Source organism: Leucoraja erinacea, chromosome 30 (genome assembly GCF_028641065.1).
Source record: "Leucoraja erinacea ecotype New England chromosome 30, Leri_hhj_1, whole genome shotgun sequence".
NCBI classification, from domain to species: Eukaryota; Metazoa; Chordata; class Chondrichthyes; order Rajiformes; family Rajidae; genus Leucoraja; species Leucoraja erinaceus.
Genome location: NC_073406.1, coordinates 15557304 through 15688724, shown reverse-complemented (window position 1 = coordinate 15688724; position 131421 = coordinate 15557304). Strand labels below are relative to the sequence as shown.

Below are 131421 nucleotides of genomic sequence, written 5' to 3'. Positions count from 1 at the left end.
TTAGCTAACCTAGCACTGATAGGAGAAACCTCTATCAGCAACAAACTAGAGTCCAATCAGTGGGGTTTCTCCTACATTCCCATTTGGGAGCCTCATTTCAGTCCTCACAAAATCAATGCCCAGTTAGACATTCAATTGAATTGATGGGAAATGTTTATACTTTTTTTAATTAATTTTATTGGACCTGGATAAAAGGTTTTGTTCAGAAATATTTATAACTTATGGTTCACCTCAACTGATGCATTAAATGGAAGATAGAATGATTTTCATGTATCAATTGATCAATTATCAATGGTCTAAAAAAACTTGCAACTACAATGTTACTGGAAGGAATAGTTCCACAGCACTTCATTGGTTACCTAATGAAATATAATAGGGGCCTGCTAATGTAATACTTCTCCCAATTTTGCTTTTGTGTGAAGTTGTTAGTGAGCAAGTGATTGCAGCCTCAGCATTTTTATTTTTATATAGGTGGTCTGAAATCACAAAAGTATGACAGGCAGGAAACCCTATTAAACTGAGATTCTACTTGTCAGTTTTGGAGCTTTGAATTGACGAGGAGCCTCTGCATAAGAAGCCATTTGAAACATGAAATTTCCATATCCGTACCCTTGTTTGTTTCAAATAAGGATGGTGTTTGTTCAGTTTCCAAAGATTTCAAAATCATTGGGTTGTGTCAGTATTTAATTCGCAACCAAATTGTTACTAGTTTTAGCTATGTTTTTGAGTCGGTTGTTGCAATGAGTATACTTCATAATTTAGCAATGGGTGGGGGGGGGGGGGGGGGGGGGGGGGGGGGGGGGGGGGGGGGGGGGGGGGGGGGGTCAAGATTGAGCTTGCTGAGCTTGCTCGTGGTGTGAACCATTAGTCTTCACCAAACACAATACTTCAGTCCTTGTAATTTTCTCCCCTTTAAAATACTTCTATGTTCCAACTGTTGTGGCAGCAAGTTTCCTATCTTAGTAATTCTGGGTAACCAAGTTTCTATATTGCTATTGAATTCATTTTGGGGCTAATTGGAGCCTCTTGCATTCATGATCCTTGTTTTCAGATTTTCTTCCACCCAGCCCCATCTTTACTCTCCACATGTGTGAAAACTACTGCCATTGGCCTTTGGGGAGTTAACGGGTGTGCAGGAAGGGTTGGGAGGGGGTAAAAAGAAGCTGGTGAAATAGAGATCAGGCCAAACGTGTGAGAGTGCCAGAGGAGAAAGATGGCTCATTCCAACTTTTGGGGGGGCAGTGGGCTTTGAGTGGAATCAATCACCGGTCCACATGGCACTTGGCCAGGTAAGGAGACAGGACAGTTTGGGAGGAATGTGAGCTGAACATGAGAAAATAGGACCAGCTTAGGTGTGGCACCTTAGTCGGTAATGATGAGTTAGACTGGTGTATTTAAATGTTGTATGACTCCAACCCTTGAAATAGTGACAAGTGTTACATATCTGATGGATGATGTGAAACTGAACAGGGTAGAAACTAGTGGCCATGATGAAAATGTTCCACTTCAAATTTTTGTTTGTGCAATTACAATATCCCTTTGGAAAAAATGCTGAAAATTACCACTGAGCCAACCAAATTCCAACATGGTAAAACTTCACAAATTGATCACCACAAACATTTGTGAAGTTTCCAGCCAATTTGAGACCTATTTGAAGACTTTGAAGAGTGAAATAAAAACAAGCCTGGAGCTCATTAAGTGCCACGCTAAGGACATTTAGCCGGGCGTGTTGAACTGTAGTGGGACTGCAGGAGCCCTGGAGAATGTCTCAGCTCTGCTGTTGTTATCTGTTTATCAAAACAAGGGAGTGTCATTCGCTCTCCACTCAGCGCTGCCTTCAGCAGAGATATTTGTTACCTACTGACAGGAAAGAATATTTGATCAAGATGTTTAGAGATACAGTGCGGAATCAAGCGCTTCGGCCCATCGAGTCCGCACCGACCAGTGATCCCTACACCGTAACAATATCCTAAAGATAATTTGCAATTTTACCAAATCTAATTGGCCTACAAACCTGTACGTCTTTGGAGTGTGGAAGGAAACCGGAGCACCCGGGTAGAGGAAAACTCGATTGCTGTTTGTGCTCTGTTCAAAGGTCAATTTTTTTTTAAATTCCCAAAGGAACATAATTGCCCAGATGTTAGTCTCCCGCAGTGGCTTGTCAATGAATATAAAACACCTGTGTACCAGGATCTCCAGCTATGGCTTTGGCTCTTGCCCTATTTTTTTTCAAAGAAGCTATGGGTCTTAGAAAGTCACATGTTTTGGATTTAATGTCTGGCGACAGGCAGCTCTGGCAGTTCAACACTCCCTCCATCTTCACTTGGAGACTTTCTGTGCTGCACTCCCTGCACACTGGAGACTCGCCATGCGGCACTCCCTCCCTATTCATCAGAGAGTTTTTTCCAATGGATCTCTGGAAGATTTGAACCAAAACCTTCTACCTCAGAACTAATAGACTAACCAGGGGCTGACACTGATCAAGGCAGAGTGCAGCCTCTACTAAATATTTTGTATTTTTTAAGGAAATGTGCTATTAGAAGGAAATAATACTCTCCAATAGACAAAGAGAAACTTCTGGGTCTGTTCAACAACTGTGGCGAGAGGGACAGTGCTAACATTTTAGGTGAACAGCCTTCCACCAGAACTGTGCTTTAACATGTGTGTTTGCAGAGGAGGGTGGGGTGGAAACTTGCCATCACGTTAATTCTTTATCTCTCTGCACCTTCGGCCTCTGTCCTACACTGGCTCAATGAAACCCAACATTAGCTTGAAGAACAACACCTTATCTCTACCTGAGCATGCTTTGAGACAGAATTAAAAGCCTTGTGTCATCTGAGCAATCTCCAGCCATTGCACATTCTCTTTATTCTTTTACCCCCTTTAGGGGAATCGAGAACTATGGAGTATAGGTTTAAGGTGAGAGTGGAAAGATTTGATGGGAACCAGAGGCAACATTTCACATAGAGGTTAGTGGGTATATGGAACGAGCTGTCAGAGGAAGTAGTTGAGGCAGGTACAACATTTAAAAGATTACAGACTAAGTGGGACCCGTTGGGTCCCAGTCACAGACCCAGTCCCCCAATTCCCCAGTCCCCAACCCATTCCCCAATGCAATATTCCACCTGTTACCCCAACGCATGTTGAGTAACTGGAACATGCACTGCTTATATTTCTTTTTTTTTTAGCATCTGCAGTGTTTTTCTTTCATTATATCTACAGATGTAATTTTGCGAAACACTTTCCCCATTTTAATATGAAGATAGCAACATGGGTATCAGGGAACACAGATATTAATAAAGAAACAAAGAACTGCAAATGCTGGTTTGCAAAAAAAGACACAAAAGCGCTGGAGTGTCAGCGGATGAGGAGGGCTCGCATAGGCGACGGTTCGGGTGAGGGCCCTTCTTCAGAGTGATTGTAGTAGAGAGGAGAGCTGGGGACGTGGAAAAGTCTGACGAGTGATAGGTGGATGCAGATGAGGGGGGTTGGGGGGGGATGGGTGGACAAATCTTTAACCTTGTTTCATCTCTACCCACAATCAGTTGGAAGAAGGATGCCAACACGAAATGTCATCTATCTGTGACTTCCTGAGATGTTGCCTGGCCCACTGAGTTACTCCAGCACTTGTGTGTTTTTGGATACAACACGAACGATAGCATTGGGTAATGAGACTGCCACATACCATTGGGAGGGTGAATTTAATTGGGACTGTGCAAGATAGCTCGACTTGAAGTGCTGAAATTGACAGCGTCGGGATTAGTCTCACTGCCGTGGTGTCACGTTGCACACACAGCTGTGATGTGAATTCTGCATCGATCCTGTCACATACCACACACTGCGAGCAGCTGCCACAGGATTACAATTACAGTGTTGTGTTTCACTCCCAGCATTTCAGCAGAAAGATTCAGTCGATATTCTCCAGGCTTTGCAGAGATGGTGGTGAAGAACCATGTGGCGCAGCATTACAGTTGCTGCCCCACAGCGCCAAAGACCAGAGTTTGATCCCGACTACAGGTGCTGTCTTTGTACGTTCTCCCCGTGACCACATGGGGTTTCTCTGGGTGCTCCAGTTTCTTCCCGCACTTCAAAGACGTAAATGTTTGTAGGTTAATTGGCTTCAATAAAAATGTTCCCTGGTGTGTAGGATGGTGCTAGTGTACGGTGGACTCGAAGGGCCTGTTTCTGCGCTGTATCTCTAAACTAAACTAAACCAGGGTTTTGCCTGCCAGTATTTATTTAGCGAATGCAAAGTCCTTTAGCCAAGCAGTTGCCTCTTGATTTGCTGTATGAAGGGTGACAAGTCCTCCTTTGAGTCTTTGTTGAGGGCATGCTTCAATGATGTGTTGCATTGTTTGCTGCTCTCCACAAGCACACCGTGGGGTTGAACTGCTGCCCCATTTGTGAAGGCTGGCCAAGCAGGGGCCATGTCCAGTCCTGAATCTATTCAGCGTCGTCCACTGCTTCCTTGGGAGATTGGTGCCAGGGACCGGTAGGGTGGGGTCTGACACCAGATGTTTATTTGGGACGTCCTTGGACTCCCATTCCTTTTTCCAAGCTGATTGGATGGTGAAATCAGCTGGTGGTGGGTTCTTCCAAATTGGTGTCTAGATGGAAGTCGAGCAGTGGGTGGGTTGAAGATGTCCATATGAATTGGCAGGTGAGGGGAGTTTTTTGGTCTTTTGGAGCATCCTTTGAGTGAGGACTACTCGCCGGATGTGTGGAGGGGCTATGTTGGATAGGACAGGGAGCCAGGGGAGTGGTGTTGAGCGGACTGTTCCTGTGATGATCCTCATTGTTGAGTTAAATTGGGTGTCCACATGGTGTGTGTGGGATGACCTGGACCAAACAGGGGCACAATATTCGGCTGAAGAAAATGCCAGGGCTAGTGCTGAAATGCGCAGTGTGGGGGCTACTGCCCCCTACTTTGAGCCAGTGGCATCCTTACATCCAGCGAGGCCTGATTGGGGAGATCAAAGCTTAGACCAGGCGTCAATCTGGGCTTGCATGAAGAGGTTATAAAACACGTTATGCAAAAAGTTGTCTGATGTCCTGGTTCACATTTATCATGGAACAGCACAGGAACAGGCCCTTCGGCCCACAATGTCTGCCGACCATGATGCCAAATTAGACTAACCTCATCCGCATAGTGCGATGGTCCATATCGCTTTATTCCCTGCATGTTCATGCATCTTTACGCTATTATCATGGCTGCGTCTGTCAGCGCCCCTGGCTGCATGTTCCAGGCACCCACCACTATTTCTGTAAAAATCTTGTCCTGCATATCACTTAAACCTTGCTCCTCCCACTTTAAAGCAATGTACTTCAACCAACTTTAATAAACTAGTGAACTGGTAATTTACTTCCCACTTCACTATATTGAGGAAATGAGTGAGCTGCACGACCAGACTCCCTGATGGCGAATCGTGGACTGATGGAAGCCATCGAGTCGGTGCCCACATTCGTGTTTAGTATTGAAATATCCTTGGTGAATGTTACAATGAACTACAGTACCCCGGTAACATTAATGGCTCAGTCTGAAGAAGAGTCCAGGCCTGAAATGTCACCTCTCCATGATCTCCAGAGATGCTGTCACCTCTCCATGATCTCCAGAGATGCTGTCACCTCTCCATCATCTCCAGAGATGCTGTCTGAGCTGCTGAGTTATTCCAGCACTTTGTGTGGTTTCACCATAAAACTAGGCGCCGATGACCATGGTCTGGACCAGCGAACACTTCTTCACCAGCTTCCGTACAGTCCAGTTGACACAGCTGTTGTTGTGGCTCACGTTGTAGTCCCCTGCCCGACAGCACATGTTTCAGGCCGCCACCACCAACAGGACTCACTCACCCAGTCACGGTGGAGCTCCCTCACCCCTCACCGTCCACCTCACACTTCTTCCTATCGGCAGTCGCTTAGTCCACTCCGTCACCTCCCCCTCTCCCACTGCTGCCCAAAGATATTAGAGCGCTCCTCTAGTATCTTTGCTCCTGCCTCCTCCTCGTTCCCCCTCAGAAACCCCAGAGAAGGAGGAAGGGGGTGTGGAGGGTGGAGTGGATAGAAAGAAGCAGCCGCTGGTGAGCCGTGGAGACCGAGAGCGGCCCGAAGAAACACTGCGGGCCAGAGGCCACGACATGAGCCACAACAACAGCCGCATCAACCAGACGGCAGCTGGTGAAGGGGGGGGGGGGGGGGGCTCGCTGGTGCACTGACCCTGTGGAAAAAGTCGGCAACTCTAACTCATAGAAACATAGAAACATAGAAATTAGGTACAGGAGTAGGCCATTCGGCCCTTCGAGCCTGCACCGCCATTCAATATGATCATGGCTGATCATCCAACTCAGTATCCCGTACCTGCCTTCTCTCCATACCCCCTGATCCCCTTGGCCACAAGGGCCACATCTAACTCCCTCTTAAATATAGCCAATGAACTGGCCTCAACTACCCTCTGTGGCAGAGAGTTCCAGAGATTCACCACTCTCTGTGTGAAAAAAGTTCTTCTCAACTCGGTTTTAAAGGATTTCCCCCTTATCCTTAAGCTGTGACCCCTTGTCCTGGACTTCCCTAACATCGAGAACAATCTTCCTGCATCTAGCCTGTCCAACCCCTTAAGAACTCGGCCGGGAATTGCTCTCCATGTTCTCACTCGCCTTCTGTTGTGTCACACCGACTGTGGCAGAAACTGGAAGATCAGTAAGCCCGCTGGGGTGGGGCTTGTGAACGGGAAGCCCTCTCCATCCTCCCCCTTGCACTCAGACCACCCACTCTGAATAAGGGTCTCGACCCGAAACGTCACCCATTCCTTCTCTCCAGACATGCTGCCTGTCCCGCTGAGTTACTCCAGCATTTTGTGTCCACCTACTATGAATTCTTTACGTAAGTGGAAGTTTACGTTAGTCCCCTGTTACGTAAATCAGGGAGTGCCTGTAATCCAAAAGAGTCCAGAGTGTGGTACTGCCCAACAATTCACCTCTCCTTGACTTTATTTTCTCGGTCATAAATAAGGGGATTGATAATGGGCTGAGATTGCACGGAGGGCTTATGTGTTGCTGCAACAAATTACATTTAACCACAGAAAAATATGTCTGGTTTTCCTGTGACGAATATTGTTGGCCACAGCTTTAAGCTGCTGTGGTTTTGGGAACGTAAATCTGAATTGTGGTTTGATTGGAGGTACAATTATTATTCAGTATTTTTTTTTTGCACTGGGAATATTTTGGAGGCAGGTCGTGCAAAACAATATATATTTATATATCACATGTGTGTGATGTTATTAAATGTTCCAAAGCATCGCGCAAATGGATCGGATGAAAACAACTGAGGGCAACCAGGGAAGATGCGAGCACAAAAACACCAGCAGGCGAGCAAAGGCAGCTCAAATACTCAAACCTCTCCCATGTCCTGAGACCTGTTATATTTTGGAGGACTATCGATGAGAAACATCTTCACAAACGGAGATAACAATAAACAGACCCTACCATTTCCATGGCAACCAAGTTGGCATACTGGGTTGTCCCACTTGCCTATATTTGGCCCATATCCTGATAAATTCTTCTTACTCATATATCTGCCCAATGTCTTTGAAACGAGGTGATTGCAACTGATTATCTAGCTGGCTCTGGAGTGTTCCTTCTATATAATCCTCAGTTTACATTGATAAGTCTTGAAACTATTCCAATTTATTATGCAATTTTTTGCAATAATTATTCATTTCAAATACTCTTTCTCAACAGACTGGTATTTGTGTTTGAAGATACATCACTTTGCAGAACAGCTTGGCATAAGAAAATTGCTGGAGTATCTCAGCATCTCTGGAGAAAAAGGATGGATGACGCTTCGGGTCGGAACCCTGCTACAGACTTCAGAACATGCACGATGTTGGGATTGGGTTGCTGTTGTGTTTTGGGGAGTAAATGATCCCGTCTCCTGGATGTGAAGCTTGTCCCAGGATATGCGGCGTTGTCGATGACTCCTCGGTGCCCCCTGCTGGACAAGCACTGAGACAAAAGCAAGATGTAGGCACAAGAAACTGCAGAGCCTGGTTTACAAAATAAGGCACAAAGTGCTGGAGTAACTCAGCGGGTCAGACAGCATCTTTAGAGAACATGGATAGGTGACATTTCGGCTCCTTTTGTTTCGGGTCTCTCTTTCATCTTTCTCTCCCCCCCTCCCCCCCCCTCTATAAGCAGTGCAATGAAGGGTCCTGACCCGAAACATCATCTATACATGTTCTCCAGAGACCTGCTGAGTTACTGCAGCACTTTGTCTTATCTTGAGACAAAAGTACACTCCGCAGCCCAGTCAAAGAGCTGTGCAGCCTGCAAACGTGCCATTCGGCCCATCGTATCCATGCCAATCAAGATGGCATAACTGTGCTGGTCCCATTTGCCTGCATTTGGCCTGTATAACGTTACAACTCTTCCCCCTTCAGTCATGGGGTAGACTGACTCCCCACGTCTACAGCCCCCTCAGCTCCCTGCAAGCAGCTGCCAGAGGAAGCTATACTGACTCCCCACCCCCCCCCCCCCCCCCCTCCCCAATCTGTGCACATCCCCAATCCTTTCCACTCGTCATTTGAATTTCATGAAACTTGTGTTGTCAGATCAATTTCCCTCCTGGGATAAATAAAGTATTATCGTATCGCACCCTTCAAAAATCTTCCTATCTGTATATCTGTCCAAATGCCTGTTAAACGTGGTGATTGTACTGACCTCCATAGCTTCCTCTGGCAGCTGCTTGCAGGGAGATGAGGGGGCTGTAGACGTGTCCACAAACTGTGCTCTGGCTATGCTCTGTGTTAGCACTTGGGTGCTGGCCTGCGATGGAGGCTCTGTAGTGGGGCCTCTGGGCCCCCACTGCAGCACTCCCACCGCTGCATTTCCTGCAACCTTGCAGAGGGCAGGGCCTTGTGCTGACGGGCCCAGTCCTCACTCTGCCATGTCACTATGTGCCGCCACAGAGCCACCATCGCAGTGACACATGAAGCAGTGTTGCAGCTCTGAGGCTGGACAGAGTTCTGCATGCCAACCATTTATAGATGCAGGGTGTTCTGCAGCAGGGGATGAGGCCATTCGACCTATTGTGTCTGTGCTTGCCCTCTGTTGGAGCTGCCTCCTGCAGTTCACCCTCTTGCTCTCTCTCTCTGCACCCTCCCTCGACACGTTCACCGACTACAAACCCCACTCTCGAACCGTAGTGAGGATTCCACAGAAATACAAGAGAGGGCCCTTAAAGATAGCGGAGTCAGGGGATATGGGGAGAAGGCAGGAACGGGGCACTGATTGTGGATGATCAGCCATGATCACATTGAATGGCGGTGCTGGCTTGAAGGGCCGAATGGCCCCCTCCTGCACCTATTGTCTATTGTCTATTGTCTATAATTGGAATAGACCACTCAGCCCCTCAAGTCTGTCCTGCCTTTCAATATGATCACATCTGATCCTTCCTGACCTCATCTCCTCTTCTGTGCCAATTCCCCGTGATCCTCCTTTCCTCAAATATTTATCTTCCTCAACCTTGAATATATCATAAGATCATACATAGGAGCAGAATTAGGCCATTCGGTCCATCGAATCTGCTCCGCCATTTGATCATGGCTGATCTATTTTTTCCTATCGACACCATTCTCCTGCCTTCTCCCCGTTCCCTTTAACACCTGCACTAAGTAAGAATTTATCAATCACCAATTTAAAAATGTCCAATGACTTGGCCTCCACAGACATCCAGAGCAATGAATGCCACAGATTCACCATCATCTGGCTGAAGAAATTCATCCTCATCTCTATTCTAAAGGTGTGTCCTTTTATTCTGAGGCTCTGCCCTCTGATCCGACACTCTCCAACTGCTGGATACATCAGCAACCACTCTATCTAGGCCTTTCACTATTCGGCAGGTTTTAATGTGATCCCACCCCCACCCCTCATCCAGTTATTCTTTGCACCTCAGTGTTAAAAGGCATGACAGTAATAATGTCTCCTTGCTCAGGTCTCTCCCACTAGTGCAAGCATTTCAACATCTACCCTGTCAAGTCCCTAAGCTAAGAATATTTACGTTCGAATAAGGTCAGCTCTCATTCCTCTTAACTCCAAGGAATCCAGACCCAAACCACCCACCCATGCTAGATAGGACAAACCTCTCATCCAGGAATCCAGGAACCTCCTCCCTCCAATGTCACTATTTCATTTTCTAGGTAGAGGGACCAAATCTGTGCAGGGTATTCCAGGTGAGGTCTCACGAACAAGCTGGACAACTGGAGACAAAGCTCCCTGTTCTTAAACTCTGACCCTGCATAATAAAGGACATCACACTGTGTTTCTTCTTAACTATTTGTTGGAGCTGCTTGCTAACGTTATAATTCTCTGGAGCACCTCAATCTCTCTGATCTTCACTCTCTCTGCAGTCGCTCTCCATGCAGGGAATGTACTTTGTTACACAAGGAAATGATTTGAACAAAAACGTCGCTGAGCTGATTAACAAATTGCAGATGACACAAGAATTGGTGGAGTTATGGGTGGTCAAGAAGGTTGTCAAAGGATTTAGCAGGATATAGACCAGTTGGAAATTTGGGCAGTTGGAGTTTAATTCGGCCGAGTGTTACATTGGGAGGTCAAAGACAAAAGGGGAGAGGTTTACGTGAGAGGGAGGAAGTTTCAAGTGGATCTGAGAGGGTGAATGTTTCACACAAACAATAGTTGGTATTTGGAATGAACCGCCAGAGGAGGTGGCCGAGGTAGGAATGATAAAAACATTTAAGACATCTGGGCAGGAGCTTGAATGAGCAGGAAACAAAATTATACGGAATAAACAGATATAACGATGGAACAGTACAGCACAAGAACAGGCCCGTTAGCGTGTGGGATTAGTACAGATAGGCGTGATGCTTGGCATTGACATGGTGGGCCTGTTTCTATGTTGTATATGATTCTGCAAGTCTACAATCAAACAATGGTTTCATGAAAGGCAAATCATATTTCACACATTTGGTTGATTTCATTGAGGATGTAACTGGGAGAGTTTTACGAGGGAACCTGTAGATGTAGTAGATTTAGATTTCAAAAGGCACATGACAAGGTGCTACACGTGAGGTTGGTGCATAAATTAAGTGCCCAAAGAATTGGAGGGGTGTATCAATATGGATTGAAAACAGGTTGTCAACTCGAAAACATAGAGGATAGGGGGCAAATGTGTGGGAGAGGGTGGGATGGGTCTGTCGACTCTCCGCTGGGCAGAGGCATCTCCTGCCGGGTGAGGGCCTCTGTTTACGGCTGAATGTCCATGAGTTACCTCCTCCGTGTCATTAATGTACAGGCCTTCCCGTCCAGGTCATGACACTGCTCCGTTCCTGAGAAATGTATTTACATTAGTGTAGTTTAGAGATACAGCATGGAAACAGGCCCTTTGGCCCACCAAGCCTGTACCGACCAGCGATCATCCTATCCTACACACGCTAGAGACAATGTACAATCTTTACCGAAGCCAATCAACCTACACACCTGTATATCTTTGGAGTGTGGGAGGGAACCGTAGCACCCAGAGAAAGTCCACATGGTCAAAGGGAGAACGTACAAACTCCGTACAGGCAGCACCCATAGTCAGGGTCGAACCCGGGTCTCTGGTGCTGTAAGGCAGCAATTCTACCGCTGTTCCACCGTGCCGCTCTAAAGTGTTTGGGTTATAGACAGGAAGGGTCGTACATTAATGACCTGGAGGAGGGACTGCAATGGCAACTTTCCAAATCAGCCAATATTTATTTTAGAAATACAGCATAGAAACACGGCCCAGTCTGAAGAAGGGTCTCGACCTAAAACATCACCCATTCCTTCACTCTAGAGGTGCTGCTTGTCCCGCCCGCTGTTACTACAGCATATTGTGTCTATTTTTGGTGTAAACCAGTTTTTTCCAATACATAGAAACAGACGCTTTGGCCACACCTAGTCCATATCAACCATTGATCACCCGTACACTAGTTCTATGTTATCGCACTTTCACCTTAACACCAGGGGAATTTACAAAAGTCAATTGACCTACAAATCCATACGTCTTTGGAATGTGGGAGGAATCGAGCACCCGGAGTAAACACACGCGGTCACGGGGAGAACGAGCATACTCCACACAGAGAGCAACTCAACAACCAAAATCAGGACCGAACCTGGGATTATGGCACTGTGGGGCAGCAGCTCTACCCGCTGTGCCACTGTGCCGCCCTAATATGAAAATAGATGTGAGGGCAAGTTGTGATGAGGATATTGTGGTTTTGCAACAGGATGTGGATAGATCAAGTGATTGGGCAACAACTGGCAAGGAGAGGCTACTGTGAGGAAGTGTGAAATCATCGCTTTGTAGGGAGGATCAGAAAGTGCATTAAACAACCCACATAGAACAGTGCAGCACGGGGACTGGCTCTCTCTACCATGCAGTGCTGAGCAGGATCCCAGTGCAACTGTGCTATGTCCGAACAAATCATTTAAGAAGGATGAATATAACCAGTAATACACAAGGCACAAAGTGCTGGAGTAACAGCAGACCAGGCAGAACATGGACAGGAAACGTTTTGGGATGGGACCCTTCTACACACATTCTCGGAGTAGGGGGGGGAGGGAAGCTGAAAGAGACGTGGGTTTGATTCCCTGGGATAAGGGTGTATCCAGCAGCCTCCCCTTGCCCAGAGTGGCCCAACAGCTCACCACCTGCCACCCTGGGCAGACTGGCCCTGCAACCGTAGACTGCCCGCCATCTAAAGGAAGACCTGCATTTCCGTAGCTTCCTTCATTTTCCTATCTGGAACCGTGGCTGTTGTTGCGATGTGGGAAAGGTAGCAGCCATTTTATACACAGCAAGATCACACAAAGAAAATGGTGGGATTTAGGGCGACAGAGTGGGGCAAGGGTAGAGTCGCTGCCTTGGATGCCCGAGACACGGGTACAATCCTAACCTCGGATGTTGTCTGTACAGAGTTTGTACGATGCCCCCATGACCGCGTGGGTTTTCTCCAGGTGTTCTGGTTTCCTCCCACTCTCCAAAGACATACATGTTTGTAGGTTAATTGGCTTCTGTAAAAATTGTAAGTTGTCCCTATTGTGTAGGATAGTGCTAGTATACGGGATGACCACTGGTGGGCGTGGACTCGTTGGGCCGAAGGGCCTGTTTCCGTGCTGTATCTCTCTAAAGTCTAGACTCTAAAAATATGATAATGGCTTGATAAGGTGTGGTAGTGAGGGGCAACATGGTTTCAAGACTTGAGGAAACCCCTTCTCTTTTGCTGACACTCTCTCCATCAGCATTCTTCGTTTCTCCACCTTCTGCAGCCGCGACCCACCCTTGATTCACTAACTACCTGGCGTATTACCATAAGACCATAAGACATAGGAGCAGAATTAGTCCATTCGGCCCATCAGTCTACTCTGCCATTCAATCACGGCTGATCTATTTTTCCTCTCAAACCCAGTCTCCTGCCTTCTCCCCATAACTATTGATACTCTTACTAGACAAGAAACTATCAACCTCTACTTTAAAAATACCCAATGAATTGACCTCCACAGCCGTCTGTGGCAATGAGTTCTGGCCTGTTTCCCTCGAAGCCTGGGGCTCTGTCACACCATGGTCCACTCACTCCCAAGGCCACCAGGAATCTGAGCCTCGCTAAGCCTGGTGTTGGTCTTCCCAGGACATTCAAGATGGTCGCTTCCCCAGGCCACTCTGCCTTGTCCTGCTCTCATTGTTACTGCAGAGTTGGTTGCTCCATGAGATCCAGGAATGTGCTCTACTGACTTCATCCGCAGTAGATTCAGGACCCTGGACAAACTCAGCAGCACAGAGCCAGACTGGAACCTTGCTCAGGGGCGCCGCCTGGTGGTGGCACCAACACTGTCAGCTGGTTCAAATCTGCAGCTGGATTCAAAGGTTTGAATCTTTGAATTTTTTTTTTTACATTTTGAATCTATGTAACGCGTTCCCGGACCCTGAGATAGAGAGAAAATGTATCTGATTATCCAAAATCCTCGCTCTGTCAATCAATTAATAACTGTGGTATTACGTAGGGAGGGTGGACAGGCGCATTATTTTCTCCAATGCTCTGGAGGGTGAGGGGAGACTTGACAAAATGATGAGAGGCATAGATAGTATCTGCAGTCAGAATCTTTTTCCCAGCGTGGAAACGTCATAGGCTAGAGGGTCCAGCTTTAAGGTGAGGGGGCAAAAGTTTCAACGAGATATGCAGAGGGATAGTGAATGCCTGGAACACGCTGCCAGGGGTGGTGGTGGTGGTAGGTAAGAGAGCAGTGTTTAAGAGGCTTTTAGACAAACACATGAACAGGCAAGGAAGGGCTGGATGTACACCAGGTGCTGACAGATGGGGTTAGTTTAATATTGCATCACAGTCAGCACAGACATTGTGGGCTGAAGGGCCTGTTCGTGTGCATTACTATATTCTCTATGTACTGCAACCTTGCACTGTCTAATCTTTAGTCAACAACCGCTTAAACGTAGCCAACCTCTCCACCAAAAGAAGGAATAATTGTGCAATGATTAATTTGCAACATACTGAGGGATTGTTTGGAAAGCCAAGGAATGATCTGGATTGGAGAATCCAGCTGACTGCAGAGATGGAAAGGCAGAGAGACAGGGGCCAGTTTTAGCTGCAGGTAACTTCTTGGATACTGAGAAGGAAATTTGATCGTGGTAAGGGTCAGGAAGTCATGTTGCAGTATTATAGGACTTTGGTTAGGACACATTTGGAGTATTGTCTGCAGTTCTGGCTCTCCTCATTATAAGAAGCACATGGAGGCTTTGGAGAGGATGCAGAAGAGGTTTACCAGAATGCCACCTAGATACCAGGGCATCGACTACAAGGAGAGTGTGGATAAACTTGGATAGTTTTCTCTGACATGCTGGAGGATGAGAGAAGACCTGGTAGAAGTATATAAAACTACGAGAGGCATGGATAGAGTAGACAGTCAGAACCAATTCCAAGTGGAAATGTTAAAGACTGGGGAGCAGAGCGTTCAGGTTAGAGGGGCAAAGTTTAAAGGAGATGTGTGGGACAAAATGCTTATACAGAGAGTGGTGGGTGCCCAAATGTGCTGCCAGGAGTGGTGGTGGAGGCCGATACTATAGTAGCGTTTAAGAAGCTTTTAAATAGTTCTGTGGCTATGCAGGGAATGGGTTGTATGGATCAAACCGAGGAGACAGAGGAGATTAGTTTATCTTGGAATCACGTTAGGCACAGACATTGTGGGCTGCAGTTCCTGTGCTGTACTGTTCTATGTTCTGTGCAAAGTCCTTCAGGATAATAATTCACAGAGTGTAATACTGACGCATGGTGGGTTTAAGAGAAGCGTTGGGACAGTGTCTACGAGCTGGGCAGTGACTGCCCCACTCCCAGGAATGAATGTATATGTAGGGGGAGGGGGAGGGAAGACATAGATGCAAGTACAGATGGGTCTGGGGGGAGGGGGAGAATGTGAAGTGTGGCGGTATTTTTAAATTATTTTATTATTATCATGTGTGCAGAGAAACAGAAAAGATTTTGTTTGCATCCAGTCCAGCCCAGGAAAGGACTATACATGATTACAATCAACTAAGCTGTGTACAGTGTACAGATAAAGTGGGCAACATTTAGTGGAAGATAATGCCCGATAAAGTCCGATTAAAGATGGTTCAAGGGTCTCCAAATTTACTAACCGATCCATCAATGTTAGTGTCCAAGTCAGTTATAGAAATAACAAACAAGATGTCTCCAGGCAGATCCTTCTGAAACTCCACTGGTCACAGACCTCTGGCCACTATATTGTCCTTCTAACATAACCCTCTTTCTTCTTGAGTAAGCCAGTTGTAAATCCATACAAACCAAGTCACTGTTAGTCCTGTATATCTTAATCTTTTGGGTCAGCCTACCATGGAGAACCTCATCAAATTATGGATGAAATGGAATGGAATATTTTATTGTCATAGGTGACAAGGCACAGTGAAATTATTTCCTCGCTCCTCGCGTACCCTAGGTATGCAAATAGCAGCCACCTACTGCGCTGACAAAGTTACGAGCTCCCCCTTTTTACTCCCCCCCCCCCCCTACTCACCCCAGTGGTTCCCTAACTCCCCCTCACCCCCCTCCAATTTCCCTTTGTCCCCCCCCACAGGTCTTCCCCCCCCCCCCCCCCCTATTGTCCCCCCCCCCCCCCCCCACTCACCCAGTGCCCCCCCACCCATTGTCCATTGTTCTTCCCCTCCACGGCAGTGCCCCCACGCTCTCATCGACCGCCAGCCACGGGTCGACCAGCAAGGCTCCACTGCTGCCACCGAGGCTCCATCGCTGCTGTCGAGTCTTCATCGCCGCCTTCAATTAAGAATTCAATTAAGCATTGAATTCACCAATTTTAGGTAACTTACAACCCCCCTCCTTCCCCTACCCTTTCTCTGCCACAATCCCCTTTCCTCCCCCCCCCCCCCCCCTCCTGTTCCTGCCTGTACTTGCATCTATTTCTTCAATCCCCTTCCCCTTCTACCTACATTCCTTCCTTTAGATTCACAATTTGCAACTCCTCAATCCTTTCGTCTCACATCTTCAGTTTTCGCATCTCAGATCTTTGTCCAATCATCTACCTAACAAAACCTCTCTTGCCTGTGTTCACCTATTACCTGCCTGGCTTTGTCTCGTCAACCTTTTTCTCCCCCCCCCTCTCCCCCCCCCCCCCCCCCCCCCCCCCCCTCCCCACTACAATCTATATGAAGAAGGGTCACGACCCAAAACGGCACCCATCCATGTTCTCCAGAGATGCTGCCTGACCCGTTGAGTTACTTCAACAAATTGTGTCCTTTTTTGTGGACTTTACTAAAATCCATGTCGACAACATTCGCCGCCCTACCCTCATCGATCAAATTTGTCACTACCTCATAAAAACGTAATCGTTAAGAAGATACAACCTGCCTTGTACAAAGCCATGCCTACTGTCCACAATTAACCCTTTCTCTTCCAAATGTAAGTAAATCCTATCTTGAAGAATCCTCCCCAATAGTTTCCCTACCACTGACGTGAGGCTCAGCGGCCCATAATACCCTGGATTCTCTCACCTTCCGAAACAAAGGAACAGCATTAACTACTCTCCAGTCCTCTGGGACCTTGTCTGTGGCTAGAGAAGACACAAAGGTCTTCATCAAGGCTCCAGCAACCTCCTCTCCTGCCTCTCTCTCAATAACCTGGAATAGATCCCATCAGGTCCTGGGGATTTATCCACCTTAATGCTCTTCATGAGCCCCAAGGCCTCCTCCTTCTTAATCTCAAACTGCCCTTGCTTATTGATATTCTCCTCACTAATCCCCCTGTCCTCCATGTCCTTCTCCTTGGTGAAAACAGATGCAAAGTACTCGTTTGGTCTGTCCAGACTCCAAGCACAAATTCCCTCCTTTAACATTGAGTAGCCCTTCATTCTCCCTTGTTTCCATCTTGTTTTTAATGGGATTTTCTTTAATCCATCCCTCCAAAGCCATTTTGTTACCTCCTTTGATGCCAATAATCACCACTTTTCTCCCTTCCCTCTATTCCTCAACTTTTCTTTTCTCCCTTCCCTCTATTCCTCAAAGGCCCTAACAGCCTTGAACAATTGTGTTTCAAGGCCAATAGAGAGGCAATCGGCACAGGGGTCTAGAGCCACAAACAGGCCAGACCAGGTGAAAACTGTACAACCTCCTAATGAATGGTGATCCAGGCGGACGTTCCCGATTGCCCATTAATCCCACACTCACTGTTACTGCCTAAGTGCTTTTAATTAAAGATTCAATTATCTGGAAGTGAATTTCCCAGGACACCTGGTGGGTTTGGATTCTTATACTCTGGATGAGTTTTCCAGTGTTACTTTGGCTGTAAGTGTGTGAGTTCCTACATTATTGGTCAACAATACCTAATTTCACCCTCATTTAACCTTTGCTACTGCTGCCGATTTTACCTTGTCTCTGGTCATCTTAATTTAGTTTAGTTTAGAGATACAACGTGGAAACAAGCCCTTTGGTCTCCTGAGCCCACGCCGACCAGCGATCACCCCACACACTATTTCTATCCTACAATCTAGGGACAATTACAAACTACAAACTAGCAAGACTTTAGAGTGGGTGAGGAAACAGGTGACAACCCACACGGTCACAGGGAGAATGTACAAATTCTTTACACACAGCAACCGTAGTTAGGATTGAACCCGGGTCTCTGGCACTGTAATGAATTAAGTCTACCGCTGCATCACTATGCTGGTGGTAATGTCTGGGTAGTTCCATGCTTACTGCCCTGAGAAGCTGCAGTGAGCTACCTACTTGAACCGCTGCAGTCCTTCTGGTGAAGGTATTCCCACAGGGAATTCCAGGATTAGACTTGGCGAGATGAGGAAATGGCCATATACAGTAATTCCAAGTCAGGATGGTGTGTAATCTGGAGGGGCATCTGTGGGTGGTAGGTTGGCTTTGGGAGGTGCTGTTAGAGGGGCTACAGTGCCTTCTGTGGATGGTACACTATAGATGGTGCACTCTGTGGATGGTACATATCTCATCTAGCACATAGTGAGGAATTGCATTGCAACCACTAGCACAGAAAGAAAAACTAACAGCTTTTGGCATGTCTTTGCAACCGATGTTGAAGTGCAGTGACTACAGGTTGAAACTCTCCAGCCCAGCACCCTTGGGCTCAGACTAGAGCCAGACCATGGAAAACATAGGTGTGAGAAATTGCCCTCCCCTGGTCATCTTCCGCTGAGCAGAACTATCTTCAAGAATAGACGCACTCTGGGACACGTAAAGGTTCCAAGAACTGCCCGTGACCCGGTTTCCTTAAGTTAATAACACTGTCCGTTGAAATAGCAGGAGTTTCACCGGTTAGTTAATTAGCCGCAGGTTAATACAGATCATGGTTAGAATGTTAATTAGTATTGATCTGAACCACATGTTCAAAACATGGTGGATCGGGAGAGTTGTTGGACCACAGAATGTCAGACTAGAGAGCTTCAACCTGTGTGGCAATGTAAAAACGGTAGCAGTGAATTAGTGCACAGAAAGCTTCCACAGCCTACTGATGACATATCTTCTGCTGAAGAAGGGTCTTGAACCGAAACGTCACCTATTCCTTTGCTCCATAGATGCTGCCTCACTCGCTGAGTTTCTCCAGCATTTTTTGTTTACCTTCGATTTTTCCAGCATCGGCAGTTCTTTCTTAAACATATCTTCTGCTGATGGGTGGACGACTAAATATTCATCAGCATGCATTACCCATGGGGGAGTCAAGAGTGTTTAATTGTGATATGTACTGAAAATGGAACAATGAAATTCTTACTTGCAGCAACATCAGAAGTGACAGGAGCAGAATTAGGCCATTCGTCCCATCAAGTCTACTAACAACTACATCTTCTTGCGTATGGCGTGCTCAGCCTAAAGTTGTAGGAGAACTTGTTCTATTTGATCTTATTTGATTGTGCACACCAGGTTGATTGCATTTGGGCGGACCACATGAATGTTGCAATCTCCAACCCCAACACTGCATTACAGGCCTGTCAACACAATACTTATAGATAACAAATAATAAAATTTAAAAACCAATAAATTGAAAACCCTAATATTACCGTCCAAAGCCCCAAATCCCCAGTGCAATCAAGGCAGTTCATAGTTTAGTGATAGTTGAAATATTGTCAAGTGGTTGTTTACATGCACTGTGGGCAGTTTAATATCCCCATCATAGACACAACACCTCTGCCCATGACTGCAATTCCTTGGTCAATCACCAATCTCAGATCGCCTGGCACTGGCTGGGTGGGGAATACCCAAACTGTGATGCCCAAGAACATCATAAGAACACAGTGGCACAGCGGTAGGGATGCTGCCTCACAGCACCGAATACCTTACAGCACTAGTACTGTGTGTATGAAGTTTGTACGTTCTCCCCATGACCACGTATGTTTCTCCGGGTACTCTGGTTTGCTCCCACACTACAAAGACTCCAGGTTTATGGGTTTAATGCAGGTAAAGGGGACCAGACAACATATTCACTTGGTCAGCATGGATAAGGTGGGCCGAAGGGCCTGTTTCCATTACGGCACCATGGCTAGGCGGCCGCTTTTGCGGATCTCAGCGCGATGGACAATTTCCTGGCAGTAACTCTCCTGATCTGAGGCCCTCAGCTTCACTTGCAGCCTGGCCTGGCCAGGGAGGCGAGGCGAGGTGAGCGGGCGGGCCGGCCGGCTGGTGTCGGGGTATTACGGTAGAGCGGGGAGGAGGCGCTGATACATTGTAGCAGGCGGAGCGGCGCCTGTAGCGAGTCGCCCTGCGTTGCCAATCGGAGCCGAGCCGAGCCGGGCTGGGCCTGGACTACAGCGAGGGCTGTCACCGCCGACCCGGCTCCCTGACACGGCGGGGATGGAGGAGGCAAGCCCGGGTGTCCCGGCCGGGCCTCAGCCGCAGCCCCGGGAGCTGGAGAGAGGGCTGTGCTCCCGGCTCCGCGGCAGGGCCAAGTGCAGGAGCCTGTCCGCCTCTCCCGCACTCATCGCCAGCAAAGTGTCCAGGTGAGTGAGGGACGGGGGCCTGGGGATAGAGTTGGGGGTGGAGCCGGGCTGGAGGTGAGAGAGGGACGGGGTGATACAGTTGCCTTGTGGTCGTCTCCGGACCACCCCGGGTACGGGTGCAGTGCGGAGCGGAGCCGCCTGGGCTGCGGCTCAGTGGGACACCCCCCGCCGGAGGGTCGTGCCCCCTGGTGCCGGTGTCTCTACACCTCTTGTGTTTACGTGTCCAGCTTCTCCTCTGGAATGAACTGCAATGCATGAGGGCGAGGGGCCAGGGTTGACATCTGCCCTGAAGATAAGACACAAGATGCTTGAGTAACTGCGGGCCAGGCAGCATCTCACAGCCGCCTGACCCGCTGAGTTACTCCAGCGTTTTGTGTCTATCATCAGGGTAGAATGTCAGAGATGTTGCCTGACCCGCCGAGTTACCCCAGCATTTTATGTGTGTATATCTTCGGTGTAAACCAGCATCTACAGTTCCTTCCTGCACACTTGATATCTACCCTGTAACTCCCAGTGATGTCATCGCTCATTCTCCTAAACTTGAGACAGTTCAGGCTGGAGTTCGGTCTGTCGCTGCAGGAATCAGTGTGAAAAACCATCCCTGCATTTCCTCATTCACAACCACACGAGTTCTTAGACCCATTCCTGTTGTGGTCTACATAATTTGAACAAGATGTCTGTATTCCTGTACTCAAGTCATCTTGCAATGAACCCAAAGTAACAATAGGTAGACAAGGGACTGCGGATGCTGGACTCTTGAGTTTAAAAAAAAAAAAAAGTATGCTGAAAGGACACAAGCAGGTCAGGCAGCATCTGAGGAGGGAAATGGACAGATCACATTTTGGGTCAGTACCTTCATCTAGATGCCACGTAGCTTCCTTCACTTGGCCCTTTCAATCTCCCACTATTTACTTTTCCACATGTTTCTGTTAAAGTGGTAACCTCACATTTTCCACACTGCTGTCGAGTCTTGGCAACATGTGACTAATGTTTTTTTTTTATTTATTGTACTTTCTTTGGTTTATTATCCATTGAGTACTGTATTTACAAACTTGTTATGAAGACAATTATTCTGTTTTGGTACATATGACAATTAAACACTCTTCACTCTTGAGTACTTTAGGCAGTTCTGGTTTCCCTGCTGTGGGATGGATGTCATAAGGTCATAAGTGATAGGGGTAGAATTAGACCATTTGGCCCATCAAGTCTACTCCACCATTCAATCATGGCTGACCTATCCTCATCTCCTTCCTAAAAGCACATCCTTTAATTCTGAGGCTATGATCTCTAGTTCTAGACTCTCCCACAGGTGGAAACATCCTCTCCACATCCACTCTATCCAAGCCTTTCATCATTCTGTATGTTTCAATGATGTCCCTCCTCATTCTTCTAAACTCCAGCGAGTACAGGCCCAGTTCTGACAAACGCTCATCATAGGTTAACCTACTCATTCCTGGGATCATTCTTGTAAAATGTTATTATTAAAATGTCATTAAGTTCAAATGGATACAATGAGGATTAACCAAGATGTTACCTGGGCTTGCGGACTTGAGTAACAGGGGGAAGGTGGATAAACTGAGACTTGTTTTTCTGTGGAGCATAGGAGGCTGAGGGCTGGCTTTATTGAACTCATACTGAGTACGGGTGGTTTGTTTGTTTGGAGTTTGTCTGTTCTCCCCATGACCTGCATGGGTTTCCTCCAGTTTCTTCCCACACTCCAGGGAGTGTACAGGTATCGCTGGTCGGCGTGGACTCGGTGGGCTGAATGGCCTGTTTCTGCGCTGTAACTAAACTAAACCAAACATAAACCACCCAGCTTTGTATCATCACCCAGCTTGGGTATATCTCAAAGTATGGTTACTTGAAAGAAACACTCCTCTCACTGCTCCTCCTCTGTCAGTCCGGCTGGGAGCCCAGCACCAATCCTGTGGCTCTCCACTGCGTGCTGTATAATAATTGCCCAAAAAATGACTCCTTTATTCAGTGCTCAAACAATGCTCAACCCAAATGAATACACCACCAGATCACTTTTGATTTCTTATTTCGTTCAATAACCTTTTGTGTGGAGCCTTCACAAAGGCCGGTTGTCATCTCACTACACTCGTCGGATTTTATCCTTGTCATTTCTGTTACAAGGAGATGTGTGCGGCAAGTTTCTTTTCCCACAGAGACAGAGACAGAGAGAGAGAGGTGAGTGCCCAGAACACGCTGCGGGGGATGGTGGTGGTGGATTCAGATACAATTGAAGAGACATTTGGATAGGTACATAGGTATGGATTATGTTCAGGCAGATAAGGGTTGATCTTGCCACCAGGTTTGACACAGACATTGTGGTCCACAGGCCCGTTCCTGTGCTGTTCTGTGTTCTATCCTCGTTTAAAATAAATAAAGTGGGTTTGTCAAACAGGATTTCCCTTTCAGAAGTCCATGTTGAGCCTGCCGCATTTATAATTTCCTAAATGCCCCTTTGATATTTCCTTAATGAAAGATCCCAGAATTATCTGTCCTACTAATTTAAAGCAAATTGCCTTCTCTCATCCCTCTTCATTCCTGAAACTTCCTCCTTGTAGAAATCATTCTACTCAGGGAAATATTGCGATGATTTGTGCATCCACATGGCCGTTGCACTTCCCTCAAACTCTGCCATGCGGATATCAATTTCTGTCCCGTTATTTTCTCTAACACTATATTTATTTATGTTAATCTCATTGTGCTGCACATTTGCTCTCGACATTCTGTGTCAACGTGAAAGCAGACACAAGATATTTATTTAATTTCTCCCCCAATTCCTTATTCTCCAATATAACGTCTCCTGCCTCAGCCTGCGAGGGACCTTTGTTAACTTTTGCAGGCCTTCTCGTGCCACAGTCCGTTTCTGCCATTTGAGAGATCAATCCTGTACTCTGCAGCCTTGACAACCAACTTTGCTGAATGTCGAAATGGTCTCAATCCTGAAGTTGCTGCTTTTTTTTTGGGAACATTAAAAAAAAAAAATCCTTTGATCTAATAATACTCTTCTGTAATATATGTGGCTGGACAGTTCTCCCTGTCTGGGTTTGTTTTTACCTTAGAGCGTTAAACTTGTGAACTATGTATTTATTCTTTCAGTGTTGGCTGTAAGGTGTTGTCACCATAGGCAGGCAGCTCATCAACCTACATTACTTTTTCTCAATACAGCTGAAGTCTGACTAAATGATTTAGTGAACTTGCATAAGAAAATAGAACAGGGCAGCACAGTAGCAGGCCCATCACCTGTTCTGTTATATTTTGTACAATATATTCTGTTGTGCTGCTGCAAGGAAATAAAAACGTTGTTCTATCTGGGACATATAGCATATGACAATGAAACACTCCTGACCCTTCGTCCTCCATTGACCGTGCCTAACTTGATGCCTTGATGAACTAATCTTCGCCTGAACATGATGCCAATCCCTCTATTCACTGCATATCCATCTAAAAGCCTCTTAAACATAACTATCATATCTGCCTCCACCACCACTGCTGTCTGAGGGATATTGAATTCCAGGTTGGTGCAGAGAGGGGCTATAATTTATGTGTTACTCAATCATGGCCCGGTTCCTTATAGACTGAGGCGGGAGAAGTTATAATGGAGAATAAGGAAAAGGCAGGGGCCTCACAAGCTGTGACGGTACTTTGAACAACGTTTGTTGAATGTATCAAGGAGTGACTTCCCACGTGACAGGAAGAGCTGAACCTCCTGTCTTACACCACTCCAGATCTGTCTGTTCCGGCTCCAAAGATCCAATCCTTGGAGCCTCGCCACCAATCACGGTGCGAAAGTGTTGGATTGGTGAACTTTACTTGAGTGCCATTCCAGTGCAAGTTGTGTGGGTTAATTTATTCAATATATCCGTGGAACTCCATGGTCTAAGATGCACGGTTTTAAAATTTCAGGTTCAACTGAAATTCCGAAATAGCTTTTACTTGAGTGTCTTAGTCACTTTGCAACTAGACTAAACTTAGCAAGCTGAAATGGTGATTTAATTCCTCTACATATCTTTCAAATATCTTCCAAATGCTTCACACATTTCATAATTTTTTGTAGCACGGTGACTCATAAATCACAAATCCAGTTCGTTCTTCCCACATCCCACTTGAACATGAGATGAGTGGCCAAAGGTTTTGTTTTTATTAATAATTTTGTTTAGAGAGCAATCACTGGTGCTTAGTGAAGGTGAAATGTTGTTCATAATGATGTATGTGACTCCAATTATACTTTATCTTGGATTATTGCAGGAAGATTGTTCCCGATGTTGGGGAAGTCCAGAACAAAGGGTCATAGTTTAAGGATCAGGGGGAAATCTTTTAGGACCGAGATGAGGAAAACTTTTTTCACACAGCGAGTGGTGAATCTCTGGAATTCTCTGCTGCAGAAGGTAGTTGAGGCCAGTTCATTGGCTATATTTAAGAGGGAGTTAGATGTGGCCCTTGTGGCTAAAGGGATCAGGGGGTATGGAGAGAAGGCAGGAACAGGATACTGAGTTGGATGATCAGCCATGATCATATTGAATGGCGGTGCAGGCTCGAAGGGCCGAATGGCCTACTTCTGCACCTATTTTCTATGTTTCTATTATACATTATTCAATTTCTTTCCCTTAACATGCATCTGTAAAATGTTGATGGCTTGATTGTAATCTTGTACGGTCCTTCCGCTCAAAGATCCTATAGCGAGCAAGATAGATCACTCGACGAAAAAGACATAGTACGGTCATAGGCAGATTCATGGGTAATTTTCGGCCCCATTTCCGTAACCGGCTTCCGTCTCCGCACCAAAGATCCCATAGTGGAGCAAAGATAACTAGTGCGGAGACGGAAGCCGGTTACGGATATGGGGCCGAAAATCACCCATGAATCTGCCCATGACCGTACTACGTCTTTTTCGTTGGTTACGGAAACATCCTCGCAAAAATAAAAGTTCTTTGGTAAAAATCTTCTCATTTTCAGAATTATAATTTATTAACATAAACTGTTCCCCCGCAACGTTGATTGCACGCCGGGTCAGGTTACTGAAATGGATGGAAAAAAAAGACCCACGTTCCGCTCCGTTGCGTACTACACGTCAGCCCATTGCATTTAGAAGGAGTGGTCTATCTTGCTCCGCTATAGGATCTTTGCTTCCGCTGACTGGTTAGCACGCAATGTAACCTTTTCACTGTACCTCCGTACACGTGTAAATAAACTAAATTCAACTTAACTGAGTCCCACAAACATGTAGTGGTCTCAACTACTGTCGTGAATGGGCCAGTTACACACAAGGTCCAGAGTTGGTTAAAGAGAACACAAGTGCTATTTTTTTTACAGTGTTGCCCACCCTTTGTGTGATTGAGGAAGAGAAAGGGTCAGGAGACCTCTGGTATCAGTAAAAGCATCGGAATGCATAGTTGGAGCAAAGGGCTGGGGCTATGGAGTTTGATGTGGAGGGAGGAGTAGATGAGAAGCTGTCCTGGGGAATATGCCCACGGATGTACACAGTCATGTGAGGTAATTCCAGGATTGAGCGTTTGACAACACTGGGCCTCCACTTGCTGGAGTTTAGAAGGTTGGGGGGTGACCTCATTGCAACTTACAGAATAATGAAAGGCATTAGACAGAGTGGATGTGGAAAGGATGTTTCCACTGGTGGGAAAGTCTAGGACTAGAGGTCATTGGCTCAGAATTAAAGGGCGCTCTTTTAGAAAAGAGGTGAGTAGGAACTTCTTTAGTCAGAGTGTAGTTAATCTGTGGAACTCATTGCCACAGAGAGCTGTGGAGGCCAAGTCAGTGGATATTTTTAAGGCAAAGATAGACAAGTTCTTGATTAGAACGGGTGTCAAGGGTTATGAGGAGAAGGCCAGAAAATGGGATTCGGAGGCAGAAACCAACCATGGCAGTGGAGACTCGATGGCCCTAATTCTACTCTTATAACTTGTGATGGTTGCGTCCATCAATGAAGGTGGGAAAGGGTTGCAGAGGAGGCAGGTGAGTTTGCAGTGATGTGAGGGCAGATTAGGCAGCACGTGATGAAGGGGACAGGGCTCAGAGGATTAAATGTTTCAACTGGAATGTTGGTCTGGCCAATTTTTGTGCCTTCCACCACAGTGATGAATGCTGTGGTGGATGTTTGTGTTACATTTTTCTTGTGTTTTTGTGTGTTCTTATTTCATCGTACCGCTGCTGGCAAATTCATTTCACTTGCACTTTATGTGCAATGTGACGAATAAAACTGATATAGATTGATTGATATTGCTATTGGCCACGAGGTACAGATCAATAAAGCCTGTTGCATTACTCTGGGTCAGAGAGCATCAGATACCATTAGAAACCCTGGCAATTTAGTTTGCTCAAAGACACAACCTTGCGGTTATCCACCTCTGCAGATCTGCCCAACGTTCAAACTGAAATAATATAATTTTTATTTAAACTATATTTGTATTCTTAGCTTATCAGTTAACATATCAAATCCCACTGGGATATCAAATCCCACTGGCAGCATGCACAAAATGTAATACTTAACACTCTCTGGGGACAACGTTATTTAAATATATCTTGACGAGTAGAGGAATGGCCTTCCCCATTTCAGCGTCTGTGCTCTGTTCAGACTGAAGTGTGTTCTCACCTGAATCTCTGCAGCCATCGGCGAGGCAGGTTAGATGATTCTCTTGCCTTTCTGAACTGTTACAGGCTGGGGTTATCAAAGGAAATCAATTTCCAATCCTTGGGGAACTAAATTGTGAAGTAAAAGGGATGAGCTGCTGAATGTGGAGGAGTTGCATTGGTTGGCAACTGGTTCAGTGTAACCACTGTACTAATGCTGGCCATCAGACAGGCACGGTTGCCCACTTGTGTGAGTGAGGACTGTTGTATAGAGAAGGCTGGGTAAGCCAACAACTTGACATGACGCTGGGCCTTCAATCATCCTTCATCTTGTTCCCTTCAATTGCTAAAGGGATATTGTTTGCTGGTGAATAAAATCTGGTTTGTGGAGCACTTTGGTGGCGATTTTGACCTCGGCTCTTGGTTCGAGCGCTTCAGTGACAGAAATTGGATCTGAAAGGGTTGCCTTTCACAAGTGCCACTCGCAGGGGCTGTTCTGAATCTTGTGTCGATATGAGTTCAGCAGAAAGCATCTGCGTCCCGCACATCCGTTTCAATAAGCGGGAACAGTTTCGACTTGCCTCTTGCAGCTGTTGTGAAAGTGGCTCCTGAGCTTGTGCAATCCAACAACTGCTGGCAGCGTTCTCTGCCCTCATCCCTCACAGCGACCGGGAGCGTCAGGTGGGGAGGTGAATGTCAGGTTGCTCCAGAGTCGAATCGTATGCTGTCGTTGCGCCTCTTTGTGCATGCACTCTGTTCCGACGCAATCTCTGGATTTATCTTGCTCATTTTGTGGTCAGGTCAGTGAGACCCATTGCAGAGTTAGTTCATGCGCCACCTTTAAAAAAAGTCGTTAGAATTGTAGAAACGTGCAGCTCAGAAAGGTGGCATCAGTGGCCATCTCTTGTGCAGGAAAGAACTGAAAATGCTGGTTTATACCAAAGATAGATGCAAAATGCTGGAGTAATTCAGCGGGTCAGGCAGCATCTCTGGAGAAAATGAATAGGTGACGTTCCAGATCAGTACCCTTCTTCAGACGGAAAGATAGAGGTGGGGAAGGAGAATGGGAGGCGAGAAAATGACTCATTTTCACGAGAAAAGTCCTCCATTTCACAAGAAAATACTTCCTTTTTACAAGAATATTTCTTGTTTCCCAGCTTGCAATCCATAGGCCGCAGAAGTGTTGACAAAGCCCGTGTTATCAAAAGAATCGGAGATCTCATCGACGTTTGCAGCACTTGACGTGGTGGTTGCATGGAGGATATTATCTTTGGCGGAAGGGTGTAAAACCGGCAGTCACGGTCTCACATTAAGAAGGAGGGATTGGTATCTGAGTCCTCTACCTCGGGAGGGCTTGACGTAGCCAGTCACTAGGTTAATTCAGAGCAGGCTTCAGTAGATGTTTGGACATTAAGGGAATGCATTGATATGGGGACAGGGCAGGAGTATGGGACTAAGGGAGAAGATCAGCCATGAATCTCTGGGCAGCCTTGAAGAGCTACTCCAGCTCTTGTAAATCTATGGTGCAGATTTTGACCAAAGCAGTTGGTATAGTGGTAAAAAAGCAGACACTAGATTTGAAAAGGTAACTAGGTTGGTTTGGTTTAGAGATACAGCGTGGAAACAGGCCCCTCAGCCCACCGAGACAGCACCGACCAGCGATCACCCGTACACCGGTTCTATCTTACACACTAGGGCCAACTTACCGAAGCCAATTAACCTACAAATCTGCATGTCTTTGGAATGTGGGGGCACCCGGAGAAAACCCACGCGGTCACGGGGAGAACGTACAATACGGACAGCACCCGTCTGTAGACATAGTCTAATCTGGTCAGGATCGAACCTGGGTCTCTGGCACTCTAACAGAGCACCTCTTCCACAGTGTTACTGTGCTCTCCACTTCAAAGATAACTAGAAGGGTTATCTTTTACAAGAGCCACTTTCTGGAGCTGTTTTGAGTTGAGCAGACCATATTGTACCTCCATGTGCATCAGTTTCAGTAATTAAGTAAAGTTTCAAATTGCCTCTTCCCATGGTTGTGCAAGTGGCGATCATCACAGTGTTAATAAAGACTCGCTAGTCCCAATGTTCTGACTGGTCTCTCACACAAGCATCTCCTTGGTGAGTTTCGGGATGGTTCATGATTCAATGAAATTTTATTGTCACATGTACCTAGGTACGGTGAAATACTTTGCTTTGCATACAACTGGGTAAAATCATTTAGCAGAACTCGCCTAGTCAGTACGCAAGAGTCACCACATTGTGGTGCCGACAAAGTTCAACATCAACTTGTTCCAGAGCCACGTCTGATCTTGTTGTTGCTCCATCTTCATCAGTTTGTTCTCCGAGCCCACTCTGTGAGTATTATCCACTTTATAGTTTCAAGCCGCTGAGATCTAGATAAAACCAACCCTTCATTTTCTGTCTGAAGAAGGGACCGATCTAAAACGTCGCCTGTCCATTCCCTCTGCACATGCTGCACGACCCGCTGAGTTCCTCCAGCACTTTGTGCTTTGCTCAAGATTCTAGCATCTGCAGTTCCTCTTGTCCCCTACAATTTCTGTAACTGATATCCAAGTTAAGTTTACAGTCATCTACTGCTTTTGCCATGGAGATGGTTGATGACTCTTTGAACGTAAGGAATCATGACATTGTGGGGGAACATTTTGGAAATCTGATGTCTTCGTCGCCCCCTTCCAAATATAATCCAAGTCTTAGAAATGTAACAGCGCAGGAAGAGACTGTTCAGCCCATCATTGTCATGCTAGTCATTGAGCGACCTCGCTCTTGATCCATGAACACTGTAGGTTATGGGAGGGTTAACTTCTCACCTGATACTGTTCCAGTGGTATCTCAAACAACCTGGCTGCACCCGTTCTCGTACTGTTTGTCCAAGGGCAGATATGCTGAGGGTTGGGTCGAGTTCTCCACTTGTGATGAAGTTCAACCGTGCAGAGCCAAACACAACTGATATTGATTTGTAGATTTCTGAATTGTGAAACCGTAAAGTTAGCCAGAGACCTGAGTGAAATCGAAACGCAGGCGAAGCTGATACAGCCATTCATTTTCTTCACAGACTATTCTTATTGTACGCAAATGTGTTTCGGTAACTGGTGTCTATAAATTAACATTGTACAGCAAGATCACATTTTCGTTGTTTGAGATTAATTTGAACGTAACTCACAAAACACTGAAGGCATTGGAATTTTGTGCTCCAAGCAATGCTGGGGATGCTCAGTTTCTTCAAGGTTAAGTTTGGACTAAAGGGTGGAGGGATGTGGGTGGGGATGTGAAGGTGTGGGATCGGCCCTGATTTTATTGAATGGGGAACAGGAGCATATTGCTGGTGACCATATTGGCCAAGATTTGGCAGCAACCTTTGGAGAATCCAGTTTGTTTCCATTTATATCAAATTTGGATTAGATCTGTCAAATCATTTCTTCTAGCTGAGGTTGTATTGATGGCTGTTCTGCTTTTCTGACTGTCAGTGTCCTTATGGTTGATCTGCAGTGCAGTGGTGCAGTGGTAGAGCTGCTGCCTCACAGCGCCAGAGACCATGGCTCGATCATGACTTTGTGTGCTGTCTCTATGGCGTTTTTATGTTCTCTCTATGACCGCTGTGGTTTTCTCTGGTTTCCTCCCACATTCCAAAGACGTGCAGGTTTGTACGTTAATTGCCTTCTATAAATTGCCCCTGGTATATGGGATGCGAAAGTGGGATAACAGAACTCGTGTATGGATGATCGAAAGTGCTATTTCCGTGCTGTATCTCTAAACTAAACTGAACTTCACTCGTTTGTGGGGCTTGGCTACTGTGTATTTGGACAGAATAACAGATCCAGCCACCCAACCTATGATTGCCAACTAACGAGGCAGATGTAGGATCAAACCAATGCTAGAAATACTCAGCGGGGAAAGCAATAGACTTGCTGTTTCAGGCCGATCTTCCACCCGCGCTGAACAGGTGAACGGGTTGAGTGCGGAGACTGGGAAAAGGCGAGCCTTCAAATGGTTGAAGTAGGAGGATTCCATTCTGATTTAATCTCACAATTTCACAACTCTTGACCCTTGTCCAATGTTTATCAATCAGCCACTGAAACGCCCATTCTCATGATAGTGTGGCTTTGTAAATAAGCTCGCCGTCGGCTAATTGGCCGCAGTTCGTTCCATTCTACAAAATGAGCTGCACTTCATCAGTTGTGAACATTTTTTATGAGGACGTCCAGGGTTGTGAAACATGTCGGAGACACGTGGACCTTCCATCTGACAGCAGTCCCTCTCAGCAGTGCAGAGCTATGCAACACTTGTTCATCATCTGCTCTGCATCCACCTTCGCTCATCCATTAAACCAAATCCTTAGAAGCCCTCGTTCCCACCATCCTTGTTTTAATTATCAAAGCATTGGGCTGTAAAGGTGCCGGGAAGGTAAATGTTTCAATGTTTATGGCCATCTAAGTGGGACCTTAGTTACCCGTGCTGTTTACAGTTGTAATGTAGGGCAGTTTGCGGTGACGTCTGTCTGGAGTGTACATGGGACATTCCTTTTTAGTGAAAGTGATGTGAAATTGGCCAAAAATAGCTACTGGCAGAAGGGGTTGAGGCTGGTGGAGGCAATGATTCAGCTTTGGGTCGTTGACCTCTGGAGAAATGTTAATCTGAAAACAAAACTAGTTCTCCAAATTTCCAAATATGAAGTATAATTATCATCAGTGATACTTTGTTGTAGGAAGTAGCGGTGTAAACAGCATCTGTCACCCAACGTATTTCATGAGGTGCTCGATTTCATGCCGGTCCCAGAAGACAAGGTTAGGACAGGAGACCAACAGCTCCATTAAAGGACCATCTGAGAGGAAAGGTTTGGCGAGGATTGTCTGTGTTGCAGTTCGAGGCATAATCGAGGTGGTGGGGAATTGTGTTCAGGTGGTAAATAATTTACCAGGAATGTACAGTCCTACCAGCCTGGGGAAAGTTCCGTCTGCCCATTGGAGTTGTTTCCCTGATGAGAGAAAACTAAATGTCTTTGGAAAAGAATTGTGTGTCATATGTTTAAAACAAAATAACAGGGTTTGAATATCAGGAATTAAGAGTGTTTCATTGTCATGTGAACCAGCAACAGAACACTGCCATTTTTAATTGCTGTAGGCCCATTAATATAATAACACACGGATAAATATATAGTAATCAATGATGCCATGAAATGATAAGTAACACTAAGTAACCACAACAGTGCAATATTGAAGTCTGTACTCTGGGCTGGGCAGAGGATCTTCTTGTGACTGCTTACTGTGTCAGTTCGAACCAGGAAGTGCTAAGGAAATTGTGGGCCTGGGGAAAAGGAACTAACTAGGTGATTCAGAGGGTGTGATGTTTCACTCCTGTAACGTTGGGTTTTCCACTATTGCAAATGCTTTGATTGTTGTGACCTTTACTTTGAACCACTCCTCTAATGGGTGGAATTGCTATTGAGTGTGCGGGATTATGTAGATTGCAAGTCGTGCCTTAGTCTAGTTTAGACACTAAATGCGGGAGTAACTCAGCGGGACAGGCAGCATCTCTAGGCTGACCATGGGTGTCCCCGGGGTTGGAGGACGCCAGTGTGTGACTTTGTTTAACGTGGGGAGACTGGTGCACAGACAGCCACCACACGGTCCTCGACGGATCTGGGTCGGGATCCAGTGTCATGGAGTCCAAGACGACCGGAGACCCTTTTCTGCTGCAGCCTTCATCCGCCTTCCCAGTCGTTGTGATGCTCCATTAAGGTTAGCCATCATCCTCCGCTTGTTCCACTGTTGAGGTCTTGGTCGGATTGCTCTTTGTTAAGATTCAAGATTCAAGATTCAATTTAATTGTCATTTGGACCCCTTGAGGTCCAAACGAAATGCCGTTTCTGCAGCCATACATTACAAACAAATAGACCCAAGACACAACATAATTTACATAAACATCCATCACATCGCTGTGATGGAAGGTCAAAAAAAACTTATCTCTCCACTGCACTCTCCCCCCCTCCCGATGTCAGAGTCAAAGTCAAAGCCCCCGGCTGGCGATGGCGATTGTCCTGCGGCCATTAAAGCCACGCCGGGTGGTGCGAGGTCGCACACCGGGTCTTGGTGTTAGAGCCCCCGGCGTGCGCTCGCAGAGTCCCGCGGCCATTCCAAGCCGCGCGGGGCGGTGATGTCAGGCCCCGCTCCAGGAGCTCTTCGACCCCGCAACTCGGGCGGGAGAAGTCGCCGTTGCGAGAGCCCTGAAAAGCGGTCTCCCTCCAGGGACCCGCGGGCTCCCGGTGCCGCCGTCCGCCAGACCCGCAGTTGCAGCCTCCGAATCTCCGGAGGTCGGGCCGCAGCAGCAGCAGCGCTCCACCACCGCTCCACCCGCTCCGGACTCGGCCAGCTCCGCGACGGTGACGGTGAGTCGTCGGCACCAGAGTCCCCGGTCTTCTCCTGTTGGAGGCCGCTCCTCGTTGCAGCCCCAACGACAACGGAGACCCGACAAGAAAAGGTCGGGTCTCCCGTGCAGGGAGAGATTTAAAAGTTACCCCCTCCCTCCCTCCCCACCCCCACCCGCACCCCCCCACACACATACCCCAACAAAAAATAACAAAAACTACATAGAAACATAGACAAAAAATAATAAAAACGCGGACGGGCTGCAGAGGCCGCTGCTGACGAGAGTCGCGCCGCCTACCGGATGTTAGAGTCCTCCCCCTCGACCGTACCTCCATGGGTGGCCCTACCAGGAGCATAGCTCCGGACGGCATCGCTCTCAGGTTCTCAGGACCACACAAGCTCCTCCACCACGACAAGGTGACAATCCACATGGTGATGATGTTGATCCCCATTCTAAACCTTTGGATCTGTCTGTTGCTGTGAGCTGACAATCTGCTGGCTTCTTCCTCACAACCACTGATGGCCCAAGTTCCATATGTGACCTGCAGCAGTGACTTGGAGCCTCTAGTTATTTTTGTATCCCCTAGTTAATTATCAGGTGTAATCCAGGCTCCACAACTCTCCAGGATGGAGAATTGCAGAGATTCACTGCCGTCTGCGAACCAAAGTTCCTGCGCGCCTTGGTCTTTAATAATTATCCTTTATTCAAAATAAAGAGTGTTTAATTGTTATACCTGTCAACAGTGGAACTGTGAAATTCTTACTTGCAGCGCCATAACTGGCCTGTGAACACAATAATGGTAGATATACAATAAACAGAAAAATTCAATAAATTAGTCTCCAATATTAGTGCACAAAAGTCCTTCGCGTAACCAAAGACAGTCCACAATTAGTTTAGTCAGTTTTTGTAGCTGTGAAGAAGCTAGTCTTGAACTTGGTGGTCATGGTTGTCAGACTCCTTTTCTATACCTTCTTCCCGAGGGTAGGAGCAAAATGAGAGCTTGACCAATGTAATTTTGTAATCTTATAATTGTATCCTCTGGCTCGGACTCTCCCATGAATGGAAACATCTCTGTTTATGCTATTAAGTCTCCTTAGGATTTGGCATTTCAATAAGATCGACCCTTATTCTTCTAAACTTCAGTGAATACCCAATCTAACTTCCTTAAACATGTGTAGGAAAGAACTGCAGATGCTGGTTTAAATCGAAGGTAGACACAAATTGCTGGAGTAACTCAGTGGGATGGCATCTCTGGAGAGAAGGAATGGGTGACGTTTCGGATCGAGACCCTTCTTCAGACTTAAGTCGTCAGACTGAAGCCTTCTTCAGTCCGAAAAAGGATCTTGACACGAAACGTCACCCATTCCCTCTCTCCAGCGATGCTGCCTGTCCCCGCTGAGTTACTCCAGCATTTTGTGTTTTCCTTAAACATGTAATAGACAAAAAAAGCTGTCTGAAGAAGGGTCTCGACCCGAAACATCAGCTATTCCTTTTCTCCAGAAATGCTGTCTGACCTGCTGAGTTACTCCAGGTTTTTGTGTCTATTTTGGATTAAACCAGCATCAGCAGTTCCTTCCTACACATTCCTTAAACATATGATGAGATGTTCCACTCATTCAATTCAATTCAATTTATTTGTCATTTGGACCCCTTGAGGTCCAAACGAAATGACGTTTCTGCAGCCATACATTACAAACAAATAGACCCAAGACACAACATAATTTACATAAACATCCATCACATTGCTGTGATGGAAGGCCAAAAAAACTTATCTCTCCCCTGCACCCCCCCCCCCCCCCCGATGTCAAAGTCAAAGCCCCCGGCTGGCGATGGCGATTGTCCCGTGGCCATTAAAGCCACGCCGGGTGATGCAAGGTCGCACACCGGGTTCTTGATGTCAGAGCCCCCGGCGTGCGCTCGCAGAGTCCCGCGGCCATTCCAAGCCCCTTGATGTCAAGCCCCGCTCCAAGAGCTCTTCAACCCCGCAACTCGGGCGGGAGAAGTCGCTGTTGTGGGAGCCCTGAAAAGCGGTCTCCCTCCAGGGACCCGCGGGCTCCCGGTGCCGCCGTCCGCCAGACCCGCAGTTGCAGCCTCCGAATCTCTGGAGGTCGGGCCGCAGCAGCAGCAGCGCTCCACCACCGCTCCACCCGCTCTGGACTCGGCCAGCTCCGCGACGGTGAGGTGAGTCGTCGGCACCAGAGCCGCCGGTATTCCTGTTGGAGGCCGCTCCTCGTTGCAGCCCCAACGACAACGGAGACCCGACAAAGAAAAAGTCGGGTCTCCTGTGCAGGGAGAGATTTAAAAGTTAACCCCTCCCTCCCACCCCCCCCACACACACACCCCAACATAAAATAACAAAAACTACATAAAAACATAGACAAAAAATAATAAAAACGCAGACGGGCTGCAGAGGCCGCTGCTGACGAGAGTCGCGCCGCCTAACGTACCGTGCCGTTCAAGAATGAATGCAGTAAATCTCAGGAATGCTTCTAATGCTCGAGCTTCTTTCTTATATAAGTGAACCAAAACAATGTTCAGCTCTCGAGGTGTGGCCTCGCCTACACCCTTTATGCAATTCTATTAATAAACGGGCTGATTTGTGCTTTTTGTGTTTTAATAATTTAAGATTAGTAATAATTGATCGTTTTACACAAACAGTCTGTTAGAGGAACTCAAATCAACATCTGGTGGGGGGGGGGGGGGGGGGGGCACAGGAAGGAATTGTCCCGATTTTGGGTCGAAGCCCTGCATTAGGGTCAGCATCTGCAGTTCCTTGTCTCTTCTTTAAAACAGTGTTTATCTCCATACACGGGTGCCTCACCTCGCCTGAGAATGTGGCAGGAATTATTTAACTGCTGACAGTAAAAGAATGCTCTTTGCATTTCTGGGAAATGGATGAAGTTGGGATCTAAGTTTGAACATACTGAATTGACAGATGTGACAGCTCTTTTGTGCTTGCATCAGTTCTTGAAAGCCTAAAACATCTCCATCTCCTGTGCTGTCGGACACAGACTGGTCTTGCAAGTAGCTCTGCCAAACATTACAATGCCATTCCATTGTGCTGTTCGAGGGGGGGGAAAGATCTATTCATTATCTGTGTCGCAATGGCCCAGATCTTGTCATTCTCATTGGCTGTCTTGAATGGCTGAGCTAGGAGATGAGAAGTGAGTGATTATGCCCTGAAGAAATGTTCCATTTTGGCAGTAAGATCAGCAGTACTGGCACCCGTGGCATCACAGCCCCAGGCAAAGTTAATGCCAGACTTGCTGCCATTTCTCTCTGGCTCGCTACAGTTTAATGCAGATCTGCCTGCTGGCTTGAGAACTCTCCACGTACCGTCCGCCTGAGCAGATTCCGCGAAACTCCTTCAAAATATCTGCTGGAAATTACAACTGAAATTCCGTGTTTCTAAAGAGGTTTGTGAACACTGTCATTAGCATCACGGGACGTAGGGTGGCACAGTGGCGTAGCGGTGGCCGCTGGTTGGCACGGACATGGTGGGCCAAAGGGCCTGTTTCCACTCTGTATCTCCAGAGTAAAGTCTAAGCTGATTGTAGTCAGTAGTTTACGTCAGCTTAGGAAGGTAGGTATGTTCAAGTTGCCGTGTCCTCAGGAGTTGGGTGTCCATTGATTTGAGATGTTGACCTTTCCACCACAATAACACAGTGACAGATACAACCCCATCTCTCTTTGCCTGCCATCGTTCTCCATCTCTGTTCATGTCCAATAGATTCTTTGGTTGCAATGAATCAGTAACTTCCTGGAAAGCAACTTGACATATTGACAAAAGGTGTGTTTATTCATACACGATATTGTTGTTATGTTTAAGAAAGAACTGCAGATGCTGGTAAAAAAAAATCAGAGGTAGACACAAAATGCTGGAGTAACTCAGCAGGTGAGGCAACATCTATGGAGAGAAGGAATTGGTGACATTTAGGGTCGAGACCCTTCTTCAGTTGTTGTTGTTATTGTTGCTTTAAGATTAGTACTAACTGATTGTTTTACACTTCATTTACATTGTCATTTTCTTTTAAAATCTGGTCCATCAGTAATGTTATTGCGTGTGACTTGCCTTGGCTTGTTTGCATCTTGTGTGCTGGTTGACATGCACTCGATGGGCCGAAGGGTCTGTTTCCTAGCTTTATCTCTAAACTAAACTAAAACTTGGCAGGACCACTCCTCTGCAGGCTTGAAGTGGTTTACATTTCCAAGTCCAATTGGTGGAAATTGCTGGGAGATGCACCTTGCCCACCACAGAACCTTGGCTGGCTGTTTTAATGACCATTTCTTCTGGTGGAGGTGCTTCCCTCATCGATGATGCGACAGGTGCTCTGGGTCTTGATGATGGAGGACCACTGCAATATTTTCAAGTCTGGGTGCAACTTGGTGGAGAGCCTATTGGTTCCAAAGCACCTACTCCACTTGGAGGCACAAGACAGCAGATGCTGGAATCTTAAACAAAAAATAAACAGCCCCTCTGAGTTCATCCGGCACTTTGTTTTTTTGCCTACCGGCTGGTGTTTGAGCTGGTGGAGTTGGGTTTTTGTGTGTGAAACAGCACGGAAACAGGTCCTGAAGCTGCTCCGATCACTGTTGCACTGGCAACATCCTACACTCTAGGGACGACTTTTAACGGGGCCAATTAACCTACAAACCTGCACGTCTTTGGAATGTAGGAGGAAACTGGAGCGCCCGGGGAAAACCCAGGTGGTCACGGGGAGAACGTGCAAACTCCGTACAGACAGCACCTGTAGTCGGGATGAGGACCCGGGTCTCTGGCGCTGCAAGGCTGCTACTCTACTGCTGCGCCTCTGTGCTGCCTCCAGTTGCTCTGGCAGTTGCCGAGGATGAGTACCTCAAGTGTTGTAGGGTCGTGGGATTGAATGCTTTTGAGAAGGGCTGGCAGTCCGTTGAGTCAGTGAGAGCACGTGGTCGCTGGCCGTTGCTGCCTGCGATGTATGTAGACTCGCTGCCTGGGAACGGGAGGTGTGGAAACACCTCTGGTGGTGTTGGCTCTGTCACCCTGTTATCCATCGTGTGAACTCGCTCACAGTCAAAAGTAGATAAAACCGTTGGACATTTAATGCTGGATTTAAGCAAATCTATTGTTGCACGCAGATTCTGATGCCTTGGGCAAGTCATTTTGGGTGTTGTGCAAAAGGAGTTGCCTGTTTACTCTTTTGTCATTTGTGATTTCCACACACAAAATCACTTTATTTCTAGTTATAGGAGGGGTAGCATGAGCAGATGGATTCAGCAAGAGGTGGGAGGTGGGTTGCTGATGTTCCAAATGGAAATATGGTTTGGGGGTGGGGGGGGGGGGGGGGGGGCAAAGTGCTTTTACTTCTAAAGGTTGTTACTTTGCTCTGTTCAATAACTCTGCTTTACCTTTTCACCAGGAGGACCCAGTCACTACACGGGCCAAGCCCAGCCACAAAGTTTGGACCAAAAGCTTGCATGGTGCAGAACCCAACGGCTGTGATGTAAGTAGCTTGTTTATAACCATCTCATCTGAAGGATATCTGCACAGCTCGCTTTATCTTCCTTAAAGCAGGTTCCTAAACTACACCCACAACTACAATAGGTTTTCCAGATTCAACTTCATCAGTTGGCAGGTTTCCAATGTATCTATTTTCTGCTGAATCCTTCGACAGCCTTCCTCGCTACCTGCATTAATATTAATCCTGTTTAGTAAGTGTGTCAGGGGTAATGGGGAGAAGGCAGGAGAGATAGATCAGCCATGATTGAATGGGGGGGAGTAGACTTGATGGGCCGAATGGCCTAATTTCGCTCCTAGAACGTATAAATTTATCTCTGCCTGTTGTATTGCCTGCAAACCTACTTTGGAAATGGACCATTTCCATCGCCAACAAATGCATTTCGTTGTCTCTGTACTGTACACTGACAATGACAATTAAAATCTGAATCTGATGTGCCGGCACTGCTCCTTGCGGAAATCCAATGGTCATAGCTCGTTGCTGAGAAAAAGACTCCGCTACCATTACCCTCTGACTTCTATGACCAACTCATTGTATCCAATTTACGAACTCGCCATTGATCCCATGGGCCTTCCATGAGGGACCTTGCACAATAGAAAGTGACCATTTGGCTCACCGTGCCTATGTAGACTCACATTGCAGACTCATGCCTTCACTCATTTTCCCTGTCGTTTTTTTCTTCCCCACGGCCAGCATGTATATAACTAGGGGCAATTTAGAGTGTCCATTAAGTGTCCATTAACTAGCAACCCAGACATCTCGGGATGTGGGGATAAAATTGGGAGAAACAGCAGTCACAGGGAGAAAGTAAAAAATCCACGTAGACGGCATCCGAGGTCAGGTCAGGACTGGCCGCAGATTGCTGGAGCTGTGAGGTGACAGTTTGACCAGTTGACCCACGTGCTGCTCTGTGCAAGAGCCGGAATGAACAGGAGTTCAGTTCTGTGCGGTTAACTCCCATCGTTCTTCAGCTTCCAGATTGTGGGAATGAATAATCCACAGGTCACAGAATCCTGTTGATATAAACAGGATTGTGGGTCCTCGTCCTTCCTCTTCCAAAGTCCACAATCAGTTCATTGGTTTTACTGATCTTGTCGTGCCGGCACCATTTGGTCAATCGGTCAATCTCACTTCTATACTCTGACTCATCTGTAATCCGTCCACGAGATGGAGTTCACACTATGTCCGTCTACACAGTCATGAGTATAGAGTGAGTGGAGCAGGGGGCTGAGCAAGCAGCCTTGAGGTGCTCCAGTACTGATTGTTAATGAGCAAGAAGTATTTCTGCCAATTCGAACAAACTGTGGTCTGTGGATGAGAAAGTCGAGGATCCAATTGTGGAGGGATGCGCAGAGACCCAGTTCCGTGAGCTTGGTGAATAGCTTTTTTTTAAACAAAAATATTTATTCAAATATTAAAATAATATATACAATACAATAAAACCAAAACACAACCCACCACTATAATACAAGACAAACAATAAACTGTTATACAACTATCTTACACTGCTTGTCAAGGATGCATTCACCCCCCCACGGTGCCCAGCAGTCCCGGAAATCTTCCAGGATGCCCACGGACAGCGCGTAGTCCCTCTTTATCACCATCCTGGCATGGACGTAACCCCGGAAAAGGGGCAGGGTGGTAACCAGCTTGGAGGGGATGATGGTATTGAACGCCGAGCTGTAGTCTATAAACGTCAGCCTGACCTAAGTGTTTTTATTGTCCAAGTGGTCCAGTGCGGAGTGGAGAGCCAGTGAAATTGCATCCTCCGTTGACCTGTTGTGACAGTAGGCAAACTGTAGTGTTTGTCATGTATTATGGTGGTGGGGTCTGTTTTTTGAATTGATTCAAGTCTACTGTCATTGTGCAGAGTACAAGTACAGAGACAACAAAATGCTTTTTTCACCATACAGCCATACGAATAAAAATAAATAAATAAATAAATAGAAATAAGAGCACAGAACACGATAGTCTATAACACAAACATCCCCACACAGCGATATCAAAGTTTCCCACTGTGAGGGAAGGCACCAAAGTTCAGTCAACCTGCTTTTTGATGTTCTTTGATGTTCACCCGTGGTCGGGGCCTCCCGAGCCCCCTGCAGTCGCCGCTATGGGTGGCCCGATGTCCAGGCCCTCTCGCCGAGATGATGAAACTCCAATGTTGGTACGAAATACCATCCTCAGCGACTTGGACCTCCGAATTGGCCACTTCCTATCGGAGTCCGCGGCTCCCGAGGTCCACAGGCCGAGCTGGGAGGAAATTCACGCTGGCGGCCCTCGGCAAAGGGTCCCAGGACTCCGCGACATGTTGGTGGTAGTTTGGGAGTGATTTTCTTCAGGTTGGCTTTGTTGAAGTCCCCAGCTATGGTGGTAAACATTTTAGGGTATGCTGTCTGGTGCTGTTGACCACGGAGTGCAGCTCCACCAATGCTAGACAGATGTCTGCCTGGGGTGGGATGTAGACGGCGGTCTGGATGATGGAGGTGAATTCCCTCGGGAATTAGAAGTCCGTCTTCTTCACCGTCAGATGTTCCAGGCGCAGTGAGCATTGCCACGTCTGAGTACCACGAAGAGTTGACCATGAGGCAGATCAGAAGGACGCCTCTTTTTCCCAGATGCCTGGGTACGGTCCATACGATGGATGGACAAACCTTCAGGCTGGACGGTGGATAGGGAGAAGGGAGAAGGGGTCGTAGTCCCCTGCGCTTCAGTCTGACTTGTAGTCCTGCCCGCTGGCCACATTTCCGGACACAATGGAGGCATCCCCTGTGTATCCAGGTACAGTACATACTGTTCCTGCGATACGCCGCCAGGTCGGGGATTCCCCTGCGATCACAAATTCCCTAATGGGCCTGTCCCACTTGCACAACTTTTTCGGCGACTGCCGGCACCCGTCATAGGTCGTTGCAGGTTGGCGAAAATTTTCAATATGTTGAAAATTCAGCGACGACCAGAAAGATGCTATGACTGAGGAGACGACTCACGACGACACCCTGGTGACATGTCGCGGGGTGAAGCCTGTGTGGTCGTGAGTAGTCGCCCAAAGAGTCGTACCTTGTTCTGATCGCCGCTGGATTTTCAACATGTTGAAAATTTTCGGCGATATGTAACGACCCATTAATGGGTGTCGGCAGTCGCCGAAAAAGTCGTGCAAGTGGGACTGGCCCATTACAGTCGGCAGCTCCGTTGCTGCCGGTAGATCACAATAGCGCTATTGCGTTTAAATGCATCAGCATCTTGTTAGTTGCATCGCTGGTTTCTGCTGTTTCTTTAATACAGGTAAGCGGAGAACTACTATATTTGATGATTTTCTGCTGCGCTGCTGGCAACATGTCGCCACAGACAGGCGCCAGGGTAATCGCTGGTTGGCATAGACACTGTGGGCCGAAGGGCCAGTTTCTGGTTGTGACTAAAATCTAATGTAAACCCTTCGAAACAGTGGGAGATATGAAGAATTTAACATTAAAATTGAGGTTCAATTAGAGGCCAATAAATTGTTATAAATAATTTAAGTACAACAATAAATTGTTATAAATAATTTAAGTACAACATTAATTCTGATCTAACTGGAATATTTGTTAATTGTAAGCTGCTTTTGTGGCTGTGTCTGGATTGACAACCTGTTCCATTTATCCACCATCTGTTGTGTCGCACTAAGCAATTTGATAATTTGATTGGCGTTTTACTAAGTCATTGTTTGAATGTTAAGTCGAAGCATATTTAGTGCTGAAAGCTATTGTAAAGTAAAGCAGCCAATTTGCACTTGGGAAGGTCGCACAAACAACAAGATATCGGGTTCACTGTCGTTAGTTTGGAGAAGTGACAATAAGGTAGGGAGATAGAAAGTCAAGACCCTACTTCAGACTCTTCTTCAGGGTTTCGACCCGAAACGTCAACCATTCCTTCTCTCCAGAGATGCTGCCTGTTCCGCTGAGTTACTCCAGCGTTTTGTGTCTAACTTCGGTTTAAACTAGCATCTGCAGTTCCTTCCTACACATGAGTTAGGGAAAACTTCCTTTTGCTCTTGAGATAATACTGCAGGATCTGTTGCATTCATTAGACCTAGACCTAGGGGTGGCACGGTGGTGCAGCAGTGGAGTTGCTGCCTTGTAGCGCCTGAGACCCGAGTTCGATCTCGGGTGCTGTCTGTACTGAATTTATACGTTCTCCCCGTGACCTGCATGATTTTACTCCTGGAGCTCCAGTTTCCTCCCACACTCCAAAGACGTACAGATTTGTAGGTTAATTGGCTTGGTAAAATTGTAAATTGTCTCTAATGTGTGTGTGGGATAGTGTTAATGTGCGGGGATCGCTGGTCGGCGCGGACTCAGTGGGCCAAAGGGCCTGTTTCCGCGCTGTATCTCTAAAGTAAACTTCATAAAATCTGATCTTCTGAGCTTGTGCCTTAGAATTGCTCTTCCCAAAAAATAGATGCAAAATGCTGGAGTAACTCAGCAGGTCAGGTAGCATCTCTGGATAGCATGGATAGATGACCTTTCTCGTCGGGACCATTCTTCAGGCAGACATGGATAGGTGACAGGAAATGTCACCTGTCCATGTTCTCCAGAGATGCTGTCTGATCCACTGAGTTACTCCAGCACTTTTAATTTTTTGTAAACCAACACCTGCTGCTCCTTGTTTCCATATTGCTCTTTGTGAGTCAGGCTGAAACAAATGAATCACAAGCTGCCTGCTATGGGGGTGTGCATTTGTAGAAATAATGTCTGTCAGTTGGACAGATCAACATGAATGTGACGGGGGCAACTGGAGAGTAGAAATCAATGTTAATATAAAACATGAAATGGGACACTACATTTAAAGTCTGCGAAAATACCACTGGGCATTTTGCAACACAAAAAGAATAACAAACTGGGCAGTTTATACATATATATTATATAAGTTTCCTTTGGGAGAGAGTGTGGGAGGGGTTTGGCTTTTTTCTCTTCAATATCGCAAAAAAGTTAAAGAAATCAAAGCTTTCAAGTCTTCATGTGCATGAACGCAGCTTGCCGATTCACTGAGCATAATTAAGGATTTGCTCTCCTGTACTTTAGGTACATTTTCAGGATCTTTTATTGTCATGTGTACTGACTGCAGTAAACTAAAAGCCCTGGACAGGAATCGCCCTGTTCCAGTGCAGTTTATAAACCTGCAAAGACTTGTACATTATGTCAGTTATACTTGTCTGATACACTGTTGTGTTATTGGAAAAAATATCCAATTTAATTCATTGCACATTTTTTGCATGCTAATTTATTTTGCATACCATGTATATATACAACTCAAGTACAATAGATAGAGCAAAGAAGAAGATACACAGTGCAGAATATAGTTCTTGGCATTGTAGAGCATCAGTTCCAGCGACAATGTTCAATGTCCACAATGGGGTAGAGGGCAGTACCCCAGCTTATGGGAGGACTGTTCGGAAGCCTGATAAACAGAGGGGAAGAAGCTGTTCCTGGGCCTGGTGGTGTGTTTTTTCAAGCTTCTGTGCCTTCAGGCCGGGGTCAAGGAGAAGGAGGAATGACTGGGGTGGGTCAAGTCTTTAATTTAGATTGGCTGCTATTTACAAGGCAGTATGAAATGCAGGTGATGTCGATGGTGGGAAGTCTAGTCTGTGTGATGGTCTAGGCTGCAGCTACAACTCTCTGCAATTTCCTGTGGTCTTGAGCCGAGCTGCCTCAGCCGCTGAGTTTCTCCAGCATTTTGTGTTCCCAAACCAAGCTGAGGTACAACCTGACAGTATGCTTTCTATGGTGTAGAGGTTCGTAAGAGTCACTGGAGACAGGCCAAATTTCCTTGGGGCATTAGTGTGCCACCTTGGCTGTTGCTTGAATATGGCTGCTTCTTGACAGATCATTGGGAATATTAACACAAAGCAACTTAAAGCTCTCAACCTTTTCAATTTCTGGTCGATTCTGATTGGGGCATGAACTCCACCACACTTCCTGATATCGATGACTAGCACCTTTGTCTTGCTGACTCTGAGGGGAAGGTTATTGTGCTGACACCATGTCACTAAGTTCTCTATTTCCTCCCTGTGTCTCATCATTAATTGCGATCCGGCCCATTTTGTGGTATCATCTGCAAACGTGTACATGGAGTTAGAGCTGAGCTTGGCCGCACAGTCGTGAGTAAATAGGGAGTTTAATAAGGGGCCGAGAAGGTACCAGTGTTGATAATTATTGCGGAGAAGGTGTCACGTCCTCACTGACTGGTGTCTGTGGGTCCGAAAGTTGAGGATCCAGTGGCAGAGGGGGTAGCTGATTCCTAGGTCCTGAGGTTTGGAAGTGAGTTTGGATGAGATGATGTAGGTGAATACTGAGCAACAGTCAATAAGCAGAAGTCTGATGTTGAGCACTTGTTGTCCAAGTGTTCCAGAGATGAGGCTAGGGGCAGGGAGATGTTGTCCGCTCTGGACCTGTTGCGACAGTAAGTAAACTGCTGTAAATCCAGGCTGGCTGTGAGGCTGGAGATAATGTGCACCTTCATCAGTCTCGAAGCACCTCATGGAGGTGGATGTCAGAGCCACTGGACTGTCGTCTTGTGGCACCTGGATGATAATGGTCTTTTTTGAAGGAGGTGGGGGCCACAGAATGGAGACGTGATGGGTTTAAGATGCCTGTGAATATCCCTGCCAGCTGATCTGCGCAGGTCTTGAGGACATAGCCAGAGACTCCATTCGGACCAGCTGCTTTGTGTAGATTTGATCTGAGTGAAAGGTCTGTGTCACCACGATGTTGTCATTACCGTACCATTAATCTCTCAGGCATTTCTTCCTCACTGATACAAATTTCCACTGGTTCCCCAGCATTCCTGGAAAGTTTCTTACCTGCTCTTTTGTGGCGACGGAAATGAAGGATTAATTTAATTTGTTCTATCACTTCCTTCTATTGTTATTTCTCATGGGTAATTACAAGAGCACAAAGGCAGAGGTGAACTGGCAACCTGCGTTAAAACTTCAATCTGCTGACGTCTTTTAAGAAGACTTTTGACACTACAATAAAGAGGCATGCTAATGAGAAAGAAAGGTTCCAAGAGCGGGAAGTTTGGGTGGGGAAGTGGGAAAGTTCCATGGGTGGGGTGGTTAAATAAGGAAGTGCGGACTTACTGTATACTCTTGTGCAAAGGCAGGTGGCGGGTCAGAAGTTGGGCAGAATATTAAAAAATGCTAAGAATTATTAAAAGATTGAAATGAAATGTGGCAAGAGACAAAGCCAGCCAGAATTCAACAAACAAATAGAAATTTATGTTGTTATTTTAAGGAAGAAAGAATCTCAAAAGAACTTGGGGTCCTTATAACAAATGTAAATCACTTTGGCCAACGAGAGTTGGGTTTTTTAAAATGTGCTATATAATTAAATGTGTGACTTGACTTGTTACAGAGGACATTTCTTTCCTCTTTTGGTGGAGTCTAGAGCAAGGAATTGCTGATTAAAAAATAAAGGGTTCTCTATTTATGACACATGAGTAGGCATTTTGTTTCTTCGTCAGTGTGATCAGTCTTTGAAACTCTCAACTCCACCATCCTTGATTTTTAAAGCAGAGATGGATAGATTCTTGATGAGCAAGTGGTGAAGGATTACCAGGGCGGATTAGGGTGGGGAGATGAGGTCACAGGCGGGTCAGCCATTATGTTAAGTGGTGGAGCTGGCTGCAGAGACTGCTTCCTACTCCAACTTTTCTCTCCTATGTATGACTGTCTGTCTGATTAGCGTGACTCTGGGCAAAGAATAGATTGCAAAATTACCCCCTTTAAATTTGTCTACTGGATAATCATGTGTGTTTGGGTCTCATTGCTTTGCACGCATCTGCTTCATGACCCATTTATTCACATTTAAGATGATCTGCTGTTTTTCCCGTGTTTCCAACCTGTCTCCAATTAGTTTAGTTTAGAGATACAGCGCGAAAACAGGCCCTTCGGCCCACCGAGTTCGAATCGACCAGCGATTCCCGCACATTAACATTACCCTACACACACACTGGGGACAATTTTCACTTCCACCACGCCAATTAACCTACAAATCTGTACGTCTTTGGAGTGTGGGTGGAATGCGAAGATCTCAGAGAAAACCCACGCGGTCACGGGGAGAACGTATAAACTCCATACAGACGGCACCCATAGTCGGGATCGAACCTGGGTGTCTGGCACTGTGAGGCAGCAACACTACCGCTGCGCCATCGTGCCGCCCTAATGTGCCCGATTAGCCTGGGGTAGCCACGAGTCCGTGTGCCTGGTACACCTACTCAAGAACATCCCCTTATCCAACTGGGAATCTCCTGCTGTGACAGAGTATGGAGGGTATGGTCTGGTGTCTGGTTTTGGATGACAGTGGCATAGACAAAATGTTTTTTGGGTTTTTTTTGAAGCTGTTGAATCTGAAAGACTGCGATTTGTGTAGATGGAAGTATCTTTTCTAACTTCAGATAGAGATCAACTGTAGAAGGGGCTCGACTACAAACATCACCCATTCCTTCTTTCCAGAGATACAGTGTGTCTATCATCTGTACTAAAATTGGGTGATAATTTGTGTCTTTTGCAATGGAACACTACACATAGCCACAAAAACCTAGAACAGGAGCTTAAACTGATGACAGGGGAGCAATTGGGTATCTAGCTTGAGTCCTGGCACTCTCCTGAATCCATCTTCTGGGGGTGGTCTATGGTGAAGATAACTCCGCAGTCCCAGTGGCTCTGTATCCTTGTTGATGAGTGACAGTGCTCTCTGCCATCATCAAATTGGTATTATAGGCCGTCAGGGAACTATTGAGTCAAGAGGATTGCAACACCCAGGGTCGATATCCATGGAACTGGTTTTGCTGCTTCTAAACAGACCTAATTGTGTTACCTGTTCAAGAAGGAACTGCAGATGCTGGAAAATCGAAGGTACACAAAAATGCTGGAGAAACTCAGCAGGTGCAGCAGCATCTATGGAGCGAAGGAAATAGGTAACGTTTCGGGCCGAAAACCTTCTTCAGACTGATAGGGGGTGGCAGGGAGAAGGAAGGGAAAAAAAGGGAGGAAGAGCCCGAGGGCTGGGGAAAGGGAGGAGACAGCTCGAGGGCTAAGGAAGGGGAGGAGACAGCAAGGGCTAACAAAATTGGGAGAATTCAATGTTCATGCCCGCCGGATGCAGGCTCCCCAAGCGGAATATGAGGTGCTGTTCCTCCAATTTCCGGTGTTGCTCACTCTGGCAATGGAGGAGACCCAGGGCATAGAGGTCGGATTGGGAATGGGAGGGGGAGTTGAAGTGCTCAGCCACCGGGAGGTCAGGTAGGTTCTTGCGGACCGAGCGGAGGTGTTCGGCGAAACGATCGCCCAACCTCCGCTTAGTCTCACCGATGTAAATCAGCTGACATCTAGAGCAGCGGATGCAGTAGATGAGGTTGGAGGAGATGCAGGTGAACCTCTGTCACACCTGGAACGACTGCTTGGGTCCTTGAACGGAGTCGAGGGGGGAGGTAAAGAGACAGGTGTTGCATTTCTTGCGGTTGCAACGGAAAGTGCCCAGGGAGGGGGTGGTACGGGAGGGAAGGGAAGAATTGACAAGGGAGTTGCGGAGGGAGCGGTCTTTGTGGAAGGCAGACATGGGGGGAGATGGGAAGATGTGGCGAGTGGTGGGGTCACGTTGGAGGTGGCGGAAATGACGGAGGATTATTTGTTGTATGTGACGGCTGGTGGGGTGAAAGGTGAGGTCTAGGGGGACTCTGCCCTTGTTGCGAGTGCGGGGATGGGGAGAGAGAGCAGTGTTGCGGGGTATGGAAGAGACCCTGGTGCGAGCCTCATCTATGGTGGAGGAGGGGAATCCCCGTTCCCTGAAGAATGAGGACATTTCAGATGCCCTGGTGTGGAACGCCTCATCCTGGGAGCAGATGCGGCGTAGGCGGAGGAATTGGGAGTGGGGGATGGAGTCCTTACAGGAGGCAGGGTGGGAAGAAGTGTAGTCTAGATAGCCATGGGAGTCAGTGGGTTTGTAGTGGATGTCGGTCAGACGTCCGGTGGGCGGCGCGACTCTCGTCAGCAGCGGCCTCTGCAGCCCGTCCGCGTTTTATTATTTTCTGTCTATGTTTTTATGTCGTTTTTGTTATTTTTTGTTGGGGTGTGGGGGGGTGGGGGTGGGGTGGGAGTCAGTGGGTTTGTAGTGGATGTTGGTCAGACGTCTATCACCTGCGATGGAGATAGTGAGGTCAAGGATTGGTAGGGAAGTGTCGGAAATAGTCCAGATGTATTTGAGTGCCGGATGGAAGTTGGTGGTGAAGTGGATGAAGTCAGTCAGTTGTGTGTGGGTGCAGGATGTGGCCCCAAAGCAGTTGTCGATGTAACGGAGGTAGAGGTCGGGGATGGGGCCCTTGGTACGTATTGAACAAGGATTGTTCGACGTACCCGACAAAGAGGCAGGCATAGCTGGGGCCCATGCGTGTGCCCATAGCTACGCCTTGTGTTTGGAGGAAATGGGAGGAGTCAAATGTGAAGTTATTGAGGGTAAGGACCAGCTCCGCTAGGCAGAGGAGGGTGTCAGTGGCTGGGTATAGGTTGCTCCTCTGGTCGAGGAAGAACCGGAAGGCTTTGAGGCCATCCTGGTGGGGGATGGAGGTGTAGAGTGACTGGACGTCCATGGTGAAGATGAGGGGGTGAGGGCCTAGAGAATGGAATGCGCGGAGGTGGCGGAGAGTGTCTGAGGTGTCTTGAACATAGGTAGGAAGGGATTTGACCAAGGGGGGTAGTATGGAGTCAAGGTATGTGGAGATGAGTTCGGTGGAGCACGAACAGGCAGAGACAATGGGTCTACCGGGACAGTCAGGTTTGTGGATTTTGGGGAGAAGGTAAAAACGGGTCGTGCGGGGCTGGGGAACGATGAGGTTGGAGGCTCGGTCGGGCAGGGCGTGGGAGTTGATGAAGTCGGTGATGGTGCTAGAGATGGTGGCCTGGTGCTCGTCAGTGGGGTCATGGTCCATGGGTAAGTAGGAGGAGGTGTCCGAGAGTTGGCGCGTGGCCTCAGCTTTGTAGAGATCGATGCTTTGTGTTACCTGCTTCCTGTGGTTAGATGATTCTAATAAGAAGGAAATGTTGGAGCAGATTCAGCAGTCTCAGTGTTTGGAGCCCAGGGTGTGACACGTTTCTCCTTCATTGTCACTGCACTGAGCAGCAATGGAAAGCCAAGTATTTTGTTCTTCAGACAATGCTATCCAGCTGCAAAAGGCACTCGCCGACCTAGGCAATGAGTGACTTGGTAAACGTACACTTGCGTAAACAATTCTGTACTCGGTCCCCGAGTGCAATCGAGGCAGTTTGTAACTTTCACAACATTGTACAATCACTCAAGTTGGACACAAGCCGGCAATGGCGGCATTGTTTACCCATGGCATGGTGGCGCAGCGGTAGAGTTGCTGCCTTCCAGGGCTTTCAGCGCCAGAGGCCCGGGTTTGATCGTGACCACGGGTGCTGTCTGTACGGAGTTTATACGTTCTCTCTGTGACCGCGTGGGTTTTCCCTGAGATCTTTGATTCAGATTCAGATTCAATTTTAATTAATTGTCATTGTCAGTGTACAGTACAGAGACAACGAAATGCATTTAGCATCTCCCTGGAAGAGCGACATAGCAAACGATTTGAATAAATAATAATAAGTGGGGGGGGGGGGGGGGGGGGGTGGTGATTGGCAGTCACCGAGGTACGTTGTTGAGTAGAGTGACAGCCGCCGGAAAGAAGCTGTTCCTCGACCTGCTGGTTCGGCAACGGAGAGACCTGTAGCGCCTCCCGGATGGTAGGAGGGTAAACAGTCCATGGTTGGGGTGAGAGCAGTCCTTGGCGATGCTGAGCGCCCTCCACAGACAGCGCTTGCTTTGGACAGACTCAATGGAGGGGAGCGAGGAACCGGTGATGCGTTGGGCAATCTTCACCACCCTCTGCAATGCCTTCCGGTCGGAGACAGAGCAGTCTTTTGCTTTCCTCTAAAGACGTACAGGTTTGTAGGTTAGTTGGCTTTCTATAAATTTAAGTTGTCCATAGTGTGTGTAGGATAGTGTAAGTGTGCGGGGATCGCTGGTTGGCACAGACTCGGTAGGCCATAGGGCCTGTTTCCGCGCTGTATCACTAAACTAAGCTAAAAGGGCGTGCTGGATGCTGCTGAGACAGTTAACCCTCAGTAAAATGGAGTAAAGTTGGGGTGCATTGCAAGTGTGGGTGAGTGAGGCCTAGAGCTACGGGAGAATCAGAGTGAGGGCCTGCTGGTGACATGCGCTGTTACTCTCAGTAAGTTATTTCATGCAGGGGATCGCGGTGGTGATTCCGTCGTGTAAAATCTGACTTGCATAATGGTTTAAAGGAACGTAACTCTTGGGTGATGTGTGTATGAGTGTGGGGGTGGGGGTGGGGGGTGGTGGTGCCTTTTCATCAAATAGCCTCTAAACACAGACAAAATTTGGAAAGGTTGACTCATTGGCATTTGTACTTTGGTTACTCCCTGCACTGGGATGGTTTTGGTGATGAAAGGGGCTGGCAGATGCCCTGCCTGCACAGTATCAGAGCAAGTAAACCAGTAATTTGCAGAGGGGCAATGTGACAGGGAAAAGTCCACACTAACAAAATGAGCAACCAATTTATGTTCAACCATTCCTTCTCCCCAGAGATGATGCCTGTCCCACTGAGTTACTCCAACATTTTGTATCTATCAACCATTTTGCTCCTTCTAATTCGGAAATCCTTTTAAAATGTAAACAACATATACATTTTGTAATTGGAGCTGCCACAAATTCAAGATGTTTGTGAGAAAACGAAACTACTAGTTGCTGAAGAGTAATAGAGTTGAGAATACAACTTGGAAACTGCGCCTTCAGCCCAACTAATCCACGCCGACCACCATCTCTATCTGAGCTAGTCCCATCTGCCTGCATTTGGCCCATATCCCTCCAAACCTTTCTCTATCCGTGAAGGAAATGGTATATTAACACTCCATGTGTGGACGTGACTGGGGATTAATGTTTGGATGGTGTTTTGTGAACCACTGATGGATGCTGTCAGACCGGTTCTGCATATCACCCAATCTCTTGCTCTCCATTATATAACGAAACAATACACTTGGATATACTCAGCGATGTCAAGTGATCTCACGACTACAAAGTATGTTCTAATGTTGCATGATAGCCCTGGGCACTTCACACCTTAGCTCAAACAAAACAAGGTCTGAGGGTGAAAGGATATTGAGCCAAGTCATCATTAGCTTGGAATAAAGGAGTGCCAGACAGGAGGTGAGAGGGACAGAAGCGTTTAGTTTAGAGATGGGCTACGGAAACGGCCCGTTCAGTCCACACCGACCATCGATCACCCATTCACACTAGTTATGTTCTATGTTATCCCACTTACTCATCCACTCTCTACACACTAGCGTCAATTAACCTACCACCCTGCATATCTTTGGGATGTGGGACCCACGCGGTCGCAGGGAGAACATGCAAACTCCACGTGGACAGCCCCCGAGGTGAGGATCAAACCCGGGTCTCTGGTGCTGTGAGGCAGCATCTCTATCTGCTGTGCCATCTTAGGAAAGGAATTTGAGACAACAAACCTGAACATCATTGGAGTGTGGGAGGAAACCAGAAATCCCAGAAAAAAACCCATGCAGGTCATGGGGAGAACGTACAAACTCTGTGCAGATAGGCACCGATAGACAGGGTCTCTGGCGCTGTAAGGAAGCAACTACTGCTGTGCCACCTTGCCGCCTATTATCAGTTTCAATTTTTAGATCTGCAGCGGTAGAAACAGAGTCTTCGGCGCACAGAGTCCATGCCGACCATCAATCAACAGTTGACACGGGGTCTGAAGATGGTTCTCGATCTGATACATCACCCATTCCTTCTCTGCAGAGATGCTGCCTGTCCCGCTGAGTTACTCTAGCATTTTGTGTCTATCTTCGGTGTAAACCAGCATCTGCAGTTCCTTCCTACACACCAGCCAACACTAGTTCTGTTAACCCATTTTCTCATCCGTTCTCTATGCAGGAGGGGCATTTTCCACACTGTATCTTTCAATCAAACAATCAGTCGGTCACAAAAAGTGTAACCTTATATCAGCAAGTTAATCACAGACGTACACAACACTCGGGATCGTATCCAACTCAAGTGTGCAGTCTGACAAGGAAGACAAATCGAAGTGGAAGAGAAGGAACTTGACAAAAGGTGGACTTCAGCATAATCTTATTTGCCATGCAGCACAGCATCTAGAACTCAGTGCCTGGAGCCAGTGGTGAAAGTGGAAATCCTCCAATGTATACAAAAATATTGGGCGAGTTCTTTTCAAGGTTGAATCCACCAGGGAAATGGGCCATGAGCCGGGCGTGGGATTAACGAAAGTCAGGAGGCTACTGTTAGACAACATCTCAGCCTTCAACACCACAATACCGAATAAACCCATCGCTAAACCCCTGGACCTTGCCTTGGGGTCTCCATCTGCAACGGGCTTCTAGACTTCGTGGCCGGCAGAACCCAGTCTGTTAATATATAGAAACCAGGAACTGCAAACACTGGTTTACATAAAGACAGAGAGAGAAAGTGCCAGAGTAACTCAGTGGGTCACGCAGCATCCCTGGAAAACATTGGTAGGCAAAGTTTCAGGTTGGGAGCATGCAGGTACAGCAGGTAGTGAAGAAAGCGAATGGCAGCTTAGCCTTTAGAGGAGTTGCATATAGGAGCAAAGAGGTCCTTCTGCAGTTGTATAGGGCCCTAGTGAGACCACATCTGGAGCATTGTATGCAGTTTTGGTCCCCTAATTTGAGGAAGGACATTTTTGCTATTGAGGGAGTGCAGCGTAGGTTTACAAGGTTAATTCCCGGGATGGCGGGACTGTCATATGCTGAGAGAATGGAGTGGCTGGGCTTGTATACTCTGGAGTTTAGAAGGATGAGAGGTGATCTTATTGAAACATCTAAGATTATTAAGGGTTTGGACACGCTAGAGGCAGGAAACATGTTCCCGATGTTGGGGGAGCCTAGAACCAGGGGCCACAGTTTAAGAAGAAGAGGTAAGCCATTTAGAACAGAGTTGTGTGTCTGGGGAATTCTCTGTCTCAGCGGGCAGTGGAGGCTGGTTCTCTGGATACTTTCAAGAGAGATCTAGATAGGACTCTCAAAAATAATGGAGTCGGGGGACGTGGGGAGAAGGCAGGAATGGGGTACTGATTGGGGATGATCAGCAATGAGCACATTGAATGGCGGTGCTGGCTCGAAGTCCGAATGGCCTTCTCCTGCACCTATTGTCTGTTGGGAGTCTTCTTCTGTCTGAAGAAGAGTCGCAGCCCAAAACGTCATGTATCAATGCTCTCCCGATTGCTGCCTGACCCGCTGAGTTGCTCCAGCACTTTCTATCTCTGATAGTATTGGTCAGAACATTTCCTCGACCCTGACCTTTGATGCTGGTGTCGTCAAGAGCGGTGAACTCAGTCCCTTGCTCCACTCCCTGGACATCCATGACTCTGTGGCCAAGTGTCGCGCCAAATTGACCTACAAGTTCACCAATGATACCACCAATGTCAGCCCAAATCAACAACAATGAGCATAGGAAAGAGACTGGGAACCTTATGCAGTGGTGTCAGGACAACAACCTAGCCCTTAATGTCAGGTCGATGAAGGAGTTGGTTGTTGAACAGAACTTGCCAAATATCTTTTTATAAATTGGAGGATTTCCACCTTCACCACTGGCTCCAGGCAAGTTCTTATCAAGGTTGAATCCTCCAGGGAATTGGGCCAAGAGATAATGATGCACCCTAGCCTGGAATGGCAATTGGAACGCACTTGACCGCCAGAACCTGTTTTGCATTCTTTTAATTTATTGTCACGCATACTGTGTACTCCGAGGTCAACAAGAAATATATTGCACCCTGGTGCATGTGCTGCTAAACTAATTGGAATCTGAAGTCCTTTTTTAGCCATCTTGAATATAATGGGCTGAATGGCCTCACCCTGAGCGGAAAATCTCCAGACTTTCACTACCTCGTGCTTTTGTACGTACAGTACCCTCGGGACTCTCTCAACACTATCTCACGCAAGGTAAAACGCCTCCGAAATGGATTTAACATCGTCTACAAAACCCAAATTCAGACTTGGATGGATGACACCAGAGTGACAATGGATGACTGGGCGTGCGGGGACTGCCTTGAGGAAGGGGGGGGAATTGGCCCCCTCTCTCTCTGAAAGCCCCGGTAGTTGGTCATCAAACATGTTGAGACTGAGATCCAGTGATTGTGTTACAATTGGCATGATATTGGTGTGACCACACTTGGGGTATTGTGTTCGGTTTTAGCCCCTCCACTATAAGAAAGATGCCTTAAGGTAGTTCAGGCCAGTTCATTGGCTATATTTAAGAGGGAGTTAGATGTGGCCCTTGTGGCTAAAGGGATCAGGGGGTATGGAGAGAAGGCAGATACAGGATACTGAGTTGGATGATCAGCCATGATCATATCGAATGGCGGTGCAGGCTCGAAGGGCCGAATGGCCTACTCCTGCACCTATTTTCTATGCAAGCTGGAAAGAGTGCAGAGAAGATTTACGGGCATGTTGCCTGGATTTGAGAGCCTGAAGAATAGGGAGAGGTTGGGCAAGCTAGTACTTGAATTCTTAGAGCATAGGAGGCTGAGAAATGCATACATTTATGAGGGGAATAGATGAGGCGAATGCACATTTTTTCCAGGGTAGGTGAATCAAGAACTAGAGAGCATAGATTTAAGGTGAGAGTGGAAAGCTTATAGGAACCCGAGGGGCAACATTTTCACACAGTGGGTGCTGATAATATAGAATAGTTGCCCGAGGAAGCAATGGAGGCAGGTACAATTAAAAGACATTTGGACTGGTACCTGGATAGGAAAGGTTTAGTGGGATATGGGCCAAACACAGTCAATGAGAATGGCTTAGATAGGGCTCCTTGGCCGGCAAAGACTAGTGGGGCTGGAAGGACTGTTTCCATGCTATATGGCTCAATGACTATGATTGTTGGATTCTTGGGGAATGAGGATATGGGGATGGGTCAGGGGGCAGCACCAGCTGTGATACTGAATGATACAGCAGGCTTGGGGGAAGAATTGTCTCTTCCTGCTTCCTCCAGTTTCCTCTCCTCTTGGGTAGTGCGTTAGTCAGAACATACTCAGTGTGCCAAAGGTCCTGTTTCCGTGCTATATGAGCCCATGACCCTGTGATCAGCAGAAAGTGGCCCCAATATTTAATGTGGGAAAAAAATCTGAACTATTTGAGTACTCTGGTTTGTAAATAGCTCGTTCTAAACTTCCCCCAGTCTAGTTTCAGTCAATAAAATACGGAGTCAAACACTTGGGCATCTAAATTTTAATTTGGAAAAAACACAATAACAGTTCCCCACTACTACACCTAACCACCGCGGGTTTGTTCCTTGTATCTGCCTGGCCAAGCCCTAGAGCCTCGTGCAAGCAGAAACAATCCAGAAGGTCACGCAGTCCTAGGCGTTCTCCCAGAAGATCAACACAAGACCTCATGGGAGCGGCCTTTTATAGGTCCCCGAACCGTGAGGGGCCGAACCACATGGGGGTGGTCTCTATACAGTTCAATAACAGATATCGATTAACACAGTACATGACAGACATTTCCCTAACCCAATAATACAGTGACTAATACAATGTATCTGACAAAGTTTCTAGATGCAAGTTAACAGAGATGAATTGTGCAACATGTGCCTGGATATTCAAGAAACTCAGACAAGGCTCAACACTTAACCCAATCAACATCTAGCAAAGTAAAGCTTTGCAACAACATTTACAATGTTGTATGTCTGGTTTGCATTCACCCAATCCGTTTCATGCAATTTACACCTAATTGTCAGAATCTGCAGATGTTCCATTCTTTCCCTGCAACTCTTACCTAGGCTCTAGACAAGCTGGCACCATTCTGCAGCTTGTCCCATTTCTGCAGAAGGCACATTTAAATTGACCAAATGGCCTAGCAGCCCAGAAGCCTTTACTCAATTTTAGATTTGCATCTGCAATTTGGCGATTTGCATCTGCAATTTGGCGATTTGCATCTGCAATTTGGCAAGAATTAACAGATTGAAGACACAAATTATGAAATATTCACATCTGTTTAGTTTATCCGCGCACTTTGCAATCTTATTTTGCCTCGCCAAGTTTAAACTTGTGAAGTTTATTCCTTCAGGTTATCACCATTCGGAGTTTTCAGCCAAAATATTGTAGTACATTTTGCACAATTGTTTTTAAACCTACAGTTTGCAAGTAGCAACTGGCTTCATGTTGGAAGTTGTGGACCCAGTGTCCAGGCCCTTGGAATGAACTATGGAGCCATGTGGCACAGAGAGGGGTCAGTCGCCACACTGACTGTGCCAAAGATTAGGCAAACAGTTAGACCGTTTCGTGTTCACCCAGATTCCACAAGCAAGAGGCAATTTGCTGCGGTTACTTAACCTACCCATCTGCTCATCTCTGGGTTGTGGGAGTAATCTGGAGCACCTGGAGGAAACCTACAGTGGGACATGGTGCAAACCCCACGGACAGCAGTGAGATCAGGATTGAAGATGGGCGACGGGCTGTGAGGCAGCAGCTCTCTCGCCATGACCCTCGAACCACCAAATTATTTGCACTTGCCGAATCTGATTAATTTCCTTCATTATGCTTTAACGCATGATATTAAGCCAATTTTATTTGGTGTCCCCGTGTGCTTGCTGTGAGATGTAATTGTAAAAATGCATCCTGCTCGGTTTTCAATGCAGTGCCCCAGGCACTGAACATTGCTCCTGCCATTTGCACAGAAGTCACTGCATGTTCGTTTGCGGAGTTCCACGTGAACACTGACGCACCACATACTCAGCTACACGTTCTTCCCTGTGGGGGGTTCTTGCATTTAAAGCATCTTGTTGTTATGATTCTTCACGAATAGCCACAAGGCTATTTGCAAACTAAATTCTTATATCTATTATTTCATTTCCCTGTTCGTAGCTGCAAGGTGCAAGTGAAAAGAATTTGCCAGCAGCGGTACAATGATAAAGAACACACAAAAACACTATAAAAAAATTTAACACAAACATCCACCACAGCATTCATCACTGTGGTGGAAGGCACAAAAATTGGCCAGTCCTCCTCCATTTCCCCCCATTTCCCCTCAACCCTCCGCAGCTTCCACTGCGGGCGTCCAGATGTGTAGACAAGGTAAAGTCCAGGTAAGTCCTGAATCGGTGCCTCAGATTAATGTTCCACAGCATGGACAACACAACTGGCAGCTGCAGTGAATTGCATTGAATTGAATACTTCATAGTCTCATTTGACAAGTCACAGTGAAATTCTTCGCTTGCGAAGGTATGGAAATAGTCACCCATAAAGGGCGCTTACCAAGTTACAAATTCTCCTCCATCCGGCGCCAGTTCCCCTCCCCCCCCCCCCCCCCCCCCCCCCCCCCCCTCACGGCGACCCCCCCCCCACCGGGTCCTCCATTGTCCATTGTTCTTCCCCCTCCCTCAAGGCGCTCCCCCCATTGGCATTCTGGTGTAATCCATCCAAGTCTTGAATTTGGGTTTTGTTGACGTTGTTGATCCATTTCGGAGGGGTTTTACCTTGTGTGAGATAGTGTTGAGAGAGTCCCGAGGGTACGGTATGTACAAAAGCAAGAGGTAGTGAAAATCTGGAGATTTATAGTTCAGGGTGAGGCCATTCAGCCCATTATATTCAGGATGGCTAAAAAAGGACTTCAGATTCCAATTAGTTTAGCAGCACATGCACCAGGGTGTAATATATTTCTTGCTGACCTCGGAGTACACAGTATGCGTGACAATAAATTAAGTGCGTTCCAATTGCCATTCCAGGCTAAGGTGCATCCCGACCATCTCTTGGCCCAATTCCATGGAGGATTCAACCTTGATAAGAACTCGCCGAATATTTTTTTAATAAATTGGAGGATTTCCACCTTCACCACTGGCTACAGGCACTGAGTTCTAGATGCTATGCTGCATGGCAAATAAGGTTATGGTGAAATCCACCTTTTGTCAAATGACAAATAAATTGAATTGAATTGAATTGAATTGTCAAGTTCCTTCCCTTCCGCTTTGGTTTGTCTTCCTTGTCAGACAACACACTTGAGTTGGATACGATCCCGACTGCTGTGTACGTTTGTGATTAACTTGCTGATGCAAGATTACATCTCTGACTGACTGACTGACTGATTGAAACAGACTCTTCAGCCCACACAGTCCACGCCAACCATCAATTACCAGTTGACACAGGGTCTGAAGAGGGTTCTCGACCCGAAACATCACCCATTCCTTCTCTCCTGAGATGCTGCCTGTCCCGATGAGTTACTCCAACATTTTGTGTCTGTTTTCGGTGTAAATCAACATCCGCAGTTCCTTCCTACGCACATGGTGGCACAGCGGTAGAGTTGCTGCCCTACAGCGAATGCAGCGCCGGAGACCCGGGTTCGTTCCCGAATACGGGTGCTGTCTATACGGAGTTTGTACGTTCTCCCCGTGATCTGCATGGGTTTTCTCCGAGATCTTCGGTTTCCTCCCACACTCCAAAGACGTGCAGGTTTGTAGATTAATTGACTTGGCAAATGTAAAAATTGTTCCTAGTGGGTGTAAGATAGTGTTAAAGTGCCGGGATCGCTGGTCGGCGTGGACCCGTGGGCCGAATGGGCCTGTTTCTGCGCTGTATCTCTAAACTAAACGACACCAGTTGACATTAGTTTTGTTATCCCATTTTCTCATCCACTCTCTACACAGTAGGGGCATTTTGCAGAGGCTAATTAACCTATGAATGTGTAAACTCCACACGGACAACACCCGAGATCAGGATTGAGCCCGGGTTTCTGACCCTGTGGCACAACAGCTGTGCCAGCTGTGCCACTGTGCCATCCTTATGACACATTCAACAAATAATGCATTTATTGATGTTCATGTGAACTCTAATTATTCTTGCAAATGGAAATCGCCAGTAACCCAGCACGATCAAACAATGCTTCTGGGAGATAAAGCAACTTATGGGAACACTCGTGGGTCAGGCAGAATCTGTGGAGAGGGAATAGTTTTTGGCTGCTGAGCTGTTGTTGAGCGGCATTCTGCTACGGAGTGGCTTTCAGAACCACCAGGTGCTGAGTTTGTGTGTTTCCCCTCCGCTCCTTCAGCTGCAACAGGCTGTGAGATGAGGCCAGTCGGCTCGATAAAGAATAATCTCGCACGGCAGGAGGGCTGGTGCCCTGGGCAACGCAGTGATGGGCTCAGCAGTGGGAACAGTGGGGAGATGAGAGTGTCAAAACTCTTTGCCACTGTTTTGGGCTAGTGACCTTTTGATTTGATTTCAAGTTGCAAGATGCCCAGACAAGCTGAGCAGAATGTAAAGTCGTCAGTTCACAACAGGTGAAGATAACTTCACCTCCACTGCCGCTTCCAGGCACTTTCTGCAACCTTCGCAACCATTGCACGTGCCTTTTGATTGTTCGCTGTCCCCATTAATCTCCCAACTAGATTCCAACATGATGACAATCTGCTTCCTCCACGCTTTCTAGGCATTAATTCTAAACCATAATCTTGGTTCACCCCATCGGATTTAATTTTGTGCACCACTCCCCAGCTTTCTCTGTGAGTTTAAACCAACCTGCTTTCCTAGTTTGGATAATTAGGTCAACAATCCCACAAATTGCAATCCTCCTCCCACAGCTGCTGCTTGATTTTCTGAGTGTTTCCAGCATTTTCTGCATTTATTTAACAAGCTGGAAAACCCCATTTCCAGTAGAAAAAAGATCAATAACTCGGGGCATGAATGTTTGAGTTTTTATTGTCACTGAGGTGTACTGAGGTACGGCGAAAAGCTTTTGTTGCGTGATAACCAGTCAGCGGAAAGACAGAAAGGTGACACATGATTGCAATTGAGCCATCTACGGTGTACAGATACATGATAAAGGGAATAATGGGAATGGCGTTAGGTGCAAGATAATTGTTGCTGTCGGAGGAGAGATTTAAATGAGTGGAGGGATTATAATGCGTGATTGCAGATCCACCTCTGTGACCCGCACACACAGGGTGGTCAGGTTGGGCGCCATCTTGGATGTAATTGGGCCAGGAAGGTGTTACTGGCAAAATAGGAGGTGTAACTCACGCAGCAGTTGTTGTATCCTGGAACCTGTTACCTGAAATAACCCGATACCTTCCACGCACAGTGTTGGAGAGAACCGCAGGTGCTGGTTTAAATTGAAGGTAGACACAAAATGCTGGAGTAATGGCGGAACAGGCAGCAGCTCTGGAGATAAGGGAGAAGGGTCTCGACCAGAAACGTCACCCATTCCTTCTCTCCAGAGATACTGCCTGTCCCGCTGAGTTACTCCAGCATTTTGCGTTTACCTTCCACACATTATCCCAAGGCCGTCGAGCAATGTGGAGATGTTGCATTTATTCTCTGCCAGCAATTAAGATTTCCTACATTGAAATGGTTTTTTTTTGATGTGTAAATCTTTTATTGGGCATACGCATGAAAAACAAAAATGCAAATAATGTGAGCTTTGAGGTTCAATTTTTGTTTTGTTTGTTCCTGGTTGAAGGTTTCTCTGGCTTATTATTTAAATGTGCAGCTGTGACACTGTGCATTAGGCTGACGGGAAAGCTCTTGAAATTCTTGTTTGTTCTCGTTGCTGACGGATCAATGAACTCGACTCCAAGAAAACAAATGCCCAGTTGTTGCTGAGATGAATGGAATGTTCAATCAATTGTGGTCCGTGCAATGGAAAGGCCATTGTGTCCCGGCACTGTCAGACGTGCCCTGTGGTTTGATATATACGCTATGGTAGGACAGTGGTTAATTTAGTTGATCAGTTCATCTAGCTCATATAAGGTCATAAGTGATAGGAGTAGAATGAGGCCATTTGGCCCATCAAGTCTACTCTGCCATTCATTCATGGCTAATCCATCTCTCCCTCCTAACCCCATTCTCCTGCCTTCTCCCCATAACCTCTGACACCTGTACTAATCAAGAATCTGTCCATCTCTGCCTTAAAAATATCCACTGACTTGGCTTCCACAGCCTTCTGTGGCAAAGAATTCCACAGACTCTTGACTTCCACAGACTGTGCATTCCACAGAGACAGACCACCCTCTGACTAAAGACATTTCTCCTAATCTCCTTCCTAAAAGAACGTCCCTGATCTCCCCTCTATCAAGCCCTGATCTACCTAATGCCAACTTTGTGCTTAACAACTTTATTTGATCTGAGCACTTTTTTCAGAGAATATTCATTCTGCTGTACCACTGATTTACATGTTAAATACTTGTGGAAATGGTTAGCACATTGCATTGTGCTCGCTCCTGGGTGGGTGTTATAACATAAAAGCTAACTAAATAACCCGTCATGACACTCTGCAAACAGTTGGCATTTGGGAAAATTAGACCCACGATGAGTGAACCAAGACACGATCTGTTACTGCGTTGAAGATAGACACAAAGTGCTGGAGTAACTCAGCGGGTCAGGCAGCATCTCTGGAGAAAAATAAATGCTTCTCTTCAGCCCCCCCCTCCCCCAACCACAATCAGTCTGGAGAAGGGTCCCAACCACAATGTCGCCTATCCATGTTCTCCAGAGATGCTGCCGGACCCGCTGAGTTACTCCAGTATTGTGGTCTCTTTTTGTAAACCAGCACTTGCAGTTTGTTGTCGCCACACAGACACTCCGCCGACAATACAATGCACAATGTAACCGTCTGCAGAACAATGCAATGTCAGGGGGCACTGATCCAGAGAGAAACTCGATCAGCTGCTTAAAGCAGAGCTCAGATATTGCATCTGAAATTCCATCCCTAAATTAAAAGATGGTGAACTCAGATTATAGGATGCATGTTGTGTGGCACTTAGTTGGCAAGGAACCCTGCCATAACTTTGTCCTCGTTTGTCCTCGTTTGTAACTGAAGATGTGATGGTACACCTGAGATGGACGTGTTGATGAAGATTTGTAGGCTGCACCCTCCCTGCCACTGACCCCGACTGGCGTATCCCACATCTAGTTACCTTCCCCGTAACCTGTGGACACTGGGGCCTGAGTGCAAAGCTAGCATGGCAGAGATCGTAAATCAAAGGGGTTTCTTAATCCATGAAAACTGAGCTCAGAGAAGTCTGTATTAAGTGGGAGAGGCACAGTGCCCCCAGTGGGGGGTATCTTCCTCTGGTGAGGGGCAGTGTACCCCCAGAGAGGGTAGCTTTCTTTGTGGGAGGGGGCACCATTCGCTGGGTGGGTGGTTTTCACTTTGGGAGGGATAGTGCCCCCAGTGAGGGAGGCTTTCCCGGAGGGGCGAGCGGCATAACTCGGTTGAGGGGCAGGGGCAGTTCTCTCGGAAGGGCCCCAGAGGGTGGCTTTCTTGTGGGAGGGGCACTGTACCCCAGTTGAAGACATTCTTGGGAGGGGGCGCTGTGCCCCTGGTGAGCCCTGGCTCTCTCTGGGGAAGGGGGCAGGCTCGGGAATCTGAAATCTGGCAACTAGTATTTGCCGGATGATTTCACTTGGATTAGTTTAATCAGCAAACAGGAGTCAGTAATTATTGCGAACGGCAGCATGATGGAGCAGATTTTTCTTGTTATCCAGCAGGAAATCGGAGAGCTGGAGCAGACTTTGAACCCTGACAGTCAGCGAGCCCGTGCCAGCCATGGATCCCAGTTCTCTGCACACTGTCCCCTCACTCTCGCTAACTCTAACCTCCATCTTACACATACCAGCAGGATAGAATAAAACACAGGAAGGTAGACAAAAGTGCTGGAGAAACTCAGCGGGTGCAGCAGCATCTATGGGGCGAAGGAAATAGGCAACGTTTCGGGACGAAACGTTGCCTATTTCCTTCGTCCCATAGATGCTGCTGCACCCGCTGAGTTTCTCCAGCACTTTTGTCTACCTTCAATTTTGAAACACCTGCAGTTCCTTCTTAAACAAAATAAAACACTGTTTGTTTTCTCCCTGTCCCGTGACCTTTCGCCACTGACTGCGTTTCTTTGGCCTCTGATCATTGACATGCCTGCTCGCGTGTTGGACTTCTCCGTCTGAGCCTCCCTGCTGGTTTGGTCCCAAGGGAAGAATCCAGACCTTTCCTATGCGACTGCAGTCCCTTATTGGGTAGGAAGGAACTGCAGATGCTGGCTTAAACCGAAGATAGGCTGGAGTAACTCAGCAGGGCAGGCAGCATCTCTGGAGGGAAGGAATGGGCGACCTTCTGGGTCGAGACAACTTCTTCAGATTGTGTCTATCTGCAGTTCCTTATTCCTGGTCACATCCCGGGAAGGCACCTCATGTCTGTCGGAAGCCACTGGTCGCTGAACCCAGACCAACGATCAAAGGAAAGACAACGCAGGACAGGAGTAAGTCATGCAGCATCCCTGGAGAACGTGGATATGTGACGTAATGGGTTGGAGCGGGAAGACAGGTGGGGGCAGGACAAAGCCTTCTTCACACTGATGAAGGAGGTGGAAAGAAAGCTAGAGGAGAGGGGCGGGACAAAGGATCGCAGGTTATAGGTAAATATACCTGCTGACATACTGCATTACAGCATGGTATGGCAGCTGCACCATGGCAGACAGGGAGAGGCTTCAGAGGGTAACCAGGACAGCGCAGAGGATCATTGGCTGCCCTCTCCCCTCCCTGATGGACATCTACACCTCCCGCTGCCTTAGCAGGGCAAAGAAGATCATCAAAGACAGCTCCCATCCTGCGTTTGGACTGTTCGACCTGCTGCCCTCTGGAAGGCGCTATAGGTGCATCAAATCCAGGACAAACAGACTCAGGAATAGTTGCTTTCCGAGAATTATATCTACTATAAATTCAAATTCACACATGCACTGACTACACCGCCCAACACGGACTTCCATCTGTACATATGTATATATGAATGTAGCGCCGCAGAATTTGTGCACCTATTCCCCCCCCCCCCCATCTCCCTTCCGTTTTTTTTTTTTTTTCTGTTTCTTGTTTTTTGTGCTAAATTGTATGTATGCACTGAGTACGAGCAGCTTTCAGTTTCACTGTACATGTATAGTGACAATAAATGGCATATCTATCTATCTATATAGGTGAGGTAGAGGGTGTGATAGGCAGGTGGTTGGACGAAGAAGGGCCAGAGATTAAAAAAACAGAAGGTGCGAGATAAATTGTGAAGCCAGAGGAAACAATTGTGAAGCCAGAAGATCAAAAAAAACCACTGATCTATGACCTGTCAACACTCCTCCTTTCATCTCCAGCCGTGGTGTATAAGCATTGGATGTCCAGCTGCCTCTATAAACCACTGTATAGATGCCCACCACCCTACGCTGTCCTGATCGCTGCCACTACGGAGGGGAACGTTGGGGGGGGGCGGCGCACTGCTGCAGCGGGTGGGGCTGCTACTTACAGTTCCGCCAACCCTAAATGAGTGGGCCCTTAATGGGCAGGTGAGGGAGAATTAATTGCAGGAAAGTCGACGAAAAATGCTGGAGAAACTCAGCGGGTGAGGCAGCTCCATAGATGCTGCCTCACCCGCTGAGTTTCTCCAGCATTTGTTGTCTACCTTCGATTTTTCCAGCATCTGCAGTTCTTTCTTAAACATGAATTGCAAATAAATAGTTTGGGATGGGGTGGAGGGGGTTATGAAAGCCAGCACACACAATAGTCTTCTGCACCCATAAGGAAACATGATAAATGTAAACAATATGCGGAAGTTAATTGAAGCACATAACCTGTCATTATTTCATTGTTGTGAGTGGATTGTGTAGTTGAGGAAGTGGCTTCTCAAGTTAATAAAGGATCAATGACTTCAGTTCAAAAGGACATAATTGGCAGTGACACGCCCATGGCTGATGTGGGGCTTTCAATGATGCCACACAAACGGACTTCATGGTCCTTGCTTCACTGATACACCAAGGCTGTTTTCTAAGGACCATCCTTGCCGCACCTCAGTGTTCCAGCAACGACTGTTATCCTTGCAGCCCATCCCGGTTGTGCAAGAGATTTCCAGCTAGTCCCACTCCCTCTGCACCCCACCCCCCGCCCCTCCCCCTCCAGTCCCGCAAACCTATCCCACTGAAAGCTACCATTAATCCTGCCTTCATCTGTAGTGGAGGAAGTGGCTTCTCAACTTAACAGAGCATACCATTAGTTATGGGCCAGTCTCCCCAAACGAAACTAAACTAAACCACTTACTTAGTTTTTCTAACCTAGTCTTACTTCCCTTTTCCCATTTACTGGAATCTTTGCGTTCCCCACTTCCTTCCTGATCCACACTCCTCGTGAGCTGTTGGATTACTTCCCCTTCTGCCTTCAACCTTTTCCCAGCTGACTGACTATACTTCACGGGTCAGACATGTTCTTTGTTCACCGGCACTGATGCTCTGAGACACCACTGCTGAAGCTGGACATCTTCATTTTAGATTAAATTCCGTGCAGCCTACATCGTTTTAGTTTTTAGTTTTAGAGATGCAGCCCGGAAACAGGCCCTTCGGCCCACCGGGTCCGCGCCAACCAGTGATCCCTGGATATTAACACTGTCCCACACACACTAGGGACAACTTTCACATTTACCAAGTCAATTTACCTACTTGGAGTGTGGGAGGAAACCGACGATCTCGTAAAAAAAAAAAACCCTGGCAGATCACAGGGAGATCGTTCTCTGATTCTCTGGCGCTACAACCACGGTAAGGCAGCAACTCTACCGCTGGGTCACCATACCGCCCTACTATGTGAATTTGGACACAGCTGGTGAATTTCCTCCTTTGGTGAAATATCCTCTCCGTGACTTTATAAGCGTTTTAGGATTGAGGTTAATGTTGATTTCTGGTCTTTTTTTTTCTTTCTTTTTTTTAAATATTTTTATTAGAAGCAAACATATTATGGTAAAGTATAGTTACATATTATAGTAAAAAAAAAACTTTTCATATACATCACTTATACATTATTAAAATTTTCAATTGTCGGTTAATTCTGCTTCTAGTGTTTTTTTATATAGATAGAAAGAGAAAAAAAAGAATTACAAATATCAAAAAAGAGAAAAGGTGGAATGAATTACTTATAATACGTCATTGGAGATAAGTTCGTAGATTATAAAGTATAACTTTTCATCTAATCCTGAGTTCAAGCTTCAGTTGGGTTTTCGCGCCGGACCAATCTATCCCTTCAAATAGTTAATGAATGGAGCCCATATTTTAACAAAAAGTTCTTGTTTGTCCATTAAGACAAGTCTAATTCTTTCTAGATATAGGGTCTCCGACATTTCCACAATCCACATTTTAATTGTGGGGGTCATAGGGCCTTTCCAAATTTTTAATATTAATTTTTTCCCAGTTATTATACTGTAGTCGAGGAAGTTTCTGGTCTTTTTCTGATTGATTTTTTTCAAGTTTTAATTCTTTCCTGACCTTTCTGTGTTCCTGAATTATAATGGAATATGTCCTGATGTTACTTGTATGCTATAGTTTTTGGTCACTGGCTGGTTTTAATATGCTCCCATCCTCCTTCAAACGAGGATGTCTTTTCCCTGGATATCTTCCACGCCCATGTTTTTGCTTCATCCTCTAATTACTTTTCACCGCGCCTGGCAAATCATTTTACACAACCTCTTGCTTGGCCAAACATCCTGTGTTTGATGTTTCCTGGTTCTTTTCCATTATTGCTTTGACCCAGTGATGTTGTGTTCGCTCGGTGATCTCATCTTAAACTGCGCGGCTACATTTTCCAGGTGCGGATCCAACATCACAACTGGGGCAGCACGGTGGCGCAGCGGTAGAGTTGCTGCCTTACAGAGCCACAGACCCGGGTTCAATCCTGACGACGGGTGCCGTCTGTACAGAGATTGTATCTTTTCCCTGTGAATGTTTGGGTCTCCTCTGGATGCTCCGGTTTCCTCTCACATTCCAAAGACTTGCAGATTTGTAGGTTAATTGGCTTCTGTAAATTGTCTCTGGTTTGTAGGATAAGTAAGTAAGTAAGTTTATTGGCCAAGTATTCACATACAAGGAATTTGCCTTGGTGCTCCGCCCACAAGTAACAAGGTGACATACAGTGACAGTTACGAATGACTCAGAAAACACTAAACATTAATAATAATAAAACATTAATGATAAAACACCATTGGTTAAGCATGTGAACCAACAACATACCAGATCAAAGGGAGACTACAGATTTTTGGCTGTTGAGCAGAGCAACTACTCGTGGATAAAAACTGTTTTTATGTCTGGCTGTGGCAGCTTTGACAGTCCGGAGTCGCCTTCCAGAGGGAAGTGATTCAAAGAATAAAACTAATGTTGGGGTGATCTCTGGGGTGAAGGGCTTGTTTCCACACTGTATCTCTAAACTAAACTAAAAGGCCGCGTGCTTCCTCATTGAATTAGTTCTAATGGCTGAGGAACTTTTTGGCACCAGAAGTCCCTGATTGGGCATCAGAGGGACTTTTTCAATGCACCATTCTGCTCTGGGTTTGATTAGGGTGTCCCTATGTATTTGTCCTCTGTTTCGATTACACACTTGGAATGATGAGCATTTGTAGCCCAGTCCATCGCACAAACCAGCCTCCTTCCCTCCCCTCACCTTCCCTCCCCCACTCCATCTACTCCACACTGCCTCCAGAAAACAGCCAACACAATCAGGGTCCATTTTAGACCCCGATCCTTTTTCTCCAAAGATACTGCCTGATCCGCTGAGTTACTCCAGCATTTTGTGTCCATCTTTGGTATAAACCAGCATCTGCAGGTCTCTGTTCTTCCGTTTTCACCCCAGTCATTCCGTCTTCTCCATGTGGATGAGTGTGCTTCCCTTGGTTTTCCCAAGCCTCCTCCCTTTATATGTTCCTCACACTTTCCACTGATTTGCAGTTAGTCCCAGTTCTGTTCTCCCATCGGATGGTCACCCTGACTTGAGGAAAGGGGCCTTGGGTTGGGAAGGAGGTCGATGAATTTGACCAAATGTAGCTCCAGGTTTTGTCCACATATCCCTTTGTTACCTGGAAACCATTCCCGGCATTGCCATGGTCCCTTCCCATGAGCTAAAGATGCTTCAAACCCTTCTGGCCTTCACGAACCTTCCCTGAGCCCAGCTCGCTGGCTCTCATTAGAGCAACCCGTTCAAGGATTTGCTGCCTCCCTGTCTCTGCAGCTGCCTCTCCTTCAACCTTGGCCTCTTAACCGTACCCAAGTTTCAATAACTCCTTCTGAACCTCGTTGTCCAGGGCCATTCCTTTAACTTCTTCTTTGACATTAGAGAGATACAGTGCGGAAACAGGCCCTTCGGCCCACCGAGTCCGCGCCACACTTCACACTAGGGGCAGTTTACAATTTTTACTGAAGCTAATTAGTGTACAAACCTGGACGTCTTTGGAATGTGGGGGGAAACTAGGGTTTCCCGGAGAAAACCCATGCGGTCACGGGAAGAACAGACAAACTCCGTGCAGACAGCACCCATAGTCAGGATCGAACCCGGTTCTCTGGCCCTGTAAAGCCCCTGTGCCACTTTCCCGAGTTACTCACGAATTCTCCCGAGTTTTCCCCTTGATTCAACCTCGGGGAATGTCCATAGCGAGTCCGTAGGGGGCCGTAGAAGTCCGTAGATATAATGCCAGCTGTAGGCACTCGGGGCATAAGGCAGCAACTCTACCGCTATGCCACTGAGGCCTGGAGTTGCCTTCCTGTCCCTTTCTCCTGCTTTTAAACCCTCCTTAAAGCCCAATTATTTAAATCGGCTTTTGATTACCAAGCTAATTCCCAATGGCTTTGTAGTTGTAGAATCTTGTAGATTATACTCCCTGTGAAACACTTTTGTATGTTTAGTGTGTGAAAGATGTTCTGTAAATATTCGTTCTTATTGTTGACCACCTCAGTTGTGGTTGAAGTTAGGAATTAATTGAGGTTTTCTTCAAAAGTGCTGAAAATTTCCTGCGGTTGTCTGAACACTTGTCCACTCCTCGAGCTCACAGTGTGGGTATTTCCCTCTTCGTTGTATAACTTGATTTTCTACATTTCTTTATGCGTTGCCTCTCTTTCGAATGTACTGACAATGCATATTTGAGATATGTCATTTTGAAAGAATCAATTGGCCGGGGGATATTGTGGTATTGTCAGTACTCGTACAGTGGGACAGCCACATAACACTAGGGGGAGGTTTGGTGCCTGATCGCAAACACCAAAGGGCCTTAATACTGTAATGATCCTATCACTCTACAACCCAGAAAGCAGAATTTCTTTCAAACAGATGCAAAAGCCTTTAGAGTGCAATGTTTCAACTTTACACCCACACCCCGACATTTGGACTGTGCGTTCACTTAAATACAAAAAACAACGGATTCTCATTTACTCACCACCTTTTCAAGTCTTCCCAAAGTGCTTGACATTTACATTTAACTTTAATTTAATTGACGTCTGATTAAAGGTCTCAACCTGAAACGTCACCCAGCATCTCTTCTCACCAGAGATGCTGCCTGATCCACTGAGTTACTCGAGCATTTTTTGTCTATCTTCGGCGTAAACCAGAATCTGCAGTTCCTTCCTACACATTTAATTAATTTGATTGTAAACGTGTAATATAATGGAAACAATGAGATTATGTTTCATTTGTACATTGCGTGGGTGAGAGTCTGGATGTATTGTGTACAGTATGGGTCTCTTTAAGGAAGAACTTAATTTGATTAGCAAGGGTGTCAGGCAGGTTACGTGGAAAAGGCAGGAGAATGGAGTTGAGTGGGAAAGGTATGTAGATCAGCCATGAATGAATGGCAGAGTAGACTTGAAAGGCCGAATGGCCTAATTCTGATCCTAGAACTTATGAGTTTATGAACTGCACTGGAAACGGTTTAGGAACAGCAGGAACATTTAAGAGCTTTTGCGGAAAAGCACAGGCATTTATTCCCAGCTTCTACCACAACTGAGGTGGTCAACAATAAGAACAAACATTTATAGAACATTATTAACCTTCAGCGAGGGGTTACTGGGGTGGTTAGCTTCATGGGGAAAGGTTACACAGGCTAGGCTTGGGGTCACCGCTCGAAAATAAGGGGGGGGGGGGGCGGAGTTCAGAAGGGTGAGAAGGATTTTGACCGAAATGCATAATACCTGAGTGTTCTTGACAGGGTGGATGTGGAGATGATGTCCCTGCTTGGGGGTCACCGCTCGAAAATAAGGGCTCACTCATTTAGGAACGAGACTGGGCAGATTTTTGCTTCTCTGAAGGAACCTCCCATTGTCCTTTTGACAAGCGAGTGTCTGAAGTTTTTTCATAAGCAGAGACAGATAGATTTGTGATAAGTGAGAGATTGGAAGGCTACATCCAGTGTTGAGCTTGCGGTCGGAAAGGCAAAGCTGCCGGGAGGTGTATTCATGTGTAGGTAAGACACAAAATGCTGGAGTAACTCAGCGGGACAGGCAACATCTCTGGAGAGAAGGAATGGGTGACGTTTGTCAGGGGAAGGGGCGGTACAGAGATAGAATGTAGAGAGAGAGGGAAAGCGAGGGCTATTTGAAGTTAGGTGTACTCATGCTCCTGGTCCATGTGTTCATTGTTCAGTTGCATTGGATTATCAATGGGTTCTGCCTGATCTGGAATAGATCTGCCACAGAAGGTAGTTGAGGCCAGTTCATTGGCTATATTTAAGAGGGAGTTAGATGTGGCCGTTGTGGCTAAAGGGATCAGGGGGTATGGAGAGAAGGCAGGTACAGGATACTGAGTTGGATGATCAGCCATGATCATATTAAATGGCGGTGCAGGCTCGAAGGGACGAATGGCCTACTCCTGCACCTAGTTTCTATGTTTCTGTGTTTCTATAAGCGAAAAATCCTACAGTGCTGCATTTGAAGAGAAGGGGAGATCCCTCTAATGTCCCAGGACCAACACCTCTCAACATATCTGAAGAATATGTGCAGGAATGAAGTGCAGATGCTGGTTTAAACCAAAGATAGACACACAATCACCGTCATCCATTCTGTAACTTGGCATCATGTTTGGCACAAACATCATGGGCCGAAGGGCCTGTCCCTGCGCTGTGTTGTTCCACCACTTGCCAAGTCCCCCCCCCGGCCTTTCCTTGCAGCTTTCTCCCCACTACCCCATCAGCCTGAAGGTGAGTTCTGGCCCAAAACGCCACCTGTCCATTCCCTGCCCAGGTGCCGCAAGTCCCGCTCAATTCCTCCAGCACTTTGGTGCTTTACTCAAGATTACAGCATCTGCAGTTCCTTGTGTCTCCATTAGACATTTCATCTTTTGTGTGTAGGGGGATTTATTTTTTTTCCTTGCAACTTCCTGCATGCAAATTGGCAGCTGCCTGCCCTGTGTTCACCAAAGGTCCTGCAGCTATGGGATCTTTGGTGTTTGCCAGTCACTTCCAAAATACCTCTCTGTGCCATTCCCGGATGGTGCAATGGAATGTTGTTTGCAGGAGGCTGCAATAGCCCACCAAGTAGTTAAGCTGGTGGCTTTCACTGCCATTGTGCAATGCTGAGCTGCTTGTGAATGGCGGTGACGCAATGAGGTCTCTTTGCTCCCCTGTGGCCTTACAGTAAGTGAAGTATTTCCTGGTTTCACGCTCTCCTGGACAATGGGCCCCACCCCTTCCTTCAGCTGACTGGTCTTGGCTTTTCAGTGTCATTTCTGGTCCTGATAGCGATCGCCCATACATAGGCTTGCCGCAGAGCAGCAGAGAGGAGAATAGGCAGAGAGCGGGGTTGAATGAGGACTGCTGCTTGCCGCTGAGGTCCAGAGTGGTGTGAGCACTGTCGCAGTACACATGAGAGACGCGATGAGAATCATTCAGTACGTCGCTAACATCAGTGCCCCCATACGGAATGGTCCTTCCTGGAAGTGGTGAGTCTTGAGTGGAGGACCTCGGTTGTACTCCTGTTGTTATTTTACCTGCTGCTTTGTATGTACACTGACGCTTTACAGAGACCCGTTGTCAAATAAATTTGTGTCCGCTATTGGAGGTCCTGACAGGTGTGTGAATCTCAGTCCGAGCTCGCCAACTGACAGTCTCCTGATCCACAGTACTCTCAGTCTGGCTGATGTAGTAGTTTCTGCTGCATTGATGATTCCAGTTTACGATACATACTTTCTCACCGAGGATGCGTGTGTGTGTGTCTACCCGTCTCTCTATCTCTCTCTCTCTCTCTCTGTCTCTGTCTCGCTCTCTCTGTCTCTATCTGTCTCTCTCTCGCTGTCTCTATCACTGTCCCCCTCTCTCTATGTATCTTTCTCTATCTCTCTCTCGCTCACTCTCTCTCTATAATTTCTCTCTCTGTCTCTGTCTCGCTCTATATCTCTCTCTATGTCTGTCTCTGTCTCTGTCTCTCTGTACCTGCCTCTCTATCTCTGTCACTCTCTGTCTCTGTGTGTGTGTGTCTCTCTCTCTCTCTCTCTCTCTCTCTCTCTCTCTCATTCTCTCTGTCTGTCTCTCTACGTATGTCTCTCTCTCTCGTATCTCTCTCTCTCTCTCTCTCTCTCTCTCTCTCTCTCTGTCTCTCTCTCTGTCTCTCTCTCTGTCTCTCTCTCTGTCTCTCTCTCTGTCTCTCTCTCTGTCTCTCTCTCTGTCTCTCTCTCTGTCTCTCTCTCTGTCTCTCTCTCTGTCTCTCTCTCTGTCTCTCTCTCTGTCTCTCTCTCTGTCTCTCTCTCTCTCTCTCTCTCTCTCTCTCTCTCTCTCTCTCTCTCTCTCTCTCTCTCTCTCTCTCTCTCTCTCTCTCTCTCTCTCTCTCTCTCTCTCTCTCTCTCTCTCTCTCTCTCTCTCTCTGTCTCTCTCTCTCTCTCTCTCTCTCTCTCTCTCTCTCTCTCTCTCTCTCTCTCTCTCTCTGTCTCTCTCTCTCTCTCTCTCTCTCTCTCTCTCTCTCTCTCTCTCTCTCTCTCTGTCTCTCTCTCTCTCTCTCTCTCTCTCTCTCTCTCTCTCTCTCTCTCTCTCTCTCTCTCTCTCTCTCTCTCTCTCTCTCTGTCTCTCTCTCTCTCTCTCTCTCTCTCTCTCTCTCTCTCTCTCTCTGTCTCTGTCTCTCTCTCTCTCTCTCTCTCTCTCTCTCTCTCTCTCTCTCTCTCTCTCTCTCTGTCTCTCTCTCTCTCTCTCTCTCTCTCTCTCTCTCTCTCTCTCTCTCTCTCTCTCTCTCTCTCTCTCTCTCTCTGTCTCTCTCTCTCTCTCTCTCTCTCTCTCTCTGTCTCTCTCTCTCTCTCTCTCTCTGTCTCTCTCTCTCTCTCTCTCTCTCTCTCTCTCTCTCTCTCTCTCTCTCTCTCTCTCTCTCTCTCTCTCTCTCTCTCTCTCTCTCTCTCTCTCTCTCTCTCTCTCTCTCTCTCTCTCTCTCTCTCTCTCTCTCTCTCTCTCTCTCTCTCTCTCTCTCTCTCTCTCTCTCTCTCTCTGTCTCTCTCTCTCTCTCTCTCTCTCTCTCTCTCTCTCTCTCTCTCTCTCTCTCTCTCTCTCTCTCTCTCTCTCTCTCTCTCTCTCTCTCTCTCTCTCTCTCTCTCTCTCTCTCTCTCTCTCTCTCTCTCTCTCTCTCTCTCTCTCTCTCTCTCTCTCTCTCTCTCTCTCTCTCTCTCTCTCTCTCTCTCTCTCTCTCTCTCTCTCTCTCCCTCTCTCTCTCTCTCTCTCTCTCTCTCTCTCTCTCTCTCTCTCTCTCTCTCTCTCTCTCTCTCTCTGTCTCTCTCTCTCTCTCTCTCTCTCTCTCTCTCTCTCTCTCTCTCTCTCTCTCTCTCTCTCTCTGTCTCTCTCCCTCTCTCTCTCTCTCTCTCTCTCTCTGTCTCTCTCTCTCTCTCTCTCTCTCTCTCTCTCTCTCTCTCTCTCTCTCTCTCTCTGTCTCTCTCTCTCTCTCGTTCTCTCCACATTTAACAGCCTCGGGCTGCAGCAAACTTCAATTGTGGTTTCCAGAAAGGAAGTTTTTAAACTTGACGATGACAGCAGAGAATTGGAACTGCATCAGATATTTTTGCATTTAATGTTCTCTCAGGATGGTGGCGAAAGTGAAGAGGTATTGGCCGTTGATCAGTTTAGTTTGAAGATACAGCACCGAGTCGGCACTGACCAGCGATCCCCGCACATTAACACTGTTCTACACTAGGGACAATTTTTACATTTATACCAAGCCAATTAACGTACAAATCTGTATGTGTTTAGAGTGTGGGAGCAAACCGAAGTTCTCGGAGAAAACCCACACAGGTCACAGGGAGAGCGCACAGACTCCGTACAGGCAGCACCCATAGTCAGGATCGAACACCAGGTCTCTGGCGCTGTAAGGCAGCAACTCTACCGCTGCGCCACTGTGCTACCAGATCAGTGGAATAATTTTAAGCATCTTGTCATAGAAAATAGGTGCAGGAGTAGGCCATTCGGCTCTTCGAGCCAGCACTGCTATTCAATGTGATCATGGCTGATCATCCATTATCAGTGTCCCGTTCCTGCCTTCTCCCCATAACCCTTGATTCCACTAGCCCCAGGAGCACTATCTAACCCTCTTTTGAATGCATCCAGTGGATCGGCCTCCAATGCCTTTTGAGGCAGAGAACTCCACAAATGCACAACTCTTTGGGTGAAAAGGTTTTTCCCCATCTCAGTTCTAAATGGCCTATTCCTTAATCTTAAACTGTGGCCCTGGTTCTGGACTCTCCCAACATCGGGGACATGTTTCCTGCATCTAGCTTGTCCAATCATGTAAGAATTTTATATGTTTCTATAAGATCCCCTCTCATCCTAAATTCCAGTGAATACAAGCCCAGTCGATCCATTCTTCCATCATATAACAATCCGCCATCCCGGGAATTAACCTCTGGAACCTACGCTGCACTCCCTCAATAGCAAGAATGTCCTTCATCAAATTAGGAGACCAAACCTGCACACAATACTCCAGGTATGGTCTCACCAGGGCCCTGCACAACTGCAGAAGGACCTCTTTGCTCCTATACTGAAATCTTCTCGTTATGGAGACCAACATGCCATTAGCTTTCTTCACTGCCTGCTGTATGCTTACTTTCAGTGACTGATGTACACGGACACCCAGGTCTCGTTGCACTTCCTCTTTTCCTAATCTGACACCATTCAGATAATAATAATTTTTACTGAAGCCACAGCACCCGCAGAAAACCCACATGGTTACAGGGAAAACGTACAAACTCTGTATGGACAGCACCCGTAGTCAGAATCAAACCCGGGTCTCTGGCGCTGCAAGGCAACAACTCTATTGTTGCGCCACCATGCTGACCCTTCCCCTTGTTCTTGATTCCCCTTTCCCTAAAACTATGGTGAGTAATTTAATAACCGCTTATTCCCCACAACCATCTGGCTCTTGAACAACCCTGCACAACACTAACCACTGCTTCAGAAATTACAATCTTCTAAGGACGATGTCATACGTTGCACTGCAGAACGCAGAAGGTTTTGAACTCTTGCGTTGACCTGGTATTGCCGTTATTAATTTATTGTATTATTGATTACTGGGTTTTTATCTGTGTGTTGTTGCGTTAACGGACCTGCACCAAGTAAAAATGTAATTGTTCCATTGTCGGTACATATGACAATTAAACACTTGACTCTTGAAGAGTGTTGGGATCATCAAGGAGGCCTGGCTTTGTCATGTCAGAGTTATTCCCTTTGTCCTTTCCACCCACCACCCTCTGCCATTTGAAATTAACTTGTTTGCTCACTTTTAATTTCAAGACTTCGACTTGAAATGTCAAACCTGGTTCTCTTTCCACAGATGCTGCCTGACCTACTGAGTGCTTCCTGCATTTCTTGCATTAGTTCCCTCTAATGACCTTTTAGCTTTGGTTTTTATGTTGTCGGCTTGTATTTCTCAGTTCTTCCTTGCTGGGTGTGCCCTGACATCAGTTCTTTTTGGCAGACATTGTTCAGGTCTCTCTGACGGCTGCTTGGAGCTACGTTTTACTGCATCTGATATTTAAACCGGTCGAACGGTTGTGGGGGACCTTTCTAATTTGGCTTTGTCGTAAACTTTTGCACACAAGGCATTTCCAAATATTTTCTCTGCCTGGACAGTTTGAACATTGCTGTTTTGACTGGTTTCTCTGGATGCAAGCCAGAGATACCCAGACCGTACAATACCACTGTGTTTATCATGATGTTCCTCAGCATGGTGTGAACCACCCAGAACTTTACCCCCTTCCCAGCCAAGTAGAAGGGTCTCCTTAGCAGAGGCATTAGTGGACGGATTGGCATCAGACATTGATTCAACGCAGACTAGGTGACACCTGGATCAACACTGTCGGCTTTCAGGAGAAGATGTTTAGTTTATTGTCACTTGTACCAAGGTACAGCGAGAAGCTTTTTTACTGTTGCGTGCTATTCCGTCAGTGGAAAGACTATACATGATCACAATCAAGCTGTGCACAGTGTACGGAGACAGGGTAAAGGGATAACATCTAGTACAAGATCATGTCTGATTAATGCTGGTTATTACAAGGAGAGAAGCCAAGCTGATATTTGATCCTCTGTTGCTATGTGGGCCTGTGGACTTTGTACTTTAGCGTGTGTGTGTGCGTGCGTGCGTGTGTGTGTGTCTGGTGTGTGTGTCTGGTGTGTGTGTCTGGTGTGTGTGCGTGTGCGTGTTGCAAAAGGTATGTCTTTATTTTAAAGAGCCATGTGTTGTATGCTGGATTAGCCACTCCGTACAGTCAGTGACTGCACATCACAGTAACATGCAGGGGTTGGAATCATTGAGCCACCATTGACCTGTGGTGCTATCTGCCTCCTCTGTACATCAACAGCATCTCCCTCGGCTGCAAGACAGAGCTTCCACAGCTCACGTGACGCAGTTTCACTTCGAGTTGATGTTCAGCTGAGTTTTGAAAGGGCCAACTCTGTCGTTGCTCCCCCTTCCGATCGATTAGAAGCAAGATTACACAACAAAGAAGCTCTTCATTATGCCTGCGCTAATAACCTTTTGGGGGATTTCCCGGAATTCATGAATTGTTGCTCAGTGTTTCCAACTTCCTTGTGGGTTTACCATGTCTTTGTGGAGAGTGGATGCAGACGGGATGTTTGGGAGAGTCCCGGGCCAGAGTGCGCTGCCTAAGAATAAAAGGACAAACCTTTAGGAATGCTATATTTAAGAGGGAGTTAGATGTGGCCCTTGTGGCTAAAGGGATCAGGGGGTATGGAGAGAAGGCAGGAACAGGATACTGAGTTGGATGATCAGCCATGATCATATTGAATGGCGGTGCAGGCTCGAAGGGCCGAATGGCCTACTCCTGCACCTATTTTCCATGTTTCTATGAGATGAGGAGGAATTTATTTAGTCTGGGGATGGTGAATCTGTGGAATTCATTGCCACAGACGGCTGTGAAGGTCAAGTCATTGGGTATTTTTAAAGCGGAGATTCGTAGATTTTTGATTAGTAAGGGTGTCAAAGGTTATGGGGAGAAGCCAGGAGAATGGGGTTGAGAGGGAAAAATAGATCAGCCACGCTCGAATGGTGGAGTCGACTCGACGGTCCGAATGGCCGGATTCTGTTCCTATGTCTTATGAATTTTGCAAAGCAGTGTACCTTTATCTACAGGGCATTGCGCCCTTATTCCCCTGTCTTTGAATAGATAATGATGACCTCTGAATTCTTTCATTGCAGGCACATTCAGGATCCAGCCAGTCAAAAGCTGACGTGGAATAAACCTCCCCGGAGCATCTTAGTCATTAAAAAGATCCAAGATGATCGGTTGCTTCAACCATTTAAGGAACTCTGCATCTTCCTCATGGAGGTAATGTCTCGGGAAAGTGCGGAAACCGATTTGGTCGTGAGGCAGTCAGAAAGATAGTTTGAAAGTAGAATCAAAGAACTGCTGATGCTGGTGCACAAAAATGCTGGAGAAACTCAGCGGGTGCAGCAGCATCTATGGAGCGAAGGAAATAGGCAACGTTTCGGCCCGAAACGTTGCCTATTTCCTTCGCTCCATAGATGCTGCTGCGCCCGCTGAGTTTCTCCAGCATTTTTGTGTACCTTCGATTTTCCAGCATCTGCAGTTCCTTCTTAAAACAAACTGCTGATGCTGGTTTATACCAAAGATACAAAGCGCTAGAGTAACTCGATGGGTGAGGCAGCATCTTTTGGGAGGAAAAAGGATGGCTGATGATTCGGGTTGGGGTTCTTTGAGAGGATTGTGGGGCTGATGTCGGTGATCTTGTGGAAGTGTAAAAATCATATTGAGGGGGATTGGAAGGAGGAGTGTGGAGAACTGGGGAGAGTGAAACCAGTAGCATTATCTGAATGCCTGGGGTGAGAAGGAATATCCTCCCCTGAGATGCATTTCGTTGTCTCTGTACTGTACACTGACAATGACAATTAAAATTGAATCTGAATCTGAATCTGAGATGGGTGCAATACTCTACCTCACAGAACCCATGTGTGTGAGGCTGTGTTTGATGTTTGTTGGTCTCTGAGGGCAATGGAGAGAGGAGGGGAAGGGGTGGCAACATGGGTGAGGTAGAGAGGTTCACCTTGATCCCATTGAAAGGCGGATCGAGACTCAAATGAAGTCTTCCTGATCCTTGTGTTCTTCTCCTACTCAAAGTCATCTTGATCTTGCATCTGAGGCTGATTTGATTGACTGATGAAAGATACAGCATGGAAACGGGTCCTTTTTGCCGACCGAGTCCACGCCGACCATCGATCACCCGTTCACATTAGTTCTATGTTATCCCAATTTCACATCCACGCGCTAGGGGCGATGTACAAAGGCCAATTAACCCACGGCCCCACACGTCGTTGGGATGTGGGAGGAAACCGGAGCACCTGGAGGAAACCCACCCAGTCACAGGGAGAACGTGCAAACTCAGCATCGACAGTTCCCAAAATCAGGATCCAACGTCGACAATACCCAAAGGCGGGATCCAACATGTTGTGAGGCAGTGGTTCTCCCAGCTGTGCCTCTGGTGCAGCCCTCAATTGATCGTCAACCTTCCTTTTTGTTTGTGCTTGCAGGTAAAAGAAATGATTGTTTACGTAGAAAAGAAAGTACTTGAAGACCCCACCATCGCCAACGACGAGAGCTTTGGACAACTTAAGAAATTATGCACTTTTAGAGAAGGTAAATGCACTTTGGTTTCTGTGCTAGATTTATTGCGAACAATGGCATTCTTTATTCATGTCCAATTAGCAGCCCCTCATGTGTAGGAAGGAACTGCAGATGCTGGTTTACACGGAAGATAGACACAAAATACTGGAATGACTCAGCGGGTCAGGCAGCATCTCTGGAGAAAAGGAATAGGTGGCATTTCAGGTCGAGACCCTCCTTCAGTGGAATGAGAAGTCCAGTCAATCTTTAATGGAGACAGACCCTTTGGTCCAACTCTTCAACCCAGTTGCCTACCTGAGTTGGTCCTATTTTCCTGCCCTTGTCCCACATCCCTCCAAACCTTTCCTGTCCATGTACCTATCTAAATGCCTTCTAAATGCTGAAGTTATACCAATATTTATCCAGTGGTAGCTCTCATTATGGGAGAAATTGACCTCGGGTCCATTTTAAATCTTTCCCTTTTCACCTCAAAACTAGACACTCCCAGCCTGGGGGAAAGACTGTGACTATTCACCTTATCAACGCCACTTCATGATTTTATAAACCTTCTCCAAGGTCACTCTCTCTGCCTTCTACACTCGAGGAAAAAAAAGCTGAAACCTTTTCAGTCTCTTCTCATATCTCAAGCCCTCCAGTCCCTGAAACATCCTCGTGAATCTTTCCTGTATCCTCTCCTGTTTAAAGACATCGCTCCTGTAACCAAGTGAAGAGAACTGTGCATTGTACTCCAAGTACTGGAGTTTCCCTCAAGTTCCTTGCTATAATGATTTTAATAACAGCTTTTTGCCATTTCCCCCATGACAGATGCGACTACTGGGGTACTGATTCTGAATGATAAGCCATGATCATATTGAATGGCGGTTGAAGGGCCGAATGGCCTACTCCTGCACCTATTTTCTATGTTTACCCAGTTTGCAGTTTCCTGTTTTGTCTCCATGTCAGAATTATATTTATTATTTTATTTTCTATTTTCCAATGTAGACTAAACTTTCCCAGCATCTAGGGTGATTTGGCAAGTAAGAACCAGCTCATTGCTGTTAACAATTTTACACTTGAGGCATGTTCTCACCTCGAATAATGTGTCCAGCTGTGCTGGGTAACCCAAAGAGGCTTGGGTGGGTGTGAATTGATGTTGTCTCACAGGGGGAAAAAAAACACTTTACGTCTGTTTGTAGGCTTCGATGATTTGTCGGATCGGATTGACTTTATAATTTGCCTCGGAGGTGATGGCACTTTGCTTTACGCGTCATCTTTGTTCCAGGTAAGTGCGGCTGGCTGATGAGGTGCGATGATTTTGTGCGGTGCTTTGAATGGCAGGGAGGTGGGGAGAGCTGGAAGTGAAGGGCTGGATCTCCGAATTGTGCTGCTCACTATTTCTGAACTGCTTTCCCAGCGCCAGCCTTCTCTGACAAAAACCACAGTAAAATGGAAGGCTGCTGGCGAACCCTCTCCCACGCCACTGGCTGATGGTTCATATTAGTTGCACCACCATTTTGATTCTGAGTTTGGTCACCAGAGACCAGTGGAACTGGTATAGACATGCACACACGGGCACACAACTTAGATGTCTTGATTATTATATTATTTACATATTCTGTTGTGCTGCTGCAAGTAAGAATTTCATTTTTCTATCTGGGACATATGACAATAAAACACTCTTGACTCTTGAAACAGTACCTTGTGTAGGAGGGTTTGCAAGCTTGGCTTAAACACTCGTTTGTCTCAACGGGAATGCTGTTTGTTTAAGTATCAAAGGAGATTGTCCTGACGTTGTTGCCTTCTTGTTCAATAGGATAGTGTTCCACCTGTGATGGCTTTTCATCTTGGCTCTCTGGGATTCCTGACGCCATTTAACTTCGACACGTACCAGTCACAAGTCACGCAAGTCATTGAAGGTACCTTCTGGTTTTTCTGCAGTAGATACAGCGTGGAAACAGGCCCTTCAGCCCAGCGAATCTGCGCCAACCAGTGATCACCCCGTACACTAGCACTATTCTACAAATTGGGAATAAATTACAATTTTACCAAAGCCGATTAACCTACAAACCTGTATGTGTTTGGAATGTGGGCGGAAACTGGATCACCCAGAAAAAGCCCATGAGAATGCACAAACTCTGTGCCGTCAGCACCAGTAGTCAGGATCTAACCTCAGTCTCAGGCGCTGTAAGGCAGCAACTCTACCCTAGAGCCACCCCAAAACCCTCGATTAACTTGCAAACCTTTTCTGCTCCAGAGTCAGGTGTAGGGTGCCAGGTGCTCAAATAAACCTCATGGAAACAGTCCCTCCAGCACAACTCTCTGGGTGCTCCGGTTTCCCACACTCCAAGGACGTATATGTTTGTAGGCTACTTGGGTGTATAGGGTACGCTTGTGTACGGTGTGATCGCTGGTTAGCGCGGGCGGGCTAGGTGAGCTGACGGGCCTGGTTGCACGCTGTACCTCTAAAGTCTAAACTTATCCCTCCAACCCATCATAAATGAAATTCCTCGTATGATGCAAAACATACTTGGCGAATAAAGTATGATTCTGATTATTCTGATTATTATCCATGCCGACCACGCTGCTGCATCCAAGGGTTCAGACTTACACCTGGGTCGTATTGGAGGCTGGGGGAAGGTTCTGCGAATGGTTTGGTGCCTGGGGTACAGGTCCTCGGCTGACGTGCCGTCTGTCTGTCTGCCAGGTAACGTGGCCATCACCCTGCGGAGCCGTCTCAAGGTGAAGGTGACGAAGGAGAACCGCCCGGGCCACCCGCGGGCAGTGGAGGAGAACGGGCTGATCGACACCAGGTGCGGGGACGGCCTCCTGAGGAAGCGAACCTCCCACTACCAGGTGAGAGGCGTGTGGCTGCCCCAATGCTGCCTGCAGGGCACAGGTCTGACAGGAGACTGGCACTGATGCCTGGGACATGAGGGTAGCAGATGCAGGCTCAGTGTAGCTTAGCATAGCTTGGTTCAGCTTCCCTTGGACTAGCGTGGCTTGGCTCAGTTCAGCTTGGCTTATTGCCAAATGTACCGAGGGACAGTATAGTCTAAAGCTTTTTTGTCACGTGCTATCCAGCCGGTAAAAAGACTACACAATCAAGCCGTCCACAGTGGACAGGGACAGGATAAAGGGAATAACGTTTAGTGCAAGGTAAAGTCCGATTAAAGATGGTCCAAGTGTCTCCAATGAGGTAAAGTATCAAACTGAGTCGATGGTGTGGGGAGCCCAGCTGTGCAGGGGAGGGGGTGTTGTACAGATCCTCTCCCTCCACCCACTGGGTCCCACGTGCAAGAGGAGGTGTGGGTACCTGAGGACAGAAGTGGTTCAGCCGGCTGCTGAACCTTGTCAGCCCCCCCCCCCCCGTGAAAACTGGACCTGTAGAAACCAGGAACTACAGGTGCTGGTTTACACAAGGACCCAAAGTGCTGGAGTAACTCAGTGCATCAGGCAGCATCCTTGGAGAACATGGATAGGTGACGTTCCGAGTCTGGACCCTTAGACCGAGTATCGGACCCACTCATCCCAATCCTCTCTGTTCCGCTTGTCTGTAAGCTGAAGCTCAGCCGGAAAGAAGGGTCTCGACCCGAAACGTCACGTATTTCCTTTTCTCCTGACGCTGCCTGACCCGCTGAGTTACTCCTGCTTATTGTATCCATCTCTGGGGCCATGTGCTGCAGCACAGGAGGGCCTGTCTGCCCACCAGGACTGTGCTTGTTGGCTCATACTGACTCGGTGAGACAACACCCTGATTCCAATGCTCTCCTCAATAAGGTGTGGGTTCCATCCTGACTACGGGTGCTGTCTGTACGGAATTTGTACGTCCTCCCTGTGACCCTGTGGGTTTTCTCCGAGTTCTACGGTTTCCTCCCACATTCCAGAGACATACAGGTTTGTAGGTTAATTGACTTGGCATAAGTGTAAATTGTCCCTCGTGAGTGTAGGATAGTGTTAATGTGCGGGGATCGCTGGTCGGCGCGGACTGGGTTGGCCTGAAGGGCCTGTTCCATGCTGTAAGTCTAAAAGTAAAAGAAGACCTGCCGTGGTCTTGCCTCTCTGACTCTCCGTTGCAATGCCAGGTCCTGTGGCAGGGCATGTGAGGTCACCTCGCTAACACTGGCTGCCCCGGATTCCCTGCAGTGCCAAGCTGGGAGTGGTTCACAACCACAATTCATTGGAATGTCACTCTTCCTGCATTAAGGTTCTGAAAAGGTGAAGGTTTACAGGCAGTGTTTCCCAGACGCATGATCATTCTTGGAAATCACCTCTGAAAACTGTTACCTGAAAACTCCGATGCCAACGACCTGTCTTGATTTACAACAACTGTTTTTTCTGGAGACCTGTGTAGGAAGGAACTGCAGATGCTGATTCACACCGAGGATAGACACAAAGTGCTGGAGTAACTCAGCTGGACAGAAGGAATGGGTGACATCTGAAGAAGGGTCTCGATCCATAACGTCACCCATTCCTTCTCTCCAGAGATGCCGCTTGTCCCGCTGAGTTACCCTAGCAGTTACCCCAGCCTGTGTTTGGAGACCTGCTGCCCTGGTGCTGCTCGTTCTCCTTCCTGTGTCGGGTCCATTCTCTGTGCTGCGTTGGGCAGGCTGATTGTCTGCCTAGATCTTTCTACTATCGGGCAACACTCTGCAAGTACATGTTGAGGGTCAGCCATCCCGAAACACCAACCCTATACTGGCTACAAGATTGTAATCGTGTATAGTCTTTCGTTCACTGGGTAGCACACAACAAGAACGTTTTCCACTGTACTCCAGTACACGTGACAATAAACAAAACTCAACTAAATTCTTTGCCTAACTCCATCGCCATCCTTAGCCTTATGAAGAGCTATTCAGTAAGTGCCCCCAATCTCAGAATATTTTGATTGCTAGATACAGCATGGAAACAGGCCCTTTGACCCACCGAGTCCACGCCAATCATCGATCACCCGTTTACACTAGTTCTGTGTGATCCCACTCCCTACTTGTTGGGGGCAACTTTACAGAGGCCAATTAACCTACCAACCCACGTGTCTTTGGGATGTGAGAGCAAGGTGGCACACCCGGAGGAAACCCACGTGCAAACTCCAGACAGACAGTGCCCAAGGTCAGGATCGAACCAGGGTCTCTAGCGTTGTGAGGCTGCCACTTCACCAGCCTATATTGCTGCCCTATATCGAGTCATAGAGCAAGGGAACAAGCTCTTCAGCCCAACTCATCCACGCAAACCAAGATGCCCAATCAATGCTTGTCCCATTTAACGGTATTTGGCCCAGATCCCTCTAAATCTCTCATATCTGGCGTAAACCTGCAAAATGTTTAATCTCCTTCTCCCCTGTTCTCCCTAGGTTCTGAATGAAGTTGTGGTTGACCGTGGTCCTTCTTCATATCTCTCCAACGTGGACTTGTTTCTGGATGGTCGTCTCATAACTACTGTACAAGGAGATGGTGAGCGCAGACATTGATGCACCTACCCCCCACACTGGCTTCGTCCCTGAGAACCTGCTTGAAAATGGATCTTTGAATTGAGTTTCAAAGCAAGTCTTGAACGTGAACGAAGGCTTTGTTCTTGTTGAGTTTAGTTTAGTGTAGAGATACAGCGCGGAAACAGGCCGACCCAGTCCGCACCGACCAGCGATCCCGGCACATTAACACAAGCCTACACACACTGGGGACAATTTACACTTATACCAAGTATACAAACCCAAGCCAATTAACCTATAAATCTGTACGTCTTTGGAGTGTGGAATGAAACCGAAGATCTCGGAGAAAAGCAATGCGGTCAGGGGGAGAACGTACAAACTCCGTACAAACAGCACCCATAGTCGGGATGGAACCCGGGTCTCTGGTGCTGTAAGGCAGCAACTCTACCGCTGCGCCACCGTGCTCCCCTTTCATTGTCCTTCAGTGAGCTGCGAGTTGTGCCTTCTCCTTGTCAACTCATCTTTACCCTTAGTTCTTTACAAGTTCAGCCCATTAGAAATCCTCACTCATTTATTTTATTTGTTTTTGTTATCTAACTGTCCTTACACAACAGCTGATCAAATATCTCGGTGTCGGTGATTTTGATGTGCATTGTGTGATGGACTCCCTAGGTCTATTACAAATTGCCCTTTTAAAGATGGAAATATTCCTAATTAATTAATTTTGTGTTTTAAGTATCAGCTCAGTACAAGCAACGGCTCAATAAGTCTTTGTCACCTTACTCTAGTTGTACAGGAAGGTCGAGGAATATCATTTTAGTTGAGTTCAGAGATACAGCGTGGAAACAGGCCCTTCGGCTGCTGAGTCCATGTTGACCATCGATCACCCATTCACATTGGTTCTACATCCCACTTTCTCATCCACTCCCTACACACAAAGGGCAATTTACAGAGGCCAATTAACCTACACACATACGTCTTTGGGATGTGGGAGGAAACCGGAGCACCCGGAGGAAACCCACACAGACCCTGGTTCCCAACTAGAAAGCGGGAGTTCCCAAATCATTGGTTGAGGTTTTAATCTGCCAGTAAGAATTTCATTGTTCCATTTTGGAAGATTTGACAATCAAACACTCTTGACTCTTGAATCATTGGGGTGAAAATGAACCAATGGTTAAATGGTGGGATGATGGGAATGTCGCTGAGGCACGGAGGGGTGGAATTTTGAAGGGATTTAAATATAAAGAAGAGTGTTTGAAACTGGGAATTGCAAGTCCAATAGCGCCGGCTGGGAATGCTGCTCCCAGGGTGGAGGGCCGGATGGGAATTCCATGGCCAGGAGGTGGATTTACGGAGTGTGGGAGAAGGGAGGTTGTGCGGCATCTCACGGAGCTGTCTCTCTCTCTCTCTCCTTGCAGGAGTGATCGTCTCGACTCCTACGGGGAGCACGGCCTACGCCGCGGCGGCGGGAGCTTCCATGATTCACCCCAACGTGCCGGCCATAATGATCACGCCCATCTGTCCACATTCCCTGTCCTTCCGGCCGATCGTGGTCCCGGCAGGAGTGGAGCTGCAGGTAACCCGCCCCTCCCCCTCTCTCTGCCGGCCGTGATACGCCGGCACACCCCTCTAGTCCCGCTATATCTCCACGGTACCTTGCTACAGGTGGGCTTCCGCTGTCCCCCTCCGGCATTCCCGGGAACCCCCAGTCCGCACCGTGGTTCGGGCAAAGTTCCTCAACTCCATCTGCCGTTCAGCGCAAACCGCCCAATGCTCGCCGTTCCATGCCAGCCTTGCTTCAGGAAGATTCGTAAAGCTGACAATGGCCTGGGTGTCACCTGCTGCTCATGAACTTGGAAATGGAGAGCCAGGAGAAATGCAAAATCTACTGGTCTAGTTTGGTCGAATTCAGTTTAGTTTATTATTGTCGCACACACAGAATTACAGATAAAGCCTTTGCATGCTCTCCAGTCAAAAGTAGAGACTGAACATGAACTTGCGTTAACTCGAAAAATATGGATGTGTTGAGAACAAAACTAAAGGAGTGGATTTTGCAATTCTCTGCTCTCCAGTTCTAAGTTCATGAATAGCAACTGGCATCGGGACTATGGTCAACTTTATGTATGGCACTGTCCACTCAAAGCATTGCCTTGGGATGATACAGAAGCCGGTGGGAGGTGGCGCTGGGTTACTGTGGAGGATGTTGGTGAGGTTGGTGCCGCCACTGTGCCGTTAGCACAGCTGCCGTGGGTGTGAATCTGCCAGGGCCAGACCGCAGCCTGACCTTAACCGGTGACTTTGTATTTGCAGATCATGCTGTCGCCGGACGCCAGGAACACTGCCTGGGTCTCCTTTGATGGGCGGAAGCGTCAGGAGATCTGTCACGGGGACAGGTGAGTGGGAAGCGAGGTTTAATGCGTGTCCAGTGAGTTTACTGCTTTAGTATCAGGGTGGGTAAGTTGAAGGTCCAGCAGTTGATGTGTATAATAATTATGTGAGTGAAAGAATCTCCATCACTTGTAACCAGGATCCAGATTTGGAGGAACAGCACCTCATATTCCGCCTGGGTTGCTTGCGTCCGGATGGCATGAACATTGAATTCTCCCAATTTTGCTAGCCCTTGCTGTCTCCTCCCTTTCCTTAACCCTTGAGCTGGCTCCTCCCATTCCCCCCGCCCTCGGGCTCCTCCTTCTCCCTTTTTCCTTCCTTCCCCCCCCCCCCCCCCCCCCCCCCCCCCCCATCAGTCTGAAGAAGGGTTTCGGCCCGAAACGTCGCCTATTTCCTTCGCTCCATAGATGCTGCTGCACCCACTGAGTTTCTCCACCATTTTTATGTACCTTCCAGATTTGTATTGTTTAGTTTAGTTCAGAGATACAGCTTGGAAACAGGCCCTTTGGCCCATCGAGTCCACGCTGTCCAATGATCACCCGTACACTAGTTCTATGTTATCCCACTTTCGCATCCTTAACACCAGGGGAAATTTACAGAAGCCAATTAATCCACAAACCCACGTGTCTTTGGTCTGTGGGAGGTAACCGGAGCACCCGGAGAAAGCCCACGTGGTCACAGGGAGAACGTACAAACTCCGCACACACAGCACCCGTGTTCAGGATAGAACCCTGGTCTCCAGCGCTGTAAGGCAGCAGTTCTATCCCACTCTCAAATGAAAGATTCAGCGCAAATACTAACAGCTTTTGCCATCAGCATATTGTGCCTGGATTAAGGAGTATTAGCTGCAGGAGAGGTTGGACAAGTTTGGATTGTTTTCTCTGGAGAGCCAGTGGTTGAGAGCTGACAGCATTATATAAAATTATGAGGTTAGACCTGGGGTACATATTAAAGACCAGAGCAGCATGGTGGTGCTGCGGTAGAGTCGCTGCCTTAAAGCGCCAGAGACCCAGGTTCGATCCTGACCACGGGTGCTGTCTGTACAGAGTTTGTACGTGTCGCCATGACCACGTGTTTTTCCTCCGGATACTCCGGTTCGTTCCTACACTCCAGGTTTGTAGGTTAATTGGCTTCGGTACAAATTGTTCTTTGTCCCTAGTATTTGGATAGTGCTAGTTTGCAGGGATCGCTGGTCGGCGTGGATTCGATGGGCCGAAGGGTCTGTTCCCATGCTGTATCTCCAACTAAATGAAACTAGAGGGAATAGCTTTAAGGTGAGCAGGGCAAAGATGAAACTAGATGCAGGGGCTAGTTTATTTTTCATGTGGGATGGTGGGGGCTTTGGAACACGCTGGCAGGTGTAGCGATGTCAAGCTCCTGATCTTCAGTTGTGTTGTGCTGTGGTGGGCAGGTGCATGCTGACTGTTCTGCACCATCAGTCTGTTTGTCCACCAGACGGTGCAGCTCAGAGCAAAAGCAGCGGAACAGGCAGTTTATGTGCATTAGCAGTCTCCGATACAACACAAGGTGCTGGAGGAACTCAGTGTCTGTTGAGGGAATGGACAGGTGACATTTTGGGTCAGGGCTCTTCTTCGGACTGAAGGAGTGGGGGAGGAAGCAGCAAAAGCGAGGTGGGGTTGGGACAAAGCCAGGTGAATCATAGGTTCATATAGGGCGGCACGGTGGCACAGCGGTAGAGTTGCTGCCTGACAGCGAATGCAGCGCTGGAGACCCGGGTTCGATCCTGACTACGGGTGCTGTCTGTACGGAGTTCGTACGTTCTCCCCGTGACCTGTGTGGGTTTTCTCCGAGATCTTCAGTTTCCTCCCACACTCCAAAGACGTACAGGTTTAATGTCCCTAATGGGTGTAGGATAGTGTTAATGTGTGGGGATTGCTGGTCGGCGCGGACCCGGTGGGCTAGAAGGGCCTGTTTCCGCGCTGTGTCTCTAAACTAAACCAAAGGCGAGGTGGACAATTGGTAGATGATTTGAGTAAATAGCAAAAGGTTGAGATGAAAAGGAAACAAAGGAGAGGAGTGAAATGTAATGCAGGGGGAGGGGCTGATCTTTGCTTATGCTCACCTCTGCTTCCTATCCTTGCAGCATCTCCATTACTACCTCGTGCTACCCGGTGCCCTCGATATGCTTCAGGGACCCGGTGAACGACTGGTTCGAGAGCCTGGCCGAGTGTTTGCACTGGAATGTGAGGAAGAAGCAGAGCTACCTGCCCGACATGGAGGACGACTGACCCCGGGGGGACCTCGGGCAGAGGTGGCTCCTGCTCGCCAGAACTTTGCAAAGAGCATTCCGACAAATCTCAAGAACCTGATTTCTTCCTGTGTGCCTTGAACGTAAAAGCCAACTTCACGGCTCCTTCTCGCGTTCGATTTCCGGTTTGGACACGCAAGACTTTGGTCGAGTGTTTGAAGCCCCCAGGTTCGGACAACGCAGCGTGGCGTTCCGGGTGTAACGACAAACTCCTCTAATGCGACGAGAATGATTCACAAAGACACCGATCAAATTCTGCGTCATATCAGGACCTTGCAAACGGCTCATAGACTTGGTCTCTTCGGGTCACTCTGGTGATGCACTGGAGCCAGGGTTCACCCTGAGGGGTTGGGTTCAGTGCCTGGGCAGACAACTACTGTTGGCAGAGTGGCCCTGTGGCACTCCGCACCAAGCTCCCATTCAGAGCTATCGGGTGATGTGGCTGCTTCTCCGGCCCTCCCCCCCCCCCCCCCCCCCCCCCCCGCCCCCCCCCCATCCTCCCCAGATGGGAACCCGAGGTCAGGCACCGCCGGGGACCTGGTGTGGAGATGGGCCCGGCGTTTACCAAATCCGCACCTTGTCGGGGCTCCATTTTTCTAAAATGTTTCTTGACTTTGTGAAACTCAGAGTCCGGAAATGCCTAAGAGCACTGAGATACCTTGAGGACATTTTGATTGTCAGAGGCAATAAAACATAAATATATTCTTTAAAGATTGAGGACCCTACGGTCATTATATCAGAATTTATTACAAATAAATCTAAATGAGCTGAAATTTGAGATTAAAAGAACATTCCTTTAACCAGAGTGAAAGAAAATTCTGCTTCCTTGCGCCATCCCAGCTTGCTGTGGCTGCCCACAGGTTTATTGATGAAACAACCTGAAGTTGCAGCTTCAAGCACAGCCTGTGTCCTCACCCCCACCCCCAACCCCCCTGCTCTGAATGTAGCGATTGATGAGCTCCCATGGATCGAGGTCCCTCATTAAACCAGGGGCAAAGTTGTTTGATTATCCAGAGTCCAGGTGTCTGCACTAGATCCTGACCTGGCATTTCCAGCCGCAGCCTCAGTGCGTGCAGTTAGTGAACAAGAGGTTCAAGGAAAACATGGCTCTTGGTCCGTGTCTTGTTGCAACTGGTACCCAGACAGGTAATGGAAGGAGAGTCTGGCCCTCAATATCTCACTGCTCTGCTAGCGTTTAGTGTGTTGGTCACACTTGGTGCTGGTCACAGAGAGAATTAATCCAGGCTGGGTCTCACTGTTGTGCTGATCACAGCTCGACCGCCGGCCGTGAGGCAGCCCAACCTTTTTCAGGTGAAGATGAATCTGACAGCAGTGAATGGGGTAGTGCAGGGTACGAGTCTACATGTCTTCCTCCTGCAGTCATTACTGATGTGGCCACAGCTGGGATTCATTCTGACCTTCGCGAGAGGCGACACTTCCCAGTCTGTTGAGCAGTTTCCCGTCGGTGCCCAGGGTGCAACAGGGCGGCACGGTGGCGAGGCAGTAGAGTTGCTGCCTTACGGCGCCAGAGACCCAGGTTCGATCCTGACTACGGGTGCTGTCTGTGCGGAGTTTGCATGTTCTCCCTGTGACCTCGTGGCTTTTCTCCGGGTGCTCCGTTTTCCTCCCACATTCCAAAGACGTGCAGGTTTGAAGGTTAATTGGATTGTGTAAAATTGTTTAAATCTTTGTGTTGTGTTTTCGGCATTTCCCGTGCTAGTCCCCAGCAATGCAGCCAACCAGTATCCACCCATTTCCAGGCAGCCCACTGATCCTCCTATAAAATGGAGAAACAAGGGACTGCAAATTTTGGTTTATATAAGAAAAGAAACAAAGTGTTGGTTAACTCAGCGGGTCAGCGAGCATCTCTGGAGAACATGGATCGGTGATGTTTTGGGTTGGGACCCTTCTGATCAGTCTGAAGAAGGGTCCCAACCAAAAGCATCATCTATCCATGTTCTCCATAAATCCTGCCTGACCACTGAGTCACTCCAACACTTTGTCTTGTTTTGTAAACCAGCGTCTGCAGTCCCTGGTTTCTCCACTTTTCTGCTCCATTGTGAAATCTCATGATACGCTCACTTTGAAGATGTTCTTCTCCTTCTCCTCCCTCTGATGGGAGTTCTGTGAGACCCTCTCTCGCTGCTGCCCCCTGTGTGACTCCTGCTACAATCTGGCTTTATGGCCCTGTTCTGACCCAGACACTACCACAGCCACGTGTGTCCCCTCAACACTTTCCTGTGTCACTACCGTGCTCCACGTGGCTTTCAGCTCCAGCTCCAGGCCTCCCAGTTCGTACCCAACCAGGAGCTCAGGTACCTACATTCCATCAATCGTTTTTCGGTACAGTTCTCCTCCCGTGCCTTGGGTTCCCCGCACTCACCGTCAACACCAGCAGGTCCTTGCTCTGCCTCTCCCGTAGATCCAGGCCTCTCTCACCCAGACCCCGGCTACTTTATTCTCAAGGTCGACACAAAAGGCTGGAGTAACTCAGTGGGACAGGCAGCGTCTCTGGAGAGAACGAATGGGTGATGTTTCGGGTCCAGACCCTTTTTCACACTTTATTCTCCTCTGGGTTAACGCCTTCAATCACCGTTTCCCCACTCACCCCCGACCATCAGTCTGTCGAAGGGGCCCCGACCCAAAACATCACCAGTCCACGTTCTCCAGAGATGCTGCTTGACCTGCTGAGTTACTCCAGCGCTTTGTGTGTCTTTTTCATTTCTCCCATTAAATGTCCCCATCCTCTGTTGCAGAGGTTAGGCTGGAAACACTGCTCCTCACAAGGGCTAAGCTGCTGATGGTGTTCAACCAGGGGCGCAAGTTAGTTGACTATGAGTTTAGTTTATTGTCACGTGTACTGAGGTACAGTGTAAAGCTTTTGCTCCATGCAAACCAGTCAGCGGAAAGACAATACATGATTACAATCGAGCCATCCACAGTGTGCAGACACATGATGAAGGGAATAATGTGAAAAGCATTCAGTGCAAGATAAATGTTGCTGTCGGAGGAGAGATTTAAAAGAGTGGAGCGATTATAATGCGTGATTGCAGATCCACCTCTGTGACTCGCACACACAGTGTCGCACGGTTGGGCGCCATCTTGGGCCAGGAAGGTGTTACTGACACAATAGGAGGTGTAACTCACGCAGTAGTTGTCGACCAGAAACGTCGTCAATTCCTTCGCTCCATCGATGCTGCCTCACCTGCTGAGTTTCTCTAGCATTTTGTGCCTACCTTTGATTTTACCAGCATCTGCAGTGTATTCTTAATCCTGAAACAATCCGATACCTTCCACACACTGTGTCGGAAAGAACTGCAGATGCTGGTTCAAATCGAAGGTAGACACAAAATGCTGGAGTAACTCAGCGGGACCGGCAGCATCTCTGGAGAGAAGGGAGTAGGGTCTCGATCCGAAATGTCACCCATTCCTTGTATCTACCTTCCACACACTATCCACCCACCTAGACCCAAGGCTGCCGAGCAATGCTACATGATAAAGCGAATCACATGAATAAGGTTAGCTGTGCTCATAGAGAACAAGGACTCACATCAAGGACATTCCACATTGAGTTTACATTTAGTAGCCACCCTAACCAAGGTGCCTGGGATCAAAACTACTAATTTTGAAGGCTGAATCCAAATCAGTAAAAAGTCCTGTACCAGCATATCGGTGTAATCTTGTATAAAATGGCAGCTTTTCCTTTATGCTGAGCGTAAGCAAACTGGGAAGTGTTGGACAGTTCACACACCATTCCCTCTTTACCTAGTCTCCACTGTATGGGCTTTCTAAGGGGTCGGGGGGGGGGGGGGGGGGGGGGGGGGCAGGAGCCTGGCTTTGTGGGTCTTTTCCTTTCTGCAGGTCCTGCTTGGGCTCAGAGTTTGGTCTTTGCAAACGGCGGGGAACGGGCTGAGGGTGGGGGACGTGGCGAGTGGTAGGAGAGGTGGGGAAGAAAGTCCTCCATGATCCCGGCCTCTCTCCCAGGTAACCTGATGCACTTTAGTAAAGAGTTTGATCAGACGTTGCACCTTTTTAAGAAGAATCGTCCATTGGGCATTCAGATTCTTTTGTGTTGAGTATGAGCTTGGGATTTGTTACTCTTTCCACCGAGCACTGAGATACATGTAGAGGGACAATCAGCTCCGTGATTCCTAGTCGGGGCTCATCCCAGGCACAAACCATTGCTACTGTTTTTCTTTACTCTTCAGACTTTGCCCATCACTGCTCGTTCTTTGCAACTCAAATACAACCCTCGACAGCATTGCTCACTTTCGCAGATTCCTGATCACAATGTCATCTGATGTGGGGTCCAGCAGCTCTCCGAATGTATGTTGCGATGACTGACTCCATGTTCTGCTTGGGGCAGGGTTGCACATAGTTTATTTAATGCACGAGTGATGGAGGGGGAGGGGAAAGTGTGTCGGCACAAACTGAGGCACATTTGGGGTCCATTTTGAGCTCAGACTGCACGGTTTCTGCTTTCGCTCTGCCTTCAATCAATTGGCACAGCCTGATTTCTCCCTTCTGTTTTTTGTTTTTCTGTTTCTTGTTTTTTGTGCTAAATTGTATGTATGCACTGAGTACGAGCAGCTTTCAGTTTCACTATCATATCATAAATGGCATATCATTTCTCATCACACTGCCTTTTGCATCTCTGCCTAGCGTGGTGTGGTCTCACCAGCCCAAGTGTTGTGGCGTGTGCTGGTGGTTCTTAGCTGGGAGCTCTTGATTCCTGCTACGTTTCAGGGTCAGGGAGGGATTGAATGCAAACTTCCCTGTGCCTGGAGTTTCCAGCTGAACATATCTTATGGCAGTGAAGTTAAAGCAGCCTCCCTCGTTATCACCTTGAAATGGAACCTTCTCAATTACCTTGACTTCCAAAAGTTTGCTGGTTGAATCATCATTAATCTTGTGCTGTCGAGTATTAATTTATCAAGAAGTGGTGTATATCACTGGTGGATCTTTGTTGACTTGGGTGGAATGCTGATGTCAAGTCTCTATATAAATCTGCAGCATGACATGGTGAATTGAGATTCTTGATACTTTTTTTTCATTCAGAGAACCAATTTGTGTCCTCAAATTAACCTAAAGTTGCCAGAAAGTTTCAAATAAGAACCAATTCTGTGGAAACTGAGCATTATTTACCGCCTGCATTTGACCTCTTGTAAATTACTGCAATTTTTTAATATAAATTTTTAATCAGCAACTTATTTTCTGACTGCTCCTATCCCATATATCGGAATATTTACCCAATGCAAGTGGGGATATGGTTAAAATAGTGCAGAATTTAGATTTAAGCCAACTGCCTCTTGTAAATAAGTTTAATCTGTGCAATTTTATCACAACTAAGTTTCTAGTGAATTGTAAATAATGTTGGATTAATGTCATATGCAATTGTGATACATAAATGTCTTTTAATCTTCTGTATCGGCCTCTGTCTCGTTTGGTTTGAGTTTTACGGATTGTATCCTATTTATTGGTACGTGAGTTCTTGAAGATGCCCAGTGTTTCTGAAGTTGCTTTCAGATTTTTACTCTGTTTTGGGAATTTCTTTCAAACTATCAAATGAATAACAATCAAGGGGAGCATTAACAAAGTTTAGTCATTCACTGGGTATTTGCTTCTGATTTTCAACTGGGATCATGTTTTATGTTTTGAGACCATGTTTGTTGGAGATTAGTAAAATTGTTATATGTAGGACACTATTTTTCAAATCTTTTACTAAATAAATTAACCTGTGTTTTATAGACTGATGCTTCTGAAGTTTTGTACTTTCTCCATAGTGAGTACGTGTGTATAAAGGTGTGGGTTGGTTATGGCTGTGGCGATGCTCTCCTAGTGGAAGGTTCAGGGGTTAAGTTCTGTTCCAGAGACAGCACGAGTCTTGATACTCCAGTGCAAAGTATGTGCAGCCCTCTATCGGATGATGTCCGGTAGTGAGATGTTCAATCAAGGCTTAACCTGTATACCCATGTGGATGTAAAACACCTTCTGGTATTGTATCAACTAAGGGCAGGGCAGTGTAGGAAGGAACTGCAGATGCTGGTTTACACTGAAGATAGACACAAAATGCTGGAGTAACTCAGTGGGACAGGTAGCATCTCTGGAGAAGGAATGGGTGACCTTTCGGGTCGAGACCCATCTTCAGACTGAACAAGCGTCTCGACCCGAAACGTCACCCATCCCTTCTCTCCAGAGATGCTGCCTGTCCCACTGAGTTACTCCAGCATTTTGTGTCTATCTAAGGGCAGGGCAGGTTGCCCAGTGTCCTGGGCAAGATTTGTCTCTAACTCACTGACACGGAACACGGCTTGTCTTGGACATTATGAAGCAGTCTTGATAAAGCAGATGTGTGGAATAACAAAGGAATACGAGTAGGAATAAGGAGAAGCTCTTTGATACATGTGTGTTAGATATCCATATGGGTGGATTCCTCTGGAGTTACTACTCGGCATACAAAGATATCCTGCAGTCTCATTATAATAATAATAAGGAACTGCAAACAGACACAAAGTGTTGGAGCAACTCAGCGGGTCAGGCAGCATCTATGGAAAAAAAAGGAATAGGTGACGTTTTGTTTAAAGAATGGTTCTGTCCTGAAACATCACCTATTCCTTTTCTCCAGAGATGCTGCCTGACCCGCTGAGTTACTTCACCATTTTGTGTCTATCTTCAGTATAAACCAACATCGGAAATTCCTTTCTACACAAGTAACTGCAGATGCTGGTATATACCGAAGATAGACACAAAATGCTGGAGTAGCTCAGCGGGCCAGGCAGCATCCTTGGGGAACATGGATAGTCCGAAGAAGGGTTCCAAACTGAAATGTCACCCTTTCCATGTTCTGCAGGAATGCTACCTGACCCGCTAAGTTACTCCAGCATTTTGTGGCCATCCTGCAGTCACCTATCTGGTTTTCTGTGCACAAATTTTAATTCCGGTTGGTTTCAGTATTTGCAAGTGAATGCAAGTGCATGTGGCTAGGGAGGGGAGGGTGGACTTTGGAAACACAAGCTCTTCGCTCACAATGATTGCTCCTCTTGCCCTCCATGGGAGCTGGTGCCTGAGTGATCTAGATCCTATCATTTGACGGCACTGGACCTGTACTTGCTGGAGTTTAGAAGGATGAGGTGGATGGTGGGGGGGTCATTGAGACTTACCAAATAGTGGAAACCTGGATAGGGTGGACGTGGAGGGCATGTTTCCAACAGTGGGAGAGTCTAGGATCAGAGGGCACAGCCTCAGAATAAAAGAATTTACCTTTGGAAAAGAGATGAGGTGGAATTTGATTTGTCGAAGGATGTTGCATCTGTGGGATTTATTGCCATTGATGGCTGTGGAGGCCAAGTCATTGAGTATCTTTAAAGTGGAGATTGACAGGTTCTTGATTAGTACAGGTGTCAGAGGTTATGGGGTTAAGGCAGGAGAATGGGGGTTGGAGGGAGAGATAGATCAGCCATGATTAGATGGCAGAGTAGACTTGATGGGCCAAATGGCCCAATTCTATGATCCCTATTGACCTAACCCATTCCACTGAGTTACAACACTCAGCTGGTCTGGCAAAGCATTTGAAGGAAGAAACATGACTGAAGGTCCTAAACCTGATATGTTATCTGCTTCGTGCCCCACACAGATGTGCCAGACCGGCAGAGTGGGTGCGGTGCTCAACGATGTCTGGAGAGATAGTTTTTTTCTATTTGACAAGTTCTTGGTCACTCTCCCAACGTGAAATGTGAATGGGCCTAATGCTCCTACGAACCTGCTTTGCCCATTATGTCCACACGAGTGGACATAATGGAAATCCACACAATTGCTGTTTCATTGAAGAAGGGTTTTGGCCCGAAACGTTGCCTATTTCCTTCGCTCCATAGATGCTGCTGCACCCGCTGAGTTTCTCCAGCACTTTTGTCTACCCGCTGTTTCATTGACTGACTGATCTCTTCTGTATCCATTTCAATATCATGATGATACTAGGGGCAGTAGATGTTATTCCGTTCAAAATGATCTTTCCAAAGTGATTTTATTTATAAAATGGGCATGATACAGTTAGTTACACATTGTTCAATTCTCTAACAAGATACAGTAACACGTGTAATGCAACATCGGATAGGTCTAGTATCTGGGTCACTGGTCTCGGATGGTGAACTGGGATCTAGGTTTGGGGAGGGTGGTGGAGGAGGGGACAAGGGGGAGCGTTTGAGTTTAGTTTATTGTCACACGTACCGAGGTACAGTGAAAAGCTTTTGTGGAATGCTAACCAGCAGAAAGGCTATACATGATTACAATCGAGACATCCACAGTGTACAGAGGCATGATGAAAGGAATAAGGTGAATAACGTTTAGTGCAAGATAAAGCCAGTAAACTCCGATCAAAGATAGTCCGAGGGTCTCCAATGAGGTAGATAGTAGTTCAGCACTGCTCACTATTGTTGGTAGGATGGTTCAGTTGCCTGATAACAGCTGCGACGAAACTGTCCGTGATCCTAGAGGTGTGCGTTTTCACACTTCTATACATTTTGCCCGATGGGAGAGGGGAGAAGTGGCCAGAGTGTGACTCATCCTTGACTATGCTGCTGGCCTTGGCGAGGCAGCATGAGATATAAATGGAGTCATTGGAAAGGAGGTTGGTTTGTGTTTTGGTCTGGGCTGCTTCCACTGCTGCAATTTCCTGAGGCTGCAAATGTTGGGGAACTCAGGGCAGGAACTAAATGAAGTCAGCTGCAAGCAGGGAAGTGTTGATCTCAATGCTGATAAATCCCAGAGCCTGATACCCTATATGCAAGAATACTTCAGGAAATGGCCCTGGAATTAAAGAAAGCATTTGCAAGGGTGTGACGAAACTACACGGTTGGAGTGTAGCTGATGTAGTTCCACTATTTTATAAAAAGGAAGCAGTAAGGATATTTGGAACCACAGCTGGTTTAGCCGGTCCACCGGGCTCTAGCCTGATGTCAATAGTTGGGCCACTGCCTCGTAGCACCACAGATCTGGGGTCAATCCCAACCCCCGGGATGGAAGATTGCAACCATCACGTGGTCCGCCCTGTTTCGACGAATGCAATCAACCCGGCGTGCACAATCAAATAGAACAAGTTGTCCTACAACTTTAGGCCGTGCACGCCATACACAAGAAGAAGCATCCCAACCCCTGGGGCCGGTAGTGTAGAGGGTTTAAGTTCTTCCTGTGACTGCATGAGTTGCCTCTCGCATCTATTTCTTCAGTCAGAGGGTGGTGAATCTGTGGAATTCTTTGCCACAGAAGGCTGTGGAGGCCAAGTCAGTGGATATATTTAAGGCAGAGATAGATAGATTCTTGAATAATACGGATGTCAGAGAGATAGATCAGCCATGATTGAATGGCAGAGTAGACTTTATGGGCCGAATGGCCTGATTCTGCTCCTTGGAGTTGTGAACAGGTTGAGGGAATGGGCAGATGCAGCACGATAGGAACGAAGGTAACTTTTCCAGGAAGCCAGCTTCCTATTCTAACGGGAATTGACTGGGAAAGGGATAAGGGCACAAGATCAGTCAATAAGAGGCAGTTTGCAGGCACGGTGGGGGGGGTGAAGGTGAATGGTCTACTGGCTTTCATAGAGTGGATTTGTAGTTGCACAGCCTTCTGCTGAGACCATACCTCCCACTGCCCCACTCTCAGACGTCACTGGCCATCCCACCCCACCCCACCCCCAACCAGATATCTGGACACTGCATTGTGCAGCAAGGAAGTGGAGGACGGAGATGCAATAGAGACATTTCCTGTTGGGACCCTTCCTCAGCATTGTGACGTCTCTGCAAGGTATGGCCACTCTGGTGAGTATTTATTCCGTACAACTTATAATTCACGGGAATTGGTGCGTTTGTGACCTGGAATGTCAACCTGGTTCCTCGCTCCATCGTTTGACCTGGCGCATGTCAGTGGCCACCGCTGATTTATTCCGATTCAAACTGCGCCAACAATCAGAAGTTGCCACTCCTAGAAGCATCATTGTGCAAGACAGTGGGAGTAAAAGCCAGGAAAATATCGACCTGCCCGTTTGTACAAAGCACATCTTCTGTAATAACCCAGTTGTCACAACTAACCACAGTGAGAATATTTAAAAGTCTTAGTTCCAAACATTATTTTAGAAAGATTAGAGATATAAAAATAAATGACTCGGCACCCTGAGTGATCGCTGTATAAAACCGACCGTTGACGTGGATGTTCAGTCCTCTTGGCCTCGGTCATGGAGCTGTGACATGGCTGGTGGGTGCTGTGCTCTCCTGTCTGGTCCTGCTGCTCCACACTGGTACATAGCCCACAGCCCACAGCTCATCATGTCACAACCAGGTCCCGGCGCAGATCTGATACATTTCACAAGGCGTGGAAGGGATGTGCAGGCAAGGTTGCGTCCTTGGGAAACGAGTCGGGAACCTGGCGAGAGAAAATACCTTTCAGAATTGCTGCCTCACAGCGCCAGAGACCCGGTTCGAACCTGACTATGGGTGCTGTCTGTACGGAGTTTGCATGTTCTGCCTGTGACCGTGTGGATTATCTCCGGGTGCCCTGGTTTCCTCACACATTACAAAGATGTGTGGGTTAATTGGCTTCTGTAAATTGTCCCGACCTTTCAGCGTTTGCCCATTTTGATGATGCCTCAGACTTCCCTCTTGCTCCATTTGATGTTCCTCCTCCTGAGGAACCCTGCAGGTCACCAGTCCCAAGAACAAACTCCTCTACTTAGTTTAGTTTAGAGGTACAGTTTGTAAACAGGCCCTTCAGCCCACAGTTAATGCTGACCAACGATCGCTTATATACTAGTCCTTTCTGTATACAGAAGCCAATTAACCTATAAACCCACACACCTTTGTAATAATGTGAGAGAAACCCATGTGGTCACAGGGAGAGCGTGCAAACTCCGTACAGGCAGCACCTATAGTCGGGATCGAACCTGGGTCTCTGGTGCTGTAAGGCAGCAACTCTACTGGAATTCAGCGGGTCAGGCAGCAACTGGGGAGGGAATGGGCAGGCGATATTTTGGTCAGCCCCCTTCTTCAGGCTGATGGACAGGGGAGGGAGCTGACAAGAGGTGGGGGTGAGACGAGACCTGGTTAGGTGGGTAGAGGTAGGGGAGTCTTGACTTGCGGACGGGTGAAGTAAATGATTAAAGTTAGCGGTGAAAAGGAAACAAGAGGGTGTCGGGTGAGAAGAGAAGTGGCGTAAAGCCATTGGGAGGGATATGAGTGGAAGGGGACAGAGGGGAGGGAAAAGGGGGAGGATAAAAGAGATGGATCAACTCTGCAATCCAGGCAACATCCTGGTCAACCTCTGATGAAACCTTCTCAAAGCCTCATCGTCCTTCCTGTATAGCAGCAAATGCCAACAACACGTGGCCTAACCAAAGTATAGTACAGCTGCAACATCACTTCCTCCCCTTTATACTCAACACCCTGATCGATGAAAGCAAGTATGCCATCAACTTCTTTACCACCCTGTCCACTTACATTGCCATTTCCAGGAAGCTATAGACATCAATGTTCTGTGGGGTCTTGTCCAATACTCTTATGAAGGCCAATGTAACAAAAGCCTTTTTGAGCACCCTATCTACCTGTGATGCCACTTTCAAGGAACTATGTACCTGCACTCCAGTATACCTGACCATGTGCAGACGCTTGGAAACAGAGAAACATAGAAAATAGGTGCAGGAGGAGGCCATTCGGCCCTTCGAGCCAGCATCGCCATTCATTGTGACCATGGCTGATCATCCCCTATCAATAACCCGTGCCTGCCTTCTCCCCATATCCCTTGACTCCACTAGCCCCTAGAGCTCTACCTAACTCTCTCTTAAAGCCATACAGTGATTTGGCCTCCACTGCCCTCTGTGGCAGGGAATTCCATAAATTCACAACTCTCTGGGTGAAAAGGTTTTTTCTCACCTCAGTCTTAAATGACCTCCCCTTTATTCTAAGACTGTGGCCCCTTAGCTCTGGACTCGCCCAACATTGGGAACATTGAAACAGAGTTTCACCAGTAAAGATGAGGGAAATCATGAGAGAGGGGGAAGAGCCTTACCTTTGGAGAAGTCTCGGCCTAGGGACATGTGCCAGGCACAGCGAACACTGGGGAAGACGGGGGGAACAAGGTAAGTGTTAATGAGAATGGGGTTCAAGACCAAATAGACCAACCTGTGAAATTAACCCGTGGACTGGGCCACAACATGCTAGAGTCAGCAGGCATCGGCTGTGGTTCAAAGGGCAGCAAACACACCTGGGAGGTTGGGGATTTGGGTCTCATTATTGGGTCCTGAGCACAAATCTAAGTAGTTGCTCCAGTGGCAGACGGTAGGAATGTTGTGGTGTAGTGGTGGGTTCATTGCGCTGTGGGAGGAGGGGACAGGGGGTTGCATTGTCATGGTGAGCTGGACTGAGGGGCGGGGGTGGGAGGGAGGGTGGACAGGAGGGGGGAGTAGTGGAAGGAGGGGAGGGTGTTACACCTCTAAGAAGTGCCTTTAAGCTTCTGCCTATCTCTCTGGCATATGCAGAATCCCACAGATTTATTTTAAATGTAATAATTAAACATGCGTGTGGCAGCTGATTGCGCAGGCTTTGGCTGCTGTCTTTCCTGCATTCTAATATGACTACACAGGCCGGGACACACTAGAAGCTGGTGGAGGTTGTGTGCAGACCAAGCCAGTGTATGAAGTTGTCACTGGGGGCATTCCTTTGTGACCAATACAAGATCGCAAAGGATGGGGCTGGCTGCAATTGAGCCTCACACCCCACGGCACAGCTGGTCACTGCAGGAATTCAACCTCGCTGTGAGGATTCCCGAGCAAAGGCAGACCTTAATGTAAAGACATATTCATCCCGGGGAGCACAACTGTGAGGGACAATCCCAACACAACCCGGTGTCTAGGCAAGGTGAATGGGCCTAGACATGAGATAGGGCAGGAGGATGAGCTGATGTGGGTTAGGGCAGGTATTTGCACTATCACACCTCATCTCCCCATTCCCCACCCCTCGCCCCCTACACCACCCCTCTTGCCCTCATCCCTTATGCCCCCCCATCTCACACCGCTCATCCCTCACACCCCACCACCCCCTCATGTCCCTCCACATCAACACCTGATGCCCACTTACTTCTCTCGTGGAGACCCTGACCAAAGCAGTGGTAGACCCTGACCATGGAGACCAACAGGCCAACCTTGATGGTGAAAGAGATCAGGATGCCCGTTACTGCGCCTGCTTCAAGAATGTAGGTCCGTTCATATATCCACACTCTGCTAATCTACACAGACACCATGGAACAAGAGAAGACACATTAACATACAGGAGATCGCAGGGAAAACTCAATATTAAGATTTAAACAACGGCAGATATCAGCCTCTCCATTCATTTCCCTGGTAACTGTTGAGGATGATAGGTTTTTCCCAATCCCACGCACCAACACAATTCCAAGGAGGAATCTGGAATTCTCCCTTGCAAATGGCAAGTTATGCTGGGTGAATTGTTAAGATTAAATCTAAATAGACCTAAATCGGGCAGCACAATGGCACAGTGGTAGAGTTGCTGCCTTACAGTGCCAGAGACCCGGACGTGTTTGTAGGTTAATTGGCTTCCTGTAAATTGCCATTGGTGTGTAGGATGCAAAACCGGGATTACGTAGAACTAGTGTATGGGCGATCGTTGGTCAGCACGGACTCAGTGGGCTGAAGGGCCTGTTTCCATGCTGTATCTCTAAACTAAAGTAAAACATCATTGGTAGCTGCTTTTTTTAAATCATTAACTAGGAGCAACTAAATGAAACTATGTCGCACGTAAACAATATTCGCAATCAGTTGTGGCACAGGATTGAGGGGCAGGGGGGTGGGGGTGGGGTGCGAGGTGAGCTCAGACTCCCCTCCCTGCTTCACTTCTGCCAAATAAAAATTCCAGTGACCTCCCCGTGATTAATGGGAGCTTTACACTGCGGGTCGACCCCAACGTTACCGACAACATTTCATCAACACTGTCATCAACTTCAAATGCTAATCCCCCTCCTGCAGAAATCCAATGTGTCATGTATCTAATGCCTTGAGCTGTTAACACTCAGCGATCCCTTGAAAAACCTACAGCCTGAAAATAATGAACACAGGCGTTGACCGGTTCCTACTCACCAGGTAGATGAGATAGCCCAGGTAGACCAGCTCTGGGAGGTTCTGCACCAAGAACACCCACACAAGAGGCTTCTTCTCCTTTAGGATCTGTAATGAGGAAACAACCTGGCTTCAGACAGTACAGAGAATCATCACTGAGACAGGAGAGAGACCACACGCACACTCTTGCACACGCACTCTCGCACACTCACACACATTCTCACACACACTCTCTCACACTCACTCTACCACACACTCACAAACTATCTCACACGCACGCACGCACACCCACACACCTGTCATTCTCAGCCACCAGGTCCACCAGCCACAGATCAGCTCTGGTGAAACACTCCAGTATTTGAGCCAGGACCTGCCTCTGTGCCAAGACTTGGCCACAGGCTCCTGGATCCAGCCCCCCACTGCTACCCCTCACACGTCCCAGCATCACTGCCACTGTCCATGCACCAGTTCACCCAGGGCTCTGACAACTGAATGCTCCTGTGGACTCTCCTCCCCAGCCCCAGTCTCCTGGGTTCATGGTTAGCAGGCAGAGCCTGTTACTAGTGGGCCCATCCTATCACCAAGCTGCCAGACATGACCACTGGCCCTTGGAGGGATAGTGGGTAACTTGGATGGCTTTGTGACTTTGAGAGCTGTGACGTCACGATCAGTGCCTGGGAGTGGGGTCAGTCTGATAATCCCTTTATGACAGAATGCCACCCTCCACCCTGAATCTCTCTGATTCTGACACCCTTGGAGTGGATATAGCAGTGGCTCATCATATGGTATCACCCAGTCATAGGGAGAAATGCGTTTTTTACACTCTGCTTAGCCCCTTCAAACTTTGCCTACTCAGCTTAAAGCTACGCACTCTCATATGTGACATCTCCATCCTGGGAAAAGGGCACTTCTAGCAGGTCTCCCCTCAACCTCTGGTGTTCCAGAGAAAACAATCCAAGTCTGTTCAACCTTTCCCAGTAGCTAATATGCCCTAATCCAGGCATCACTCTAGTAAACCTCCACTGCACCCTTTCCAAAGTCTCCACACCCGTTCTGTATTTGGGTGGCCAGACTTGCACACAATACTCTAAACCTGGGTGACCAATGTCGCATAAAGCTGCATCACGATTTCCTGACTCGTGTAGTCAATGCCCTGACCTATGAAGGGAAGCATACCATACGCATTCTTTACCACTCTATCTGATTGTGTTGCCACTTTCAGGGAGTTATGGACTTGGACCCCAAGATCCCTCTGTACATCAATCCTGTTAAGTGTTCAACCATTAATTGTATATTTTCCCCTTGCATCTGACCTCCCAAAGTGCAACACCTCAGACTTGCTTGGATTAAACTCCATCTGCCATTTTTCTGCCCATTTCTGTAGCGGATCTATATCCCGCTCATGTACAGCGACAACCTTCCTGACAGTCTGCGACCAGCAACCCTGGTGTCATATGCTAACTTACTAACCAACTGTGTCCAAGAATAGAGAGAAATCAGCCATGCAAGCTGGAGCCATTCTACAACAGTGAACATGCTGCTTATTTCGGTTCGAGAAGCCTTGTATTATGATATCTCAGTTGACGATTATCTCATTTTGGCAATTTGGCAATTATTCACGTTTGAGTTCCAGAAAAACAGTGCATTTTCAGTTAAACTAAAAATAGGCGGTAAAAGGAGGAATTGAAACGGTTGCCAGAACCCAGAAGGTTGAGAAACACCGCGATGTTGAGGCTCAGCGGGAAGCAACACTGAAGTCAGCATTTGGCAACCAAGTTCTCAGTAGTTTTAGAGCACAGGGTAACACTGACATCCAGCATTGTCAGTATTCCCGGCACTCTGCTTTGCAATAACTTTAGAATGGCAACAGCAGTGCCATTAAATCTCAAATAAATTGTATTGTATTGTATGTTCTGCTATTCCACTTCTCCAGGGACGTGATGTTTAGATTTTAGAGATAATCATGGATACAGGCTCTTTGGACACCGAGTCTATGCTGACCATTGATCGCACAATTCATTACCTCCATGTCACCCTACTCCTGTGGCCTACACGTTAGGGGAAATTTACAGAAGCCAATTGACCTACAAACCTGCAGGTCTTTGGGATGTGGGAGGAAACCGCAGCACCTGGAGAAAGCCCGCATGGCCACAGCGTGGATGTGCAAACTGCATACAGACAGCACCTGTAGTCAGGATCGAACCTGTGTCACTGATACTGTGAGGCAGCAGCTCCACTGCTGCGCCACCGTGCCACACTTGATGTTGTGTAAACATTCGGGATCTGATCGTCTGTGCAAGACTGGCATTTTTTGCCCGCCCACGCCCCCTGGAGGACAGGAGGGAGCTGCGCCCTGGAATGGCTGTAGTGGTGAAGGTACGTTACGGTGCCACTGAGTCTCTCACTTGGGCCACCACCACCGTGCTGTGGGCCTGAAGTCACACGTGGGGCTGAGCTCCTTCCTGGAAAGAGAGTGGCGGTGGGGTCCACGACCACCATATAGTCTCACGGCCACCACAACTGTGGCTGCCTCTGATTCCAGGTTTAATTCATTCCCGGCTGCTGTCAAGGCTCAGGGGAGAGTGAGATTCCCCTCTCCCCACCTGGACAGAGCCAGGGACCTGGTCCTCACTTCATCTGGGGGAGGGGGGGTGGGGGTAGGGTCTCAGATTCTCTTGCTCTGTTCGGGGAGGGGGCCACACACTGTTCAGAGGGAGGAATCGAAGGGGTTCGCTCGCTCTGTCCAGGAAGGGGGGGGGGGTTTGAGGTCAGAAGCCTTTTGGAGGGGGGGTCTTGATGGGGGGGAGGGGGGGGGGGGTCCACCTGGGAGGAGCGACCCTCGCCCCACCCTGGGACCGCTTGCACTGTTGACAGGTGATTGTCCATCCAGGTGGATGGTGGTCTCTCACTCCATTGTGGTGGTCTCTGCCTGTGGGGGGGGGGGATTTTGGGGGGGTCTTCACGTAGTCACGGGGGAATCGGGGTAAAATAGTAAGCAGAACGAGTATTACCAGTACAAGTTGGGATCTGGATTTTATGAGGAGTTACGATGAGGGATTACGTGCCCTCAGGGGGGGGGGGGAGGGGGGGGGGGGGGATTAGGTCTAACGTTATGGAGGGGTCCTAACATTCCTGACTTCCTTCTGACTGCTGTGCGGAGATTGATTGCTCTTTGAGAAGCCCTTCCCTGGGTGATGCCAGGTGATGTAGAGCTGAGAGGAGACCTGATAGGAGTTGTGTAAAATGATGAGGGGCGTAGATGGGGTAGACAGACAGAATGTTTTTCCCAGGGTGAAAATACAAAGACTAGAGGGCATAGCTTTAAGGTGGAGGAGAAAGGTTTAAAGGTGATGTGCGGGGAATTTTTTTTTAATGCAGTTTGGTTGGTGCCTGGAAGGTGCTGCCAGGAGTAGTGGTGGTGGCATATCAGAGGCTTTTACATGGGCACGTGCTAAATGCAGGGAATGAAGGGGTATTGATCATGTTCACACTGAGGTTTAACTTTGCATCAGGTTCAGCATAAACACCGTGGGCTGCCAGGCATGTTCTTGTGCTGCACGGTTCTATGTGAAAGATGCTTTAGGAACAACAGACCGTTGAATCTTGGTACTTACAGCTGCGAGGCCGATTACAGCTTTGAAGAGTGCCCAGAAGATGCCCACTCCCAGGATGATGGCATGCAGCAGGGAAGGCTGAGGGGCTCCTGCCATCAGGAGAACACACAGGCAGAGCTGCAGGGGAGAAGTGAGCAGGGTTAGCGAGGCTGCACGGGTTGCGTTTCAGTCAGAAAGTCTCCACGGCGTCCACGGTACTCGCTACTACTGAGCGAGGAGAACAGTGCCCCAACAAGAGGCACAGTCACTGCCACTAGGAAGCACCCATCAAGCTTATTCCAGGGTACAGGATAACCAGCCACACACTCACACTCACTCGCTCACACACTCTTGTGCTGCACACACTCAGGAACAATTCACCGTTGAATCTTCACAGCTCACACATAGTCAGACTCTCTCACATAGATCACTCACACGCATGCAGCAGGGGAAAGCTGATGGGCTCCTCTCACTCACCTCACGAGGCTGCACTCACTTCAGTCAGAAAGTCTCCACGGCGTCCACACTACTCGCTACTACTCTCAGAACAGTGCCCCAACACTCACTGCCACTAGGGACAACTCACTAACAACCAGCCACCTCACTCACACACTCACTCACACACTCACTCACACATAGTCATACTCTCTCACATTCACTCACACGCACTCACTCACTAACTCACACTAACTCCCTAACTCTCGCTCACACTCACTCACTACCTCTCGCTCACACTCACTCACTAACTCTCTCGCTCACACTCACTCACTAACTCTCGCTCACACTCACTCACTAACTCTCGCTCACACTCACTCACTCTCACTCTCACTCACTCTCACTCACTCACTCTCACTCGCTCTCACACGCCCACAGCATGCACAATCCAGCGTGTGCATATTTACGCACACTCAGTCACATGCGTGTGCACACAGATGTAGCAATACACATGCTGTATATAATGTGCATTCAAGTGCACACACACACACACACACGCAAACATATGCACTTGTTTACGCTCCCAGACACGGAATTAAAAAAACACCTGTCATTGTCGACACGGGCATGTGTCAAAGTGGAGCAGCTAGTGGAGCCACTGCCTCACAGAACCAGAGTCCCAGGTTCAATCCTGACATCGGGTGCTGTCTGTGTAGTGCCTGTACATTCTCCCTGTGACCACGTAGGTTTCCTCTGGATATCTCAGTTTCCTCCCACATCCTAAATACATGTGGGTTTGTAGGGTAATTAGCCTCTGTAAAGTACCTCCTAGTGTGTAGGGAGTGGATGAGGAGATGGGATCAAAAGAACTAGTAGATGGTTGGCATGAACACGGTGGGCTGAAGGGCCTGTTTCTATGCTGTATCTCTAAACCAAACTACAGTCATGGTTAACATGAACCCACTGATTTGCTGAACAAACCCACCTGGTCCACCATGTCTTTCAGGGGATGAAGTTGGCCAACCTACCATGGTCTGGCTTGACTCCAGATCCATCAATGGGGACGGATCTGTAGCAGTTGATAGGAGACTTTATGTTCGGGGGCTAGACCCTACTGCAGGAGGGTCAGTGAGGGGAGGTGCGGTGTTCAGGGAATCAACAAACGACCCAGCAAATAAAAAAGTCCTGCCGCGATGCACGAATGTGGTTGTTCCCAACGTCACCTGAGCTTGAAGGTCGAAGGTCACCAGAGAAAAGCCGAGGTTCAGGGTGAGGTAGTGGGACTGGACGCTCTCCAGGGCCCCGCCCACGCGGAACGCCATGAAGTTGGGTCTCTTGATCAGGTAGCAGAGGCTCGCTGCCATCAGGAACAATCCGAACGCCACAATGCACGCAAACCGGATCTGAAACACACCAGGAGAAGTCGGGACAATTGGTACAAGTCTGCAGGAAGGAACTGCGGATGCTGGTTTAAAGCGAAGATAGACACAAAAAGCTGGAGTAACTCAGCGGGACAGGCAACATCTCTGGAGAAAAGGAATAGTGAAAGGCCTGGATAGATGAATGTGATGAGGATATTTCCACTAGTGGGAGAGTCTAGGACCAGAGGCCATATCCTCAAAATAAAGGATGACATTTATTTAAGAAAGAATTTCTTAGTGGGAGGGTGGTGCATTTGTGGAATTGCCACAGACGGCATGTGGAGGCCGTCAATGGAAATTTTTCAGGGGCAGATTGAAAGACTCTTGACCAGTCAAGGGCAGCAGAATGGAGAGGGAAAGATAGATTAGCCCTGATTAAACGGCGGTGCACCTTGATGGGGCTGAATTGCCATATTCTGCTCCTACAACCTATGAACTTGAGCACACATCAGCAACTCAGTATCCCGTACCCCCTCCTTCTCTCCATACCCCTCCAGATCCCCTTAGCCACAAGGGCCACAAGATAGACCAGAGGCCATAGCCTCAAAATAAAAGGATGTACAATTAGAAAGGAGGTAAGAAAGAATTTCTTTAGTCAGAGGGTGGTGCATTTGTGGAATTAATTGCCACAGACGGCTGTGGAGGCCGTCAATGGACATTTTTCAGGGGCAGATTGACAAGACTCTTGACCAGTCAAGGGTTATGGGGAGAAGGCAGAATGGAGAGGGAAAGATAGATTAGCCATGATTAAACGGCGGTGTACACTTGATGGGCTGAATTGCCATATTCTGCTCCTACAACCTATGAACTTGAGCACACAACGCAGCACAATGCACTATCCTGAACACTCATCCCCTCCACCACCTGTGTGCGCCACCTGCAAAATGCATCGCAGATCCTCAACCAGACGAGTCCAGCAGCACCTCCCAAGCTCAAGGCTGGTGCCGTCAAGGAAGAGAAGGAGATCAGGTTCTTCTGCAATTTGCCCACTCCCCTAATTCATATTGACAAGGATCTCCGGCATCTAACACCAGGAACTCCCTGCCCAACAACACTGTGGGGTTGTCTGCAGCAGAGAATTGCAGCAGTTCCAACAGCAACCGAACCGACCTTCACACGTGCGGCCAGAGTGGACAATAAATGTTGGTCCAGGCCCCTTGAGGGAAGCAAATGAGGAAATTGTGGAGACTCTGAACATGGTTTTTCTGATTCCAATAGAGAGACGCTCATCGTTTCAGGCAGAATATGTTTAAAGAGAAACAGTAATGTCTCTATGATCAGTGGGCAGAACGGCAGATAAAACATGTTCTCGGCAAAAGGGAGGTTGCAGATAAGGTGGAGAGGGGGAGAGATAGAATTCAGGGCGGGGGCTGTGAGAGGAGCAGTGAACAACAAATGATCAGTTCAGGGGAGGTGCGCATAGGAGAATAAATAAATGTACAAAATTAAGAGTTTAAGAAATTAAGAATTATTGACGTACCACAAAGAAACAGGCTCACCATGTCCATGGCGACCATCCTACTTGTGTACATTAATTCTACATCCATCTGTGCTTTGCTCATTCAAATGTATGCGGGTTGGATGAGTGTAGATGGGACATGTTGGTCAGTGTGGACAAGTTTGGCCGAAGGGCTGTGTCCACGCTGTATGATTCTGTGAAATGAATATACCTGCCATTGGGGGGGGGGATTGGTAGTGCAGGTTCACCAAACTGTTTCTGGGGTTGTGCCCATACCGAATGCAAAAAGATTGAGAAGACTAGAGTTGTATTCACTTTAAAGACCAAGAGGTTGTCTCATTAAAACTGAAGAAATTATTTCAGGCAGACTGCCAACCTTGCACAACCCATTCATCGCTTTGTAGTTTCATGCTGCCTTCACACCGCTTACAAAGCAACCCATCACAGTATCTATGGTAAACATGCACACAGAGCTTCCAATTCCATTATCAGAATTATTTATAAATATAACTGACAAAGGAAATGAGAATGCAAAACTCTGAACACTCAGCAAACAGGGGACATAAACTAAAGGGTGAGCTGAGAGGAAAGTGCTTTGAGATTCAGTGCAGGAAGGAACTGCAGATGCTGGTTTATACCGAAGATAGGCACAGAATGCTGGAGTAACTCAGCAGGTCAGGCAGCATCTTTGAGATTCTGCTTGATCCCTTTCATGTTGATTCATAGAAATGAAATCAATAAGCCATTGTTATGTGATTTCCACACCAGCAGGGAAACACTGGCACTGCTGAAGACTAATTTAACAGCTACGGAACAAGGTGCCTTCCTGCAAAGGAGGATGCAGTTGCATAAACAAGTGAAATGCTGAAATTTAGAGAAGGATCTTGCATAAGTGCCAACACTGGAGACTGGTGCACCAGTATTTGTCAACGCGTCAAATTAAAAGTGGAAATATTTTGTAAGTTTAAGAAGGAACTGCAGATGCTGGAAAAATCGAAGGAAGACAAAAATGCTGGAGAAACTCACCCGCTGAGTTTCACCCGCTGAGTTTCTCCAGCATTTTTGTCTGCCTAATATTTTGTAGGTTGTGCTTTGACATTGGTTTATTATTTAGGTTACCGACCGCTCTGCACCACCCCTCTGACGTGCAGTCTCGCTTGCCACTGACCCTCCAACAGGGGGGCACGCCCTCTGTACGGCATCCGCTTCCGCTTTGATATTGTGGGACTTCTACTGGCGATAGGCACAAAATGCTGGAGTTAACACAGAGTGTCAGACGGCATCCCTGGATAGATGACGGTACGGGTCGGGATCCTTCCTCAGACAGATTGCATGGGTGGGGAGAAGGAAAGCTGGAGGAGTGGAGGGGCAGGACAGGTGGCAGGGTCATGGGTGAACACAGGCGGAGGGGGTGGAGGGGGGAATGGGGATTAATAGGAAGATTGTTGGACAAAGGCCAGAGATTAACACACACAATGTGCGAGACAAAAGGATTAGTCGCGAATGGTGAAGTTAGAGGATTGACTAGAAGTGAATTGTTGGTTTAAGGAGAGGGGGAGGGTGGACATAGGTACGAGTTCAGTCAGGGCTCAGGTGGGGAACGGGGGTGGGAGGAGGAAAGTGGAGGAGGGGGGAGGGAGTTGGTTTTTTAGCGGTTATCTAAAGTTGGTGAATTCAATATTCATACCGTTGGGATGTAAGCTACCCACTTTAACTGCTTCTCTCTCCGCAGCTGCTGCCTGACCTGCTAAGTTTTTCCAGCGATTTCAGTTTTTATTTGAGATTTCCAGCATCTGCGGTGTGTGGATAGTCACGCCTGACAGCATGCTTCACTGGAGCTACGGAAACAGTGTTGTGTGTGTGCAAGCAACAGGCGCTCTGAGGGACAAGGTGACAGTCGTATGTGCAGTGAAGTTCATATGTTCTAGGAGCAGAATTAGGTCATTTGGCCCATCAAGTCTACTCCGCCATTCAATCGTGGCTGATCTATCGTTCCAGCTCAACCCCATTCTCCTGCCTTCTCCCCACAACCCCTGACACCCGTACTAATCAAGATCTGTCAAACTCGGCCTTAAAAATCTCGAACCATCGACACTCACCACAATGGCTTTCTTCTCCTCGGGTTCAGTTGCGATGAAGTTCACCAGAGAACGGACTAAAAGCAACAAGATGGACAGAATAAACGCCAGCAGCTCCTGCTGATTCTCCTGCAGAACTCCACGTAACACGTAGTAAATGCAGAACACTGGAGGGAGAGAGGGAGAGGCAGAGAGAGCGGTACATTAGTCCCAGAGTCACTGGCAGCACTCATACTAATAAAGCATCTTAATCAACCGGGCTTCCAATTAAAGTTCAATGGATCTTCGGGAGGCCAGGAACACAAGGACACAGAGATCTTAGGGAGAGGAGAGGCAACAATCAGGAAGCAATTGAAACAGGCACATTTTAACCAGCAGTCAGCATTGGATGCGAGCTGGGATAATGTTTGGTTGAAACTAGGTGCAAGTTTATCATGGACAGCAAAACTATGAGCCAAAGAGAGGCACAAAAAGCTGGAGCAACTCAGCGGGACAGGCTGCATCTCTGGAGAGAAGGAATGGGTGACGTTTCGGGTCGAGACACTTCTTCAGACTGAAAGTCAAGGGAAAGGGAAAGGAGAGAGATAGAAGATGATGTAGAGGGATAAAGAATAATGAATGAAAGATACGCAAAAAAGTAAGGATGATAAAGGAAACAGGCTATTGTTAGCTGTTTGTAGGGTGAAAATGAGAAGCTGGTGAGCTAAAACTGAGTTAAAATATACAAAAAGTACTGGAGTAATAGTGGCTCAGGCAGCTTTGGAGAACATGGATAGGTGACGTTTCAGGTCGGGACAAACTGAACTGTCATGTTTTACAAAGGCTTGTTTGAATGTTGCAGTAACTTAGAGTAGGTGATTTTAATGAGTTGGGAGGCTATGGACCTTATGAATGGAATTTGGATCTGATGATCACCTTAGGGTTTGTGTGTAATCAATGTAATAAAAATAGGTGTGTAGGAAGGAACTGCATATGCTGGTTTAAATCGAAGAGACACAAAAACTGGTGTAACTCAGCGGGTCAGACAGCATCTCTGGAGGAAAAGCATAGGTGAGGTGTCGGGTCGAGACCCTTCTTCAGAGTCCCGACCCGATAATGTCACCTATTTCTTTTCTCCAGAGATGCTGTCTGACCCTCTGAGTTAATCAAAAAATGCTGATGTTCCAGTTAACCACAAGTTCCATTTTGTGAAGACACTCAAGAGTTTTAAGTTTCTTCCTGTTTGCTGGCAGAAGTGGCAGTAGAGGAAACGTTTGAGTGAGTGATTGCAAATATCCTGACTGGCTGGGTACAGGGGGCATTAGCCGCTCACTCGGTGTCAGAACAGTCAGTGTGAGGCTAGATGCAGGGGTCAGACACACACCGAGCAGTGACCTCTCTCTCTCCAGTGTATGAGCCTTGCACATAGAAGGACTGGGGCAGAGGAGATCAAAGATGGGACCTTTAATTGTGGGAGAATGAGCCACTTTGCCTGCAACTGTGCGGCAGTCGTGGGGGGCATATTCAACCAAGATACCCCAAGTATCTTAGCCTGATCAGTTGCTGGAGAACGGCACACATACACATTGTGCCAGCCTAAATGACGCTGGTCAGCTATTTGTGATGTTGCCCCACTGATCAAGACAACTGCCGGTGTGTCCATAGGATGAGTTAATAACAGGAGATGGGATTGCATCGGGCAGCCAGCAGTAGACGTGGGGTAGGAGGCAGGCGCAGCTGCGAGACCTGCTACCGTACAGCGCCAGAGACCCAGGTTTGATCCTGACCTTGGGTGCTGTCTGTGTGGAGCTTCCACATTCTCCCTGTGACCGCGTGGGTTTCCTATGGGTGCATGTCTTTGACGTCTCCCCTTATGGAGAAAACTAGTTTCCTCCGACATCCCAAAGATGTGCGTGTTTGGGGGTTAATTGGTCTCTGTAAAATTGCTCCGAGCATGTGGGGAGTGGACGTGAGAGGGAGATAACATAGAACTAGTGTGAATGGGTGATCGATGGTCAGGCCAAAGGGTCTGTTTCCAAGATGTATCTGTAAACTATAAACTAAATCAGAAGAAAGGAGGTCCCTTGTGTGTAAAATAACATTCCCTACTTTTCCTGCCTGGAATGGAAACTTCTCCACCCATTACTCGAATTTAGGAAGTGCAGTTTGAAAGACTCTATGCTCACCCCAATTGGGCAACCTTGAATCAGGCATAATGAGGAAACAAGTCTAAATGGGAGACTGGTTTATTTTGTGTAGATCGACCAGTTTGTGTTCAGAAATGGTTTGTACTGTGTAGGAACAAGGAAATTGCAGATGCTGGTTTACCAAAAAAAGACACAAAAATGCTGGCATTACTCAGCAGGTCAGGCAACATCCCTGGGAAATATGGATAGGTAATGTTTCCGATGGGGACCTTTCTTCATACCCTTTGTATGAGTTATGGTGAAACTGGACAAAATTATCACGAGAAAGGAACATTGAGCTTTTTCAGTCAGTGCTTGCGACTGATCAGCATGTTTGTGGTAGATTTGAAGGGTGTGCTAATTCAAGTTCAAGTTCACATTTATTGTCACATGCACCAATTAGGGTACAGTGATATTTAAGTTTCCATCCAGCCATACAAGTAAAAATAACACAATACACGATAGAGTTTAACATAAACATCCATCACCGTGTAATCAGCATTCCTCACTGTGATGGAAGGCGATAAAGTTCACTCAATCTTCCTCAAGTCAAGTCAAGTGAGTTTATTGTCATGTGTCCCTGATAAGACAATGAAATTCTTGCTTTGCTTCAGCACAACAGAACATAGTAGGCATTGACTACAAAACAGATCCGTGTGTCCATATACCATTATATAAATATATACACACATATACTGATAAAGTGCAAATAACAGATGATGGGATATTAATGTTCAGAGTTTTGTCCGAGCCAAGTTTAATAGCCTGATGGCTGTGGGGAAGTAGCTATTCCTGAACCTGGTTGTTGCAGTCTTCAGGCTCCTGTACCTTCCACCTGAAGGTAGCAGGGAGATGAGTGTGTGGCCAGGATGGTGTGGGTCTTTGATGATACTGCCAGCCTATTTGAGGCAGCGGCTGCGATAGATCCCCTCGATGGAAGGAAGGTCAGAGCCGGTGATGGACTGGGCAGTGTTTACTACTTTTTGTAGTCTTTTCCTCTCCAGGGCGCTCAAGTTCCCGAACCAAGCCACGATGCAACCGGTCAGCATGCTCTCTACTGTGCACCTGTAGAAGTTAGAGAGAGTCCTCCTTGACAAACCGACTCTCCGTAATCTTCTCAGGAAGTAGAGGCGCTGATGTGCTCTCTTAATAATTGCATCAGTGTTCTCGGACCAAGAAAGATCTTCAGAGATGTGCACGCCCAGGAGTTTGACGCTCTTGACCCTTTCAACCATCGACCCGTTGATATAAACGAGACTGTGGGTCCCCATCCTACCGCTTCCAAAGTCCACAATCAGGTCCTTGGTTTTGCTGGTGTTGAGGGCCAGGTTATTGTGCTGGCACCATATGGACAGTTGCTAGAGTTGCTGCCTTACAGCGCCAGAGACCCCGGTTTGATCCTAACCTCAAGTTTTGTCTGTACGGAGTTTGCACATTTTCTCTGTGATTGCATGGGTTTTCTCTGGGTGCTCTCTTTTCCTCCCACCTTCCAAAGATGTACAGGTTTGTAGGGTAATTGGCTTTAGTAAAGATTGTAAATTGTCCAGTGTGTAGAATAGTGCTGGTGTACAAGCATCGATGGTCAGCGCAGACTCGGTGGGCCTAAGGGCCTGTTTCTGCGCTGTATCTCTAAACTAAAGTATCATCCATCAACGATGGATTCTGGTTTGTGCCATTAGCTCAGGAATGTCAGGCTGAATTCGAGACAGAAGGGATTGTATTTATGGAGAGTAATCTCATCGGCAGAAACAGCACAAAGCACAACAAGAACTATAGAAACTATCTGTAGCTTGCTGTTGCCCTGGGATAGAGAGGCTCTGAGACAGTCTCAGTATATATAGGTGGCTGTCGCTGGACTCACACTGAAGGGTTCAGGCAGAAAGCTGTCCCCTTGTGCAGTCTGTTGATGAAGAACCCAGAATGTGTGTGGACTCTAGACGCTGCTAATGCCGATACACAATTAAAGGAGATTTCCGTTGCAGCAGCAGCCTCACAAGCTGCGTTTTGGCCATCCAGAATTCGACATGCCTTGTTGAGTTAAGTCCAGTGACTATTCCACAGAAAAAATTTCTGATACAATTGCGTGAACAGATAAAATATGTCAGGCAGGGTCAGACTGCTCACGTCATGCCAAGTGTATAAAATCATGCCTAACAGTATTATATAAAGTGTGATCAGAATATCACCGGATTATATATTACCATTGTTTACCACAGTGTGTTCATTATTTCGACTCTTTATGTTTTTTTGGTGAGTCTAATGTTAGCTTCGGTGTCTCTTGGTGTGTCTTGTGCTGGGGGTAGTGGAGGGGAAAGGGGGAAACCGCTATCAGTCACCTCCTTGACGGAGAGGCGACTTTATCCATGTCACCTCCCTCACGGCCTAACAACATGGATTGGAGCGGCCTTTCCCGGAGTTGGCTTCAGCAGCGGGCGCAGCGTGGACTTTTTCCATCACGGAGCAGGCAAACCCTTGCTGGGGGTGGTCAGAAAGGAGTGCTCCGATCGCTGGCCTGGTGACTGGCATCGTGGAGCTGTGGTCTGCGGAGCTTCTAGCCGCGGGCGTGGAGTGGACATCCTGAAGACAAGGTCTCCGATATGAAAGTGGCCGATTAGGGCAATCCAAGCCGCAGAGTGTGTTGGCCGTCCCAACGTCGGAGTTTCGATCATCCCGATGAGAGAGCCTGTACATCGGGCCGTCCGTAGTAGCGACTAAGGAGGGTTCATGGCCCCGACCATGGATGAACAAGGGAGGAGGACTGAACTTTGTTGCCTTCTGCCACAGTGAATGTGGTGGATGTTTGTGTTAATTCTATTGTGTACTGTGTGTTCCTTTTTAAGTGTATCGCTGCTGGCAAATTCATATCACTGCACCTTCCGGTGCATGTGACGAATAAATTTGACTTTGACTTTGACAATCTACACTGTCTATCAAAACACAAAGTGCTAGAGGAACTCATTGGGTCAGGCAGCATCTGTGAAGTTGTGTAGCTGGGACATGTGGACAAAGGGCCTGCTACCACGCTGTAACACTCTATGACTCGAAGTGAATGGACAGAAGGTGTTTCAGGTCGGAACCCTTCTTCAGACTGATCTATCTGTCTATCAGCTGCCTTAACTATCTTAAAAACTGCAACTGAGACAGGCTGTAACCATCTGAATTCCAGTTGAGTCTTAGAGTCATTCAGCGTGGAAACAGGCCCCTAAGCCCAACTTGCCCACACCGACCAACATGTTCTATCTACACTAGTCCCACCTGCCTGCATTTGGCCTACATCCCTCTAAACCTATACTATCCATGTACCTGCCTCTATGTCTCTTAAACGTTGCGATAATACCCGCCTCAACTACCTCCTCTGGCATATAGTTGTTTAATTTTCAGTATATTGATATTTAAGAATATTTGTTTTACTTTGTGCCATGGTGGTGGGTATTATTTTGTATTTTGTAAATATTATTCTTGTAAATAATTGATTAAAATTATCTTTGGTAAAAAAAAATAGTGAGCGCACTCTGGACTGAACATAATCTGTAATCCAGTTACTTCTGCTTTCCTTCCACAACCAATAGACACGTGAACACCAGCTGAACATCTCCACCCTGTAGACGCCAACCACAGACCAGATAAAACTCTGCCTTGTTCCTAATGGGCTAATAAGATTTAATCCATGAAATCATTAACTGTGATCACAGTGAGCACATGGTGAAAGTTCATTCATTGTCGTTAAGTAATTTAGAATTCCAGTCTACTAACTACTCACATTCCAGCTGTAATGAGCACAAGATAAACCAGGCATTTGTAAAAAGGTGCCTCGATTGACCCCGTCTATTAATCGCCTCATTAAACATTTTGGATATCTCTTCAATAAACTCCAACACGTTTCTGAGACTATTTCTGATTCAAAAAGGTTAATCTGATTGTACCTAATCAGTCCATGTCAATCCAAATGCTGGTAGATCCTGTCCCTCAGAATCCCCTCCAGTAATTTACACCCCACTCATCGACCTTTATACTTTAGACTTTAGAGATACAGCACAGCAACAGGGTCTTCGGCCCACCGAGGTCCATGCCAACCAACAATCATCCCATACACTAATCCACACACACTAGGGACAATTTTACAGCTTACCAAAGCCAATCAACCTACAAACCTGTACGTCTTTGGAGTGTGGGAGGAAACCGGAGCACCCGGAGAAAACCCATGTGATCACAGGGAGAACGTCCAAATTCAGCACCCATTGTCAGGATTGAACCCAGGTCCCTGGCACAGTAAGGCAGCAACTCTACAGTTGCACCACCGTGTCACCCCTTAGTTTGCTTGTAATTCCCTGGCTTCTCCCTGCTGGCCTTCATAACAAATTGTACAACATTAGCCACCTGCAAGGATGAAACTTGAACTTCCTGAAAGCTGAAACTTCACCTGTGCCTGAAGATGAAGTCTGCTTAACTGATATTTCAATAACCTCCTCAAATATATCTGGCGATGAGTGTCTAAACTGAAAGAGCCATTCCACAGACTGGTCAAGGAATGTCTTAACATGACGATGTACCCTAGCCTCCTCCATCTCTGTCCTTGAATCACTCCATCCCACCACCAGGACTGGCCCAACAAAGTGATAAAAAGTGCTCCACACCAGGAGTTCTTGGACTCCTTAATATTAGCTCCAAAGCCCATGAGTTCTCATGCTATCAGGTCATGGAAAACTCCACCTAATTATCATGCACCGTCCTCACACACCTGAAGATCTGATTCTCCGTCATGGAACAAGCTCAGAGTAACAAACCTCAGATACCTCACCTGTCAATGATGCCAACATATTTCACCCTGAGGAAACTTTCCACCGCTCTATGTGGCATGACCACATGATGAATGGGACAGAACATAGTAGAAAACTCTTCTGAGGTTTGACAGGGCAAATATTAGGATAACGTTTATCGAGGTCCCACCCTCAAGCTAGGTGGTCGGCCATTCAGGACTACGATAAGGAGTAATATCTTCGTAGTGGGTGTGTGAACCTTTTGAATTCTCTGCCCGAGAGAGTCGCTGAGCATATTCAAGTCGATCCTTTCACAGTTTAGATATTAAGAGATTTTGAATTAGTGCAGGAAAGAAGTGCTGATGTTAAAGATGAGCTATGACCGTTGAATGGGAGAGAGGGGCCGAATGGCTGGCTCTCACTTCCACCTCCTCCGCTCATGATGGATTTATGGTGAGGGACAACGTAAAGCTCATTTGCACTAGAACGACATTCCAAAAAATATAGGATCACAGCAATTTCTAGTCACGTTGTAATTCGCCAACAGTACAGAAACCGAACGGACCATACCTATGCCAATGAGCTGTATCACCGAGATGGCTACGTCTTCCTTGCCTAAGTCAGTAGTTTCAGTTTTGTTCTGACGTACAAAGCTTGCAATGTTAGCACCTAGCACAGTCAGGAGGGACAGGATTGCCGCAGAGACGTAGATCTTCTCTAACCAGGAGAGCTCTAAACATTGCTTGACCTAAGAAACAAAATGAGAAGGTGAGATGGAAACCAGGCATTGAATTATCTCATCTTGATACAATATTTGCTTTATAAAACTCCAGTAAAATGAAACAAGCGAAATGGCCGCTGAGTCCAATACAACATGAGCCCATGACGCTTCCTCACTGCCCTTCCCACCGAGTCCACTCCCGCCATCGATCGCTCGTACACTGCTATCCCACTTCAGCATCCTACACACTAGAGGCGATTTAGAGAAGCTAATTAACCTCCAAAGCTGCAAGTCTTTGGAGTGTGGGGGGAAGACCAGAGCACCCGGAGAAAACCCTTGCAGTCACTGGGAGAGCATACAAACTCCATGCAGACAGCACCTACAGTTAGGATTGAACCAGATCTCTGGCATTGTAAGGCAGCAACTCTACTGCTGCTCCACCATGTCACCCGATTTATGCCTTGAGGATGGTGGAAAGGTTATGGAGTTTCACAAAGAGAGTCTCAGAACGGTACCCACTACCCAGCCTGTGACCTGGTCTTGTCGTCATAATATTTTTGTGGCAGATCCAGTTGAGTGTCTAATCAATGGTGACCCCCAGGATGTTGTCAACAAGGGACTCAGCGATGGTGACGTCATTGAATGTCAAGGGTTGGTGGGTTAGAGTCTTTCCTGTTGGAGATGGTCATTGCCAAGCACATTTGTGACAAGAAGTTCACATGCTGTCTCGCTTGCCATCATCCATTTTGATCTTATTGTTTGGAACTAAAGTGGCACCAAATCAGTGACCAGGGATTTGAACACCCAATGGATCCTCGCTGGGAAAGGCATCAACTGGAGGGATTTGGAAACATGGATGACCATTTCAGAATCAAAGATTTCCTCAACCTTAAGCTGAGTTATGTTTGTGAGCCCAGAGCTGACCAGAGCTCACCCATGGCACCAAAGTAACAAACATATATCCTACTTACTGGACCACATGGTGTAGGTAGAAGTTCCCTGTGCCGTGGCTTTAGGTTTGGTAGCAAGCATTCCCGTTCTTCAATTGAACCAGATTCCATGTTGCCCCTTTAAACAGAAAGATTCCACACAACCAAGTTATCAAATTGGAACTGAACGTCCCACTCCTCTGAAAAGGTTTGCTCCACAATTGTGTATTGAAGGGCGATTATAAATGAAGGTGCCTCAATGTAAGTGAAACTCTTGGCAAGTAAAAGCTAATGGCAATTTGTCCAATCCCTTGTGCTCACAAATCCTACGTGCACTGAGTGACGACAACTGGATGCAGACACCAAAGATGCTGGAGTAACTCAGCCCGACAGGTAGCATCTCTGGAGAGAAGGAAAGGATGATGTTTCGGGTCGAGACCATTCTTCAGACTGAGAGTCAGGGGAGAGGGAGACATAGAGAGATGGTGTGTAAACACAGATCAAAGGGGACAATGCCAAAATAAATGTAGAATGGTACATGATTTGTGTCTGAAGAAGGGGCTCGACCCTAAATGTCACCCATTCCTTCTCTCTGGAGATGCTGCTTGTCCCGCTGAGTTACTCCAGCATTTTGTGTCTATCTTCGGTGTGAACCAGCATCTGCATTTCATCCCTACGCAATAAAGACTGGTGTAGTGTTCTAGTCACAGTTTCTCCACCAGTTAATAATCAAACTAGTTAGGACACTACTATCTCCACTGACTGTATTTCAAGATTTCTAGAGAGAGTTAAATTTAGCTCTTAGGGATAAAGGACTCAAGGGACATATGGGGAAAAAGCAGGAACGGGGTAGTGATTTTGGATGATCAGCCATGATTATATTGAATGGCGGTTGTGGCTCGAAGGGCCGAATGGCCTACTCCTATTACCTATTTTCTATGTTTCTAACCATAGTATTTCATCTCAATTTATTTTTCAGATTAACTATCTCAGACGGTTGACATCTAATAGTTCAGTTTACCTGTCGGAAGGAACAGCAGATGCTGGCATGTACCGAAGATAGACACAAAGTGCTAAAGTAACCCAGTGGGTCAGGCAGCATCTCTGGAGAAAGGTGGAAGGGCGCTGGGCGTTTCGGGTCGGGACTCTTCTTCAGACAGATAGTTCAGTTTCCTAGGTACACAAAAATGCTGGAGAAACTCAGCGGGTGCAGCAGCATCTATGAAGCGAAGGAAATAGGCGACGTTTCAGGCCGAAACCCTTCTTCAGACTGATCCTTCCTCGCTGCCCTTCCTACCGAGTCCACTCCCACCTTCGATCGCCCGTACACTGTGTTATCCCACTTTCGCATCCCATACAATAGAGACGATTTACAGAAGCAAATAAACTTCCAAACCTGCAAGTCTTTGGAGTGTGGGAGGAAACCGGAGCACCAGGAAAAAAACCCACGCGGTCACAGGGAGAACGTACAAACTCTGCTCCGACAGCACCCGTCGTCAGGAACTAACCCGGGTCTCTGGCGCTAAGGCGTTTTCCAACCGCTTTTAAGTTCGTTCTCGTGATTTTGGTCATGCTGTCTTTGACTGCAACAACTAGCTCTACAACTCCAACCGCAGATTTGCTCGTAAACTTCGTGTCTTTCCTCTGCTGCTCCCTGCCTTGTTTATAAAATGTTAGATTACATCTGTTGTTCAATGGGATGAGTCCGGAAAAGTGGCGCCGGGGCTAAAGATCAGCCGTGATCTCAATGACTGGGCTGGCTTCTGGTGTGTCTTTGCAACATTTGTTATTGATATTTCCTTGACAATGGTGTCAGAACAGGAAACTCTGGGGACTCCTTTTCCGCTTTGAAATTCTTAGTGATACAAAGGAAAGTGTGTCAATGTGTAAATGAAGAAGGGTCTCGACCCGAAACGTCACCCGTTCCTTCTCTCCAGAGATGCTGAGTTACTCCTCTATTTTGTACCTTGTGTAAATTGTGCGCCTGATAACCTGACACACTTCTCGGACTCGTCGATCAAAGTGTCTAGTCTAATGTGTAGGAAGGAACTGCAGATGCTGGTTTACACCGAAGATAGACACAAAATGCTGGAGTAACTCAGCGGGACAGGCAGCATCTCTGGAGAGAAGGGATGGGTGGCGTCTCGGGTCGAGACCCTTCTTCAGATTCAGAGAGGCCCGTCCCTCCCGCAAAGCCCGATGCGTACAGCGATGCTCATTGTGACATTTTAGAGTTACTGCAGAAAAAACAATCGGATTATTCAGAACTTAGTTTGCATTTTCGACCAGATTTGTACATTGTTGGCGGTACACAAACATGCTGGAGAAACTCAGCGGGTGCAGCAGCACCTATGGAGCGAAGGAGATAGGCAACCTTTCGGCCCGAAACGTTGCCTATCTCCTTCGCTCCATTGATAGATGCTGCTGCACCCGCTAAGTTTCTCCAGCATTTTTGGGTACCTTCGATTTTCCAGCATCTGCAGTTCCTTCTTAAAGTACGTTGTTGGCGATGGGGGGAGGCGGCCCTCTGACCAAAGATCCTATAACAAGCTATAGTGTTATAATAGTATAGTATCCTATTTTGCCTCGGACTGCCCCGGGAGAGCGACTGCCAGAAGAGCAGCGCCGCGGGCAGGGAGGCGGCGTGAGGGGCGCAGTGAACCCGCCGTATCCCCGGTCCCGGCCGGCAGGGAATCAGCGGACAGCGGCCGCCTGGGTCCCAGACTTCTGCCAGAAGGGTTTCGGCCCGAAAACGTGCCAGTAACAGCGGCTCCATAGATGCTGCACCCCCCCCTTCCCCTCCCCTCCCAGCTTTTTTGTGCGGAGCCTCCTATAACCCCGTCCCCTCCCCTCTATAATCCCCCCCCCCCCCCCTTTCCTCCCCATGCCCCGGCCCTGTTCCTGCCTGACGGGCAGCCGGACGGGCAGGGAAACTTGGCATGAAACTTCCGCGTAACCAGTGGCCGCACTGCGTCCCAGCCCGCTGCGCTCCCTCAGGGCCTCTCCTACACTGCGGCGCTCCCTCACTCACTGCCCTTCCCACACTGCGGCGCTCCCTCACCGCCCCTCCCACAGCGTGGCGCTCCCTCACCGCCCCTCCCACACTGCGGCGCTCCCTCACTCCGCCCCTCTCACACTGCGGCGCTCCCTCACCGCCCCTCTCACAGCGTGGCTCTCCCCACTGCCCTTTCCACACTGCGGCGCTCCCTCGCCGCACATTTCACCGCGAGGCGCTCCCTCACCGCCCCTCCCACAGCGCGGCGCTCCCTCACCAACCACCCTTCCCACAATGGGATTGCTGTCCAGAGATGGGTCACTGAGGCAGGACTCGAGGCGCCGTCTGAGTTTGAAATGAGTGATGTCGTCCACAAGAGGAAGTATCCTCTCCTCTTCCACCCCTCAGATGAAACAGTTTATTCAAGCTTCCTCCTCGGTATTATTAAACAATAGATATACATTTAGCCTGTTGCCCATCCCCCAGGAAGCAGACCGATACTGTCCACCACAATGTGTCCGGTTTAACTGAAGAATAAATCTGTAGGAAGGAATTGCAGATGCTGGTTGACACCGAAGATAGACACAAAGTACTGGAGCCAGGCCTGGTGCTGGAGCTGGAGTGAGGGCCGAGCCCGGTGCTTGGCATGGGGCTATCACCAAGGCCGAGAATGAAGCAGCAGCTGGCACCAAGAACGAGCCTGGGTCCAGGTTAAGGGACGAGCCCGGAGATGAAGTCAGGACCAGGTGTCTGGCCGAGTACGAGAACCAGGCCAAGTACCAGGCCCTGGTACTGCTCGATGGCCTGGGTAGGCGCTGGGGCAGGGAATGGGAGTGAGGGGAGGAAGATGAGGGAACTGAGGAGGAGGGAGATGGAGTGGGGAGTGGGGTGGTAGAGGGAGATGGGGAGGGTGTAGGAGGGAGATGGGGTAGGGATTGGGGTGGTGGGGAGAAGATCCTGGGGAGGTGAGGAGGGAGGTTGGGGGGGGGGGATTGAGGGAGAGGAGGAGGTCGGGAGACCATGTCTATACTCCCTCTCTCACCTGCTCACTTTGTACCCTTCCTCCCCCTCTCTACCCCCTCCCTATCTACCACCCTCTCTACACCCTTTCCTTCCCCTCTCTAACCCTCCCCCCTATTCACCTCTCTCTCCCTCTACCCCCTTCCCTCTCTCTCTGCCCCCTCCCTCTGCTCCTCATCCTCTCTGCTCCTCTCCTTCTCTACCCCTCTCCCCCTACCTCAACATTCCCTCTTTTCCCCTCTTACCCCCCCCCCTCCCCCTCCCTCTCTACCCCCCCCCCCTCCCCCCCCCACTCCTTCCTCTCTACCACCCCTTCCTCTCTACCCCCTCCCTCTCTAGGGATTGAAGAGGGAGGGTGAAGAGGAGGAGGGAGTGCTGGGGGATGAGAAGAAATGAGCCTCGCCTGTGCAGTTGGGGGCTATGCATGAGTGGTGCAACATTACGTTGGGGGAACAGCTTGCATTGGGGGAATGGGTGAGAGGTGGAATCTTGCGCTGGGGAGCCTGCACTTGGTCCAATACATAACTAAAAGTCTTCCATGTTTGTGCCCACGATGTGTCAATCTGGTTAATTCCTACCTTCTTCCAAAAGCTCCCATTTTCACACATCCTGCTCACATTCTTCTCGTGGTGGCGATAAACATCTACCCGTCGCATTTCCACCTATATTTCCGAATTTATTCGCGATTAAAGCTTTAAAAATGCCAACGTTAACAAAGTTTTTAGTGTTATAATCCTTCCTCCCAGCTCCCAACACACATCGATACAAGGTTGCAAGACAGGAACACTCTAAATTTCACCTCAATGGGATATTTCAACAGGAGGGGGAGGGCCAAATGGTATTATTTATTTTTTTTATTTTATTTTATTTTATTTTTTTTTTGTTTCCTCTGAGTATGCGAATACTCAGGAAATGACAATAAAGATTTACAATTACAATTACAATTGGAACTGCTGCAGCAGGCAGGGGAGGTGCAATTAGATTTTATTTTTAAGTCCACTGATGAGGGACGCAGGGGAGTGCTGGAATCTTACATTCAGGAACGGCTTCAGTTGTGTTTGGGGAATGGGTGAGTGGTGGAATATTGCGTTGGCAGACCACACCATTGGGGGAGCAGACCCATCGGGTCTGCACTTGGCCTAGTATATTCTTAAAATTCTCTGTTAAAGTGGTAATTTCAAATGGCACACGAAGTTGGGTCCCTTCTTCAGACCCAAAATATTGTCTGTTAATTTCTTCCACAGATGCAAGCTGACCCATGGGATGACTCCAGTTCTTTGTGTTTTGCACAAGACTCCGGCATCTGAGGTTCTTGTGTCTCTCACAATCTTCTTTATTTTGTTTTCTGTATTTCCCAATTTTATATTTTCCTTTATTTTTTTTTTCTCTCACTCTCTAACTGCTGTCATTAATCCATCTATCAGATGGGTTCATCATCAACTATGGCAACCCTGGTCTCACCATTTGTCCAAACTGCTCTGCCACACCTTGTGTGCCACTTAAAAAACAAACTGGTTTTATCACTGACGAAGGGTCTTCACCCTGATATTAGCCATGCTTCTCGCTCCACGGATGCTGCCTCAACTGCTGTGTGTTTCCCTCATTGCTTATATAATAAGGACACGTTTGTCACAAACTTGTCCTTCACCACAAAACACACAATGTGCAGAATAAATCAGATTCAATACAAAGCAATGTCTGACCTGCAGAGCTGGTTCCTACACTACAGCAATATCACAAATATCACAAATATCTTTCATGTAAATAGATTGCCAATTCACTGTTATCTGCTGTATATCAGACGATTTTTTTTTCGCTCCCTAAAAGAATGATTGATATTTATTTAAGTTTTCACATTGTGCCAAAATACCTGTCAGCTTGAAGTGTTGTCGATATTTCAGTAAATGCAGCAGCCAAGTTGAAACACCCCACAAACAACATGGTGAAATTAACAACAGAATCTATTTTTGTGATGTTGAATGAGTGTAGATATTGGCTCCTGCACGCTAGGGTGAACTTCCTGTTCTTTGAAATAGTGTCATAAGATATATTACATTCAATCATGGTGGCAGCAAACAGGGCCCCAGTTTCACATTCCTTCTGAAAGATGATTACTCCCAAAGAGCAGCACTCAACAAACTAGAAATGCTTCACTTATCTAACTGGGCACCTGACAGAAGTACAGCTGTAGTTCACATGGCACAGAAATAGGCCCTTCGGCCCAATGGACTAATTTCTTTTGCCTGTATTTGGCCAATCTAACAAATGTCTTTTAAGTCTTTCTCTGAGCACCCTCTGAGTCTGAAGAAGGGTCCAGACCCAAAAAAATCACCAATACATTTTCTCCAGAGATTTTCTCCTGAGTTACTCCAGCATTTTGTGTCTATCCCCGAGTGAAAGAGTTGCTCCTGAAATCCCTTCTAAAACTCTCCCCTCTCACCTTAGGCTTATGCCTTCTGGATTTAGACTGGGAAAATGGCCTGAGCATTTGCTTTATCCATACCCAAAACTTGTTAGGGTTGGGTTTGTGTATTCATGCTATATGTAGTGAGATACACTGAAAAGCTTTATTTACCATTACATAGACACGGTCAGTTCAAACTATGGATATACCAAAGGGGAAGATGCAGAGTGTAGAATATAGTTCTCAGCACTGTAGTGCATTGTAAGCATATTAAAAGGCATCCAGATTTTTACATTTAGAAAAATCTGGCTTCAGGAGGATCCCTGAACCAAAATGTCACCTATTCATGTCCTCCCGGGATGCCGCCTGACCTGCTGAGTTGCTCCAGCATTTTTTAAACGATGGTAAAGCAGCTCTGATAAAAATCCCAGTCAAGACTTTGACTTGACAGATATGAACCTTGTTGTGCTATGCGACCTGATGGCCGCAGATTACAGTGAAGTGGTGGCCAAAGATCTTGGCTGGCAATGAGTGTTAATGACAAGCTCTGGAAGCACCTACATCGCCACCTACAGGTAATCCTGATTCAACACAGGTTCCACTCGGATCTCCAGTGCCAGCGAAACGGGAGCTCTGGACTCCGGTGGAAGAAACTCTTAATAACATTGCCACTCACCTCTGCACTCCACTTTTACTGTGGCTCATCACAACATTCAGTGGGCCGCACGTTCTCCTGACATACCTAGGGTGCTGATGATTTTTTAATTCCATGGCCAACCACATGATTCTCCATCAAAATGTTTAGCTTTATATATGGAGACAACAATCTGCAAATGTTGGTGGTCAATACACAAAAGGACACAAAGTGCTGGATTAACTCCGCAGGTCAGCCAGCATTTGGGTCGACCCAAAATGTCACCTATCCATGCTCTCCAGAGATGCCTGATCTGTTGAGTTACTCCAGCGTTTTGTGTGCTTTTTGGTTAGATTTATAGTTTCAGACAGTTCGTTCTCTTCTTCTTCCTCCTCTTAATGTCTCACCAATTCTTGCATTTTAGATCAGCATTTATTTATTTCTCGTTATTTACATTCTTTTTAAAATATTCTATCAGTTATTTACATTCCTTATTCTCTAGGTCCCAGAGCAAGTAGAATAGTTGGGACAGATATTATAGTCAAAGAGACTAGCAAACATGACGGGCATGGTAAACAAACATAGTAAAGAAAGGGGAAAGATCAGTGGTTTTAGCTGCAATTTTTTTCAATGCTGAAGACTTAACACCTCATCTTGGGCGCAGATGTTGCAGAGGTGGAGGAATTGGGAGTAGGGGATAGAGTCTTTACAGGAAGCAGGGTGGGAAGCAGTGTAGTCAAGATAGTTGTGGATGGGTGTTCTTTTGATCAGAGGCCTGTGACGAATGGAGTTGGATCCACCATTGTTTGTTATCTGTATTAACAATTTGGATGACAATGTAGTTAACAATGTTAGTAAATTTGCATATGACATATGAAATTGCATATGAAAATTTCAGTGTACAGTGGCCAGTGACGAAGGATAATTACATCTGACGTTTCTCTGACACGGTGAAAGAGAGACAAGGAAGTGTAAAGAACTATGGTTCAATGGTAATTTATTGTCACATGTACCTAAGTACAGTGACATTATTTTTAGTGCAGTGAGAATCCTGTTATACATTTGACACAATCATACCCATAACATTTTCTGAAGACACAAACTACTGGACTAACTCAGCAGGACATGCAGCATCTCTGGAGAGGAGTGGCTGACGAGACTCTTCTTCAGACTGAGTCAGGGGAGAGGGAGTCTAGAGTTAGAGAAGGGTGGGGTGTGTAAACTAAAGATCAAAGTGGACAAGGTAAGGAAATGTAGAAATTCATTGTTAGATGAGCAATTTCTTATGAGGTTTGGACACAAATGGGAAGTTACCTATGAGGCCCTTTGGGAGGTTTTACTGTGTGAAGAATAGTGGGAGGAGATGCAGGACATTCAGCCCTTTGCGTCTGTTCTGTTGTTCAATCCGGTCACGGCTGCACTAACCTCGCATCCACGGATCTTTGAAAATATACCATACATATATATAGAAGCATTACGGGACAGACAGCATCTCTGGATAGAAGGAATGGGTGACGTTACCTTATCTTTGTCACTCCCTCTTCCCTGACGCTCAGTCTGCAGAACAAAGATATCTAATATCTTTGCTGCAGAAGGCTCTCAGCCTGAAACCTCATACATTCCTTCTCTCCAGAGATGCTGTCTGTCCCGCTGAGTTACTCCAGCATTTTGTGTCTAATAGACAATAGGTGCAGGAGTAGGTCATTTGGCCCTTCGAGCCAGCACCGCCATTCACTGTGATCATGGCTGATCACCCACAATCAGTACCCCGTTCCTGCCTTCTCCCCATATCCCCTGACTCTGCTATCTTTAAGAGCCCTATCTAGCTCTCTCTTGAAAGCCCAGTTCTTTCTCTCGCGTGCACAGAAGCATAGTTGAGAAGCACTAGTGGGATAACTGTGCAAGGATGATAGAGCGTAGCGTGACTGACTGATCTGCTCTAAGATCTTTGTTTGTGACTGACTGTCTTCCACTGAGGTAGGAGGTGTGAGGCCGGCCAGCCAGTAGCCCACAATGCCACAGGGGGGCTGCTCTTGCCCGCGCCTGGCGCTCTTTGTCTGCGCCGCGCGGCGGTGGCGGGAGGAGGAGGAGGAGCGGCGGCGGGTTCAGGGCAGAGGGTCAAAGGGCGCTCCGCCCGTCGCTCGGCGACGCTCCCTCGTCTCGGTCGAGGTGTCAGTGTCGGTCACCCGCAGCCGCCATCCGAGCAGAGGCGCGTCCATGCGCGGGTGTCGGTGCGGGGCTGGCGCCGCCATGAATGAGGGGCTGTTGGGGAAAGGCTGAGCGCGGGCGGCAGCGGGTGAGTGAGGGGAGCGAGGGTGGAGGATAGGGGGGGGTGGGGGAGAGAGGGTGGGGGGGGGGGGGGGGGGGGGAGAGACCGAGACCGGAGGATGTGTCACAAGGAAGGGGAGAGGTGTAGGATCAACGGGTGAATTAGAACCCAATATTTGTGGGGTTAGTGTGTGTGTGGGGAGCAGAGCAGGAGGAGAGGGGAGTGGCACCTGGCCCGGTGGGTGTGTCTGGAGGTTGTGGGAAAGTGTTTGGGACGTGGCGGGGGTGAGGTTTGGGGTTGTGTAGTTCCAGGTGGATGTTGTGTGGGATCTGGGAGGGGGGTCCAAGCTTGTGCTTGAAGCCGGCCTGTGCGTTGCTGTCGGTGAGGTGTCCCGA

General features: G+C 47.5%; 3 protein-coding genes across 6 annotated transcripts in view; 2 read left to right on the top strand and 1 right to left on the bottom strand.

Annotated features, from left to right (window-relative positions):
- The first annotated feature begins 18408 nt into the window (after positions 1–18408).
- LOC129711689 (NAD kinase-like) lies at positions 18409–95785 on the top strand. 3 transcript variants are annotated; one of them, XM_055659538.1, is made up of 11 exons: positions 18409–20525; positions 38906–38989; positions 78535–78664; positions 79885–79990; positions 81154–81239; positions 81771–81873; positions 82662–82810; positions 85305–85404; positions 86798–86955; positions 87690–87772; positions 89872–95785. In XM_055659538.1, exons 1-11 carry the CDS (start codon positions 20380–20382, stop codon positions 90014–90016), a joined length of 1290 nt encoding a protein of 429 aa, XP_055515513.1. In that variant the 5' UTR covers positions 18409–20379; the 3' UTR covers positions 90017–95785. The 3 variants fall into 3 exon arrangements, with proteins under 3 accessions (XP_055515513.1, XP_055515516.1, XP_055515515.1); XM_055659541.1 differs by lacking the exon at positions 18409–20525 and adding an exon at positions 36789–36922; XM_055659540.1 differs by lacking the exons at positions 18409–20525; positions 38906–38989 and adding an exon at positions 72476–72796.
- A 1626-nt stretch (positions 95786–97411) lies between these two features.
- On the bottom strand, positions 97412–125106 carry LOC129711688 (uncharacterized). Of its 2 annotated transcripts, none has more exons than XM_055659536.1 (10): positions 124977–125106; positions 121747–121843; positions 120625–120802; positions 113154–113299; positions 109398–109577; positions 107761–107877; positions 104168–104254; positions 103152–103299; positions 102085–102131; positions 97412–100446 (listed from the first exon to the last, which is right to left on the bottom strand). In XM_055659536.1, the coding sequence occupies exons 2-9, from the start codon at positions 121834–121836 to the stop codon at positions 102103–102105; spliced, it is 975 nt and encodes a 324-aa protein (XP_055515511.1). In that variant the 5' UTR covers positions 121837–121843; positions 124977–125106; the 3' UTR covers positions 97412–100446; positions 102085–102102. The 2 variants fall into 2 exon arrangements, with proteins under 2 accessions (XP_055515511.1, XP_055515512.1); XM_055659537.1 differs by lacking the exon at positions 124977–125106 and adding an exon at positions 123101–123460.
- Positions 125107–130833: 5727 nt separating this feature from the next.
- Positions 130834–131421, top strand: part of slc35e2b (solute carrier family 35 member E2B) — a 25772-nt gene continuing 25184 nt past the window's right edge. The window contains exon 1 of the mRNA XM_055659535.1: positions 130834–131053. The gene's annotated coding sequence lies outside the window, so the exon portion shown is untranslated. The remainder of the gene's footprint in view (positions 131054–131421) is intronic.

What these genes read in the sequence shown, in the direction of transcription:
- LOC129711689 (XM_055659538.1), top strand. Translation starts at nt 20,380, where the DNA reads ATGGAGGAGGCAAGCCCGGGTGTCCCGGCCGGGCCTCAGCCGCAGCCC. An exon ending in AGCGAACCTCCCACTACCAG is followed by an intron (nt 82,811 to 85,304) that starts GTGAGAGGCGTG and finishes TGTTCTCCCTAG; the next exon opens with GTTCTGAATGAAGTTGTGGT. An exon ending in CGGCAGGAGTGGAGCTGCAG is followed by an intron (nt 86,956 to 87,689) that starts GTAACCCGCCCC and finishes TTGTATTTGCAG; the next exon opens with ATCATGCTGTCGCCGGACGC.
- LOC129711688 (XM_055659536.1), bottom strand. Translation starts at nt 121,836, where the DNA reads ATGGAATCTGGTTCAATTGAAGAACGGGAATGCTTGCTACCAAACCTA. An exon ending in GATACAGCTCATTGGCATAG is followed by an intron (nt 113,300 to 120,624) that starts GTATGGTCCGTT and finishes CTCTCCCTCCAG; the next exon opens with TGTTCTGCATTTACTACGTG. An exon ending in TGGGCTATCTCATCTACCTG is followed by an intron (nt 103,300 to 104,167) that starts GTGAGTAGGAAC and finishes GTGTCTGTGTAG; the next exon opens with ATTAGCAGAGTGTGGATATA.